We start from the raw sequence: 144,179 nt of genomic DNA, 5'->3' as shown, positions 1-144,179 counted from the left end.
TGTTTCCATTCTGGCCAAAGCTGTGGCAACTCTGTGAGTGTGCCCATATTGACAGTTCCGGCCCCTTACTCAGGGACATGCAGTTAGTGGTTGTCGGCATGCCCCTGATATGCTGTGGTCACTGCTCTCTTGACCTACACATATGGCTGAGTTGGGGATAGGTTCCAGGTGTTATCACAGGCTGCATCACATTAAATCAAAAGTAAAATATGGTGTGCCCAGTGCAGTATACAAATCAGGTCCACCTTCGCCTGCTCTCCACGGAGCCAGCAAAAGCCCAGCCTCCTCTAGCAATGGCCACAGCCCAGTACCATTTCTGGTTTGTCCACAATGAGCTTTCTTGGTGCCAACACTGATGTACATTACAGGACAGGATTTCCAAACTGTCCAGGTGTCTGACACTATGGTCCTGTAATACCTTTTGAGGTGCAACTAGACAACACACCTTCACTATCCCTGCCAATCATTGGATGTGAACATCCAACCACTTTAAATGTGTATTAATAAAATCTGTGCATGTTGGTGCACATGAACAAATCACACCTGTATAAGGTAATCAAATATTGAGCAGCTCAAAAAAATTCCTAGAAATGTGAAGTTACTGTGCTTATCTCATATGTAAAGACATGAAGAATTTACATTTGTGATAAATGCAAATATAAATGTGAAATCTGCCTCAAGATGTAAAATTACTTAATAAATGTTGTTTCATAGCAAACTGTACACAGATGAACAATTTCCTCAGAGACAGTTTGAAACAGCTTTATTTTCTGTAGATAAAAATCAAAAACATAACCAATTTTTGGTTACAGGTATTGCACATCTGGTGAAGGCAAATGTGTGAAAGAACCTGTCATGCAAAATAAAAAGTGCACGAACGCAACAACATATCAATGCATTCAGTGCTCTTGTGCCACATCAGTTGTTTATAGGTGACTGTTTTGTTTAAGATACATGGCATGGAATGCAATGTAGGGTTGAAAAGTGATATCCAGTATCTTAGAACAAAGAAATGCATATGTTTGTCTGTTAGCTGGACAGTTTGACACAGCAGTTTTATTTAGGTGATGGGTTGTTTGAACTGTGTTTGTGTCAAATACTAGTAGAATTCTGTTATGTTGCTTGTTGTTCCATTTTTTTTTTTTTTTTTTTTTTTTTTTTTTTTGGAAATGAGTTAACAGACTAAGTCTCATTGATCACAAGGTTTGATTACAACTCCCACAACACCAGAAGACATTGGTGAACCCTATGAACATGTGTCACTTTTACTTTCACAGAAAATCGATGTGGGCTAGCTGCCTTATGAGAGGAAAGTGGAGCTCATTTCCCCACAATGCTCCTCTCTCCTCCTGCAATCATAGTTCTAATCTGGTTATGCTCATGACTGACTATAGTATCTATACTCTGTACTATAACAACTGAAAAACAAAACTTGTCAACATGCTTCTTCCCCTAAATTGTGAATAGAGTTACTCTGGAATGAGATTTAACTCTGCAGTGGAGTGTGCGCTGAAATGAACTTCTTGGCAGGTTAAAACTGTGTGCCAGACTGAGACTCGAACTTGGGACCTTTGCCTTTTGCGGGCAAGTGCTCTACCAACTGAGCTACCCAAGCATGACTCACGCCCCATCTCCACAGCTTTACTACTGCCAGTACCTCATCTCCTACCTTCCAAACTTTGCAGAAGCTCTCCTGTGAGCCTTGCAGAACTAGAACTCCTGAAAGAAAGGATATTGCGGAGATATGGCTTAGCCACAGCGTGGGGGATGTTTCCAGAATGAGATTTTCACTCTGCAGGGGAGTGTGCGCTGATATGAAACTTCCTGGCAGATTAAAACTGTGTGCTGGACCGAGACTCAAACTCAGGACCTTTGCCTTTCGCGGGCAAGTGTTCTACCAACTGAGCTACCCAAGCACGACTCACGCCCTGGGTTTTACTTCTTCACTAAGTACCTTGTCGATTCTGCCTGTAGCAGGCTATGAATGTGCAAGATAGGTCAAAATCAGTATTCTGTGTATTTTTTAATTATAAAACTGGGTGAGAAATGAATAATAATGTAGAGAAACATCATAAATCATACAAGCACTCTGTTCGCTGGTGGGAAAATCAGCTGCTTCTCAACAGAATCATTTGTTTAAAGTTTAAATAGAGCCACAAGAAGAAAACAAAGAAAGACCATTTCAGAAAAAGAAAACTGTCGAAGTTTTTGCAAAAGCAAACATTCTAGTCAAGTTCATGCACTTTTTTAACAGTTAATTTCAAAGCACTAAGGCTTGTCTTCAAGCACATAGCATGTTGACCTTTTAAATTTGCACATGTAATCATTTACAAAGAAACTAAAATTTATATGTTAATTTTGCCAAAAATAAATGCTCCATTTTCAAGTTCCTGCTCATGTGTATTGTCAACTTATCCTTGTTTTCCCACTAATTATATTAGGTGGTAGTTTACTTTGAAAGCCTGTTTGTGTGGAAGCAATCATAATGGATCTGAAATAAAAAGAAAACTGACAGACATTAACAACATATTTCAGTAATGTTAAAAACATTTCCATTTTTCAAATTAATGATCTGCTTTGATCTTGAGACTGAGTCCGTGACAGTTATAGCTTCCATTTGCTTATCAAATTTTCATACTGATGAATTGGATGACATTCCGTGCACACACATTCATTTCATTACTTATTATATATTATTTATGCTAATATGTGCAACTATCATGCCCTAAAACATGGGAAGCATGATAGTTGAAATATACAGGGTTTCCATAAAGTCTATTTACAACTTCAAAATTTTATTACAATGGCAGTTGTTGAAATATTTTAATAAAATTTCTTTTATTGTTATCACTGCTTACTAAAGTTTTATATATACTAAAATTTTGTGTTGCAGATACTCAGTTGATGGAAGGACCTGAACCTCTATAAAATGGCAAGTCCTCACGAGAAGGCACAATGTGTGTTCTGGTTTATAAAATCAGATGTTCAGACTCAACAAACAGAACAAAGTATGGAAGGGATCCACCATCGTGCCCTTCAATCTGTGCATGGCACAAAAAAATTTATGGAGACAGGGAGAGTGTTTGACAAAAGGAGGAGTGGGTTACCAAGAACATCTGAGGAAAACATAGATTGTGTTTTAAACATCTTCGCTCGTTCAGAGCTTGCACTCGACATGTTGGATCGCCTTTCGGAGGATGATTCCTCAAACGAGTTTGTTTCAGTGACAAGGCAACTTTTCATGTTTCTAGGACATTAAACAGATACAATGTGAGAATCTGGGGATCTGAGCACCCCCTTGTTACTAGGGAGCTTCACTGCGATAGTCCAAAAGTGAATGTGTGGTGTGGAATCATGTGCAACTGAATAATAGGTCCATTTTTTCTTCAACGATTCAAAATTACTGCAGATGTTTACCTCAGCCTTCTGATGGAATATGTAGCACCACAATTGATTGACTTACAGCCAATTATCATTTTCAAGCAAGATGGTGCATCATCACATTGGGGACTGCATGTTCGTTGGTTCCTCAGTTAAACATTTCCAGGCAGATGGATGGAAGGGATGGGCCAATTCCTTGGCCACCGCATTCGCCAGATATCACTCCCTTGGACTTATTTTTGTGGGGGTATGTAAAAGATAGCATGTATCAAACACAGATATGGGACATTGCTGACTTGAAGCAAAGGAATTGTAATGCCATTGCCACCGTTGATGATGCTACGCTACAGCAAACATGGCAAAAAATCGAGTACCATCTAGATGTGCCTCATGCAACAGGTCTGTTAAACACTGTCAAAAAAATGTTTATAAACGCTGATTACAATAACAGAAATGTTAAAATATTTCAACAACTGCCATTATAATAAAATTTTGAAGTTGTAAAGGGACTTTATGGACACCCTGTATATATAGTTATGAAAGTAAGTTTTTTCTTGTTTCATTTTCATGATACTATGAGAAAGTGACACTGAACAGCAGTAGCAGAAAATACTAACCCAATGGAATTTTGGATGATAGGGATCAAGTTAAAAAGCCTTGAGAAAATGAACTGAACAAAATAAAGTAATATCTGGACACTTCAAAAACCTATTCGTTAAGCGGCAGCAGAACACACACATAAAAGAAAACTATAATTAGGCAAGCTGTCAGAGCCTGCAGCTCCTGCTTCAGGCAGAAGGTCTAAAGGGGAAGGAAGAGTGGTGAAGGAAAAGGACTGGAGAGGCCTAGGAAAAGGGATAGATGTTTGGAAAGTCACCCAGAACTGCAGATCAGGGGAGACTTACCGGATGGGATGAGAAGCAAAAACTGATTGTTGTGGACTGCATCGGACAAGATTTGAAAACCTCAGAGCTTAAAGGTGTAAGCCAGGGTAATATGCAAGACAGAGATTACTGTTTAAACATCATGCATGAGTTAATAAGAGACAAAAGCTAAGTGCATTGTACATAACAGAGATAGGACGGGTGCAGTGAAAGATGTAGAAAACTAAAATGGAGTGAAGAAAAGAGCAGTTACTGTGAACAAATGCTGCAGTGGAAGAAATTAACGTAAACCAAAGCCATGGGGGTGGCAAGAACTAAGGACGTGTTATAGCCCTAGTTCCCACCTGTGGAGTCCTCAGGGGGTAAGAACCCACATGCTGTATGTGGTGAAACAGGCACAGAGATCACGGCTGTCACATTGCAGAGCATGCTTTGCAACTGGATATTGCATGTTGCCAGTATACACCCTCTGCCTATGCCTATTCATCCTAATTGATAATTTGGTGGTAGTCATGTCTCTTCTCCTCAAAAACAGTCACTGCAAGTCTAACCTGCTACAAATCTGAAAAAATGTAAGAGTCTCCCAGCTCACTATTGTGGGTTCAATATGTTGGCAAGGGTTGCAGGAGGGTATATGTTGAAAAAGTGGCTGGAGTAAGACAGATGGCATGCACTTAAACTATTTACTACTCCACCAATATACAGCAGTTACAGGAGAGGACTCTCATCTGGCAGTGCAGCTTGGCGTAATCCCATGGTGTCCATGTTTCACAGGTGTCATCACACATCTGCCTTGCAACCCATAGTGAAGACACTGTACTGTGGCACACTCCACAGGTGGCAGTCTGCTCAGCAGTGCAGATAGACCAGGAACAGAGTTGGAACCTGGCAGTCCAGGTCCCTGCAGTAGCAGCTGGTGCTGATTTGCATGGCCTGTGGCTCTGTATGACGTAGAGGCACAGCACCCAATCTCAGGACCTCAGTTAACAAGGGGTGGCTGATGACAACAGATACACAAAAAATGTTGGAACAGTCTGACAGCACAGTGGTCACTAGTTATGGTCATCTGGTTATACCTCTGCATGGTGGGTCAAATGAAGCATATAAATAATACACCAGCAACTGTTTGTTTGGGTGTCAGATAGTGAAGAAATGCAGTACTGGTTGTCACAATGCTGCACTGACAGTGCATTACTAGCTCTGTGCTACATGTTGACATAAAATGTGGCCCATCTGCATGTCAGTTGTGTTGTCAGCTGTGTGCCTTGGGAACCTTAATTGGACTACTGTGTCCAAATTTCATTGGCATTGCAGTATGCAACAACAGATGTAAAGTATCTCACTAATCTAAGAAACATGCCGCATGGGGTAGCCAAGCAGTCTGAGTTGCCTTGTTGCAGTTCATGTGGCTCCCCCTGCTGGAGGTTTGAGTCCTCCCTCGGGGATGGGTGTGTGTGTTGTCCTTAACATAAGTTAGGTTAAGTTAGATTAAGTAGTGTGTAAGCCTAGGGACTGATGACCCAGCAATTTGGGTCCATAGACCTTACCACAAATTTCCAATCTAAGAAACATAAATGAATTTGTAAAATCTGTACGTAAAAGTATGTAAGATTAAGCTCAATTTTACATTATGTAACTTTTAACTGGCAAACATAAAACTGATAACTGTAATTTGATTTCTCATGCAAATCTGTAGTATACACAGTAATTGTGATATATTTTATAGGTGACTGAGACATAACTAAAATTGCTAACAATATGTATTCCAACTTGCAGTTTATTTGACATCATGAAAGACGTGATTTAAGGAAATTAGATAGATGCAGTATTTCTTGACTTTCGAAAAGAATCTGACTAGGTACGATACCAAAGTCTGTTAATAAAAATATGATTATATGGAGCATAAAAAAGTGGTGGATGGGTTGAGTATTTATTGGCAGGCAGAAAGTCTCAGGGCCTCACTTATGCCTTCATAGACTAAAATTATTCTCCCAACCTTCTACAGAAACAGATCTCTTCTGCACTGTGTCTCCAGTCACCTTCCACTTCCCACATAAACACTCTCCAGTTACAAAGGGCAACTACCCTTGTGAATCAGTACTATCCTCAACTACAGCCAATGAACCACTTTCTCTTCTAGTGTTTCTACTACTTCTTGTCATGCCATGAACTGAGGAATATCCTACCCACTATCCTTCCTACCACTCTCACAGTGGTATTCCACAATCCACCAAATCTACATAATATCCTTGTCCATCACTGCCCCACCCAGCTCCCAACCTCTTGCCTCATGGCACATATCCCTGCTATAGACCTAGATACAGGACCTGCTCCATACATCCTCACCACCGCCACATACTCTAGTCTGGTCACAAGTACCTCTCATCCCATCAAAGGCATGGCTACGTATGAAAGCAGTCATGTAGATCATATGGTGCACTTGTAGCTTCCTAAATGGGGATGACAACCAACAAGCTGTCTGTCCACACGAATGGCCACTGCAAAACTGAGGCCAAGAGACAGATGGAGTACCCTGTTGTTGAATGTGGTGACCAAAACAATGTGCTTTACTTCAATGACTGCTTCACAGCCTGTGCCACATGGATCCTTCCTACCAACACCAAATTTTCTGAACGGCAAAGGAGGGAACTCTCCTGGCAAAATTTTCCCTTGCCTCAACCTTTGCTAGTCCCTGTCCTTCACCTACCTTTCCCTTTCCCTGCAAGCTTTCTATTCCACCAATGCACCCACTAGTCTTTTCCCCCCTCTACTTCTCTCTTTTCCAATTCCCCTTCACCCCCTCCCAAAACTCCTGAGTGTACCTAGCAGCTCTACCTTGCCCCCACCAAGTCATCTGCACATCCCCTCCCCCAACCCTGATATCCCTCTCCTTCCTTGTCCCAGCCTCCTCCTTACCCCCACCATCCACAGATTGCTTCTCCCATCAGACAGAGTTGCTGCACACAGCCTGGCCTCTACAGCCACAGACATGGGTCGTGTGTGTGTGTGTGTGTGTATGAGTTGTGCTTGTGCGAATGTGTGAGTGTTTTCTACTTTGAAATAAGGCCTGTTGACCAAAAGCTTGAGTGTATAGCTGTTTTTTTTATTGTGCCTGTCTGTGACTCAGCATCTCTTCCACATGATGAGTAGATATCAATCCTTTTCACAATAAATGTGAAATTATGCACTTTAAAAAATGAAAAATACTAAGTTAATCATGGAAAGGAAAGACCTGTTGTGGCTTAATAATGAAATCCATAAAATGCCAGGGAAACAGTAATTATTGCGCACTCAGTTCAGGAATGCCAGCAGATAAAAGTCAGTTGAAATTTGTGTGTCTGTAAAAAGTGCTGTGTGTGACACATGTAACTATTTCTATAATTAACTATCCATGGCAGACTTTTCTAAGAATTCTAGAAAATTTTGGTCCAATATAAAACATGAAGCAAGTCAAAAACCTCTTTTCATTCACTCATGAGCAATCTGATGTGAAAACAGCAGACTGGAAAAGGAAAACCAAAGTCACAAATTTTCCATCAAAAAATAATAACTCACAAAAGAAGATGTTGCAGACTTACACATCATTTTCTTTGGGCCTTTGTCCCACTTCAATGTGGAGTTGGCCTTGTTACTATGGATCTGGTGATGTTAGTGTCAGAGGGTGGTTGGATGCCCTTCCTGTCATCACCCCGTACCCCTTGGGACAGAATTAGTGTACTCCTGTTCTCTGCGTCTAGTATAAACTGTGAAATAGTGCAAATGTTTTCAAATGTCTGTGAGTCATGTAACTGAGGTGGGACATGAAGACCGGCCCGGTGTCCACCTAGTGGGATGTGGAACACCATCAAAAAACCACATCCAAGCTGGCCAGCACACCGGCCCTTGTCATTAATCTGTGAGGCAGATTTGATCTGGGGCAGGCACACCTACCCAAGTCCAGGAAGCAGCACACTAGCGCTCTTGGCTAACCTGGCAAGTACACTTCTTTAATTGATTGCCACACCAATTTTCAGTCGATGGCAAAGAAGTAAGCACCCTTAGTGTTCAAAAGCGGCTGAAAAAGTTGAAAATATATAAGGCTCATTATGGAAGTCTAGTTCAGTTTATATAGAATATTCTGTGACATTGACCCTTATCTTAGCTACATTTTTGTGAATGTCTCACAGAGCATATAGTCCTTAGTGAGTGGAAAATAGTGTAGACCTCTCCTGTATGTATGAAAGACAAAAAAATAGAATAATTAAGTTATAGACCAATATCGTTAATGTTTGAATGCTGTAGGATCTACGAGTATGTTCTAAACTTTATTATAACAAGTTTTCTAAAGGGAAAAATGCTTCTGTGTATAAATCAGCAATGATTTAGAAGACAATGCTAGTGCAAAAAACAAATCACCATTTGCAATGCACATGAGATACTTTTACAGTTTTTCTAACTTGGTCTGCAAAATTAATAAATAAAAAAAAATATGGAGTTGCACAATCAGCCAGGAAGTGAGTCAGTCCAGTGAAAGTATGTTCTGATTCAACTCATGGTTTTTTTTTTTAATTCGTATGATGAGAAAAGGCTGTGAAGATCAGTACCCTATCCAAAAACATTATTATTGGCATACTCCATGAAGTGGAAGTGAAAGTGACTACAGTGTCCAAAATGGGAAAATATTCAAGGCAGGAAACCATGAGTAAGGCAGTTCTATGTCAGAAGTCCACGTTAATCAACTATTTTTCTTTGTGTAAGTGTAAGACTCTGCAGCCACTGACACTCAAAGAATTCTTCAGCGATCAACAAGTAAATTTCTCCAGTGTTTCAGCCACTTTTGTAAGTGGTCTTTCTCAGTGTTTTTCTGAGAGTCTCTTTATATTTTGTGCAGAATGCACAACAGGAGCTGGTTGAAGTCATCATTATTTTATGTAGATTAAGTTCACTATGCTGTTCATAGTAGTTCATCTGCATTCCTATTTCCTTATTCACAATTATCCACATCTGAATTACCCCTGTTTCATTTACTGTTGATTACTCTGTATTTACCTGACCAGAAATTGAGTTCTTCCAGCCATCACAGTTCATTATTTCCCATTTTATCCAACTTCAACATATCAACCCTTCATTTTAAATTCTCTAACTCCTGAATAGTCACAACTAGGAGATCAGATTAGGAAACTATTTTACCTCCTAAATATCAACAGTGTAGGAAAAGACAGATTGCTACTTACCATAAAGAAGACACATTAAGTTGCATCCAGGCCCAATTAGACACTCACATATAGCTTTCACCCATAGTCTTCATCAGTAAAAGAGACACACACATGCGCCATTCACTCACACACACAAGCAGGTACACCTCATGCACACATGACCACTAACTGCAGCATCTCGGGCTGGAATGCTGGAGTTGTCGGTTGTGTGTGCATGAAGTGTGTTTGCTCATATGTGTGGGTGAATGGTGCTTCTGTGTGTATCTTTTACTGACAAAGGCTGTATCCAAAAGCTAGATGTCAGTGTCTTTTAATTGTGCCTGTCTGCAACTTAATGTGTCTTCTTTATGTAAGTAGCAATCTGACCTTTCCTACATTGTTGATACTCTTGCTTAGACTTTCCATTGTTTGATTTTTATCTCCTAAATATTTTATCCAAGAAGATACATTCATAGTTCGACCATACAGTATAGCATCATGGTTATATTTTCCTCTGACTACTGTCATATCGCCACCTTAGTCATTCATTCAGACTGTTGCCCCTGCAACTATTTAAAAGGCAGATGACCATAGGTCAACATGGTTCCAGAAGAGTCAGCATTGGCACTGCTGACCAGAATAAATTCTTTAGAATATAGAGACTAGACAGGGACAAAATACAGGAAGTGAAAGGTTATCTATAACTGGTGTAGAAACCAAACTGTAGTCATATGAGTCAAAGGACATGAAAGGGAGGCAGTAATTGAGAATGGAGTGAAACATGGTTATAGCCAATCCCCTAGGTTATTCAAGAAAACCAAAGAGAAATTGTTAACATCAAATATAAATATAAGCGTTAGAAATTCTTCTCTGAAAGTATTTCCCTGGAATGTATGGAAGAGAAAGGAAGGCTGTAGAAGATTTTGATATATGGTGCTAGAAAAGAATATTGAAGATTAGGCAGAGCAAATAAAATTGAATCAAATTCTGTAAAAAAGTAATTTTATGCAAATTTGACTAAAAGGGTGGATCAGTTCATAGAACACACCCTGAAGCATCAATAAATTGTCAGTTTGGTAATGGAGGGAAATGTGGAAATGCAGAGATGAATAGGGTTGCACAGGATGGATTAATGTGGAAAGTTGCATCAAACCAGACTTTGGACTGCTGGCCACAATAACATATCTGGACTACATAGATTTTTCTATACAACAGCTGCACGGCATCTGTCGTGTATACGGGCATGCTTGAGTTTAGCATTTCTCACAGAAGAACAAACTGTTCCACTTTTCCTTGAAAACAATATGGTTTTCATGGGTAGGACACCATTTGTGTGCCTGAAGTCAACATCTGAGATTCATGAACTATTTAAGTTGGTCATTTAGCAAAAGTGCAGGTTTGATTATAACTTTTATAGTCTTTGGAGAGTCATATTTGTCATATAGTTGGGTAAGATTCTTAGTAGAGCCAAGAAATTTGCCCTATCTGCTGTAAAGTCAATGAAATAATGCATTTAATGTCTCTGTATATAACTAGTTTCATTTTCATTCCTTGACAAAAATAATGCCTTGTGCAAACATGACAGGTACAGGTGTTTGGGAAGTACCAATTACTGTTTGGGAAATGTGTTGCAAATGTATCTATGATACTGCAGCTATTGCCCATATGATGGGTAGGTGAAAGCTGTTGTAACACTTTATTTGAAGAAGAAAGCATACACTCAAATTGTACAACAGAATTCATATTAGTATAAATGGCAAGTATTATATGCTCATATGATAATTTGAAATTTGAAGGGGTAAGGTTGGAGAAAGCCAAACCCCCTACTTTTGAAAATTTCTAGAGGGCATGAATTAGGCATTTTACTTTAAGGAGTTTGATAGCTATGAAAATATAAAGAGGTCCAGAAAAATTTAGACACTCTTTAATAGTCAATATTAAAGTAACAATTCTTGCACATGGGGAAGGTTATTTTATGTGTTGAAAATGACCCCCATTAGCAACCAAACAACATTGATGCCACTGAACTGTTGACCAAACTATGGCTGTCAGTGTTGCCAATGTGCTAGCCACACAGGATACCTTGGTGGTTTCTTGTAGCTCATTCTGTGTAGCTTACTTTTGTTGATAAACTTCATTTTTCAAGGTCCTCCATAGGCAGAAGTCAAGAGGTGTAAGGTCTGGAGACCATGATGGGTATCCAACAGCTCCTCTTTGACCTATCCATTGACCAGGTAGACTGGATGAAAATCTACCTCAACAAAGGATAGGTCGAAGAGGGGCTGTTGGGTACCCACTTACTGCAGTCTCCAGACCTTACACCTCTTGACTTCTACATATGGGGGACATTGAAAAATGAAGTTTTTCAACAGAAGCAAGCTACACAGAATGAGCTACAAGAAACCATCAAGGCATCCTGGTAGCTAGCACACTAGTAATGCTGACAGCCATAGCTTGGTCCACAGTTCAGTGGTATCTATGTTGTTCAGTTGCTAATGGGTGTCACTTTGAACACATAAAATAACCTTATCCCATGCAAGAACTGTTACTATCTGTGAACATTGAGTGCATGTGCAGTACTAACTACTTTGCATGGCTTATCCATGTTTGCTCACTGATACAGCATCATGTTGCAGGGGATGCCGTAGAATCCAGCTCTGGAACACATTATGATCGTTTGGATATGGAGAAAAAGAAGAAAAATGAGTTGGCCTAATGCTGGTCTAAGACTGCTACCTAGAGACATTTAGTACTGCCGGCCGCGGTGGTCTAGCGGTTCTAGGCGCGCAGTCCGGAACCGCGCGACTGCTACGGTCGCAGGTTCGAATCCTGCCTCGGGCATGGATGTGTGTGATGTCCTTAGGTTAGTTAGGTTTAAGTAGTTCTAAGTTCTAGGGGACTGATGACCACAGTAGTTAAGTCCCATAGCGCTCAGAGCCATTTGAACCATTTTTTTGAACATTTAGTACTGTTAAATCAGCAAATGAGGCATGGGAGAAGCTTGAGGATGTACACTGGAACAATGCCTACTTCACACTATATCAAAGTAGGAGACCTAGTAAATATGAAGATTGAAGACAATGTGACTATGGACAACCATGCAATGAAGATACAGGCTGCTAATAGATTAGTGAAGCAAGGGGGACTTCACCTTTCATGAAAAATCAGTTGCAGGCTTCATGCTTCTCATGCTGCCTCTGGAGAAGTATAAAGGCCTCATTAAAAGTTCAGAAAGAGACAAGGAGAGATTGAGCACAGACATTATCAACAAATTAGAATTAGGAGAGGAGTGGCTGTAACCAGATTTCACATCCATAAAGAGCTAAGAATAAGCCAAAGCATAAGCAGAGCAAGGCAGAGGTCAGAAACAATACAAGTTTGTTTGGAGTCACTTCAAATTTCATAAACAAAGCCAAGAAGATGGAAAGAACACATCCCACAGGAATAGACTCAGTTCCTCCTGTGGTGAAGTAGACAACATTTCCAATAAAAACAAGCAGAAGCTGCACTGAGCAGGCAGAATACTCCCAATAGATCAGGACGTAGGGCAAGTGGGTGCAAGCTCAGCAGTGCTAAAAATTATACGAACATTGAAGATTCACCAAGTGAAGGTGCAAGGGAAAATGATGAAATAGTGGCTATGACAGTGACCAAAGGCAGAGGAGTTGCTGATGGAAAGGTGTGGGTTTTGGGTTCACGATCATCCCATCATTTGAGTAGTCACCAAGAGATGCTAAAAGACTTACAGATAGGTAACATTGGAGAAGTGAATAAGGCTGATGGAAAAGTTACTGAAGTAACTGGTATGAGAAGTTTTATCATAAAAGCAATAAAATCATGGTGGTAAGACAATCTAGTTAACAGAAGTGCTACTGGTGAAGGAATTCAAGGTGAATTTGTTGTTTGTTAAACAAATGGACAACAAAGGAATGTGCATTAGATTTTACAAAAATGGTGAGAATAGTGTGTTTGTTGGTGAGAGGGAAGTGCTGAGAGGAAGATCATAGGAGGATCATTAAGCAGTGATGTTTATTTACTGCATTGTGAATATTACAAAGTGAATAACAATAAAGTGGTGTCCCACAATGACAAAAATCATCAACAAGTGGAAAATGTAGCAAAAGCCAGATGGGAAGAAGTTTTGAGGCAACAAGAACTTGGATACAGAGAAGTTTTACCCAAAGTACGTGGAACTATCAAGTAAATAGAAAAATGTTAAGCACATGTACAAGGAAAACTGAAAAGACAGCCTTTTAAACTAAGTGATACTAAATGACAAATAATCAAAACCCTCAGCTGCTGACAGGTGTTGTTGATATACCTCAATGGGGACTGCTGAAAATGTGTGCCCCAACTGAGATTCGAACCCAGGATCTCCAACTTATATGGCAGATGCTCTATCCATCTGAGCCACTGAGAACACAGATGAATAGTGCGAATGCACAGATTTGTCCTTTGCACGTTTTCTTTGAGACCCACATTCCCAACTGTACACAATCTACTTTCATAATGTTCCTAATAGATACTTGCCCATCCACACACTACACATGGCACTCAAGGTGATGATTCCCATGAGAGTTCGTGGAGTCTGTGTACATTCACATAGATGAAGCAAAATGGCCGGTTAGCCTTTAACTATATAAGAAGATAGTAATTGTTCCTGAAAGAACAGATACCACTGATGACCGTGCAGCTTCCTCTAGAATAAATGATAGTTAATTGATGCCCAAAGCTGCTGACAGGGGTTGTTGATATACCTCAATAGGGACAGCTGAAAATGTGTGCCCCAACTGAGATTGGAACCCAGGATCTCCAGCTTAGATGGCAGATGCTCTACCCATCTGAGGACACAGATGAATACCGTGACTGCAGGGACCTCTCCCTTACACTCTTCCCGTGAGACCCACATTCCCAACTGTCCACAATCTTCATTCGTAAGGTTCCTAATAGATATTTGGCCATCCATTCATTACTCAAGCCAACTAAGGTGACTATTAATGTAAGAGTTCAGGGAACTTGTGCACATTACACAGATGAAGTTCAGTGGCCTGGTAGGCTTTAACTATATATGAAGATTGTAACTGTTCCCGAAAGAACAGATACCATTGCTGGCCGTGCAGCTTCACTAGAATAAATGATAATTATTCAAAACCCTCAGCTGCTGTCAGGTGTTGTTGACATATCTCAATGGGGACAGCTGAAAATGTGTGCCCCGCCTTGATTCGAACCCAGGATCTCCTGCTTACATGGCGTCATCACCTTAGTTGTCACGAGTAATGAGTAGATGGACAAATATCTATTAGGAACATGAAGAATGTAGCTTGTGTACAGTTGGGAATGTGGGTCTCATGGTAAGTGTGCAAGGGATATGCACCAGCAGTCGCGCTATTCAAGTTGTCCTCAGTGGCTCAGATGGATAGTGTGTCTGCCATGCAAGCAGGAGATCCCGTGTTCAAATCCCGGTCGGGGCACACATTTTCAGTTGTTCCCATTGAGGTATCTCAATAACACCTGTTGGCAGCTGAGGGTTTTGATTAATTATCATTTATTCTAGTGAAGCTCCATGGTCATCAATGGTATCTGTTGTTTCGGGAACAGTTACTATCTTCAAACAATCCATACTGCTGTCAAGTATATTCTAGAACTGGTACATAATGACACAGGCTACATTAGACAGCCCTCCTTGGTGGAGCACATCACTATACTACTTACCTGATCACTCAGGGCATTTGGCAGTGGAAATGCTTAAGCAGAAAAAGAACATGGTTAAATCTTTTATGGAGTTTTAACAAATATGCAGAGTGTGAGACAGGGAGGAAACTGCAAAGCTTCCAATTGGACATTGTGAGTGATAACTTCAACAGCAAATTTAAAGAGTTGTTCAAGGAATAGGATATACTTGTATTACATCAGAAAGACATTGTTTACTCTTCTCTATTCTCTGGAAAATCTCAGTGCCTGAATCAGACATGTATGTCTGAGGTAGTTTGCCTGACTTTTACAGGGGAGGGAGGCTGGTGGGTGGGGGGAACTCTGATGATGGCCTGCTACATGTGAAATAGATACCCAACAAGACTACTTAGTGGAAAAATCCCATACGAAGTCTGGAAGCAGAAAGAACTTATTAAAGAAGATCAGAAAATGCTCAAAGTGTTTGATTGCAGAGACTGGACAAGCACATTGATTTCTGACAAACTTGGACAATGAGCAGAAGAATGTGTTTATCTTGGAGTGGAGCCCTGGACGGAGAAAATTCTCTTTGAGAAAAGATGTCATCTTTGATGAGGGACTATTCCCAATGGAGGCTATGGTAAAAAAAACAACCGTGTCTTCAAGTGGAAGTAAACAGGAAGCAAACAACAGCTGATCAACACAGAAATGAGGTGACAACAGATGATATCAATACAGTACATCTGAGCCTCATGAATCTATCAATAGCAGGTGACAACACACCACCAAGGAGCGCTAAACCAGTAGCATATAATCCAGCCCTTTGACGAGATTGGGGCCAATCATGGGTCAAAGAAGAAGGTAGCTGTGATGCAGAAGGTGGTGTATTTACCAGCTATCAAGATAGAGAAGCATGTGAAGAGTGCGACACAGTGCTGGAAAGTAGAATTCCCAGTGCAAATAGCAAAGTGGGATTACGGTGGTCTTTGTGTCTGGTAAAACTGAAAAAATATGATTCGTGTGTGTCAAATGAATCTGTCTGAGCCAACATCAGCAGAAGAGGCTTTAGCCTCAGTTCACAGAGATCAATGGTGTACAGTCATTGAGTCTGAGGTGAGTACCCTAAAATTCTACAATATTTGGCAACTTGTCAACACATCAAAAGCTAATCATGCTGTAGGAAGCAATTGAGTATTTACAAGAAAGTGAAACAGAGAAGTCTCTTAAAGCTTAAAACAAGGTTAGTATCTATGGGTTATAGCCAGATACTTTGGTGTAGATTATTGTGAAAGCTACAGCCTGGTGATGAGATGAAGTAACTTGAGGATTCTAACAGTAATTTCAGGACTAAGGGGACGGAAAATTAAACACATTGGAGTAGAAATTGATTATCTGAAAGCCCCATAAGTGTTACCATTTTTATGGAGCAACCAAAACTGGTTAGTGTGGGAAACAAACTGTGTTTATTGAGAATGAGTTTGTATAGATTTCAGCAGGCAGCTAAGAACTGGAATGATGTTTCTGCCTCTGTGAGTATAAAGTTAGGTTTGAAACAATGGGAAAAGGATCCTGTTATATTCTTCTCTAATAATTTGATCATTCAGATTCATGTTTACAATGCTGTTGTATGAGGGATGTTCAATAATTAATGCTACATTTTCTGAAACCAAATTGGTTTTATTCAGGATTCCCAATATGCCATATTATTCTCCACTCTTTTGGCTATAAAAGAATATTTTTCAACATAATCTTTGTTCAATGCAACAACATTATACCTCCTCACTGCGAGGGCCTGAATGCTCATATGGTACCACTCTACTGGTCAACGACAGAGCCGAGATCTTGGTGCATCAATAACCTCCCCATCATCCACATACTGCTTACAATGGAGTACAGCCTTCATTTGAACAAATAGATGGGGGTTAGGGTGCTCAAGATCTAGGCAGTTGGGTGGATGAGGAAGAACAGTCCAATGAAGTTCCATTTCCTCCTCTTGGGTGTACAGAGTTGTGTGAGGCCTTGCATTGTCATGCAGTGGGGAAAGTTCATATGCGTGTTTGTGGTGACAAACACACTGAAGGAGTCACTGTTGTGTGTGGCCAGCCAGAACATGGGAGACTGGACAGGCTTGTGTGATCTTGTTGGGATAATGACAGGTCCCTTGTCCAATGACTCACTGGGCTTTTTTTCTTCACTGCCAGGTCTCCACTGACATTCAGCAAGTGCATATGAATATTTGCAATGTTCCAGTTTTCCACCAAAAGTAATTCAATGACAGCTCTCTGCTTGGAACACACCATTGTTACAGACATCATTTTGAAAACTATCTATGTAGACTACCTGTTTATCTATCTACCTATCTATCAGAGCATCATGAAACTGTAGGAGCTGAAGAGGGATTATTCCATGATGTCTTACAACAAATAATATGTTTTTTCAACCAAAATTTGCCAAGAAAGAAATCAATGCATTACTTACTGAATGCTGCTCATAACGGATAAGGAGCAAAGAATTGTAACATTCAAGAACATTTTGAATCTCAGAGTAACATTGAAGACATGGGTGAAATGTTGTTTGTTGTAGTACTTGAGGCTGAACTGACTCAAGGGCAGGGGAAATTAAACCAAAGTAACAACATTCATCAGCTGCTATGCAAGGGCATAGTTACACCATATAATGACAATTTTGGTGAAGATGAGAATGACATGCCATTTGACCAAAAATTATACCAAAAGGCAGTGGGTTGTTTGCTATGTACCTCGACATGTACTTGGCCTGATATTGCCATTACTGTGGGAAGGTTGTGCCTTTCAATGGGACAGAGTAAAAAGGGTGTTTGACTACCTGCAGAAAAATAAAGATTTGAGTTTATGTTTCACAACCAATTGTTCTCATACTAGAGCATTCAGTGATTCTGAGTGGGTAAATGGCCCAGCTGGTAGTAACTCTATAACACGGTATACAATTTCATTGACTGGAGCAACAATCAGCTGGAGGGGGAAAAGCAACCTCCACAGTAGTAGCTGAGTACATTGCCATGTTTGAGGCATATAAGGAGACAGAATGGTTTGTAGTTTTTACAAATGAGATGAAGTGTTCCAGATTTATTAGACTGCTTCTGCAGGTCAGTGCTAACAAAGCAGATACCACTGAGATTACTGAGAAAAAGGATATATCAGAAAGGACCAAACATTTCATGGTGTGCTATCATAAAGTCAGGCAGACTGTTTGGATGGTATTCTTAAGTTTAGGTATGTATTAACTGATAACAATGCAGCAGGTATTTTATGTAAAGATCACAGTGTTATTACAACTGAGAGATTCAGGGACATGTTAAGATTAAAATACTATTTTCTGTTACACTAGCCGCCAGTTATTTTTTGTCTTGTTTGTGTCCTTATGTTTAATAGTGGAATTTAGTGGTGTGAGACTAGTAAGTTATTCTCTTATGATGTCCACCAAAGGGAAGTGTTCCATTTCTGTCTAGTTAATGCTGTGACCATCATTTGAATTCAGGGCTGCTTCCAGTGCACTTGGAAACCAAAGGGTTTCTAGCTTATGTTTCTCTTTTCCATGTGTGCTCTTTGGGGCAGCTGTATAGTTCATGTCAAAACATCTCAGTGTAAAGACTATAAAGTGACAGTAGTGCCATTCTGTACAGTGTATGAGTGTATTTATCTGGAATACATTTATTAACAGTGATGATTTGTGTGTTATAATTCAATCACCTATCCTCAATCCCTTTCCTAATATGCATCACACACTTTAAAATTACAACACATCAGGATGAATCACATTTCTTTCATTCATTTATTGTATTCAATAGATCCCACCATGAGTGGAACTGTCTGGGATGGAAGCAAGTTAAGGCAGGAGGTAACAACAGAAGCAACTTTTAGAAATTCAATATGATCGCTGTGTTAATGTTAAACTATAACTTTCAAAAGCCCCTACTTTAAAAATAGTTGTAGCTCTCCTGGCTATGTTAAATAGTTGCTGTTTGTGTACTGACAGCTTAATATTTACAATACCACAATGATATTTATCAAATTATAAGTTATAAGAGGTAAGGTGGAGTAAGTGCATAGGTAAATTCATGAAGTTACACTCCAAATGAGCATAAAACCTTTGCTAATCCAGCTATATCAATTTATTTTTCTGAATTGTGGTAAGAAGACTGTCCTTTTCAAGGTACATATTAAATAGTTGGTTTTTCTAAGCATTTACATTTGATAATATAAATGTTATTTAAAAATGTCTAGTTGTGCACTTACCTCAATAATGTCGGGCAAGTGCATAACACAACTTATAAAAGTTCTCTTTTTAGATGGCAGTAATACTGGGGCAAGTGCCCAATAGTACATATTCTGACACTTATTTTCATGATTGAAGCTCCAAAGTTAATTAAAATTTTGGAGTTATCAGCCTCTGTGCCTTGATGTGTCACAACACTTGTGGACCTCAAGAAGATATGTAACATCAAAACCCAAATTATTTGTGTCCAATAATATATTTTAATGACATACCACAGAAAAGTCTTTTTTTGTCAGAATAAAGTGACAGCAACTCTCATCATCTTAAGCATTACAATGCTGAACAAACTGGCAGTAATTTTACTAAATAAATGAGAATCAAACATACTGAAACACACATTACTGCACATTATAATTAAAGAATTCAGTGTTAAAGGTCCCATCCGCACCCCCTCCTCTCCCATCTTCCTATTCTGCAGAAATGGAATAATATTAATAATATCATTCTTTTCTACTGAGCAAATGTTTTCTCTAGGAGATGTCTCAAATGTGGTTTGGCCACTGATACCTCAAGATTTTCTCCAAAACATAAAAATGGGGTCACTTGCATCAAATTCTAGCATCTCTCCCATGTAGTAACCTATTTGGGTTTTGCCATCATACTTCACTACTGCCCATTCACCAGTAGTTAACTCTTCTACAGCTTTCAATGTCAAATGATTTCCTTGTTCTACTTCTTTCTCCATAGCTTCCAGTGTTAGTTTTCTCTTCCTCCTCTTGTGATGTACTTTCCTCTGGAAGATCATTGCAGTAGTAGTCATTGGTTTCTTCTTTACAAGGTTGCCAATCACTCTACATGAGTTTCTTTTTGAATATTCCTAATGAAGGCCGTTTTTTCCCATTGTAAGCAAAACAGAAATATTATCCTATCCTGGAGAGCTTGTTGTTCTTGAGGTAGGTAATCCCCTACATCCCATGACTTCAGTTTTTGACATTTCCCTAGCAAATCCTGTCTCATCTAAATTAAAAATCATAGTTGGTGTATTTTCAAGGTCAAGACCTTTTATAGTAACTTCAAGGAGGTTGAAATAGGGACAGATGACAAATGGATCCACACAATTTTTTTTTCTACACGTTCCAGTTTTGGTGTTTTTCAGTAGACTAGTTCAGTGTCTGCTGCTTTGCTCATGAAGACTAAATGGTCCACACAATTTGTTTTGTTTTCCCTTAATTGAATTTTTATGTTAGTCATAAATTGCAATGCCTTCTAAGCTTTTCAGGCTGATAAGATCATAGAAGCATGGTCTTTTCGAAATGTACTTCTAACCAGAATGTGTTTCTGGTAGCCTTTTGTATTCTTGTAATAATATTTTCATAGAAACCTTCTTCTCCTACCACATACATATTTATATCCAAGCCAAAAGTGAAATATCAGTGTTCACAGATTAATCTTGAAAATTTTTTTAATGTGACAAAATATTTTCTTAAATATTTTCATCCCCTATTTCGCTCCCTTATGGAACTGAATTTCCACAAATACTGAAACGTGTGATTTTTTGTTTTGTTTTTAATTTCTAACTGAGACATAAAATACCTCTGTTCTTAGATGTAGCTTTAAAAATTTTTTAGTAGCTCTTGAATAATAAGTTATATTCAAAAGAATTCCACACACAATTTTACCCCTTAGTGGCTGAATTTCCAAACATGCTGAAACATGCATTTTTTTTATCTCTGACTGATAAATCAAATACCAATTTTTGTATTTCTAGCTTCAAAGCTACCCTAATAGTGACATAAAGAAGTCTTTCATCCCATATTTCACTCCCTTAGTGCTGAAATTTCAAACAATTCCTTCTCAAATGATGCCTACAGTTTAAGATCCACACCTCTCTAAATTTCAGGTCTCTGTCTTTAGTGGTTTGGACTGGGCAATGATGACTCAATGAATCAGTCTGGCCCTATTAAACTCCCTTAGGGATTAAATTTGTAAAAACCTTGAGAAATATATTTTCTCATTTATGACCAAGAAGTCAAGTACCAGTTTTAGAGATTTAGCTTCAAAATTAGTTTCACAATGAAATATTTGTGTAAAACATTTCACCCCCTGTTTCACCTCCTTAGGGGTTGAATTTCCAAAAACAGTGAAATTAATATTTTTTTATTTGTAACAGGAAGCCAAATACAAATGTTCACAGATTTAGCCTAAAAATGGCTGCATAATGAAATACTTCCATAAAAAATTTCATACCCTATTTCACCCACCCCTCACCCCCCCCTCAGCCCCCCCCCCCCCTTCGCCCCCCCCCCCCACCCAGCTTGTGAATTGATCTCGGAAATGGTACTTTTTTATTTCTAATTAGTTTCAAAATTGTCATACTAGTGACATTTTCAAAAAATCCTTTCTTTCTCTATTTCATTGCATTGGAGGGGGGGGGGGGGGAGCGATTTTGAAAAATCCCTTCTTAAATGATGCCTAATTTGTAAGATCAATGCCCTCTCAAAATTTCAAGTTTCCATCCTCAGGCGTTTGGGCTGGGTGAAGATGGGTCACTTAGTCAGGGTACTACATTTTATAAATATAGAAAAATTATTGCACTTCATGAATGTATAGTGCTAGTCATAGTTTGGTGTTTCAGTTGTGAGTGGCATTTTCATTTTATTACTCTTAACAAACTTTCCTACCAATAACAAAAGCTCCTGTCTTGACAGTCCAAAACTGTACTTCGCCATTTCAGTTTCTTCTGCTGCCATGCTCTTTCCAACATCATGTGAAAACATGGTTAAGCAATGCTGAGAAGATGATCTTGCACCTCTTCTGCCTTTGACATGATCTTTTAATGTAGAAAGGATACATTGTACATGTCTTACAAGTGTGATATGTAATTTTTCAGCCAGATTGCACCTGTCCCACAGGATCTTTCAAATCTCCTGCATATACTGCTTTCCTCTCTCTGTTTTCCTAACATAGTCACCCTTTTTACCATCGACCAGTCCTAACAGAGTATCTTCAGTGAAAAATGTTGACAGTTATTAAAAGGACAGTATTCATTTACCTGAGAATTCTATTCATTAGCTAATTCTTCATTTCCATGTTCAACATTTTGGCCTTGCTGTGCACTTTTCCCATGAAAAATCATTAATGGGACATGAGCATAGCACTGTGCACTTTCCACACAAATTCAAGTGCACTTATCCCACTATTGAATTTTGAGGGGGATACGATTAAAATGGTTTCTTCAAACCAGCTACTAAATTCTACATCTACATCCATACTCCGCAAGCCGCCTGATGGTGTGTGGCGGAGGGTACCCTGAGTACCTCTATCGGTTCTCCCTTCTATTCCAGTCTCGTATTGTTCATGGAAAGAAGGATTGTCTGTATGCTTCTGTGTGGGCTCTAATCTCTCTGATTTTATCCTCATGGTCTCTTCGTGAGATATACGTAGGAGGGAGCAATATACTGCTAGACTCTTCAGTGAAGGTATGTTCTCGAAACTTTAACAAAAGCCTGTACCGAACTACTGAGCGTCTCTCCTGCAGAGTCTTCCACTGGAGTTTATCTATCATCTCCAATAGGACTTTTGAAGTCAGAACATGCTAGGAAAGCAATTTTGTAAATGTTTCTCTAACTATTGTTTCTCCTCTAGCTGTTAGCTCTTCACTTGTGTTAACAAGATCACATTTACTGAACAAAACATGGGAAAAAATTTAGAAAAGAAAAGCAAATACTATGTGAAATGATACTGTGAACCAGCAAGATGTATACAACAAATACCATGAGAGGCTGCCACCACACAGGCCCAATCACTCACCTCATATCCCTTAACTGTGTGCAGCAGTTTCCAAATAGTGACCCCAAACACGGACTTCTTTCTGCTTCCATATGTCCTACTCAGACACATTGAGTATGTTCACCAATAGTGTGGAGCCAATAGGCAACACTGTCAACCATGGACTACTTACTACTTTCCTTCCACCTTGTACTGGGGATCATGGGATTTTTCCACTGGTAGGCTCAAAACATGAAGTGCCTCAAACACCCACACAGCTTTGTGCCAGGAATTAGACAGATAACTTCAGTGGCTGCAGTTAGCTCATTACAGCAATCTGGAGACTACCTACCAATGTAGCAGTGGCTATTCACCAGAAACAGAGCATCTGTAAACATTACTATCAGAGAGACAAAATGCTATAGACTTCCAAGAGTCGGTAAAGTTAGATATCATTGCATTAGGTTTAGGACATCAAGCATCACACATCAAACTGAATCAAAGTTAAGAACCAGTTTATAAGATACTGTTAATAAATGGTATATGGTGTTTCTTATTATGTTGCCACTATGTGGCTATAGCACACCCTGTCATGGCAAGTATTTACTTAGTAATCAAAGTGCACAATGAACACCATTAAGGACGTGTACCAGGGAAAAATTTTTCTACTACTGTAGATATTTGGGATGCATTACGAGTGGCATTCAGTTACTACATGCACGACAAATTTGGCAATGAGGCAAAGCTTCAATAAGTGATAATTTTTACCAATGGTTTGGTGAAGTGGAAGTATTTTAAAAATTGTTCAGTTTTCCACCAATGGCTAACATCTGTGATGTGTAAAACTGGAAAATGTTGACAAGTCAGTGCAAACCCACAGAATTCTTGTTAACATTGGGTGACAAATCACACAAAGATAATACTAGCAAAAAAATTTAACATTACTAAGCGGGACAGTTATATTTTTATTAACCTCTGAGAGCATGATAAATTTAATTGATTTCTGTGGCAGTACTGAGTGGCTCAATTCTGTTTGTTCCATTCTAGGAATGCTGATCCATTTCCTTTCCAGGAAGATTCTTGTGAATTTTGTAAAGTGTTCTGGCATATTTTTCAGACCAGCAAATCAGTGTCCCTCTCATATTCTGACATTAAAGAAAGGCTTGCAAATTATTTTGACTCAAGTTTATTTTGTTGCTGCCAGAGTTAAATGTATTCAGTGTTTCAAGAAGTCAAGAAGTCCACTCAAAAGAGTGGATTATTCAGTTATAGAGCCTGACTCAGAAAAGTAAATGTTGCTGTCAAAATGATGAATGTAGGAAGTATTATGCAGACTCATTTATTTGTGGCATGCTTATTATTCACTTGACAGTAAATTAAAGAAGGGTCTTTATAAGATTGTTTGCCATTGATATGGGCATACCATCAAACACATATATCTATGGAAGCAATACAGTGTGATGATACTGACATATTCACTACACTTAAACAGCCAATACAGCCAAGCAAACAGCAAGACCTAACCCAGAAACCAGAGCGCATACACACTTCTCAACTGAAACAATCAGAAAACAAGTTTAGAAATTTTAAATTAAAATCTTGTTCATGTGCTGTAAATCTCAAAAGAGATGCTTGTTTCTATCACAATGCATGTTGCAATTACTGCCAAAAGACCCGACATAGGGCTGAAGTGTGCAAAACAAAGCACAACTGACATAAACAAGAGATACTCAAGCATACAGCAATGGTATATAGTGAGAATTCAAGTATTGTTCATAATGAACATGTGCCAATTAAAAAAAAAATTTCATGGACATAATGTCATGTGAATGCCATCTTTACTGGTAGTACCAAGTTATTAACTGTAACTCTCTGAACTAACAAAGTGCCAATCAGTTCTCAAATTAACACTGGTTAGTCAATTTCAAACACTAACTGCAGGTGTACTGAAAGTTAGGAGTGCCAAAGTTATACTTGCAAATTTCTGCTCATTTACAGCAACCAGGAGATTCCAGTGCAAAAACAATTTTCTACAGATGTGGTAACCTATAAGCAAATCTATGAAAAAGACAACTTTCATAGTTGCAAATTCAAATAAAGCAACAACTTTTCTAGGACTGGATCTCTTTGGTGCTGTGGGCTTCATCATTCATGAGGGAGCAAATCAAATTAAACCGACATTCCGAATGAAAAGTTAAATCAGCTGTTGCAAAAAATATGACAATTTTTTTTTTAAAGCAAGAAGCAATATCAAAGGTTACAAGGTACACATTATGCTGAAACTGGATGTGGTGCCAAAATTTTTCAAAGTATGCAACATTCTGTGTGTGTTAAAAAAAAAAAAGCAGAAACTCAACCTGTTTTGAATAGTATGAGGTTGCCAAAGCCATAATCAGCTACCAATGGGGAATCCTCATTAGTCCAAAAGCCAAAAAGGCTAACTTTGCATCTGCAGAGATGTCAAAGTGATGGTTAATTCTCAATCTATTGCAGATTCCTAACCTACTCCCAAGCCAGAAGAATTGATGTCAAAACTAGCTGGTGGTGTTTACTTTGTGAGGTTCGATCTTAAGGAAGCATATTTGCACATTCCTTTGGATAAATATGCACAGAGATTTATGGTAATAATTACTCCTTTTTGTCTCTAGCATTCCAAAAGATTGCCCTTTGGAGTAGCCACCACCCTAAGTTTTTTCTAGACATATTTGATTTGAGAAGCTGTGAATGCTATGAACTACATTGATGACATCATTATCTCAGGCACAATTACAGTGGAACTCTTACAGAATTTGGAATATATTTTCAAAATTCTACAAACAGAAAATCTGAAATGCAATGAAGGTATGTGCATCTTCTTTCAGCATAAAGTGCAATATTTAAGATACATATTATCTAAACATAGCAACAAGCCGATTCCACAACGCATTGTTGCCGTTGGAAACCTTCCACCACCCAGGGATGTCAAGCAATTACGTTTTGCACTTGCACAAATGAGTTATTATTAGAAGCTCCTACTTCATGCAGTTTCCATCATTGAACAACTGCACAAGTTAGTATGCAGAGGTAACATATGGAACGAACCAGTGAATGCAAATATGCATTTAACAATTTAAAACAATGTTTGCTTGATGTCAAATGCCTTATGACATATGATCCAAGCATTGCTGCAGATGCTTCAGATTATGGCACAGGTGCCATTCTGTCACATCATCATCATAGTTTTGAATGAACAATTGTGTTTGCTTTAGAGACTCTAACAGTGGCACTAAGAAATTACCATCAGATTGAGAAGGAGGCTCTTGCAACTAATTTGCAATTAAGAAATTTCATGATTGCATTTGTGGATGTAAATTTACCCTCCTCACATATCACAAAGCTTTAGAGACTGTATTTGGACCAAACAATACTGTTCCTACATGGATAGCTCAATGTTTGCAACACTTGGCACTACTTCTGTCAAATTACAACTATGAAATTATATTCAAGTTCACAGCACAACATACAAACATAGATTTGGTCTCACATTTGTCAATAGGGAGAGAGAGAAATGTCTGACTTATCACCAGATGTTTGTTTTGCAATAGATACCAGCAGTGAAGACACCATGGAAAATTTCCCAGCAAACTCAAGTTTAATTGCCAGATATGTATCTAAAGATCCAGTTTCATCAAAAATTAAGCAATATATTAAAATGGAATGGTCTAACACTAAGAAGCTACTTAATCCACTATAGATTCAATGTTACTGTATGTGAGCCATGCATTTACAGTACACAAAGATATAAACCTGGTGCATTCACAATCAGGTGGGACACAAGTGGTTGTTCCTGTGGTGCTTAAATTGGAGATACTACATGTGTTACATCAGTGCCATTGGAGGGTAGTTAATACCAAATACTTTGCCAGGGAGCATTTCTATTGAGAGCATATTGACAAAGACACTCAAATGAGATTGACTAAATGCCAAAAACATCAGTCAGTTCTGCCTCAACAAAATATTCCATGGCCACAGACAGCAGAAACCTGGTCACTATTGATTTTGCAGAACCATTGGTCAGAAGCTACTGCCTCATCCTCATTTTTTCGTTCGCCAAAGTTCCATTTGTGATCCAGATGTCGTTGATACTGTTAACAAGGACTATTCAGGATTTGCAAAATGTCTTCTCTATTGAAAGATAGACAAAATCTATTGCCACTAACAACAGGTCACAATTTTCTTCTTGGAAATTTAAACTGGTTTGTGAAATCAATGGTGTTTCACACTTCAGGACTGCACTGTTCCATCCTAAGACCAGAGGATCTGTTGAAAGATTCCCACAAACTACTAAATTGCATATGATGAAGTTGGTTTAACAGTACCATAAAGAAAATGCATTATTGATCTTCCTATCTCAGTACATGGCACTACACACACTGCACAACTTCAAGTGGGGAACCGCTGTGGCAGCTCAGCAATGTTATGTTTTGGATTAAATGTTCACAAGGATGTACAACATATTGTAAAAATCAAGTAAAACCACATAAAACAAACACACACACAAACACACACACACACACACACACACACACACACACACACACACACACACACACACATGCATGCGCGCTTGTCATTTGGCTCCAGTGTCTGTACAGTTGCACTTTGTAAGCATACAACCATAAGTTCTTGTGGAGGACCTTATGCACAGTTGAATGTGGTAGCTGCAACTATCTGGCAGCAGTGCGGATGGATTTCATAAGTGAACGAGTGAAGACATCTAAAATGGGACTGATGTTTTCCTCAGATGTTCTTGGTCACCTGCTCCTCCCTTTCCCCAACACCGTTCCTGTCTCCATAAATTTTTTGTGCCACACATGGACTAAAGGACGTGATGGTGGATCTCTTCTGTACTTCATTCTGAAGTTTCATTGAGTCTGGATATCAGATTTTGTCTCAGCAAACCAGGACACACATTGTGTATTCTCTTGCGGAGTTGCCATTTTGTAGACGTTCAGTTCCTTCCATCAACTGAGTATCTGAAACACAAAATTTTAGTGTATATAAAAACTTTAGTAAACAGTGATTACAATAATACAAATTTTTTAAAAATATTTCAACAACTGCCATTGTAATAAAATTTTGAAGTTGTAAAGGGACTTTATGGGCACCCTATATTTATGTTTTGCATTTCTGCTTTGTAGATAGTGCTCAAAATACAGAAATCATGCTTGTCTTTCCATCTCACTACTGTAACTTTACTGCTCTGGAACACAACAGTAGCTCCCTTCAATTTCTTACTGCAAAAGTTTGGTGGCACATCTTTTCTAGAAGACCGCACAGTGATTTATACGTCAGTTTTCTTAGTAATAAAGAGCGATGCGGTAGTTGCAGAGAAGTGTACAAGTTACCAACTATAAGGCATTAGCCTTTCTTGAGAAGGGGTTGCATTTGGGTCAATACTATTTGAGATGACTGGGGCAGACCTCTCTGTTCACCTTTAAATGTTGTGCCCTTACCTGTATATATGATTGCAGACCACACATAGCCATACTCAGACTCACACAACATGCATGTCTTTATTCCAAATCTTGCTCTCTTTAGTAGTACATACTGAACCCAACCTAATCTCCCTTTATACGATGGTTGGAACTTTAATAGTGGCAACTATTTATTTACAGCTCATACAAAATAGATACATGTTTTGAAGTTTTACTGATCTTCACAGTAGTCACCAGCATTACGTATAACCTGTTGCCAGTGATGTGGAAGTTGTAGGATACTCTTTGCAGTGCCAGTAGTGTTGACAGTTCGAGCAGCGCAGTCTATTGCCAGCCCGAATTTGTAGCAGTTCTGAAGTGATTGCCGCGAAGTGTTTCCTTCCATTTAGAAATCGAGTTGAACTCAGGAGGGCTTAAGTCAGGGGAGCTCAGTAGGTGGTTTAGCACTTAGTAGCCCCATCAGTCAACCAAATCAGTAACAGCTTGCACTGTACGTGCTTGAGCATTGTCCTGCTAAATGATGATCAGGTCCTGCAGAAAGTGTCATCACTTCTGTCTCTAAGCTGGTTGTTTGTGTTCCAAAAATGAACAGCATAGAGACAAAAGATGACACTTTCTGAAGGATTCTAGTGTAGAATTACCACATAAATTTAGTTGTGGAGAAGGTAGACACTAGGATGGATTTCTCGGGGGAGACGGCGTACAAACAATCTTGAGACAAAGTCATGAATGTTGTGTGTGTTAGTTGACAACCATTCTTAAACTGAGTTAATCGAACAGACAGATAAAACTGAAAGAAGAAAAGGATTAGTCACAGACTTTTTAGACAGCACGAAAGTGTTACTGAAATTCTAAACAAACCCTGGTTCAAAACAGATGTGTGGCATTACAGAAGACCTTTTTTTTTTGAAAATTCAAAGAATTTATGACCTACCAAGTAAAGAAACACATCACTTCCATCTACATACAGTAAAGCCAGGAAATGTCAGACTTACGGTACTGATGATTAATCTTTCTGTAAAAAGAATAAGAGGAGTGGAAACGATTTTCATACAATATGTGCTCTCTCCCAGGACATGCTGTTGCATACAGAGTACAAATCAGACGGAAATCTGCAAATGCACAGATAAACTAATTTTCTGTGAACACTTCCATGTCTCCTAATGTAATACTACTAAGGACAAGTGCATAAACCCAATAGCATATTACCTCCATCTATCAGTGAGCTAATGAAAGCAAGTTTCCACCATGATTCCCCAGTATGATTCTCACTAGGTCCACACATACAATCAGAGAATGATGCTGAATGATGTACATCTCCTGGATCTCAGCCAAGTTTTGTTAGATGCAGGTCTGTAAGTGCTGCAAGTCCACAATGTGTTTGAAAACAAATCCAAAAGAATTCAGTTGAGGGCTATAGAGCTAATTATTTCAGACAAATTCATAAATATGTAACAACTTTGATAGATCTACCTTCTGTGATAATCTTCGCAGTGATATGCCTGCCCTCTGTTCTGACTGATAATCCACTATCCTTCAGAATACCACATGGATGACTGATGATAAAGTTGCTGTCAATAGTATAGCAATCATTGAGACACATCATAAACATATCATTTTCGGAAGGTGTCTTTCCACAACGATTAAAAATTGCAAAAGTAAAACCATTGTATAAAAAGGGCAATATACATGAAGTGGGAAACTATAGACCAATAGCTTTATTATCGGTATTTTCAAAAGTAATAGAGACAGTCATGAAAAACAGAATTACAAATTACCTCGAGAAATTGAATCTATTGTCTGTAAACCAACATGGCTTTCGCAGAGGAATGAGTACAGAGTCAGCCATCACCCAATTCATTGAAAATATTGTAACGGGGGTAGATAAGAACAACAGTACAATAGGAATAAATTTGGACCTCTCAAAGGCATTCGATACTGTCCAACATCATATCCTGCTAGACAAATTAGAATATGTCGGTATACGAGGAGTAGCTAAAAAGTGGTTTCAGTCATATCTCCATAATAGGAAACAGGTAGTAGAAATTGCAACAGCAAACAGCAAAAACCAAAGTATTGTTTACAGATCGGATATTCAGACTGTGCCAATAGGGCTACCACAGGGGAGTGTTCTAGGACCTCTCCTATTTCTTCTTTACATGTATGATATCAAGATTTCAGTAAATGGTACTCATATAACCCTGTTTGCGGATGATACAAACATTGTAGTAACAGACATAAACCGGGTATTGCCAACATCTGCAACCAGAGTTATAGAATATTTGCAAAATTGGTTTGAAGTGAACAAATTAACCATAAATATCTCTAACACTAATTATATCCATTACAGGAAAGCAAAGTCACACTCTGATCTAGATCTTAGAATACAAAATAAGGAAATTGTGAGAGTTGCTACCACAAAATTCTTAGGTGTACATATAGATGAAAATTTAGACTGGAAATCCCATATCCTGTATCTCTCGCATAAGTTAAGCTCTGCTTGCTTTGCTTTACGCGTTATTAGCTTTGTATGTAGTAGGGAATGTAGCAGAGCTGTTTACTTTGCTTATATACATTCTGCTATTACCTATGGCCTCATCTTCTGGGGTCATAGTAAGAAAAATCTCAAAACCATCTTCACTCTACAAAAACGAGCTGTTAGAATAATTACCAACAGTTCAAGGCTAACTCCTTCAAAGCAATTATTTAAACAGCTGAATATACTACCCCTACCATGCCTCTATAAACAGAAAAGCGTAATTAATGTAAAACGAAATATTAACAATTTCCAATCCAATTCGGATCTACATACTTACAACACAAGAAAGTGCAATGACATTCATATAAAAAGAGTTAACAAGGCTTTGGGGCAGAAACAAACAAACATACAAGGAAGCAGATTGTATAACAAACTACCGGTAAAGATAAAAGAATTAAAAAAATTGTCTTCATTTAAAGAAGCAGTATTCATATTTTTAATGACCAACTGCTATTATAGTGTAAAAGAATACCTGGAATAGCTTCATACTAAACAATTATAGTGATGTACTCTGTGCCAATAGTAATTTTTATCTGACTGTTGCTATGATCTAAATAAATAATATGTACAAAAGTGCTAGAATTGTATGTGTTATATCTAAATGTCAACTGTGTATTCCATGTAAAAAGTCTTTCTCATACATCAATGTAAATAATCAAAGTTGTACATGCTATTTCAATGTGGTCTGATGTTATGTAGTCCACTATGCACATCTGTATTTTGTATAGTATTGTTCACCCTATATGTGTGTATATATATACTATGTATTTTTTGACGAAATCCATGCAATGTAAATTGTCTCTGGATGAATAAACTACTACTACTACTACTACTACTACTACTAGTTCTGCATACAATACTGACTTGAGGATGTTAGCATCTTGTCATATGTGCTATGTTCTTCTTTCCACTGCTTGTGGTACCGGTACATACTCCTTGGTCCTATTCTTGACTAACTTAGTCACTGATGAGGTTTTAACTCATAGTCTTTAACTGTTAATGCACAAATGAGTGTGAGAGACTGGAGTCACAGTTAACACTGTATACTTACTAACCAACAAATATGGTCTAAAATGACAAAAAAGGAAAGAAAAGAAACAGACAACATGAAGGAACTCTCCATATGGGCAGAAACTGATAGATGTAATACATATGTACAGACAAACAAATGATTTCAGTATCAGAAAAATTGGATATTTTATTCAAGAGAAAGAGCTTCATACCTCTGTCCCTTATGCAAGCAGTTATTTGACTTGGTATTAACTGACAGAGTGATGTATGCTCTCTGGAGGGATATCATGCCAAATTCTGTCCAATTTGAGTGTTGGAGTACTAGAGATGGTTGGAGGGCCCTGCCCATAATGCTCCAAATGTTCTCAATTGGGGAGAGACCTGGTAACCTTGCTGGGCAAGGTAAGGTCTGGCAAGCATGAAGACAAGCAGTAGAAACTCTCACCATATGCAGGTTGGCATTATCTTGCTGAAATGTAAACCCAGGATGGTTTGCCATTTAGGGCAACAAAACTGGGCATAGAATGAAGTCGGCATACCATTATGCTGTAAGAGCACCACAAGTGACAACCAAAGGGGTTCTGCTGTGAAAATAAACAGTACCTCAGACCATCACTCATGGTTGATGAGCTGTATGGCAGATGACAGTTTAGTATCTCTCCACTGTCTGGGGTATCTCCAGAAACTTCTTCAGCCTGGAATCTCATTGACTGGAGGAGAACTGTCATCAGTGATGAATCATGCTTCAAACGAAGCCCAAGTGGCCAGAGAAGTGATGCTTTTTTAGTGACCCTGATTCACTGCAATTGCATTTTATTATTGGATTCATTAGCACTGTAATAACTGAAGTGGTGTAGACATGACTTCAAATTCATTTTTAATTTTATTGACAGGTCCCATAAAAAAATGTTAATCTTGACATAATGGATGCCATACTGCACTCAGATTATACCCAACAACTTCGCACAAAGAGTAACTTGTGTAGTCATTGCCATATCACACTTTGTAATATGGGTAAAGTTCAAGAACTGATCAGTAACTATGATTAAAGAATGTGCCAGTTATGCTAAAAGTAAGTATGTTGTTTTCACAGTGGGATCAATAACGCTGGTGCATTTTTTTAAAAAATTGGTTGGCATCTTTCAGTTATTGTTAACTACAAATGTGATTGTGATGGATCTACTTATGGGATTTGATCCAACCAACTGGTCTTGCATGAATAGTGAAATTCAACAAATAAACCAAAAGTTAAAAAACCTCCATTCAAAGTTTCAAAACATAAGACTTTATAATGTCAACAGTTATGAAACAGTTATTGTCACAATGCATGAATGACATCTGAATCAATGTGGTAGAAGAGGCTCAAATCAGATATAAACAGTGCTGTTGATGAAATAATGTGTGAAAGCAGCTGTAAAAACAAACAAATCATAACCCAAAATGTTCAGGGAAGTTAGTGAAAGGGCCTGATTCCAACTGGATTTGGCCCAACATTAATAAGCCTTAAAAAGTAATTAATACACAAATTGAAGTTCCTTTACCTTGTAATTAAATTAGTTTTAAAGGTATTTTAGTTGACAATGTAAGCAGTAATAATTTTGTTATGTACTTGAACATGGGAGGCTTGTCTGAAAGAATGATAAGCAAACTTTATGACATGCAAATTCTTTCAGAATGTGTGAAACTGTCAGTAAAGGTAACATGTCTGAATGAACACTGGCATGAAACTGAAAATATCACTCTCCTCAGTAAAATTACAAATTACTAATGAGCTACCACCTTTTTGCAGAGCTAGTAGGTACCGAGGCTCTTGCATGCTTGTTCATTCCTCAGTAGGCTCTGAAATCAAACAGAATTTTAGCAATGTAGATGAAAATCTAATGTTTATATGTAGTTGTATAAAACTTAAAAAGAACAACATGTTAATCATCCCTGGGTACCATATAGCTCTGCATTCTTAGATAAATTATAAACATTGTTACATACACTAAAAACTGAGAAACAGCATAAGAAACTAGTTACATGTGCTGACTTCAACACAGATGTTAGAAATGATTTCAAATCTGCTCCACATTTAAAGAAATTTGTAGTTACAAATGGGCTAAATCTAAATTTTGACCAATGTGTGAGATTTACAGCAACTGCTTCAACATATCTTGGTAATATTATAAGAAGTTACAGCTTAAAAGAAAAATTTATTTTATATTACAGAGTATCAGACTATGCAGCACTATTTATAACACTACCAAAATTAAATTCAGCATGCACAACAAAAACATAAATTTCAGTCAAGGAAATTTTGAAATATTTCTTTAAAAAATCTAAGCCTCATTGTGCGGTCAATCAGAAAACACACTTTAACAAATAACAACTGCAATAACTTTTAAACCAAAATCAAAAGTATATTCAATGATTGCCTCCATTTTGTAACAGTATCAATGGAGCCTCATAAAAGTAGGTCTTGACCAACAAAACAAATTAGAGCATCTAGAATTCAGAAGAGGAAACTGCATATGGAGGCAAAAGCTAATTGACACCCTAAATTTGTGAAATACGCACACAAGAAAACATTTGGCAAAATAATTGAACAGTCAAGACATATTGCAAACAATAGATTCATTTCAAATGTTAAAAAAAAGTCAAAATCTGTTTAGTCTGTTATAAGAAGTGAAATTGGCAGTAAAATGGAGAGAAAATGCCCATCAAAACTAATGATAAATGTCAAATGGTAGATATGTCAGAGATCCCAGTGCCATACATCAATTCTTCAATGACTTCTTCATAAATTGTAATAAAATCAGTGACTGGCCACCACTAAGTGCAAATCCTACAATGACAGAGCAAAATCGTTCAGGTTTCAAGTTTTCCCATGTTTTAAGCTCTTATGTTATGAAACCCCCCCCCATGAACCATGGACCTTGCCGCTGGTGGGGAGGCATGCGTGCCTCAGTGATACTAATAGCCGTACCGTAGGTGCAACCACAAAGGAGAGGTATCTGTTGAGAGTCCAGGAAAACATGTGGTTCCTGAAGAGGGGCAGCAACCTTTTCAGTAGTTGCAGAAGCAACAATCTGGATGATTGACTGATCTGGCCTTGTAACACTAACCAAAACGGCCTTGCTGTGCTGGTACTGCGAATGGATGAAAGCAATGGGAAACTACAGCTGTAATTTTTCCTGAGGGCATGCAGCTTTACTGTATGGTTAAATGATGATGGCGTCCTCTTGAGTAAAATATTCTGGAGATAAAATAGTCCCCCCATTCGGATCTCCAGGCAGGAACTACTCAGGAGGACGTTGTTATCAGGAGAAAGAAAACTGGTGTTCTACAGAACAGAGCGTGGAATGTCAGATCCCTTAATCGGGCAGGTAGGTTAGAAAATTTAATAAAGGAAATAGATAGGTTAAAGTTAGATGTGGTGGGAATCAGTGAAGTTCAGTGGCAGGAGGAACAAGACTTCTGGTCAGGTGAAAACAGGGCTATAAATACAAAATCAAGTAGGGGTAATGCAGGAGTAGGTTTAATAATGAATAGGAATGAAGGTAGGCTGCTACAAACAGCATAGTGAATGTATTATTGTGGCTGAGATAGATATGAAGCCCACACCTACCACAGTAGTACAAGTTTATATGCCAACTAGGTCTACATCTACATCTACATGATTATTCTGCAATTCACATTTAAGTGCTTGGCAGAGGGTTCATCGAACCACAATCATACCATCTCTCTACCATTCCACTCCCAAACAGCGCACGGGAAAAACGAACACCTAAACCTTTCTGTTCGAGCTCTGATTTCTCTTATTTTATTTTGATGATCTTCCTAACTATGTAGGTTGGGCTCAACAAAATATTTTCGCATTCGGAAGAGAAAGTTGGTGACTGAAATTTCGTAAATAGATCTCGCAGCGACAAAAAACGTCTTTGCTTTAATGACTTCCATCCCAACTCGCGTATCGTATCTGCCACACTCTCTCCCCTATCACGTGATAATACAAAACGAGCTGCCCTTGTTTGCACCCTTTCGATGTCCTCTGTCAATCCCACCTGGTAAGGATCCCACATCACGCAGCAATATTCTAACAGACGATGAACGAGTGTAGTGTAAGCTGTATCTTTAGTGGACTTGTTGTATCTTCTAAGTGTCCTGCCAATGAAATGCAACCTTTGGCTCGCCTTCCCCACAATATTATTTATGTGGTCTTTCCAACAGAAGTTGTTCGTAATTTTAGCACCCAGGTACTTAGTTGAATTGACAGCCATGAGAATTGTACTATTTATCGAGTAATCGAATTCCAACAGATTTCTTTTGGAACTCATGTGGATCACCTCACACTTTTCGTTATTTAGCGTCAACTGCCACCTGCCACACCATACAGCAATCTTTTCTAAATCGCTTTGCAACTGATACTGGTCTTTGGATGACCTTACTAGACGGTAAATTACAGCATCATCTGCGAACAACCTAACAGAACTGCTCAGATTGTCACCCAGGTCATTTACATAGATCAGGAACAGCAGAGGTCCCAGGACGCTTCCCTGGGGAACACCTGATATCACTTCAGTTTTACTCGATGATTTGCCATCTATTACTATGAACTGCGACTTTCCTGACAGGAAATCATGAATCCAGTCGCACAACTGAGATGATACCCCATAGGCCCACAGCTTGATTAGAAGTCGCTTGTAAGGAACAGTGTCAAAAGCTTTCTGGAAATCTAGAAATATGGAATCAACTTGAGATCCCCTGTCGATAGCAGCCATTACTTTGTGCGAATAAAGAGCTAGCTGCATTGCACAAGAACAATGTTTTCTGAAACCATGCTGATTTTGTATCAATAGATCATTCCCTTCGAGGTGATTCATAATGTTTGAATACAGTATACACTTCAAAACCCTACTGCAAACCGACGTCAATGATATAGGTCTGTAGTTAGATGAATTACTCCTACTACCCTTCTTAAACACTGGTGCGACCTGCACAATTTTCCAATCTGTAGGTACAGATCTATCGGTGAGTGAGCGGTTGTATATGATTGGTAAGTAGGGAGCTATTGTATCAGCGTAATCTGAAAGGAACCTAATCGGACCTGTTTTGTGTACCATGGGGGATCAGTTCCATCTCTTACCAATTTATGAGGTATGAATCCCTCAATTGCTGTTGCTACTATATCTTTGAATTTGAGCCACATCTCATCTACTTTCCCGAGGCCTTCTAACCTAAAAAACCGCCCAGTCCAGGGCCACACAGCCTCCGCTACCCGTGTAGCCACCAGCTAAGTGTAGTGAACTCCTGACCTATTCAGTGGAACCTGAAACCCCACCACCCTATGGCGCAAGTCAAGGAATATGCAGCCAACACGGTCGCAAAACCGTCTGAGCCTCTGATTCAGACCCTCCACCCGGCTCTGCACCAAAGGTCCACAGTCAGTTCTGTCAACGATGCTGCAGATGGTGAGCTCTGCCTTCATCTGGTAAGCAAGACCTGCAGCCTTCACCAAATCAGATAGCCGCTGGAATCTGCAGATGTCAAGGAGATTGATGAACTGTATGATGAGATAAAAGAAATTATTCAGATAGTGAAGGGAGACGAAAATTTAATAGTCATGGGTGATTGGAATTCAATAGTAGGAAAAGGGAGAGAAGGAAATGTAGTAGGTGAATATGGATTGGGGGGAAGAAATGAAAGAGGAAGCCGCCTGGTAGAATTTGGAACAGAGCATAACTTAATCATAGCTAACACTTGGTTCAACAATGAGAAAAGAAGGTTGTATACATGGAAGAAGCCTGGAGACACTGGAAGGTGTCAGATAGATTATATAATGGTAAGACAGAGATTTAGGAACCAGGTTTTAAATTGTAAGACATTTCCAGGGGCAGATGTGGACTCTGACCACAATCTATTGGCTATGAACTGTAGATTAAAACTGAAGAAACTGCAAAAACATGGGAATTTGAGGAGATGGGACATGTATAAACTGAAAGAACCAGAGGTTGTAGAGAGCTTCAGGGAGAGCGTTGGGGAATGATTGACAAGAATGGGGTAAAGAAATACAGTAGAAGAAGAATGGATAGCTTTGAGAGACGAAATAGTGAAGGTAGCAGGTAAAAAGACGAGGGCTAGTAGAAATCCTTGGGTAACAGAAGAGATATTGAATTTAATTGATAAAAGGAGAAAATATAAAAATGCAGTAAATGAAGCAGGCAAAAAGGAATGCGAACATCTCAAAAATGAGATCGACAGGAAGTGCAAAATGGCTAAGCAGGGATGGCTAGAGAACAAATGTAAGGATGTAGAGGCACATATCACTAGGGGTAAGATAGATACCACCTACAGGAAAATTAAAGAGACCTTTGGAGAAAAGAGAACTACTTGCATGAATATCAAGAGCTCTGATGGAAACCCAGTTCTAAGCAAAGAAGGGAAAGCAGAAAGGTGGAAGGAGTATACAGAGGGTCTATACAAGGGCAATGTTCTTGAGGACAATATTATAGAAATGGAAGAGAGTGTAGATGAAGATGGAATAGGAGATATGATACTGCGTGAAGAGTTTGACAGAGCGCCGAAAGACCTGAGTCGAAACAAGGCCCTGGGAGTAGAACACATTCCTTTAGAACTACTGACAGCCTTGGGAGAACCAGGCCTAACAAAACTCTACTATCTAGTGAGCAAGATGTGCGAGACAGGCGAAATACCCTCAGACTTCAAGAAGAATATAATAATTCCAATCCCAAAGAAAGAAGGTGTTGACAGATGTGAAAACTACTGAACTATCAGTTTAATAAGCCACTGCTGCAAAATACTAACACGAATTCTTTACAGACAAATGGAAAAACTGGCAGAAGCCGACCTTGGCGATGATCAGTTTGGATTCCACAGAAATGTTGGAACATGTGAGGCAATACTGACCCTACGACTTATCTTAAAAAATAGATTAAGGAAAGGCAAACCTACGTTTCTAGGATTTGCAGACTTAGAGAAAGCTTTCGACAATGTTGACTGGAATACTCTCTTTCAAATTCTGAAAGTGGCAGGGATAAAATACAGGGAGCGAAAGGCTATTTACAATTTGTACAGAAACCAGATGGCAGTTATATGAGTCGAGGGGCATTAAAGGGAAGCAGTGGTTGGGAAGGGTGTGAGACAGGGTTGTAGCCTCTCCCCAATGTTATTCAATCTGTATATTCAGGAAGCAGTAAAGGAAACAAAAGAAAAATTCGGAGTAGGAATTAAGATCCATGGAGAAGAAATAAAAACTTTGAGGTTCGCCGATGACATTATAATTCTGTCAGAGACAGCAAAGGACTTGGAAGAGTAGCTGAACAGAATAAACAGGATCTTGAAAGGAGTATATAATATGAACATCAACAAAAGCAAAACGAGACTGATGGAATGTAGTTGAATTAGGAATTAGATTAGGAAATGAGGGCTTAAAGTAGTAAATGAGGTTTGCTGTTTGGGGAGCAAATTAACTGATGATGGGCAAGGTAGAGAGGATACAAAACATAGGTTGGAACTGGCAAGGAAAGCGTTTCTGAAAAAGAGAAATTTGTTAACATCGAGTATAGATTTAAGTGTCAGGAAGTCGTTTCTGAAAGTATTTGTATGGAGTGTAGCCATGTATGGAAGTGAAACGTGTATGATAAATAGTTTAGAGAAGAAGAGAATATAAGCTTTCGAGATGTGGTGCTACAGAAGAATGCTGAAGATTAGATGGGTAGATCACATAACTAATGAGGAGGTACTGAATAGAGTTGGAGAGAAGAAAAATTTGTGGCACAACTTGACTAGAAGAAGGAATCGGTTGGTAGGGCATATTCTGAGGCATCAAGGCATCACCAATTTAGTATTGGAGGGCAGCGTGGAGGGTAAAAATCATGGAGGGAGACCAAGACATGAATACACCAAGCAGATTCAGAAGGGTGTAGGTTGCAGTAGGTACTGGGAGATGAAGAAGCTTACACAGGAGGTGTATCAAACCAGAGGTGCATCAAACCAGTCTCTGGACTGAAGACCACAACAACTACAACATGTTATGAAAATCTTACTGTCCCTAAAGAATTTAAATTCAGTGAGTCAGGATGGTGTTCCCACTAGAATAATAAAAATAATAGTCTGTCATAGTATTGCATGTCCTCTCCATCATATTCAACCAGTCTTCATAAAGGATATTAACCACATCAATTAAAATATGGTGAATTTCAGCCCATTCATAAAAAAGACACACAAGATGAAATGGAAAACTATCAGCCTATCTCATTGTTATAATTTTCTAAAAAAATATTAAAGAACTGCAAGTTAGCAGATATCTCAATAACATAATGTGTATATTAGGCAACTTTTGTGAATTTACCAAAACTTTTGATGCCATAACATAGGTGCTTCCCCCAAAACTAACAAGTTATGATTTTCAAGAAAAATTAGTTAGTTGGATGTCATTATATTTGGAAAACAGAAAACAAAGAGTAATTGTTTATAACAGTGATAAGAAATTCCCCTCTGTGATTGGAAACACACATAGCTGGGCATTCCACAAGGTTCAATTTTAGGGTCACTACTTTTTTGTATTACATCAATGACATGTCATGTCAAGTTCAATCAGATGCCAGCCTCTATGCAGATGATTCAACAGCAATGGTCTGCTACGAAACTGATGAAGACTTAATCCACCATATTGAGCAGACACTTTAGGAAGCAGAAGCATGGGTCAATAATAATAATTGGAAATTAAACTTTGCAAAAACAGAACTCATTCATTTCACCACAAAACAGTCAGCATAATGTAAAATCAAAATAAGCTATATGGACAAGAAATTGGACACTGCAAACTGTTTAAAATTCCTTGGTGTATTACTAAAAGTAACTCCTAAATAGAGAAAAAGTATTCTTGAATGATACCATGTAAAATAGTAGACCCATTGGTCTAAAGAATTAACATTATATTTATTATAAACATATTTTTTTTTCTTATATGATAACCATGTGAAATGTACCTGCCTAAAGAAGTAGCAATATATACGTATTATAATCTTATGTAAAGTTTATTGGTATGTATGTAGTGTTGGAACTGATACGTCCCATACATTACAGTGTATGGTTGTATAAGGCATGTTATGTGATAATAAAAATTGGATTTTGTTTGACAACAATTATATTTATTGAATGCTCTTATTGACACAATTAGTACAATCAGATAGTTATATTTTATAACTGGTTTTTCACTTTGTGTAACAGTACAAATTGAAACAAATCTTTTTCTTAGTTTCATTCTGTTTGTGTAAAGTTTTCACATGGAATAATATAAATGTTGACCTTTAAATAATGATTTTACGTAATACTTTAACTATATCTTTATTACTTCACTGATTTTATTGGTAATATTTTCTCAGTGTCCATATGTGTTGTGGATTGTGCTATATACAGGTCTTTTGACATCAACATCCAATCCCAGAAATGCTGACCAATGATAATACTATAGTCAAATTGGCATAAGAAAAACTCTTGACAATTGCAATGGGCTTGGCACAGCATCTTTGCATTTCTACCTCATCTGACAAGGAAACACAATTTCGTAAATGTGTCTATGGCAATGTCGCACTGTTTTCACAGCTATATAATTGAGTATTGTTGTTGACTACTAACTGTCAGGGATCTTTATGTGTCATCTTACTATGTAATGTTCTATGGAAAGTAAATCTGCAACAAAAGAAATATTGTAATGTTAACTCTAATCACGTATACATAACCTGTGAACTTACTCATCCCACATAGTTTCAATAAACGAATCATTCAAATGATTTACAGAACATGTAATTAACTGAATTAGAGACTGAAGTTACATTTGCAAGACTCAAAATGAATATAAAATTCACAATCAAGAGAAAATCTGAATAGAAAAAGCAGCAGTTATCAAAATATGTAACTATATGATCAAATATGTTGTTAGTCCTGGTGTAGGTCATTTCAATATTTGGTTTCCCAGTATCCAACATTATAAGTAATTGGACAGTCATGTGTGTAGGTTAGAAACAAAAGTGGGCCTAGTACCAATCCTTGTGGCACTCCACCTATCTGAGATGAGTTTCATGTTGAGACAGAATCTGTTAATGAGGCCCTCTTCATTCTGTTATGAAGGTAAGAAAAAGAGAGTGTAATCTCCCCTCTCCTTCCTTCTTCCACCTATTGTCTGCATTAAACAGTGTACAGTCAATGTAACTAATAAGCCAAGTCTTTTATGAAGATTTGAGAGGAGCAAAGATAACAATAAATTTTCATGTTTGATTAGCTTGTCACGTTGAGATGACTGCAGTTATTTTTTTCTAGGTGTCTGATTCGCGAAGCTGAAAATCTCACATCAGATCCTCACAGTTGGTTTGAACTAAATAAATTTGAAGATTGTTGTTGCAGCATTTTTTTACATAAATATATTTATTTCACACTTTAGTATATCATAAAGTATTATGATTTTTCTCATAAACATAGCCAGAATCACACTGTTTGCACAAAAATACAAAAATATGTCCAATCACATCAGAAGCAAGCTTATGACTCCCACACTCAGCGAAAATAGCAATATTCCAAAGGGTTTACAATTTTTCTTAACAAATGAATTTCTATTAGTTTCTGTTACATTATTAATATCAATTATTATTTCATAAATGAATCCAGAAATAAACACAGTAAACAGTACAGAATTGAGTAATTAATAACAGAAATTTTAAATGTGACAATAATTCGTAATTTCAAATGTTTCTACAAAAATAATTTTAACTGTACATTCAGTACTGGTGCTTAACAATTATAGCATTGAAACCAAAATATTTTGTAAAGTAATTCCTTTTCATAAATTTTAGCTTGTAATATAACATACTGTGTGCAAAATTATATGAAAGTTTCCTGGAGAGCAACTGGGATAATGTTGACCTGTCGAAAATTCAAAAAATAATACTGGTATTGACAACTACTGGCAAGGAACAGTAATGCTAGAGGAGAATGTCCCATTGCAAGGGATACCACTGATGCCACTGCACTTTAGTTTGCTAACTAGAATTTTGTGACACAATCACAGAATATATGAACAAGGTAAGACTTCTTGTTTAGCTCTGCTAATAATTCGTTTGTAAGCTCTAATGTTGCTTTCTCTGTGGAAAATACTTCCCAAAAGAAAACCTGAGTGGAACTTAACAAGTTCTGCTCAGTTAAATGTATCAGTATCCCACAATAGGTCACTTTTTTTGTTAAAATTATGAAGAGAAATACAAAGTGTATTGTTATGTCTTTGGATTGGTTGCTTGATTTGAGGGAAGGAAGCAAACAATGAGGTCACTGGTCCCACTGGATTATGGAAAGATGGGGAAGGAAGTCAGTTGAGGCCTATCAAAGGAACAATCCTGGCATTTGCTTGAAGCAGTTTAAGGAAATCACAGAAAACATAAAGCAGGATGGCCAGATGCAGGTTTGAACTGTCATACTCCCAAATTTGAGTTCAGTGTGCTAACCACTGCACCATCTCGCTTGGTATATTTTTGTAATGTGACTTTTCATATCTTGGTTATACTTGTGCAATGAAATCTATGGACTGGTAAACTGAAAGTGTTTTGGTACTATGTTTTGAGTGTAGCTCTGAGGAAACAAGTTTTGTAAATCCCTTGTAGTATGTTTGAAATAAGCAGTTTTGACAAGTCATAAGCACAGGCCACACATTAATGGCTGATAGGTATTTATCTTTGCTTGTACCAAGTTAGGTGGAACAGTGGTTAGCACAATGGATTCACGTTTGCGAGGGTGTTGATTCAAATCTGCATCCCCTCACCCTGATCTAGGTTTTCCATGGTTTTCTAAATTGCTCCAGATAAACGCCAGGATTGTTCCTTTGAAAAGGGTGTGGCAGTTTGCATTCCCCATCCTTTTGTAATCTTAGCTTGTGTTCCATCTCTAATGATCTTGCTGTTAACAGAATGTTAAACTCTAACTTCCTTCCATCCTTCATTTTTGCTTGTGAATAAATTTTTGCAAAATACCATAAATTTTCTGTTCAATGAAAATAGCAGCCAGCATTGGTAACTAAAAAATACAAGTGGGTAAATTGGAGCCATCTGAGGACTGAGCTAATTGGAAATGGTGTATGTTGATGCTGTTGCAAGCCTATGCTCTTGAAGAGCTAATTAATGGTACATATAATTGTCCTGCATTAGTGTAAGGTGCGACCACAGGAAAAATAGAAGCACATCAGCAGTGATTGAAAGGTGGAGTGAAAGCTGCAGGTTTATTAGCAAGTGCACTAGGAAACCCCATTGCTGAGCTCATGTTGACATGCATCCATGCATATGAAATTTGAGTTAAATTACATGTACAATTTGAATGTAGCAATATACAGCAACTGAAAATGTTGGTTGAAATATTTTTTGTGCTAATTGGAATGACAAAGAGGACATTATCACACATATGGCAAAGTTGCAGAAGATTTGAATAGTGAATTGTAAAGCACAAGAAAAATTTTCTGGCTGTGAAGATTTTAAAATGTCAAATTTTATCCATGTTAGGTGAAGAATATGATAGTTTTGTGACTCATTATTCTGTCTGAAAATTGAATTGTAAACTTAATGCTTGAAATTGATGTGTGCTCAAAATACAGGGTGTTTGAAAAATAACTCCTTAGTTTTAGGTATAATTTAATAGGGAAACTAATGAAAAATTACATCCATGAGTACACATCATGAAAGACAATTCCTTCAAGTTTTCTTTAATGTTAGTACACTTCAATGTGGGATCCATTTGTTGCCCTGCACACATCGAGACGATATTCCATTTCTCACCACCTATTCATCAACATTTCAGGTGTAACGTCCCAACTGCCACAATGATGCTTTTCTGTAAATGATTGATGTCTCCAATCTTTTCATTGTAGACAAAAAATTTTATGTGGCCCCAAAAGAGAAAGTCCAGTGGGGTTAAGTCTCAGCTTTTTGGTGGCCAAGGTATTGGACCAGCCCTGCCTATCTATCTTCGTGGAAAGCAAGTGTCAAGAGCCACATGCACATGGTTACTGTAATGAGGTGGGGCACCATCTTATTGGAAAGACACTAGCCCCTTTTACACCCCAAAATGATATCTATTTGGAGAAAGACATATTCTGTCAACATGTCATGATAAATGTCCCTGTTTATTGTTCTTTCTACAACAATGAAAGGACCAATCACACGATCTTCCATCAAACGGCACCAGACATTAACTTTGGGTGAGTCAAGTTGATGCTGAATAACTTCAGGTGGATAATCTGCCCCCCAAATTCTGCAGTTATGACAATTAACCATTCCACTGACATGAAATGTAGCCTCATCAGAAAAGAGAACATCCTCATAAATTCTGTGTAGAAAGTCAACAGCAAACTCATACCTTTCAATTTTATCAGTAGGCTTTATTTCATGTCACAGTTGCAATTTGTAGGCTTGCAGCTTAAATCTTTTACACACAACATCATACACAGTACCTTTAGGCACTCCTAATTGTAGACTATGTCTGGCCAATGACTTCTTCAGGCTCTGAACACATGAAACACGGATCTGTTCAACAACATACTCAGAAGTACTTGGTCTACCTGGTGATTTTGCTTTTGAAACACTACTAGTTTCCTCAAAAGACTTCAGCCAATGATGGATAGTTTTGCTGTTTGATGTCTAAAATTACATTGCACTGTTGTAACTGACTCAGTTTTCACAAGCCAAATAATACACTGCGCTTTCTGTTGCAGAGTTGCTCTGCACTGCACTGCATGCATGCCTGGACTGAACTGAGGGAAAAGAGGAAAATCCGTCTCAAGGTCAAGCAGACCTGGCAACTGCAGGGGAACCAAACTTGGAGAGTTGATGCATCAAACATCACAAACTAGAAAGGTGTATCTCACTTTGTACAGATTCTAGGACAAATTAAAACTAGAGTTATTTTTCAGACACACAGGACAATTGAATCAGCTGTGTTTGTTACATGCAGTGATCCTCAGAACAAAATGCAGTGCAATAGTAATCATGATAATGAAAAACCAAAACAGAATCTTGAACATGCAAAACAAAAATCTCCTTGTCATAAATGTTGGGAGATAAGCCATTGGACAACAGAGTGTCTGATGAAAAAGGTGGATAATAGCATTTTTGTCAAACATTCTAAAAAGAAAGTTGAGCTTCTGTCACCTGTTTTCAGTGACTCAGTCAATAACTGAGTTGAAGTCAACAGCTGTTACCATGACAATAGTGCCACAGATCACATCACTGTGAGTAAACAATATTTTTCATCATACACAGCATTTGCTTTTTCTGAAAAGAATTCATCTGGGAAATGAAATGTAAGTATGTTGGCACATGGACAGGGCATTGCGAAAATTCGAACACAGTTGAATTATGGCAAAAAAAATCCTGACATTCTTTATGTTCTTGAAGCAAGTGCTCACTTGTTTTCCATAAAACAGCTGTTTAAAAAGTTTTTTGCACAAGACTTAATAACAACAGTGTAAAAACTGAAGACAAAGTGACTGGGGAAATGATGATGGGTCATGTCAGTCGGAAATGATGATGGGTCATGTCAGTAATGGTTTCTATGTTCTTGACACATGCATGGTTAAACTAACACAACCAGTTCCTGTGAATTTTGTGATATTGTCAGATACTGTGCAAGTTTATCATGAGAGAATCAATCATTAATACAAAGAAAATGTGAAAAGCATCTTGAATCAGATGAACATCAACATGGATGGGTGCAAAGAAGCATTCTGCGATGGGAAAATTGCACTGATTGCCATTCAGGAACTGAAAGGATTGGCCAATCATTACTGGTGAACAAATCAATGTTAATATAAATGTGTCAATGCCTATACAGTCTCTAAGAAAAGCTCATTACTATACACCCTGGAACAGTTTCTGGATGAAGTTATGATAAACTGTCATGTTTTCAAAAAGTTCAGGTGTGGTGGAAGAAAAGAATTTTATAGCAACAAAGTGTTGGAATTCCTGGCAAACAGAAGCACAGAACATTAAATTACTTCACTCTATGCAAAATGGTGTTGTGATAGAGAAAACTATACTATTGTGGATTGTGTGCACTGTGTGTCGAACCCCAGTAAATTTCCAAATGAACTGTGGGCAGAATCATGCAATAGTGTTACATACCTTTTTAATCACAGAGGAAAGTCCTCAATTGAAAACAAACTTGCTTGCAAACTGCAGTATGGATGACCAGAAGTAGCCTGAGAATCCTTGGAACAGAATGTTATGTGTTTGTGAGTAAGAATTTTTGTTCGAAGTTTCACAATGAGGCTGGACATATACATTTATTGGGTATGTGAATGACAGAGACAGATTTTGGATCTGCATTGCATTTCAGAGGAAAGGTATAATAAGTCAAAGTGTAAAAATCAATGGTGAAGGTATATGCAATCTGCACATCAGTGTCACTGAATCTGAAGTTGTCCATGATGAATCTGTTTGACAGAGTCAACTCAATCAGACTTTCAAAGAGAAAAAAGGAAACAGGAAATGTCAGACATAACAAGAGGACAGAATGTTTAAGTGAAGAGGAAGAACGTAGGATATAATTCCAGGTTCCAGAGGAAGTCAAGTATTGAAGAGCAGATATGAACAGAAGAAATCAAAATATGTGACCAGTGGAAATTGTGTGTACATCACTGCAATTCCTTTCGTTTAGTCCTACATCTGCATAGATACATTGCAAGGCACCATATGGTGCTAGGTGGAGGGTACCCTGTACCACTACTTGTCATTTCCTTTCCTGTTCTACTTGCAAATAGCATGAAGGAAAAACAACTGCCCGTATGCCTCCAAATGAGCCCTAATATCTCGTATCTTATCTTCATGGTCCTTATGCACAATGTAGTTTGGTAGCAGTATAATCATTTGGCAGTCAACTTCAAATGCCATTTCTCTAAATTTTCTCAATAGTGCTTCTCGAAAACAGCACCCTCTTGCCTCAAGGGATTCCCATTTGAGTTACTGAAGCATCTCCATAAAACTCACGTGTTGTTCAAACCCACCAGTAACAAATCTAGCAGCCTGTCTCTGAGCTGCTTCAATGTCTTCCTTCAATCCAAACTGGTAATTATCCCAACACTCAAGCAGTACTCAAAAATAGGTCACATCAGTGTCCTAGATGCATCCTCCTTTAGGGTTGAACTACTCTTTCCTAAAACAGTAGTTGTATATATGTCACAATATATGTTGATGATGATTTGGTTGTGGGCAACAACAGCACAGACGTTGAAGAGGTAAGAAAATTTTGAAGTTGATGTTTGAAACAACTAGAGGGCCTCTCAACATTTTTCTGGGTATGAAGATACAGCAAAATGAAGGTGTATCAACAGCAATGAATCAGGAGAACTATACAAAGGAAATTCTGAAACATTTGGAATGGGTGAGGCTCACGGAATTTCTACTCCAATTGGGCATGAAGAATGTAATGTCACAGAGAAGATCACAACCAGTGTAACTCATCATGAGGTGCTGTGTTGCCTGTCGTATCTGACTACAGTTTCACATCCAGACATTGTTGTGCAGTTTACAATGGAGTAGACCCATGGAAGATCCTTCAGTCCAAGACTAGAATCCAGAGAAACAAAGGTTCAGACACTTGAAGAATACAATGAATTATGGAATTATCTACAACAACAAAGGAGGTTTAGAGGTCTACAGTATGCTGGACTAGTACACAAGATGTTCAGTGACAAGTGTCATTGCAACTCTCAGTCATGGGTCTATATCACAAACCAATCCACCACAGAAAGCAGTGGAAGCATGCACTGTAGAAGCAGAAACAATATCAGAAAATAAGAGAGTAAAGAATTTGGTCTTTCTGAAAATGATGTTGTATGAACTGATTTCAACTGCCAAGCAAGTGGAACTTCCTACACTCTATGCTGACAATGCAACACTGTGAAGTTGTCTAAAAATCGAACATATGGTTGAAATTCAAAGCACATAGAAACCTGTCACTTCTGCATCAGAGAAAGATTATTGAATGGGGACCTAGGATTAGAGCACATTGATGGGACTAACTAGTTAGCTGATCTCCTAACCAAGCCACTGGAAAGGACTCAACCTGAAAAAGTGCATGAAAGAATTGATGGGCAGTAGATTAAATCTATGTGAAATACTGTTCTGCAAAAACTTCTGTATTTTACTTTGGAGGAAGTATTAACATTGAAAAGAACAATATGAAGTGTATTGTCATATCTGTCATTTCTTTATTATGTCAGTGAGAACCTGTGGACTGGTAAAAGTGAAAGTATTTTAGAATTATGTTATTGTGAGTGTGTCACTGGGAATCCAAGCTTCCTATATGTTTTGTAGTCAGTTTGAAATAAATGATATTCTCAAACACTTTTTTAGAGTGGAAGGAGTTATATAGGTAGCTATAGGCAATGACAATTTGATTGTCAGAATTTTATCAGTAAACAGGGGAAGTACTCGTAATAAAGTTCTTGAAGTTACTGCCCCCCCCCCCCCCCCCCCCCCCCAAGGAAAGTTCACATGTTCAGATTATTCTTTGGACTGAGAGCTGGCTGAAATCCAAAGTGGAAAGCTGTGAGATATTTAGCAAGCCAAGGAGCATATACCGGAAAGACAGGTTAGAGGCCACAGGAGGGGGAGTGTTCATTGCAGTTGACCAAAAATATTGTCTCTATTGAGGTTTGAGGTTACCTTTGAGTGTGACAGTGAAGTCATCTGGTCATGTATAACAGGTGTACATGAAACCAAGTTAATTGTTGGATGTTTTCACCAGCCACCCGATTCTGCTGTGACAGTTCTAGAGTCATTCAGATAAAGTCTATGGGCAATAGTGCATAAACACCCAGATCATGGAATACTGGTTGGAGGTGACTTTAATCCATCATAAAGTCACAGATGTGTATGGAGTAATTGCAGGAGGAACAAATAGACAATCATGTGAAACACTTTTGAACATGCTTTCTGAAAATTGTCTTGAGCAGGTGGCTTGGCAGCCCACATGTAATGGAAATATCTTAGACCTTGCAACTAGAAATAGGCCAGACCTTATCGACAATGTCAGTATAGAAACAGGGATTAGTGATCATGACGCCATTATAGATGACAAGAACATACGTTGAGTTCCGTTAAGGATGATCTTGGACTGCGTGAGGCGGGTGTATATCGTGTCCCTTGTAGCTGCGGCATGGCATATATTGGTCAAACTATCAGGACCGTGGAGGACAGATGTACTGAGCATAAACGGCACACACGATTACAGCAGCCAAATAGATCTGCTCTTGCCGAACATTGCTTGGATACTGTCACTCCATGTTATATAATAACACCGAGATATTGACATGCACGTCCAGCTATTGGGACAGTGTGATTCGGGAGGCAGTTGAGATTAAATTAGTGAGCAACCTTGTTAACAGGGATGGAGGTTTCTGTTTAAACTCTGTTTGGAATCCGGCTCTCTCCCTTGTCAAGAAACAGAGGGACAGACTCAATGCTACCTCACCTGCGAATTCATAGTCTCACTATCGATAGCTCTGACTTTGGCCATCTTTGGTGGCACTAGTGTTCAGTGTGTGTGTGTTATCTTTCCTGCTTGGGTCCGAGAACCGAGGTATTAAATTTGCATGTACGTCGCCTGTCCGTTGCAGTTTGCCTTGAAAATGGCGGGGTGTTCTCCCGCCGAAATATCGGCGCTCGCTGAAAGTGTTACCTGGCTGAATTCCCGGAAGTTATTTGAAAGTTGTATACGCCAGGAGAAACTCAGGTCTCACACTTTTTATGTGTATTAAATTAGTCTCATTCGATGGATCCCATGGAGACTGACCTCTCAGACGTGGAAATAAGTGAAAGATGTACATTTAATTTAAGTGTAATACAGTGAAATGACATTGCACTACTGTGTTACAGTGCTAATTATGATTATAAATTGACTTAAATCATTAAGTTTAAGAATTTCTGTGAAGATACAATAAAAAAAGGGATAGAAGCAGTTGTCCAACAGAAAATTCTTTAGTTGAGTCTAACTCTGCTACATTATCTACATGACATTTGGGATGCTCTGGCAGGTTGTTGAATACATATATACCCATGTATCTGACTCCTTTCTATACCAAAGATAACCTCTTTAAGTCTTTCTACTGGTTGTTTTTGGCTCTAGCATTAAATTCACACAATTTTTTGTGAAAAGAGAAATACTACGAATGACAAAGGACATTAATGTATATATCTACTGTAAAGTAGTTCCAACATACCCAGTTGTATGATGAGGTATTTGCAGGATGTTCTAGAATTAATACCAGATATAATTCTTATAACACTGTTCTGTATTCAGATAATACTACCCTGTAACTCAAACTCCTAGAAAACTATTCTGTTCTCATTAGTGAAAGGAAATAACAGAATAAGCTAGTTTCTTCATTTCCTTACTCACCTGTAGCAGGAATCACTTGTATTGCAAACTTAGCTGTGTCAAAGCACTTAATTCTAGGCTGTGGATTTTTTAATTGAGGTTACGATCTATCTGCAGTCCCAAAAACCTAATGTCGTGTGCTTCTTGTATTTCATTGTTTGAAAAACTTATTTTAAAAACTTGTGGAGGTCTCTGAGAAATGCTGAACTGTATGTGCTGAGTTTTGTCGAATTCAGTGATATCCCATTTGCCTAGAACCATGTGTTAATGTTTTCAAATATTTCATTACCTGCCTTTTCAGTAACAGGGCTGGTACTATTTGTTTATTCCTGTACTTATATCATCTGCAAAAAGTACAAAATTTGCATCTGCAGAAATGGCAAATGGAAGAACATTCGTGATCAGAAACAAAAGAGAACACTAAATTGAGCATTTTGGTACACTGTATCAAATTCTGAGTGCCTATTGTTACCTCATTGACACGGGGCTGATAAACATTCCTTTCTGTACTCAAATAGGATAAATACCATGAACCCTCAATGCCCACTATTCTGTCACATTTTAATTTTTGCATTAGGATATCAGCAGTAAACTCCCACCACTGATTTTTCCAAATACCTATATTTACAGTGCTGCTGGTGCTCAACACAGCTATTAGCAACAGTCTATATAGACTAGCCCACATAACTTTTGCCATACTCACACGGAATATTATAAATTTCTGGTACTTTTATGTCAAATTTCTTTAACACATCACAAAATTTCTTTCAGGTGGCTAGAAGACTGGTCTGATTTCTTGCATGTCTTGGACTCTTCCTATGTTGTTGGTTGTATACCTAATGTCACAGACAGAATATCCATTCCTTCTGAACATGTCGTCATATGCTTAATCTCTGAGCAAGGTAATTCTTGTCTGAAATTATAATGTCTCTATGTAAAAAGATGTTTGGCATAGCTCTCTTCTGAGCTGGATGGTGAAAGGAATGTCCATTGAAAAACAGGTCTGTATGCATCAGTTTTCTGTACTCAGAGTGGCTGAGTCATCCATCTGATTTCTGTTCGACCAACACATCTAGGGCAGATAACTCCCCATCATTTTCCACCTCCTTTGTAAACCTTATGTCAGGTTATATACCATATTTCATGGACTATAAGATGCATCTTACTTTTTAAGAATTAAAAAAAAATATATTTTTACCATTATTATTAGATTGCAAAGCCAGAAAAAAATAAAAAAAACATTTAGTTTGTAAAATGGAACTGACCTTTAAAATCCCTGAAAATCATCACCTGAACTTTGTTCTTCTTCTTTTTCCTTTTGTCAACCTCATTGTCCTCTTCATATGTAAGATGGACTTCATTGAATATGCCATACTTCTTGAAAGATATAATAATAATGTCTTCTCTCACTCTAGACCATGACTGTTTTATCCACTGACACACTCGTTTGACTGTTGGTCATTTTAAAGCTCCCTTTAGCATTAATTCAGGTTGGGTTTCATCCATCATCCATTTGTTCCATTCCTCTCTCATATACATTGTAGATTGTTTATTTATCTGCTAATCTGTAAGTTCATACCAGCAGCATCCATCCAGTCCTTGTCAAGTATGTGAACAACAACACCTGGTAGTATTTCAGAAGGTTTTTGCATTGTTTTGTGCTTGAAAATGATCATTGGATCAAGTTGAGTACCATCAGCACAACATGAAAGGACAACAGTACAGTGCATTTTTTCATGTCCACTCGTTTTATAGTTACAGTTTTAACACTTTTCATGGCCATTTTTCTCTGCACATCACACGTCAAAGGACTTTCATCAATATTCACCATTTGACTTAGTTTCATACTGGTTTTCTTTCAATGTTAAATAATAAAGTGATGGAAAGATAATATTTTCTCTTTCATACTCATGTGGCATTATCTGAGATATTTTAGTTTTGGTTCACATTGGTGCACTGCTGCTGCTGGTTGAACCCAATGTTGCCAGATTGAGATAGGCTTCCTGTGGCACCAAACATATGGCCATTTTTAAGACTGGTGGGAATTTTAAATCAAACACTGGACATCTTTATATTAATTTTGAGTATAAGACACACCCAAATTTTGGAGTCATTTTTTCAAAGAAAAAAGTGTGTCTCATAGTCCTTAAAATATGGTACCATTCAAATGGTCAAAAACTGCTGCAGTGCCTCACTGACATAAGGCCGCATTAAAAATGTATCTTCACCATAGTTAAAGTAGGGGATGTATGGAGATGTTCAGTGTTAATTTTACAGAATCCTCCATGAACAAATTAGTTATGGCTGGTGGCATTGGCAGACCCACACATGTTCCTGCAGACATTTCATAATAATTTTCACCGTACAAAACAATTTTGAAATTTCAGGGGAGAAATGAGTGGCCAACCATTTTTATGTCTTCCACTGGTATGGTATCTTCATAAATAGGGAGGACAGAATGAGGTTGGCCATGGCTTTACTTGGGACTATCTTCATCTAGTTTATGATATTAACTAACATTTGTAAGTCCATCATATGATGTCTACAGTGACCAACTGTGGGTGACAATAATTTAATTAAGTATATTGCCTGCCTGTATGTAGGAGAGGTGATAGCACTAACAGTTGGTCTCAGTTGTATGCCATCTCTGTGTATTTTGGGCAGGCCATACAACATGGGTGGCCTACGTGCTAGTAGAATGAAAATCCGATGACTTAGCCATTCTGTGAACAGAAAGACAATACTTACAGACCTGTATGTCATCAGGTATAGCTTTGATTATCCATCTCATAAGAGAGCTATGCTGAATACATTAGCACACAGAGCTAGGATTATTTTGGAGAAGGTCCATCGGCTCCAAGATTAACCATTTGGCAATGTTGTTCAAAAGGAATGGACATTCTGTCTGTGATATTAGGTCAACACTGTCTAAGAAAGCAAGACACAGCACCATTCAAAACAAGCTAGGAGGAGCAACAAATAGTGTGGCTTCCATTCTGCTGTGCAACTACCGGTAAGACAGGTAGAGTCCTAAACAGAAAAAGAATCATACCAGTCATCCAACCACCCAGGAAAATTGAAGAAATGTTGCAGCAATTAAAGATAATCTTGGTCTGAGAGTGCTGGGATTTATAATGTTACTTACAAGTACAAAAGTTATGTTGCCCAGTCTGTATGGACTGCTGCTGTTTCTGTGCCAAACATAAGCATCACATAATATACAGGTTTTTGGAAAAATTAGTGGTGGCCGACCACAGCCTGTTAAATCAACATAAGACTTTGTTTGAAAATTGAGAGAACTTGCTCATGCAAGGCTCTGGGGTTCTGGCGTTACCAGTGCAGTTCAAGTTAGACTCTGTGAAAACAACTTTAGTAGAGATATGAGCTATGCAATCAGCAATGCATGGAAGCATGCACTTAACAAAGAAAGGTTACAGAGAAAGATATCTCACAGTTTTATACCTGATGTGAGGGATGACACTGCAAGGAATTCTGGATAGAGAGCGCAAACAAAATCTATGGATGTAGAGGGTGTTACCACAGTATGTGCCATTCCCATGTTGCCATCATGATGTAATCCAGCCAATGACAAGCTAAGTTCTGGATATAAAAGTGTGAGCTTCTCCAGTTTCATGAGAGTGAGGCTTAGCTGATGATGATGATAATGGATGCAATCATTAAAAGCTTGAGATTTTATCCAAATTTGACATTGCAATCAAATCTAGAACTGTTTATACACTGATGCTTAATGTCATGCTTCTCTTCATTATTGACATTGTAAAGATGACAAATTAAATATCTGATATCTTCTGACTTTCTACTGGAAATGGATTTAAAAAAAAAGAAAATATGAAAAATTAATGGAAAATGAAATTCCATTTCTTTTTGGTATCAAATTTTATATGAAAATAATTGACTTATAAGCAGTTTAATTTTTCTTTAAGTTTCATGCTGAAACAGGCCTCTACCAATGAGGATTTCAAATCAGGTACTCATCATGAATTGATGGTTTTTCAATTTTTTCTTACTTTATTTTTTAAGAAATAAGGAGGACAGATACACAGTTATTGTGTCTGAAGCAACAAATATTTGTTCATTAGTCCTTTAGTGTTAGAAAGCAACTATTTCAAGCTAATATGAGAAAGGAGTGCAATAATTTCAAATTTTCAAGAAGCAGTACTGTTTATTACTGAAACTATTACAGAAACTCCATAGTATTTTTTTTTATAACAATTTAGTCTGGTGCTAGGATATTCAATGTCAGTTTCCAGTGTTTTTCTTTAAGCAATCAAAGGCGACTATGGTCAACAGATCGCATATGGGGCAGATGGATACAGTGCCCTGTAGCACATTATTGACATTACAATGTTATATAGTTAAGAATGGCAGTAAAAGCAGTTTGAGATAGCCTCTATATATTGAGCTTCATGAAACAATAAGTAAATATTACATATTATGACACCTAAAAGAAATATATTTTTTATAGAAACTTAATAATAATAATAATAATAATATTTAATTGTCCATAATAACTTTACAGGCTTGGACAGTATCAGTTTTTCTATGTTTACAAAGATATCGTGCCATACACATAATGAATATATATGACAAGCTGCATATTATATACTATTACATAAATATTTACCACAAGTAAAAGCTCCTGAGTTCTAGCCTATTTGCCAGTAAGTTTCATACTAGTGCACACTCCAAAGGCTACTAGTTCAGGTCTTTGTCCAGCATACAGCTTTAATCTGTCAGGATGTTTCACATCAGCACACACTCCAATGCAGAGTGAATGTTTCATTCTAGAATTGTTGATAATGGAGTCTGAAATCTTTAGGTGAGTATACACATTTTTCAATTAAGATATGTTTCTATTTTCCTCTAAAGAGATTTCTACGGAGCTTCTATATATTATCAGTCAACCTATTTCAGAAGTGTCCTCCAGCTTCTAGTGGACTATGATTTATAGCTTACTTATTAGTCAGTACCCAAAGATAACTGTGAATATGTTTTATGGGAGCAACAGTAGTGGAATAGAATATGAGGGGCATTTGAAAAGTCCGTGCATAGTCCAAGAGATAGCAGCACTGGCACGTATTGAGGTCATGTTTAGTTAGTAGCATCTTTGGAAAGAAGGCGCACCAAGTTTCAGCCATACTGGTCTATTTCTTTGTGTTTGGCATTGGTGTGAATCAAGGAAGTCGAGTGATTGTTAAAAAATGGACGAAAAAGAATTTCGTGTGGTGATTAAACATTACTTTATGAAAGGCAAGGCGCTTCAAGAGACTAAAGAGAAGCTTGGTAAACATTACGGTGACTCTGCACCTTTGATTCGAACAGTTTATAAGTGGTTTCAAAATTTTTGGAGTGGCCATATGGACACAAGTGATGCTGAACGTTCTGGACGTCCTATGGAGGTTACGACTCCAGAAATCATTGATAAAATCCATGATATGGTGATGAATCACAGAAGAGTTAAGGTGTGTGAGATTGCTAGTGCTGTTGGCATCTTGAACAAATGAGTACATAATATTTTGCATGAACATTTGTACATGAGAAAGTTATCCACAAGATGGTTTCCATGATTGCTCATGCTTGACCAAAAATGGAATCATGTGAAATGTTGTAAGGATGGTTTTGCAGCTGTTCAGAAAGAATCCACAGGACTTTAAACATTGTTTCGTCACTGTGGACGAGACATGGATACATTACTATACTTCTGAGACCAAACAAAAATCTAAACAATGTGTTACCAAGGGAGAATCGGCATCAAAGAAAGCGAAGACCATTCCTTTGGCCAGAAAGATTATGGCAACGGTCTTTTGGGATTCACAAGGGATAATCCTCATCGATTGTCTGGAAAAGGGTAAAACTATTACAGGTGAATATTATTCACCGTTATTGGACCATCTGAAAACCAAGCTATAAGAAAAACGCCAGCAATTGGACTGCAAAAAAGTCCTTTTCCATCACAACAATGCACCAGCACACACCTCAGCAGTTGTGGTCACAAAATTAATGGAAGCAGGATTCCAACTCGTTTCACATCCCCCCTATTCTCCAGAGTTGGCTCCCTCAGACTACTATTTGTTCCCCAATTTGAAGAAATGGCTGGTGGGACAAGGATTATATTCAAATGAGGAGCTGATTGCAGCAACTAATAGCTATTTTACAGACTTGGACAATTCCTATTATTTGGAAGAAATCAACAAATTAGAACAGCATTGTATGACGTGTATAAGTCTAAAAGGAGACTATGTCAAAAAATAAAAAAAGTTTACCCCAAACATGTAAGTAGTTTTTATTTTGCATGGACTTTTCAAACACCCCTTGTACAATGTGCTATTTCTATTTCTCTCTAACGAGGTCATTCATTTGATGGAGGCTCCATCCCTTAAGAACATTGGCATGAGTAAGTCTGAAATATGTCTCCTCACACACAAACCAAAATATGCTGAGAAGGCAGTTCTCTCCATCACTTTTTCATGCAGGTGAGTATGATGCTGCAAATGGAAAGGAATGTAGAAACTTTAGCGTCCTTTCTGGCTCAATAGAAGATCTGCATTTCATTAACTTCTTTATTCCTTTTTTTTTATTTCTAATAAATTGTAATGAACTATAACAAAGACACAATAAGAATTTATGATGAAACAAAGACACAATAAGAATTTATGGTGAAGTTGGAAGGTAGGAGATCAGGTACTGGCAGAAGTAAAGCTGAGAGGACAGGTCATGAGTCATGATTGAGTATCTCTGTTTGTAGAGCATTTACCCGTGAAAGGCAAAGGCTTTCTTTGAGCGCACAGCAATATAGAATTTTCTACATATTAGATGTCCTCTACAGCCCATAATGGTGGAGCTAATGTTTGGTGTGTTAAACAACTTTGTGCATTTGAAATGTCTTGTCCCAGATTAATTTGGTAAGGAATTACTTCATTTCTTCGTGCCTTTTGAAAGTCTGCAGTGTTAATACGCATAATTAACCTTAATATTGAGAGAACACAGACATTAAGAGATTTTGTTATGTCGCTGTCTATTAACAATCTACCCTATCATAGCCATTTCAGCAATGGATATTACTGAATGGAATGATAAATTTCATAGCTATTTTACATTTTCAAGGGACTGGCTACTCCCTATATGCTATTTTTAATATAATAATGTAGACATTCATAAATGTCTCAGGACAACGACCAGTAGGCCAACTCTGGCATACTAGAGTGCCCTGTTTATGCAACAATTTTTGAGGCATTAGTAATCCTTACATAACTTGAAGTGTCAGTTCTATAGTTGGGAAACTGTGCCTAAAAACTTCATCATAACGACTACCACCCTAGATCAGGTTGGCTGTTTGATAGTGCTATTATTTTCATGCTGCTGATGTTGACACTTGCTTGCAGTGGTTAATAGGAAAAACAATTCATTCCATTAGGTTTAATCCTTCTATTAGATTATATGTTTCATAGATCTATAGCTCATAGATCCATAGTACATCCTTGAGGATGTAGAACTTGACATTGAAACTGAATATGTAATACATAATACAAAAAAAGATATGCTAATGTTCCTTCCACAATCCCAAGTGGAATGTGCAAGAATTCAAAAAGAATTAATCATACTTTCATTTAAGAGTTCACTACCTATTAGTCTCAAAACATGTAAGAACACTGTACAAAGAGGTGCATTTGATAATCCTTAGGCTATTATAGTCATGCATCATCAAAGAAAAAATCATTTAACAACAATGCTTTACATTGAGTGGTCAGCATTCTGACTATGGGAACAATAGGTTTGCTTACAATCCAGTAACACATAACCGCTGTTATAGGTATAATTGTCACATACTGCAAAAATAAGGTAAAACAGGTGACAGAAGTAATTATATGACTCCTGTTGACTGTTATCTGTCCAACCAGCAGTCAGCACTCCCACTGTAGTAGCTATTGTTAGTTCATACACTCCTGGAAATGGAAAAAAGAACACATTGACACCGGTGTGTCAGACCCACCATACTTGCTTCGGACACTGCGAGAGGGCTGTACAAGCAATGATCACACGCACGGCACAGCGGACACACCAGGAACCGCGGTGTTGGCCGTCGAATGGCGCTAGCTGCGCAGCATTTGTGCACCGCCGCCGTCAGTGTCAGCCAGTTTGCTGTGGCATACTGAGCTCCATCGCAGTCTTTAACACTGGTAGCATGCCGCGACAGCGTGGACGTGAACCGTATGTGCAGTTGATGGACTTCGAGCAAGGGCGTATAGTGGGCATGCGGGAGGCCGGGTGGACGTACCGCCGAATTGCACAACACGTGGGGCGTGAGGTCTCCACAGTACATCGATGTTGTCGCCAGTGGTCGGCGGAAGGTGCACGTGCCCGTCGACCTGGGACCGGACCGCAGGGACGCACGGATGCACGCCAAGACCGTAGGATCCTACGCAGTGCCGTAGGGGACCGCACCGCCACTTCCCAGCAAATTAGGGACACTGTTGCTCCTGGGGTATCGGCGAGGACCATTCGCAACCATCTCCATGAAGCTGGGCTACGGTCCCGCACACTGTTAGGCCGTCTTCCGCTCACGCCCCAACATCGTGCAGCCCGCCTCCAGTGGTGTCGCGACAGGCGTGAATGGAGGGACGAATGGAGATGTGTCGTCTTCAGCGATGAGAGTTGCTTCTGCCTTGGTGCCAATGATGGTCGTATGCGTGTTTGGCGCCGTGCAGGTGAGCGCCACAGTCAGGACTGCATACGACCGAGGCACACAGGGCCAACACCCGGCATCATGGTGTGGGGAGCGATCTCCTACACTGGCCGTACACCACTGGTGATCGTCGAGGGGACACTGAATAGTGCACGGTACATCCAAACCGTCATCGAACCCATCGTTCTACCATTCCTAGACCGGCAAGGGAACTTGCTGTTCCAACAGGACAATGCACGTCCGCATGTATCCCGTGCCACCCAACGTGCTCTAGAAGGTGTAAGTCAACTACCCTGGCCAGCAAGATCTCCGGATCTGTCCCCCATTGAGGATGTTTGGGACTGGATGAAGCGTCGTCTCACGCGGTCTACACGTCCAGCACGAACGCTGGTCCAACTGAGGCGCCAGGTGGAAATGGCATGGCAAGCCGTTCCACAGGACTACATCCAGCATCTCTACGATCGTCTCCATGGGAGAATAGCAGCCTGCATTGCTGCAAAAGGTGGATATGCACTGTACTAGTGCCGACATTGTGCATGCTCTGTTGCCTGTGTCTATGTGCCTGTGGTTCTGTCAGTGTGATCATGTGATGTATCTGACCCCAGGAATGTGTCAATAAAGTTTCTCCTTCCTGGGACAATGAATTCACGGTGTTCTTATTTCAATTTCCAGGAGTGTATTTCTATTTGTATGCTCGACTTGAATGCACCATTATTTATGAATGAGTGACACAGTGAAACATTGTTGTATTTCCGAATAAACAATGCACCTCGGAAAGCAAATTAGATGGGAGGCCACGTCAAGCGGTGTGTTAAGCTGAAACGTAGCACATTGTTATGCCGTATTGTTTGAAATGATAATCAAATCAATACCTTAAGCTGTCAACAGGAGCTGATACACATCAATGGGGACAGTTAAAAATGTGTGCCCCGACCGGGACATGCACCCGGGATCTCCAGCTTACATGGCAGATGCTCTATACATCTGAACCACCGATGGACAGGGCGTCTGTGATGTAGGCAGGAGATTCCAGGTTCGACTCCTGGTCAGGGCACACATTTTCAACTGTCCCCATTGATGTATCTCAATGCCTGTCAACAGCATAAGGTATTGGGCTTCAACACTGTTCAGCTCATATTGTTTTCACCAAGTTTTTCTCCATATTTTTAAAAATATTAGAAAGTAACATCCCTCTGAAAAAATGTACAGTGAATATTAGTAGTAAGTACAAGAAAAGGAAAATGAAGAATTGTATACTCCACAGTTAGGGCAACTGATAAATACTGTTATGCTGTATTCTAGTCTGTACTAAACCAGTAAATCAGAACTGTATAAAGAACTGTATGCTAAAGCTAAATACAAGTATAGGAAGGCAATAAATGAAGCAAAGAAACTGCATAACATAGTAAACAATGAAAAATCTAACAAGAAATGCAAAAAGGCCTGGAGTGTAATAAATTCCATTGCTCACACTAAACACAAAGAGGAAATCGCCATTACCCCAGAAGAATTAAATAAATATTGCATTCAGCCCATTGAAGAAATTAGTAGCTCAATAAACAAACACCCTGAAAATGCACTTAGTATTATGGACAGCTGATTTGAAAAGCTTTCCCCAAGCACCTTTACTTTCACAGAAGTGAGCCCAAATAATATCCTAAAAATAGTGAAAAATTTCAAACCTTTAGTTAGTGTTGATTACTATGATATGTCATGTAATTTGTTGAAAGATGTTATTGATTGTGTGATTTATCCCTTAACTTTTTGTATTAACAAATGCCTAGTTGAGAGTAAGTCCCCCGACATACTTAAAATTTCTAGAGTTGTGCCCATATATAAAAAAGAGGAAAAGATCTGTCCCGCTAGTTACAGACCTATATCCATAACCCAAGTTTTTTCAAAAATTTTAGAAACAATTATGTATGAGCAAGTTAGTGTCTACTTGGGTAAACTAAATATAATCAGTGATAAACAATTTGGATTTAGGAAAGGTAAATCCACAACGGATGCAATGGACTCGCTAGATGTGTTCAAGGCTAGGGACTATGCCCAGGCTACATTTTGTGACCTGAGCAGAGCCTTTGACTGTGTAGAGCATGACACTGTGCTGAATAAGCTAGTTTACTATGGTTTTGATGACTACTGTATAAATATGTTCTGGTCTTTTCTAGAGAACTGTCAACAACTTGTGTGCATTGGTAGGGAGAAATCAAATTTTGTTAATGTTAGGTACGGAGTGCCCCAAGGGTCGGTGCTTGGACCTTTACTGTTTATACTAATGATTAATGACCTACCCTCCTTCATAAATTCTCACACAATATTGTATGCTGATGACACAACTTTTATACATAAAAAACCTGATCTAGGTACACTGAAAACACTGACCGAAAATACCCTTGCTCAGTCCTCATTACGGTTCCAAGCTAATGGCTTCATACTAAATGAAAACAAAACCCAGACACTTTACTTTAGCCTCAAAGGGATTCCTAACTACCAAGAACTAGAAACTGTCAAATTTTTAGGTGTTACTATTGACAATAAATTGACATGGAAACTACACATTAAAAATACATTGGCTAGGCTTTCAAGAGTTATTTATCTAATTAGAAATTTAAAAAGACATGTTCCCAGTGACTACGTGAGATCAGCATATTTTGCCTTCTTCCGAAGCATCATCTCCTATGGAATCTTACTGTGGGGTAGTAGCTGTCGTGTAAATGACATTTTACAGAAGAAAGTAATAAAAATAATAATGGATTATGATAAAACAGAACATTGTGAACCTATGTTTATTAAATTGCATTGTCTTACAGTAGTAAACTTATTCATCTACAATGTTTTATTGTACGTTAGAAACAATGTCTCTAATTTTGTGTTGAGAAGTGATATTCATAGTCATAATAACTAGAAACAGAACATCTGTAGACATGCCGTATCACAGATTATCAAAATCGCAGAACTCCTACCGAGTTCTTGGACTAAGGATGTTTATAGACTAAGTGCTGACTGTAAATATTTTTAAAGCTAAATTATACAAGCTACTAGTGAACAATCTGGTTTACACCATTGATGAATTTTTTGAAGATGAAAATACTGTATTCTAATGTGTACCTATTTTATGTTAACCAATTTACATCAGTATAGTAGTTTATGTAAAAATATATGCTCTTGATTTTGTCTATTGCTGTAATCAGCCGAATGAGAATAAAATTTTATTATTGTTATTGATTTAATTATCATTTCAATCTAGAGAACTGCATGGTCACTGATCACATCTGTTCTTTCGGATGCACTATCCTCTGTACCCTCGGTGGCTCAGATGGATAGAGCGTCTGTGATGTAAGCAGGAGATTCCGGGTTCGAGTACCGGTCGGGGCACGCATTTTCAACTGCCCCGTTGATGTATGTCAACGCCTGTAGACAGCTTAAGGTATTGATTTAATTATCATTTCAGAGCTGCATGGACACCGATTATATCCGTTCTTTCGGACATGTCCGAAAGAACAGATACCATCTCCATATGTATTGTTTGAAGTGATTTAATTTTCTCAGTTCTGTGTCACTCGAAGTTATCACCCGTTGGTTGTATCTTGGACTTAGAGTCTTGCTTGTGAATCTTGATCTTATTAAATAATAATTGTTTCCAAGTGGTTTGTTTTGTACACATTTTGAACTGACAGATTTAATGGGTGACTGGAGGTCGTTGAGTGTTACAACGGAAAGGCGCGATGTAAAGCGTGTAACGTGATTGTTACTCGAAAGACGTGGTTTTCGAGTTAAACACGTTAAAAATGTTAAGCCTCTGCAAAGTGACAGAACTGTTGTTGATTGTTTTTCGCAAATGTGTAATGAAAGCAAACATGCGGAGAACGTGACGACACCTGAAATAAGGTTAGTAATTTTTTTCGCGGAGCATAATGTTGCATTTTCAACAATGTTTTAGAGTCAGGGAAAATACTTTTTAACACAGGAACTAGGGTCATGTGTTAACAAATGTTTTCCCTGACTCTAGAATTACGTACTTCAGAGATTGTACAAAGTGAACCAATATAGTGAAAAACCTTATTTCAAAGGTGGGAACTGATAAAACCGTTCAGTCACTAAAGGATATTAAATTTTCTGTTCTGGTTGACGAGAGTACAGACATATCAGATAGCTAACATACGTGCATTTTAGTGAAATATAAGCCGCCAATTGACGGACGAGTAAAAACACAACTGGAATTGGTCCCTTTGGATGCCAAAGACTGCTCGGCAGAAAATCTGTTCATAGGTCTGGAGAATATGTTGAAGCAGAAGGATATTCTAGTTACAAATGTAATTGGCATTACGTAATGGTGGAAAACTGTAATCCTATCAAAACAAGATTTAAAAATTTTGTACCAAATCTGATTGTTCTCAACTGTATATGGCTATTGCCATTCATCTGCTTTAGTTGCAAGTAAGGCATGTGATAAACTTTCTAGATCCTGTGAAGAGTTAATAAGGTCCGTGGCAAGGCACATATCTAGCACTGTAAAGCACTGCGCTGTTTTACAAGAATTTTTTGGAATAGAACGTAAAAAGGTGTTAAATTATCGGGTACAAGATGGCCTATTTTACATGAATGTGTTGTTCGTCTGATGGAACGTTGGGATGCATTTTTGCACTACTTCCATTTAAAACTGTTGAAGATAAATTAGGCCTAAAGTCTGCATAAATGACTTCTCGAATTAGGAAATTTGTATGCTAAAGCTTACATGTTGATTCTAAAGTATGTTTTAACGCCCTTTTCCAATCGAGAAATCTATAATTCCTAAGCTTTCAGAAGAATCTTTGCGTCTGTTTCAAAACATTGCTCAAAACTTTCTACACCCTCGTGTCCTCAGTGAAATGCACGAGATTAATACACTTCAACCAAGTCGTTATCTCCCATTAGAATCAGTATCTTGGGCCCGATTGTGAACAGTTATTACAAACTCTCTCTAGAGAACGTGAAAACGAAATTCATCAACTAAGACTTAAATGCCTTGATTTCTATATCGCCACAACCGAGGAAATGAAGAAACGTCTACCAACACAGGATGAATTTTTTTGGAAGCTTAAAATTAATAGAGCCAAGTATTACATTAACAGCTGATGGAAAGTCCCAAATAAAGGATGTACCGCGCATTGCATCGAAGTTTGGAGGATATGATATAAATACCTCAGCAGTTGAATGGAGAACTCTTCCACTTGAATCTACTAAAAGGAGAAATAACCACTTCAATAACGTAAGTCCCGACTTGACATTATATTATGTGGTATTGCAAGGGCGCAAGTAAACATTGTATCTGTGCATCCTAAATTCTACTACTAGCTTATTGTTCTGCATGTGGAATCGTAGTCCATTATTTCTACAGTAATACCTATGTCTCTCATTATTCCTGTTGTTATACCACTGTCTTTCTCTGTCTCTCTCTCACTCTTTTCTTCTTTTTCTTCTCTCTTTGCTAGGCATCACACGTTTTTCTTTCCCGTGGGACACTTTATATAGATAAGGGACATTCTGGGTACCTGGTTGGGCTTCTCAGCTTCAGAGGATGATATCACTGCTTTAAGAAAACGTCCCTCGTTTGCATATGTAGAATTTGTCGCTTACCACCGCTATCAGCGATGACAACTCGCAAAAAATGGAGTAAAAATTCGCTAAGTAATTAACTACGGTGATGTATAATGCTCGCATTGGATGCAACATTCACACCAGAGCTCTCAGAACACTACTGAACTTTCATTGGCTGTTGGAGAATGCGTGACGTAGGTGCGCAGAACAAGCCAAATCACGCCCGCCTTCGTTCGTGCCTACAATTATAAATGAATCTTCACTTGATATTAGGCTAGGAAGTACAGCTTTCAAAGACTTGAAGTTTAATCCAAAATTTCTTTCTGGGCATAGAAAATATGAACTACTGGTATAAAAAGTGTTGGTTTCGCATTCGGTGCAACTCGTAGGAGACGAATTAAAAGATGGCATAATTTTCTCTGTTTCGAAATATGTTTCTGGGGTATCTGGGGTGAAGTTCCCCACTGCAGAGTGTTAACGAAGTACAAGCATAGGTAATAGGTTACCAGATATGTGACTTGCTCGAAGACTTCTTCGGTAATACACCCAGTATGTTGTCCTCAACAGCCACTGTTTATCAATAAGAAAGGTATCGTCAGGAATGCCACAGGGAAGTGTGATAAGACTGCTATTATTTTCTATATGCATAAATGATCTGTCGGGCAGGGTGGGCAGCAGCTGTGGCTGTGTGCTGATGATGCTTTGGTATACGGGAAGGTGTCGTCGTCCAGTGATTCTAGGAAGATACAAGATAGCTTAGATGAAATTTCTAGTTGGGGTGATGAGTGGCAGCTAGCTCTAAATGTAGAAAAATGTAAGTTAATGCAGATTAGTAGGAAATCGCATCCGTGGTGTTCGAATACAGCATTAGTAATGCATTACTTCCACAGTCACGTCGATTATATCTTGGCGTAATGCTGCAATCTCTACAACGAGTTCTCGTGTTCTAGTAAGTATACTCACGAACTCAAGAAATGTTTGACTTTGTTGGATAAGAATATTCAAAATTTTACAGAGTATTCCTGTTCGTTGGTTGATCCAATGTGGCCAATGCTAGACCGTGTCTAAGATGCTGGAAAGCTATTCGAGAGTATTTTCTTTCTAAAGGAGAAGAAGAGGCCAACCCATTAAGATGAGGTTCTGTGAAAGGCGTTATGAAGAAAATGAATGGCCATATCCCTTTTTTATGTACAGTTCATGCGTAACTATATTTTTTCACAGCCGGCCGCGGTGGCCGTGCGGTTCTAAGCGCCCCAGTTCGGAACCGCGCTGCTGCTACGGTCGCAGGTTCGAATCCTGCCTCGGGCATGGATGTGTGTGATGTCCTCAGATTAGTTAGGTTTAAGTAGTTCTAAGTCTAGGGGACTAATGACCTGCTCAGAGCCATATTTTTTCACATCAACAGTTTTACTACCTGAAAACAAGAAAACCCAACCTATAGGTCTTAATAACATTTTAGAAGTCTTGAAGTAAAAATGTGAATCTAGATTAAATTTTTTGTTTTAATGTGAATTACAATTTGAATAGATTGAACAAATCATACCAGGACAGCTTTAAGAAAGATGCTGCTAACGTTTATCACAGAAGTGTAAACTATCTAAATAAGTGTTTCGCCCTTTAAGTAAATTGCTGCTTGAGCATGAAATATGAAATGACCTTTGACAGCCATATAAATATTTTAAGCAATCATAGAATGGCATTGAGACTTTTAAAATTTCAGATTTACCAACAGGCAACAAATGTGTTCATTTCTTTAGTAAAACTACAGCCCCAAACTTGTTAAAAGATAGTAAAATTTGGACGGTATTTGCTTCGTGATACATTACCCGTGTTAAAATGGATCCTTTACCAATTGCGGAAAAGGTCGATATCGTGTTGATATACGGCTATTGTGATCAAAATGCCCAACGGGCGTGTGCTATGTATGCTGCTCGGTATCCAGGACGAGATCATCCAAGTGTCCGGACCGTTCGCCGGATAGTTACGTTATTTAAGGAAACAGGAGGTGTTCAGCCACACGTTTAACGTCAACCACGACCTGCAACAAATGATGATGCCCAAGTAGGTGTTATGGGAGGAAGGATAATGGGTTCCCATTTTATCGATGGCAATCTAAATGGTGCAGTGTATGCTGATTTCCTACGTAATGTTCTACCGATGTTACTACAAGATGTTTCACCCCATGACAGAATGGCGATGTACTTCCAACATTATGGATGTCCAGCACATAGTTCGCGTGCGGTTGAAGCGGTACTGAGTAGCATATTTCATGATAGTTGGATTGGTCGTCGAAGCACCATACCATGGCCCGCACGTTCACCGAATCTGACGTCCCCGGATTTCATTCTGTGGGGAAAGTTGAAGGATATTTGGTATCGTGATCCACCGACAACGCCTGACAACATGCGTCAGAGCATTTTCAATGCATGTGCGAACATTACGAAAGGCCAACTACTCGCTGTTGAGAGGAATGTCGTTACACGTATTGCCAAATGCAACGAGGTTGACGGACATCATTTTGAGCATTTATTGCATTAATGTGGTATTTACAGGTAATCACTCTGTAACAGGATGCGTTCTCAAAAATGATAAGTTCACAAAGGTACATGTATCATATTGGAACAACCGAAATACAATGTTCAAACGTACCTACGTTCTGTATTTTAGTTTAAAAAACCTACCTGTTACCAACTGTGCGTCTAAAATTGTGAGCCATATGTTTGTGACTATTACAGCGCCATCTATCACAAAGCGAAAAAAGTGGTCCAACTAAAACATTCATATTTCTTTACGTACTACTCGAATATGTAGTAAAAAATAGGGGTTCCTATTTTAAAAAAATGCAGTTGATAACCGTTTGACCTATGGCAGCGCCATCTAGCGGGCAACCATAGCGCCATCTGACTTCCCCCTTCAAGCTAGACAAGTTTCGTTCTTTGTAGTTTTTTTCGTTTGACGCTTATTTCGTGAGATATTTGGCCCGGTCACGATCAATAGACCACCCTGTATACGAAGGTGGTTTGAAAAGTTCTCGGAACTGAATAGAAAAAAAAGAACTTACATCACTGAAACTTTTTTTTTTTTCAATGTCGTCTCCTTGTAGATTAATGCACTTGGTCCAGCGATGTTCCAGTGCCTTGATCCCATCTCAGAAATGAGTTTCCTCCAGGACTGGAAAATAGTTGTCAATTCCAGTTGTCAATTCTTCGTTTGAACTGAGTCCACCAAGAAAAATTTTCAATTTTTGGGAAGAGATTGAACTCTGACGGAGCCATATCAGGTGAGTAAGGCGGGTGTGGCAACAATTCATACCTTAGTTCGTGTAATTTTGCCATGACGACGGCACACGTGTGCGACCGCGCCTTGTCTTGATGGAATATGACTTTCTTCCTTGCTAAACCGGGCCTTTTTTCGCGTATCTTTTGCTGAAATTTGTCCAGGAGGTTAGCATAGCATTCTCCAATAATTGCTTGCCCATTGGGGAGATAATCTACAAAGAGAATTCCCTTCGCATCCCAGAAAACTGATGCCATGACCTCGCCCGCTGAAGGAATTGTCTTTGTATTCTTTGGTGGTGGAGAACCAGCGCGTTACCACTGCTTTGACTGTTGTTTTGTCTCTCAGGTATGGTAGTGCACCCAAGTTTCATCTGTGGTCACAAATCGGCGCAAAAAATCTTGTTCGTTTCTCCTAAAACGGGCCAAACGTTGTTCCGATATGTCCATTCTCATACGTTTCTGATCCAGCGTCAAGAGTCACGGCACCCATCTTGCAGATAATTATTTCATTTCTAATTCTTCGGTTAAAGTATGATATACCCTTTCAAATGACATCTGGCAAACGTGAGCAATTTCACGCACTTTCAATCGTCGATCCTCGATGACCATTTTTGTACTTTTGCAATGATTTCTGGAGTAGTGACACATCTTGGGCGACCACTGCTTGGATCATCATCTAAGCTCTCCCGACCAAATTTGAATTCATTTGTCCAGTTGGCAACAGTTGAATATGAAGGATCATAGTCCCCCAGTGTTTTCTGGAAATCGGCATTAATGTCCTTTCCTTTCATACCTTTCTTTACGAAGTACTTAATCACTGCCGGCCGGTGTGGCCGTGCGGTTCTAGGCGCTTCAGTCTGGAACCGCGTGACCGCTACGGTCGCAGGTTCGAATCCTGCCTCGGGCATGGATGTGTGTGATGTTCTTAGGTTAGTTAGGTTTAAGTAGTTCTAAGTTCTAGGGGACTGATGACCACAGATGTTAAGTCCCATAGTGCTCAGAGCCATTTGAACCATTTTTGAACTTAATCACTGCTCGAATCTCGATTTTTTCCATCTTCGCAAATCATGACGTGGAAACAACATCAGAACCACGTCACTGCCACAGCTCTCCTCCAAGAGCACTGACGTGGCACGTGTTTACAGACGGCAGTCCAATGAATATCACATGAACAACTCGTAGCGCTAGCGCTGACCTCTCGTGGTGATTACGAGAACTTTTCAAACCACCCTCGTACAATATTACGGAGCCTGTATTGTTAAGAAGAACGACGCAGTGTCCTGTATGTATGCATGTCCGAAGGAATCGTTCTTAACAACATAGGCACTGCAATATCGTTTCGGAGAACTTGTAGACTGAAGAGCTAAAGAAGCTTCAGATGAAGTCTGTGGAAAGTGAACTTCTTGATAAAATAAACTATGGTATGAGCTGCTCTATCAGTGTTCTACATGAGAAGAGAATTATGAAGGCCGCTAAATCAGTCAACAAGTACATCTACAAATTCCAGCCACAGCCTCATTTCTCTTGAGCAATGCATGAGATAAACAACTTCGGTTCTGAAAAAAGTACTGTTTTAAAATGCAGCCCGGCGGAATGACGTCTTTCCTTAAATTCATCGAGGCTGTGATGCCAACTCAGAAGAAAGCGGTCTTCTCAGTTGGTCGGTTATTTAATTTTAAATTGGTCATTTAATATTAAACAACATTCTGGCTGCTTGGCTGGTTCGGTCCTGTAACATAGGTCAGCATGGCGTTCCTGTGTTGGAATTTCGAACGGTTAAAAGCATGAGGAAAGACATTATGTTTCCTAAAGACACGCATCCCTACTATATGGTTCAAATGGCTCTGAGCACTATGGGACTCAACTGCTGTGGTCATTAGTCCCCTAGAACTTAGAACTACTTAAACCTAAATAACCTAAGGACATCACACACATCCATGCCCGAGGCAGGATTCGAACCTGCGACTGTAGCAGTCGCACGGTTCCAGACTGCGCGCCTAGAACCGCGAGACCACCGCGGCCGGCCCCTACTATATGACTTAATAGTTTAAGCAGTAGTAGTTTTATTCATCCGTAGATCACTTTTACAATTTTATTTATCCGTAGATCACTTTTGCAAGGGTATTGTACATGTCTTCGTATTAGACCCTAAGTCTATTGCTGCCAACGAGGCAGTGCGTGGAGCGTGAGCGATCTATGATCGTGGGACATGTGATCAGCATGTCGCCAATTCCTCCAGCTATTATTGTCAGTGGACAAATCCTGATGATACCATTGGTTCTTTATACAAGCAGGTCCTCATTTGGCCTCACGAAGCCGAGTGGACCCCGTTCCACACCCACCTATCTCAAAAAACTCTGAGGCGCATTGACAATCGAACCCGAGATCTTCCGTACCAAAGGTAGCGACGCTAACCATTCGGTTACGGAGACAGTCGGCTTGACAATTAAAGAACAACAGAAATAATGTAATTCATGTACACAAGCATTTACGTACTTACAGCCGCATGGTCTGAGGCGTCTTGTCCCGGTCCACGCGGCGCCGCCTGTCGGAGGTTCGAGCCCTCCCTTGGGCATGGGTGTGTGTGTTGTCCTTACCGTAAGTTAGTTTAAGTTATATTAAGTAGTCCGTAAGTTTAGGGACCGATGACCTAAACAGTTTGGTCCCACAAGTCCTTAACACAAATTAAAAATTTACATACTTACAGGTCTAGTTTTAGAAATATGATGATGGTTTCCCCTTAGGATCCTTCGACACAAACTACTCAGGAGGATATTATCATTAGGAAAAACATCTGACGTTCTACAGGTCGAAGCATGGAACGTGAAATCAATTAATTGGGCAAAATGGGAAATGGATGGTTCGACGTTGGATGCAATGGAAATTACTGACAGGCAGTGGCAGAAATAATAGGTTAGAAAATTTTTTTCAAGACTAAATCAATTAGGGATAAACAAGGGTATATGTGATAATGAATAACAAATTGGGATACGGGCTAGCTGTTATGAACAGCACAGCGAAAGCATCATCGTTTCAGACTGATTATGTAATAGTAATAAAGAGATTTGAGAACCGTATCGTAAACTGCTAATTGTTTCCATGAACAGATGCGGAGTCTAACCGTAATTTATTGGTTGCATACTACAGATTTAAACTAAACAAATTTCAGAAAGGTAAGAAATTAAGCAGCTGAGACCTGGCTAATTAAAAAAAAAAAACAGAGGTTATTGAGCTATTAGACAACAGTTGACTGAAACAGGGATAAGGAACAAAACAGAAAGCGAATAGGTAGCCTTGAGAGATGACGTAATAAAGGCAGCAGTGGATCATATATGCAAAGAAGATAAGGCCAAATAAATATCCTTAGATAACGTATGAGGTATTGAGCCTAACTGACGGAAGGAGAAAGTAGTACGTATAATACAGCCAATGAAGCAGACAAAAGGGATTGCAAACGTCCATAAAGAGAGACTGATAGTAGGTGCAAAGTGACAAAGTAGGCATGGATCGACGAGGAATGCAAGGTTGTAGAAGAGTACGTCACCAGAGAAAAGATAGATGCCCTGTATAGGAACATTACAGAGACTTTTGAAGAAAAATAAGCAGTTGTATGAATATCAAGACCTCAGGTGGCAAGCCAGTGCTAAGCAAACAAGGGAAAGCTTCAAGGTTGAAGGAATATATTGGTGGTCAGTATAAGGGAAACAAACGTATGTCTTGGTTGCATAACACTGACATGAATTATTTTCAAAAGAGTTGAAAAATTGGTAGAAGCCAACTTTGGGGAGCATCAGTTTGGGTTCTGTAGAAATGGCCGTAACAACCCTACTGCGTATCTTAAAAGATGGACTGAGGAAAGACAAACCGATATTTGTAATATTTGTAGATCAGTTATGAGAGCCGAAAGATATACGCTGAAGAGCCAAAGAAACTGGTACACCTGCCCTAATATCGTGTAATGTCCTGTGAGCACGCAAAAGTGCTTCAGTACGACGTTACATGGACCTGACTGATGTCTGAAGTAGTGCTGGAGGGAACCGACTCATGTCTGGGGTGTTTGGTGGCAGCAGAAGTATTTAAACTCAGCCACTCTGTAGCAAGTCTGGACGTGTGAGGTGTCGCATTGGCCTGCTGGAATTGCCCAAGTCCGTCAGAATGCACAATGGACATGAATGGTTGTAGGTGATCAGACAGCATGCTTACGTACGTGTTACCTGTGAGAGTCGTATCTACACATATTAGAGGCCCCGTAGGACTCCAATTGCACACGTCCCACACCACTACAGAGCCTCCACCAGCTTGAACAGTCCCCTGCTGACATTCTGGGTCCATGGATTCAGGAGGCTGTCTCCATACCCGTCCATCCGCTCGATACAAATAGAAGCGAGACTCTACCGACCAGGCAACATGTTTCCAGTCATCAACAGTTCAATATTTGTGCTGAAGGACCCATGCAAGGCGTAAAGCTTTATGTCGTGCAGTCATCAAGGGCATATGAGTGGGCCTTCGGCTCCGATAGTCCATATCGATGATGTTTCGTTGAGTGGTTCGCACGCTGACACTTGTTGATGGCCCAGCATTGAAATCTGCAGCAATTTGCGTTGCACTTGTGTCACGTTGAACGATTCTCTTCAGTCGTCGTTGGTCCCGTTCTTGCAGAATCTTTTTCCGGCCGCAGCGATGTCAGAGATTTGGTGTTTTTATCGAATTTCTGATATTCACGATACACTTGATGTTTTACCGGATTCCTGATGTTCACAGTACACTGGTGAAATGATCGTACGGGAAAGTCCCCACTTCACCGCTACAGGAGAGCTGCTATGTCCCATGGCTCGTGCGCCAACTATAACATAACGCTGAAACTCACTTAAATCTTGATAACCTGTCACTGTAGCAGCAGTAGCCGACCTAACAACAGCGTTAGACACTTGTCTTATATAGACGTTGCCGACCGCAGCGTCGTATTATGCCTGTTTAAATATCTCTGTATTTGAATGCGCAGTTTCTTTAGAGCTTCAGTGTAAATGGAAGCGGTAGTTTAGAAGAGAGAGAGCGGGTTGCAGTCTAAATAAGGAGAAATTTAGAAAGGGAATTAAAGTTCAGGAAGACGTAATAAGAAACGTTTACCACATACACATGATTCTTAAACCAGTCGTTAAGCGATGGTTAAACTACGCTCTGTGCAAAACTCTACAGGTGGCTTCCGGTTTCATTCCTTTCAGCTACTCCATGTTCTCCCACTATTTTTCTTTCTCTTCCTTTTCCTACTGTCGAATTCCAGGGCACCGTCGCAATTGAATTTTCGTCTTTCTTAACTCTCTGAATAATTTCTTTCCTCGCTTCACACAGTCTTTCAATCTCTTCATCATTTACTGCGCTGTTAGTCTTATAAAGTTGAAATAGTGTGATTAGTTATGGATTTGTATTTACTGTAATGCGTTGACTATGCGGCTCATTTTAGCTGACCTGTAGTGCTGTTTTCTTATTCAATATTAGATCCACTCCTGCATTACCCATATTGGACTCAGTATTAACAATCCTTTATTCCCTTGAGAAGAATACGTTATCTTCCTTCTACTTCACTTTACAAATTCACACGATTTCTTACTTTAACCTATACATCCTCTTTCTAATTCTCTAGCTACCTATCCGATTAAGGGATATAACATTCTACGCTCTGTCCCGTAGAATGACAGTTAGGTTCTCCTGACAACGCCCCCCCCCCCCTCCCACACACACACACACCCACACCCGCCAGTGAAGTCCACGCTTAGCGCTTAGAGATACGAATGGGGGACTCTTCTACTTCCGAAATAGTTCACTGGAAAGAAATCCATCATTTGGTCACACAGTAAAGTTGCAAGCTCTCAGGAAACATAACAGCCATGGCAAGGTCATGTCGGCCATATGACATGCCCCATCACTCGACCATTCAACTCGATGTTCCTGTAATACTGCAAACTCTACTACCCCTTCGTCTGTTCTCTCCGCAGATAGCGCTCCGATGTGGTTGCTCTTACATTACCGCAAACTATATACTAGACGCACCCAAGCCAGACCGCCTCGGCTAGGTCCATGGTACCATGGTTCGTGGCCAAATTAAATATTTACCAAACGTATACCTATTTTTTCAGAGGATTTCAATCATTTTGCACCAATTTACATTGTAGAACGTCCTTTCTAGCTCAATAAATCCTACAGAAGTGTCATAATCATCAAGTGTGATGTCTAAACTACCTTCCTGGTGGTTTTATTTTTACTAAAGCCGTACTGACTGTCATCTAATAGGTTTTTAATATTTCTCCCGTGCTTCTGTATAGTATGCTGCTTAACAAAGAAAGCGAAGCATGCAGAAGTCATGGTAGGATGTCATTATTTGATTAGGTTTTTGGTGGTTCATTTTGCACAATACTACAATATTTTAACTTTATTTATGGGCTTCGTACTGTTTTCACAATGCTTATGTAGGTTAATGAACTTTAGCTTACACCGTGACAGAGAGTGGAAAATTACACTTTCGGCTTTTGAATGTTTACTGTTAATTTTGGTAACTTCATGTGCAGCACAATGAAATTTGCTCGCACATGTTTCTGTAATCGATGCTATGCTCGCACTACATACACTATTTGTTATTTAACTATCTTTCCCTTGAAACTGCAATTTATGTCACATCACAATTTGTGCATGTATATTACTTAGTAGGCCTAAACATTTATTTGATTTAAAACATAATCCTCTGATTTTGTCAACATTATTAATCCCACTCGATTTATCCAGTTATTTTTCTTATTTGTGTATTATTCGCTACATTGCCCGCTTTCTTTAAAGGGTTGTAATGTTCTGTAATGTATGGACTTTAGAGCGCTGGTACATGACCGCACCTTATGATAACATAAAGAGTCAAGCCAATAAATTAGGTCGTGTATTGCCCACACCGGAAGTTACTTAGAAATGAAATCAAAAGACACTCAAGTAACAGACGCTCAAGTAACAGAAACTCAAGCAACAGGCACTCAGGCAACAGGCACTCAAGCAACAGAAATTCAAACAACAGAAACTCAAGCGACAGAAACTCAAGCAACAGAAACTTAAGCAATGGGAACCCAAGCAACAGAAACTCAAGCAATGGGAACTCAAGCAACAGGAACTCAATCAACAGGGACTCAATCAACAGAAACTCGAGCAATGCGAACTCATGCAAAAGACAATCAAGCAACAGAAACTCAGGCAATGTTAACTCAAGCAATGTTAACTCAAGGAATGGGAAATCGAGCAACAGAAACTCAAGCAACAGAAGCTCAAGTAACGGGAATTCAAGCAATGGGAACTCAATCAACAGGGACTCAAGCAACAGAAACTCGAGCAATGGGAACTCAAGCAACAGGAACTCAAGGAGCAGAAGCTCAAGTAACGGGAATTCAAGCAATGGGAACTCAATCAACAGGGACTCAAGCAACAGAAACTCGAGCAATGGGAACTCAAGCAACAGGAACTCAAGCAGCAGAAGCTCAAGTAACGGGAATTCAAGCAATGGGAACTCAATCAACAGGGACCCAAGCAACAGAAATTCGAGCAATGGGAACTCAAGCAACAGGAACTCAAGCAGCAGAAGCTCAAGTAACGGGAATTCAAGCATTGGGAACTCAATCAACAGGGACTCAAGCAACAGAAACTCGAGCAATGGGAACTCAAGCAACAGGAACTCAAGCAGCAGAAGCTCAAGTAACGGGAATTCAAGCAATGGGAACTCAATCAACAGGGACTCAAGCAACAGAAACTCGAGCAATGGGAACTCAAGCAACAGAAACTCAAGCAGCAGAAGCTCAAGTAACGGGAATTCAAGCAATGGGAACTCAATCAACAGGGACTCAAGCAACAAAAACTCGAGCAATGGGAACTCAAGCAACAGAAACTCAAGCAACAGAAGCTCAAGTAACGGGAATTCAAGCAATGGGAACTCAATCAACAGGGACTCAAGCAACAGAAACTCGATCAATGGGAACTCAAGCAACAGACACTCAAGCAACAGAAATTCAGGCAATGTTAAATCAAGCAATGTTAACTCAAGCAATGGGAACTCGAGCAACAGAAACTCAAGCAACAGAAGCTCAAGTAACGGGAATTCAAGCAATGGGAACTCAATCAACAGGGACTCAAGCAACAGAAACTCGAGCAATGGAAACTCAAGCAACAGACACTCAAGCAACAGAAACTCAGGCAATGTTAACTCAAGCAATGTTATCTCAAGCAATGGGAACTCGAGCAACAGAAACTCAAGCAACAGAGGTTCAAGTAACGGGAATTCAAGCAATGGGAACTCAATCAACAGGGAATCATGCAACAGAAACTCGAGCAATGGGAACTCAAGCAACAGAAACACAAGCAGCAGAAGCTCAAGTAATGGGAATTCAAGCAATGGGAACTCAATCAACAGGGACTCAAGCAACAGAAACTCAGGCAATGGGAACTCAAGCAACAGAAACTCAAGCAGCAGAAGCTCAAGTAACGGGAATTCAAGCAATGGGAACTCAATCAACAGGGACTCAAGCAACAGAAACTCGAGCAATGGGAACTCAAGCAACAGGCACTCAAGAAACAGAAACTCAGGCAATGTTAACTCAAGCAATGTTAACTCAAGCAATGGGAACTCGAGCAACAGAAACTCAAGCAACAGAAGCTCAAGTAACGGGAATTCAAGCAATGTGAACTCAATCAACAGGGACTCAAGCAATAGAAACTCGAGCAATGGGAACTCAAGCAACAGGAACTCAAGCAGCAGAAGCTCAAGTAACGGGAATTCAAGCATTGGGAACTCAATCAACAGGGACTCAAGCAACAGAAACTCGAGCAATGGGAACTCAAGCAACAGGAACTCAAGCAGCAGAAGCTCAAGTAACGGGAATTCAAGCAATGGGAACTCAATCAACAGGGACTCAAGCAACAGAAACTCGAGCAATGGGAACTCAAGCAACAGAAACTCAAGCAGCAGAAGCTCAAGTAACGGGAATTCAAGCAATGGGAACTCAATCACCAGGGACTCAAGCAACAAAAACTCGAGCAATGGGAACTCAAGCAACAGAAACTCAAGCAACAGAAGCTCAAGTAACGGGAATTCAAGCAATGGGAACTCAATCAACAGGGACTCAAGCAACAGAAACTCGATCAATGGGAACTCAAGCAACAGACACTCAAGCAACAGAAACTCAGGCAATGTTAAATCAAGCAATGTTAACTCAAGCAATGGGAACTCGAGCAACAGAAACTCAAGCAACAGAAGCTCAAGTAACGGGAATTCAAGCAATGGGAACTCAATCAACAGGGACTCAAGCAACAGAAACTCGAGCAATGGGAACTCAAGCAACAGACACTCAAGCAACAGAAACTCAGGCAATGTTAACTCAAGCAATGTTATCTCAAGCAATGGGAACTCGAGCAACAGAAACTCAAGCAACAGAGGTTCAAGTAACGGGAATTCAAGCAATGGGAACTCAATCAACAGGGACTCAAGCAACAGAAACTTGAGCAATGGGAACTCAAGCAACAGAAACTCAAGCAGCAGAAGCTCAAGTAACGGGAATTCAAGCAATGGGAACTCAATCAACAGGTACTCAAGCAACAGAAACTCAGGCAATGGGAACTCAAGCAACAGAAACTCAAGCAGCAGAAGCTCAAGTAACGGGAATTCAAGCAATGGGAACTCAATCAACAGGGACTCAAGCAACAGAAACTCGAGCAATGGGAACTCAAGCAACAGGCACTCAAGCAACAGAAACTCAGGCAATGTTAACTCAAGCAATGTTAACTCAAGCAATGGGAACTCGAGCAACAGAAACTCAAGCAACAGAAGCTCAAGTAACGGGAATTCAAGCAATGTGAACTCAATCAACAGGGACTCAAGCAACAGAAACTCGAGCAATGGGAACTCAAGCAACAGGAACTCAAGCAGCAGAAGCTCAAGTAACGGGAATTCAAGCAATGGGAACTCAATCAACAGGGACTCAAGCAACACAAACTCGAGCAATGGGAACTCAAGCAACAGACACTCAAGCAACAGAAATTCAGGCAATGTTAACTCAAGCGATGTTAACTCAAGCAATGGGAACTCGAGCAACAGAAACTCAAGCAACAGAGGCTCAAGTAATGGGAATTCAAGCAATGGGAACTCAATCAACAGGGACTCAAGCAACAGAAACTCGAGCAATGGGAACTCAAGCAACAGGAACTCAAGCAGCAGAAGCTCAAGTAACGGGGATTCAAGCAATGGGAACTCAATCAACAGGGACTCAAGCAACAGAAACTCGAGCAATGGGAACTCAAGCAACAGACACTCAAGCAACAGTAACTCGGGCAATGTTAACTCAAGCAATGTTAACTCAAGCAATGGGAACTCGAGCAACAGAAACTCAAGCAACAGAAGCTCAAGTAACGGGAATTCAAGCAATGGGAACTCAATCAACAGGGACTCAAGCAACAGAAACTCGAGCAATGGGAACTCAAGCAACAGGAACTCAAGCAGCAGAAGCTCAAGTAACGGGAATTCAAGCAATGGGAACTCAATCAACAGGGACTCAAGCAACAGAAACTCGAGCAATGGGAACTCAAGCAACAGACACTCAAGCAACAGAAACTCGAGCAATGTTAACTCAAGCAATGTTAGGTCAAGCAATGGGGACTCGAGCAACAGAAACTCAAGCAACAGAAGCCCAAGTAACGGGAATTCAAGCAATGGGAACTCAATCAATAGGGACTCAAGCAACAGAAACTCGAGCAATGGGAACTCAAGCAAGAGAAACTCAAGCAGCAGAAGCTCAAGTAACGGGAATTCAAGCAATGGGAACTCAATCAACAGGGACTCAAGCAACAGAAACTCGGTCAATGGGAACTCAAGCAACAGACACTCAAGCAACAGAAACTCAGGCATTGTTAACTCAAGCAATGTTAACTCAAGCAATGGGAACTCGAGCAACAGAAACTCATGCAACAGAAGCTCAAGTAATGGGAATTCAAGCAATGGGAACTCAATCAATAGGGACTCAAGCAACAGAAACTCGAGCAATGGGAACTCAAGCAACAGGAACTCAAGCAGCAGAAGCTCAAGTAACGGGAATTCAAGCAATGGGAACTCAATCAACAGGGACTCAAGCAACAGAAACTCGAGCAATGGGAACTCAAGCAACAGGAACTCAAGCAGCAGAAGCTCAAGTAACGGGAATTCAAGCAATGGGAACTCAATCAACAGGGACTCGAGCAACAGAAACTCGAGCAGCTGAAGCTCAAGTAACGGGAATTCAAGCAATGGGAACTCAATCAACAGGGACTCAAGCAACAGAAACTCGAGCAATGGGAACTCAAGCAACAGACACTCAAGCAAAAGAAACTCAGGCAATGTTAAATCAAACAATGTTGACTCAAGCAATGGGAACTCGAGCAACAGAAACTCAAGCAACAGAAGCTCAAGTAACGGGAATTCTAGCAATGGGAACTCAATCAACAGGGACTCAAGCAACAGAAACTCGAGCAATGGGAACTCAAGCAACAGACACTCGAGCAACAGAAACTCAGGCAATGTTAACTCAAGCAATGTTATCTCAAGCAATGGGAACTCGAGCAACAGAAACTCAAGCAACAGAGGTTCAAGTAACGGGAATTCAAGCAATGGGAACTCAATCAACAGGGACTCAAGCAACAGAAACTCGACCAATGGGAACTCAAGCAACAGAAACTCAAGCAGCAGAAGCTCAAGTAACGGGAATTCAAGCAATGGGAACTTAATCAACAGGGACTCAAGCAACAAAAACTCGAGCAATGGGAACTCAAGCAACAGAAACTCAAGCAACAGAAGCTCAAGTAACGGGAATTCAAGCAATGGGAACTCAATCAACAGGGACTCAAGCAACAGAAACTCGATCAATGGGAACTCAAGCAACAGACACTAAAGCCACAGAAACTCAGGCAATGTTAAATCAAGCAATGTTAACTCAAGCAATGGGAACTCGAGCAACAGAAACTCAAGCAACAGAAGCTCAAGTAACGGGAATTCAAGCAATGGGAACTCAATCAACAGGGACTCAAGCAACAGAAACTCGAGCAATGGGGACTCAAGCAACAGACACTCAAGCAACAGAAACTCAGGCAATGTTAACTCAAGCAATGTTATCTCAAGCAATGGGAACTCGAGCAACAGAAACTCAAGCAACAGAGGTTCAAGTAACGGGAATTCAAGCAATGGGAACTCAATCAACAGGGACTCAAGCAACAGAAACTCGAGCAATGGGAACTCAAGCAACAGAAACTCAAGCAGCAGAAGCTCAAGTAACGGGAATTCAAGCAATGGGAACTCAATCAACAGGGACTCAACCAACAGAAACTCAGGCAATGGGAACTCACGCAACAGAGACTCAAGCAGCAGAAGCTCAAGTAACGGGAATTCAAGCAATGGGAACTCAATCGACAGGGACTCAAGCAACAGAAACTCGAGCAATGGGAACTCAAGCAACAGGCACTCAAGCAACAGAAACTCAGGCAATGTTAACTCAAGCAATGTTAACTCAAGCAATGGGACCTGGAGCAACAGAAACTTAAGCAACAGAAGCTCAAGAAACGGGAATTCAAGCAATGTGAACTCAATCAACAGGGACTCAAGCAACAGAAACTCGAGCAATGGGAACTCAAGCAACAGGAACTCAAGCAGCAGAAGCTCAAGTAACGGGAATTCAAGCATTGGGAACTCAATCAACAGGGACTCAAGCAACAGAAACTCGAGCAATGGGAACTCAAGCAACAGGAACTCAAGCAGCAGAAGCTCAAGTAACGGGAATTCAAGCAATGGGAACTCAATCAACAGGGACTCAAGCAACAGAAACTGGAGCAATGGGAACTCAAGCAACAGAAACTCAAGCAGCAGAAGCTCAAGTAACGGGAATTCAAGCAATGGGAACTCAATCACCAGGGACTCAAGCAACAAAAACTCGAGCAATGGGAACTCAAACAACAGAAACTCAAGCAACAGAAGCTCAAGTAACGGGAATTCAAGCAATGGGAACTCAATCAACAGGGACTCAAGCAACAGAAACTCGATCAATGGGAACTCAAGCAACAGAGACTCAAGCAACAGAAACTCAGGCAATGTTAAATCAAGCAATGTTAACTCAAGCAATGGGAACTCGAGCAACAGAAACTCATGCAACAGAAGCTCAAGTAACGGGAATTCAAGCAATGGGAACTCAATCAACAGGAACTCAAGCAACAGAAACTCGAGCAATGGGAACTCAAGCAACAGACACTCAAGCAACAGAAACTCAGGCAATGTTAACTCAAGCAATGTTATCTCAAGCAATGGGAACTCGAGCCACAGAAACTCAAGCAACAGAGGTTCAAGTAACGGGAATTCAAGCAATGGGAACTCAATCAACAGGGACTCAAGCAACAGAAACTCGAGCAATGGGAACTCAAGCAACAGAAACTCAAGCAGCAGAAGCTCAAGTAACGGGAATTCAAGCAATGGGAACTCAATCAACAGGTACTCAAGCAACAGAAACTCAGGCAATGGGAACTCAAGCAACAGAAACTCAAGCAGTAGAAGCTCAAGTAACGGGAATTCAAGCAATGGGAACTCAATCAACAAGGACTCAAGCAACAGAAACTCGAGCAATGGGAACTCAAGCAACAGGCACTCAAGCAACAGAAACTCAGGCAATGTTAACTCAAGCAATGTTAACTCAAGCAATGGGAACTCGAGCAACAGAAACTCAAGCAACAGAAGCTCAAGTAACGGGAATTCAAGCAATGTGAACTCAATCAACAGGGACTCAAGCAACAGAAACTCGAGCAATGGGAACTCAAGCAACAGGAACTCAAGCAGCAGAAGCTCAAGTAACGGGAATTCAAGCAATGGCAACTCAATCAACAGGGACTCAAGCAACACAAACTCGAGCAATGGGAAATCAAGCAACAGACACTCAAGCAACAGAAACTCAGGCAATGTTAACTCAAGCAATGTTAACTCAAGCAATGGGAACTCGAGCAACAGAAACTCAAGCAACAGAGGCTCAAGTAATGGGAATTCAAGCAATGGGAACTCAATCAACAGGGACTCAAGCCACAGAAACTCGAGCAATGGAAACTCAAGCAACAGGATCTCAAGCAGCAGAAGCTCAAGTAACGGGAATTCAAGCAATGGGAACTCAATCAACAGGGACTCAAGCAACAGAAACTCGAGCAATGGGAACTCAAGCAACAGAAGCTCAAGCAGCAAAAGCTCAAGTAACGGGAATTCAAGCAATGGGAACTCAATCAACAGGGACTCAAGCAACAGAAACTCGAGCAATGGGAACTCAAGCAACAGACACTCAAGCAACAGAAACTCAGGCAATGTTAACTCAAGCAATGTTATCTCAAGCAATGGGAACTCGAGCAACAGAAACTCAAGCAACAGAGGTTCAAGTAACGGGAATTCAAGCAATGGGAACTCAATCAACAGGGACTCAAGCAACAGAAACTCGAGCAATGGGAACTCAAGCAACAGAAACTCAAGCAGCAGAAGCTCAAGTAACAGGAATTCAAGCAATGGGAACTTAACCAACAGGGACTCAAGCAACAAAAACTCGAGCAATGGGAACTCAAGCAACAGAAACTCAAGCAACAGAAGCTTAAGTAACGGGAATTCAAGCAATGGGAACTCAATCAACAGGGTCTCAAGCAACAGAAACTCGATCTATGGGAACTCAAGCAACAGACACTAAAGCCACAGAAACTCAGGCAATGTTAAATCAAGCAATGTTAACTCAAGCAATGGGAACTCGAGCAACAGAAACTCAAGCAACAGAAGCTCAAGTAACGGGAATTCAAGCAATGGGAACTCAAACAACAGGGACTCAAGCAACAGAAACTCGAGCAATGGGAACTCAAGCAACAGACACTCAAGCAACAGAAACTCAGGCAATGTTAACTCAAGCAATGTTATCTCAAGCAATGGGAACTCGAGCAACAGAAACTCAAGCAACAGAGGTTCAAGTAACGGGAATTCAAGCAATGGGAACTCAATCAACAGGGACTCAAGCAACAGAAACTCGAGCAATGGGAACTCAAGCAACAGAAACTCAAGCAGCAGAAGCTCAAGTAACGTGAATTCAAGCAATGGGAACTCAATCAACAGGGACTCAAGCAACAGAACTCAGGCAATGGGAACTCAAGCAACAGAAACTCAAGCAGCAGAAGCTCAAGTAACGGGAATTCAAGCAATGGGAACTCAATCAACAGGGACTCAAGCAACAGAAACTCGAGCAATGGGAACTCAAGCAACAGGCACTCAAGCAACAGAAACTCAAGCAATGTTAACTCAAGCAATGTTAACTCAAGCAATGGGAACTCGAGAAACAGAAACTCAAGCAACAGAAGCTCAAGTAACGGGAATTCAAGCAATGTGAACTCAATCAACAGGGACTCAAGCAACAGAAACTCGAGCAATGGGAACTCAAGCAACAGGAACTCAAGCAGCAGAAGCTCAAGTAACGGGAATTCAAGCAATGGGAACTCAATCAATAGGGACTCAAGCAACAGAAACTCGAGCAATGGGAACTCAAGCAACAGACACTCAAGCAACAGAAACTCAGGCAATGTTAACTCAAGCAATGTTAACTAAAGCAATGGGAACTCGAGCAACAGAAACTCAAGCAACAGAGGCTCAAGTAACGGGAATTCAAGCAATGGGAACTCAATCAACAGGGACTCAAGCAACAGAAACTCGAGCAATGGGAACTCAAGCAACAGGAACTCAAGCAGCAGAAGCTCAAGTAACGGGAATTCAAGCAATGGGAACTCAATCAACAGGGACCCAAGCAACAGAAACTCGAGCAATGGGAACTCAAGCAACAGGAACTCAAGCAGCAGAAGCTCAAGTAACGGGAATTCAAGCATTGGGAACTCAATCAACAGGGACTCAAGCAACAGAAACTCGAGCAATGGGAACTCAAGCAACAGGAACTCAAGCAGCAGAAGCACAAGTAACGGGAATTCAAGCAATGGGAACTCAATCAACAGGGACTCAAGCAACAGAAACTCGAGCAATGGGAACTCAAGCAACAGAAACTCAAGCAGCAGAAGCTCAAGTAACGGGAATTCAAGCAATGGGAACTCAATCAACAGGGACTCAAGCAACAAAAACTCGAGCAATGGGAACTCAAGCAACAGAAACTCAAGCAACAGAAGCTCAAGTAACGGGAATTCAAGCAATGGAAACTCAATCAACAGGGACTCAAGCAACAGAAACTCGATCAATGGGAACTCAAGCAACAGACACTCAAGTAACAGAAACTCAGGCAATGTTAAATCGAGCAATGTTAACTCAAGCATTGGGAACTCGAGCAACAGAAACTCAAGCAACAGAGGTTCAAGTAACAGGAGTTCAAGCAATGGAAACTCAATCAACAGGGACTCAAGCAACAGAAACTCGAGCAACGGGAACTCAAGCAACAGACACTCAAACAACAGAAACTCAGGCAATGTTATCTTAAGCAATGTTAACTAAAGCAATGGGAACTCGAGCAACAGAAACTCAAGCAACAGAAGCTCAAGTAATGGGAATTCAAGCAATGGGAACTCAATCAACAGGGACTCAAGCAACAGAAACTCGAGCAATGGAAACTCAAGCAACAGGATCTCAAGCAGCAGAAGCTCAAGTAACGGAAATTCAAGCAATGGGAACTCAATCAACAGGGACTCAAGCAACAGAAACTCGAGCAATGGGAACTCAAGCAACAGAAGCTCAAGCAGCAAAAGCTCAAGTAACGGGAATCCAAGCAATGGGAACTCATTCAACAAGTACTCAAGCAACAGAAACTCGAGCAATGGGAACCCAAGCAACAGACACTCAAGCAACAGAAACTCAGGCAATGTTAACTCAAGCAATGATAACTCAAGCAATGGGAACTCGAGCAACAAAAACTCAAGCAACAGAAGCTCAAGTAACGGGAATTCAAGCAATGGGAACTCAATCAACAGGGACTCAAGCTACAGAAACTCGAGCAATGGGAACTCAAGCAACCGGAACTCAAGCAGCAGAAGCTCAAGTAACGGGAATTCAAGAAATGGGAACTCAATCAACAGGGACTCAAGCAACAGAAACTCGAGCAATGGGAACTCAAGCAACAGAAACTCAAGCAGCAGAAGCTCAAGTAACGGGAATTCAAGCAATGGGAACTCAATCAACAGGGACTCAAGCAACAGAAACTCGAGCAATGGGAACTCAAGCAACAGACACTCAAGCAACAGAAACTCAGGCAATGTTAAATCAAGCAATGTTAACTGAAGCAATGGGAACTCAAGCAACAGAAACTCAAGCAACAGAAGCTCAAGTAACGGGAATTCAAGCAATGGGAACTCAATCAACAGGGACTCAAGCAACAGAAACTCGAGTAATGGGAACTCAAGCAACAGGAACTCAAGCAGCAGAAGCTCAAGTAACGGGAATTCAAGCAATGGAAACTCAATCAACAGGGACTCAAGCAACAGAAACTCGAGCAATGGGAACTCAAGCAACAGGAACTCGAGCAGCAGAAGCTCTAGTAACGGGAATTCAAGCAACGGGAACTCAATCAACAGGGACTCAAGCAACAGAAACTCGAGCAATGGGAACTCAAGCAACAGAAACTCAAGCAGCAGAAACTCAAGTAACGGGAATTCAAGCAATGGGAACTTAATCAACAGGGACTCAAGCAACAGAAACTCGAGTATTGGGAACTCAAGCAACAGACACTCAAACAACAGAAACTCAGGCAATGTTAACTTAAGTAATGTTAACTAAAGCAATGGGAACTCGAGCAACAGAAACTCAAGCAACAGAAGCTCAAGTAATGGGAATTCAAGCAATGGGAACTCAATCAACAGGGACTCAAGCAACAGAAACTCAAGAAATGGAAACTCAAGCAACAGGATCTCAAGCAGCAGAAGCTCAAGTAACGGAAATTCAAGCAATGGGAACTCAATCAACAGGGACTCAAGCAACAGAAACTCGAGCAATGGGAACTCAAGCAACAGAAGCTCAAGCAGCAAAAGCTAAAGTAACGGGAATCCAAGCAATGGGAACTCAATCAACAGGTACTCAAGCAACAGAAACTCGAGCAATGGGAACCCAAGCAACAGACACTCAAGCAACAGAAACTCAGGCAATGTTAACTCAAGCAATGATAACTCAGGCAATGGGAACTCGAGCAACAGAAACTCAAGCAACAGAAGCTCAAGTAACCGGAATTCAAGCAATGGGAACGCAATCAACAGGGACTCAAGCAACAGAAACTCGAGCAATGGGAACTCAAGCAACAGGAACTCAAGCAGCAGAAGCTCAAGTAACGGGAATTCAAGAAATGGGAACTCAATCAACAGGGACTCAAGCAACGGAAACTCGAGCAATGGGAACGCAAGCAACAGAAACTCAAGCAGCAGAAGCTCAAGTAACGGGAATTCAAGCAATGGGAACTCAATCAACAGGGACACAAGCAACAGAAACTCGAGCAATGGGAACTCAAGCAACAGACACTCAAGCAACAGAAACTCAGGCAATGTTAAATCAAGCAATGTTAACTTAAGCAATGGGAACTCGAGCAACAGAAACCCAAGCAACAGAAGCTCAAGTAACGGGAATCAAGCAATGGGAACTCAATCAACAGGGACTCAAGCAACAGAAACTCGAGCAATGGGAACTCAAGCAACAGACACTCAAGCAACAGAACTCAGGCAATGTTATTTCAAGCAATGTTATCTCAAGCAATGGGAACTCGAGCAACAGAAACTCAAGCAACAGAGGTTCAAGTAACGGGAATTCAAGCAATGGGAACTTAATCAACAGGGACTCAAGCAACAGAAACTCAGGCAATGTTAACTCAAGCAATGATAACTCAAGCAATGGGAACTCGAGCAACAGAAACTCAAGCAACAGAAGCTCAAGTAACGGGAATTCCAGCAATGGGAACTCAATCAACAGGGACTCAAGCAACAGAAACTCGAGCAATGGGAACTCAAGCAACAGGAACTCAAGCAGCAGAAGCTCAAGTAACGGGAATTCTTGAAATGGGAACTCAATCAACAGGGACTCAAGCAACAGAAACTCGAGCAATGGGAACTCAAGCAACAGAAACTCAAGCAGCAGAAGCTCAAGTAACGGGAATTCAAGCAATGGGAACTCAATCAACAGGGACTCAAGCAACACAAACTCGAGCAATGGGAACTCAAGCAACAGACACTCAAACAACAGAAACTCAGGCAATGTTAACTTAAGCAATGTTAACTAAAGCAATGGGAACTCGAGCAACAGAAACTCAAGCAACAGAAGCTCAAGTAATGGGAATTCAAGCAATGGGAACTCAATCAACAGGGACTCAAGCAACAGAAACTCGAGCAATGGAAACTCAAGCAACAGGATCTCAAGCAGCAGAAGCTCAAGTAACGGAAATTCAAGCAATGGGAAATCAATCAACAGGGACTCAAGCAACAGAAACTCGAGCAATGGGAACTCAAGCAACAGAAGCTCAAGCAGCAAAAGCTCAAGTAACGGGAATCCAAGCAATGGGAACTCATTCAACAGGTACTCAAGCAACAGAAACTCGAGCAATGGGAACCCAAGCAACAGACACTCAAGCAACAGAAACTCAGGCAACGTTAACTCAAGCAATGATAACTCAAGCAATGGGAACTCGAGCAACAGAAACTCAAGCAACAGAAGCTCAAGTAACGGGAATTCAAGCAATGGGAACTCAATCAACAGGGACTCAAGCAACAGAAACTCGAGCAATGGGAACTCAAGCAACAGGAACTCAAGCAGCAGAAGCTCAAGTAACGGGAATTCAAGAAATGGGAACTCAATCACCAGGGACTCAAGCAACAGAAACTCGAGCAATGGGAACTCAAGCAACAGAAACTCAAGCAGCAGAAGCTCAAGTAACGGGAATTCAAGCAATGGGAACTCAATCAACAGGGACTCAAGCAACAGAAACTCGAGCAATGGGAACTCAAGCAACAGACACTCAAGCAACAGAAACTCAGGCAATGTTAAATCAAGCAATGTTAACTCAAGCAATGGGAACTCAAGCAACAGAAACTCAAGCAACAGAAGCTCAAGTAACGGGAATTCAAGCAATGGGAACTCAATCAACAGGGACTCAAGCAACAGAAACTCGAGCAATGGGAACTCAAGCAACAGGAACTCGAGCAGCAGAAGCTCAAGTAACGGGAATTCAAGCAACGGGAACTCAATCAACAGGGACTCAAGCAACAGAAACTCGAGCAATGGGAACTCAAGCAACAGAAACTCAAGCAGCAGAAGCTCAAGTAACGGGAATTCAAGCAATGGGAACTTAATCAACAGGGACTCAAGCAACAGAAACTCGAGCAATGGGAACTCAAGCAACAGACACTCAAACAACACAAACTCAGGCAATGTTAACTTAAGCAATGTTAACTAAAGCAATGGGAACTCGAGCAACAGAAACTCAAGCAACAGAAGCTCAAGTAATGGGAATTCAAGCAATGGGAACTCAATCAACAGGGACTCAAGCAACAGAAACTCGAGCAATGGAAACACAAGCAACAGGATCTCAAGCAGCAGAAGCTCAAGTAACGGAAATTCAAGCAATGGGAACTCAATCACCAGGGACTAAAGCAACATAAACTCGAGCAATGGGAACTCAAGCAACAGAAGCTCAAGCAGCAAAAGCTCAAGTAAAGGGAATCCAAGCAATGGGAGCCAATCAACAGGTATTCAAGCAACAGAAACTCGAGCAATGGGAACCCAAGCAACAGACACTCAAGCAACAGAAACTCAGGCAATGTTAACTCAAGCAATGATAACTCAGGCAATGGGAACTCGAGCAACAGAAACTCAAGCAACAGAAGCTCGAGTAACGGGAAATCAAGCAATGGGAACTCTATCAACAGGGACTCAAGCAACAGAAACTCGAGCAATGGGAACTCAAGCAACAGGAACTCAAGCAGCAGAAGCTTAAGTAACGGGAATTCAAGAAATGGGAACTCAATCAACAGGGACTCAAGCAACAGAAACTCGAGCAATGGGAACTCAAGCAACAGAAACTCAAGCAGCAGAAGCTCAAGTAATGGGAATTCAGGCAATGGGAACTCAATCAACAGGGACACAAGCAACAGAAACTCGAGCAATGGGAACTCAAGCAACAGACACTCAAGCAACAGAAACTCAGGCAATGTTAAATCAAGCAATGTTAACTCAAGCAATGGAACTCGAGCAACAGAAACCCAAGCAACAGAAGCTCAAGTAACGGGAATTCAAGCAATGGGAACTCAATCAACAGGGACTCAAGCAACAGAAACTCGAGCAATGGGAACTCAAGCAACAGACACTCAAGCAACAGAAACTCAGGCAATGTTATTTCAAGCAATGTTATCTCAAGCAATGGGAACTCGAGCAACAGAAACTCAAGCAACAGAGGTTCAAGTAACGGGAATTCAAGCAATGGGAACTCAATCAACAGGGACTCAAGCAACAGAAACTCGAGCAATGGGAACTCAAGCAACAGAAACTCAAGCAGCAGAAGCTCAAGTAACGGGAATTCAAGCAATGGGAACTCAATCAACAGGGACTCAAGCAACAGAAACTCAGGCAATGGGAACTCAAGCAACAGAAACTCAAGCAGCAGAAGCTCAAGTAACGGGAATTCAAGCAATGGGAACTCAATCAACAGGGACTCAAGCAACAGAAACTCGAGCAATGGGAACTCAAGCAACAGGCACTCAAGCAACAGAAACTCAGGCAATGTTAACTCAAGCAATGTTAACTCAAGCAATGGGAACTCGTGCAACAGAAACTCAAGCAACAGAAGCTCAAGTAATGGGAATTCAAGCATTGTGAACTCAATCAACAGGGACTCAAGCAACAGAAACTCGAGCAATGGGAACTCAAGTAAATGGAACTCAAGCAGCAGAAGCTCAAGTAACGGGAATTCAAGCAATGGGAACTCAATCAACAGGGACTCAAGCAACAAAAAATCGAGCAATGGGAACTCAAGCAACAGACACTCAAGCAACAGAAACTCAGGCAATGTTAACTCAAGCAATGTTAACTCAATCAATGGGAACTCGAGCAACAGAAACTCAAGCAACAGAAGCTCAATTATTGAGAATTCAAGCAATGGGAACTCAATCATCAGGGACTCAAGCAACAGAAACTCGAGCAATGGAATCTCAAGCAACAGGAACTCAAGCAGCAGAAGCTCAAGTAACGGGAATTCAAGCAATGGGAACTCAATCAACAGGGACTCAAGCAACAGAAACTCGAGCAATGGAATCTCAAGCAACAGGAACTCAAGCAGCAGAAGCTCAAGTAACGGGAATTCAAGCAATGGGAACTCAATCAACAGGGACTCAAGCAACAGAAACTCGAGCAATGGGAACTCAAGCAACAGAAACTCAAGCAGCAGAAGCTCAAGTAACGGGAATTCAAGCTATGGGAACTCAATCAACAGGGACTCAAGCAACAGAAACTCGAGCAATGGGAACTCAAGCAACAGGAAGTAAAGCAGCAGGAGCTCAAGTAACGGGAATTCAAGCAATGGGAACTCAATCAACAGGGTCCGAAGCAACAGAAACTCGAGCAATGGGAACTCAAGCAACAGACACTCAAGCAACAGAAACTCAGGCAATGTTAACTCAAGCAATGTTAACTCAAGCAATGGGAACTCGAGCAACCGAAACTCAAGCAACAGAAGCTCAGGTAACGGGAATTCAAGCACTGGGAACTGAATGAACAGGGACTCAAGCAACAGAAACTCGAGCAATGGGAACTCAAGCAACACGAACTCGAGCAGCAGAAGTTCAAGTAACGGGAATTCAAGCAATGGGAACTCAATCAACAGGGACTCAAGCAACAGAAACTCGAGCAATGGGAACTCAAGCAACAGAAACTCAAGCAGCAGAAGCGCAAGTAACGGGAATTCAAGCAATGGGAACTCAAGCAACAGGGACTCAAGCAACAGATACTCGAGCAATGGGAATATAAGCAACAGGCACTCAAGCAGCAGAAGCTCAAGTAACGGGAATTCAAGCAATGGGAACTCAATCAACAGGGACTCAAGCAACAGAAAATCGAGCAATGGGAACTCAAGCAACAGACACTCAAGCAACAGAAAGTCAGGCAATGTAAACTCAAGCAATGTTAACTCAAGCAATGGGAACTCGAGCAACAGAAACTCTAGCAACAGAAGCTCAAGTAACGGGAATTCAAGCAATGGGAACTCAATCAACAGGGACTCAAACAACAGAAACTCGAGCAATGGGAACTTTAGCAACAGGAACTCAAGCAGCAGAAGCTCAAGTAACGGGAATTCATGCAATGGGAACTCAATCAACAGGGACTCAAGCAACAGAAACTCGAGCAATGGGAACTCAAGCAACAGGAACTCAAGCAGCAGAAGCTCAAGTATCGGGAATTCAAGCAATCTGAACTTAATCAACAGGGACTCAAGCAACAGGAACTCGAGCAATGGGAACTCAAGCAACAGGAACTCAAGCAGCAGAACCTCAAGTAACAGGAATTCAAGCAATGGGAACTCAATCAACAGGGACTCAAGCAACAGAAACTCGAGCAATGGGAACTCAAGCAGCAGGAACTCAAGCAGCAGAAGCTCAAGTAACGATAATTCAAGCAATGGGAACTCAATCAACAGGGACTCAAGCAACAGAAACTCGAGCAATGGGAACTCAAGCAACAGGAACTCAAGCAGCAGAAGCTCAAGTAACGGGAATTCAAGCAATGGGAACTCAATCAACAGGGACTCAAGCAACAGAAACTAAGGCAATGTTAACTGAAGCAATGTTAACTCAAGCAATGGGAACTCGAGCAACAGAAACTCAAGCAACAGAAGCTCAAGTAACGGGAATTCAAGCAATTGGAACTCAATCAACAGGGACTCAAGTAATAGAAACTCGAGCAATGGGAACTCAAGCAACAGGAACTCAAGCAGCAGAAGCTCAAGTAACGGGAATTAAAGCAATGGGAACTCAATCAACCGGGACTCAAGCAACAGAAACTCGAGCAATGGGAACTCAAGCAACAGGAACTCAAACAGCAGAAGCTCAAGTAACGGGAATTCAAGCAATGGGAACTCAATCAACAGGGACTCAAGCAACAGAAACTCGAGCAATGGGAACTCAAGCAACAGAAGCTCAAGCAGCAAAAGCTCAAGTAACGGGAATCCAGGCAATGGGAACTCATTCAACAGGTACTCAAGCAACAGAAACTCGAGCAATGGGAACCCAAGCAACAGACACTCAAGCAACAGAAACTCAGGCAATGTTAACTCAAGCAATGATAACTCAAGCAATGGGAACTCGAGCAACAGAAACTCAAGCAACAGAAGCTCAAGTAACGGGAATTCTTGAAATGGGAACTCAATCAAAAGGGACTCAAGCAACAGAAACTCGAGCAATGGGAACTCAAGCAACAGACACTCAAGCAACAGAAACTCAGGCAATGTTAAATCAAGCAATGTTAACTCAAGCAATGGGAACTCAAGCAACAGAAACTCAAGCAACAGAAGCTCAAGTAACGGGAATTCAAGCAATGGGAACTCAATCAACAGGGACTCAAGCAACAGAAACTCGAGCAATGGGAACTCAAGCAACAGGAACTCAAGCAGCAGAAGCTCAAGTAACGGGTATTCAAGCAATGGGAACTCAATCAACAGGGACTCAAGCAACAGAAACTCGAGCAATGGGAACTCAAGCAACAGGAACTCGAGCAGCAGAAGCTCAAGTAACGGGAATTCATGCAACGGGAACTCAATCAACAGGGACTCAAGCAACAGAAACTCGAGCAATGGGAACTCAAGCAACAGAAACTCAAGCAGCAGAAGCTCAAGTAACGGGAATTCAAGCAATGGGAACTTAATCAACAGGGACTCAAGCAACAGAAACTCGAGCAATGGGAACTCAAGCAACAGACACTCAAACAACAGAAACTCAGGCAATGTTAACTTAAGCAATGTTAACTAAAGCAATGGGAACTCGAGCAACAGAAACTCAAGCAACAGAAGCACAAGTAATGGGAATTCAAGCAATGGGAACTCAATCAACAGGGACTCAAGCAACAGAAACTCGAGCAATGGAAACTCAAGCAACAGGATCTCAAGCAGCAGAAGCTCAAGTAACGGAAATTCAAGCAATGGGAACTCAATCAACAGGGACTCAAGCAACAGAAACTCGACCAATGGGAACTCAAGCAACAGAAGCTAAAGCAGCAAAAGCTCAAGTAACGGGAATCCAAGCAATGGGAACTCAATCAACAGGTACTCAAGCAACAGAACCTCGAGCAATGGGAACCCAAGCAACAGACACTCAAGCAACAGAAACTCAGGCAATGTTAACTCAAGCAATGATAACTCAGGCAATGGGAACTCGAGCAACAGAAACTCAAGCAACAGAAGCTCAAGTAACGGGAATTCAAGCAATGGGAACTCAATCAACAGGGACTCAAGCAACAGAAACTCGAGCAATGGGAACTCAAGCAACGGGAACTCAAGCAGCAGAAGCTCAAGTAACGGGAATTCAAGAAATGGGAACTCAATCAACAGGGACTCAAGCAACAGAAACTCGAGCAATGGGAACTCAAGCAACAGAAACTCAAGCAGCAGAAGCTCAAGTAACGGGAATTCAAGCAATGGGAACTCAATCAACAGGGACACAAGCAACAGAAACTCGAGCAATGGGAACTCAAGCAACAGACACTCAAGCAACAGAAACTCAGGCAATGTTAAATCAAGCAATGTTAACTCAAGCAATGGGAACTCAAGCAACAGAAACCCAAGCAACAGAAGCTCAAGTAACGGGAATTCAAGCAATGGGAACTCAATCAACAGGGACTCAAGCAACAGAAACTCGAGCAATGGGAACTCAAGCAACAGACACTCAAGCAACAGAAACTCAGGCAATGTTATTTCAAGCAATGTTATCTCAAGCAATGGGAACTCGAGCAACAGAAACTCAAGCAACAGAGGTTCAAGTAACGGGAATTCAAGCAATGGGAACTCAATCAACAGGGACTCAAGCAACAGAAACTCGAGCAATGGGAACTCAAGCAACAGAAACTCAAGCAGCAGAAGCTCAAGTAACGGGAATTCAAGCAATGGGAGCTCAATCAACAGGGACTCAAGCAACAGAAACTCAGGCAATGGGAACTCAAGCAACAGAAACTCAAGCAGCAGAAGCTCAAGTAACGGGAATTCAAGCAATGGGAACTCAATCAACAGGGACTCAAGCAACAGAAACTCGAGCAATGGGAACTCAAGCAACAGGCACTCAAGCAACAGAAACTCAGGCAATGTTAACTCAAGCAATGTTAACTCAAGCAATGGGAACTCGAGCAACAGAAACTCAAGCAACAGAAGCTCAAGTAACGGGAATTCAAGCATTGTGAACTCAATCAACAGGGACTCAAGCAACAGAAACTCGAGCAATGGGAACTCAAGTAAATGGAACTCAAGCAGCAGAAGCTCAAGTAACGGGAGTTCAAGCAATGGGAACTCAATCAACAGGGACTCAAGCAACAAAAAATCGAGCAATGGGAACTCAAGCAACAGACACTCAAGCAACAGAAACTCACGCAATGTTAACTCAAGCAATGTTAACTCAATCAATGGGAACTCGAGCAACAGAAACTCAAGCAACAGAGGCTCAAGTAAAGGGAATTCAAGCAATGGGAACTCAATCAACAGGGACTCAAGCAATAGAAACTCGAGCAATGGGAACTCAAGCAACAGGAACTCAAGCAGCAGAAGCTCAAGTAACGGGAATTCAAGCAATGGGAACTCAATCAACAGGGACTCAAGCAACAGAAACTCGAGCAATGGGAACTCAAGCAACATACACTCAAGCAACAGAAACTCGGGCAAAGTTAACTCAAGCAATGTTAACTCAAGCAATGGGAACTCGAGCAACAGAAACTCAAGCAACAGAAGCTCAAGTAATGGGAATTCAAGCAATGGGAACTCAATCAACAGGGACTCAAGCAACAGAAACTCGAGCAATGGGAACTCAAGCAACAGGAACTCAAGCAGCAGAAGCTCAAGTAACGGGAATTCAAGCAATGGGAACTCAATCAATAGGGACTCAAGCAACAGAAACTCGAGCAATGGGAACTCAAGCAACAGAAACTCAAGCAGCAGAAGCTCAAGTAACGGGAATTCAAGCAATGGGAACTCAATTAACAGGGACTCAAGCAACAGAAACTCGGTCAATGGGAACTCAAGCAACAGACACTCAAGCAACAGAAACTCAGGCATTGTTAACTCAAGCAATGTTAACTCAAGCAATGGGAACTTTGAGCAACAGAAACTCAATCAACAGAAGCTCAAGTAACGGGAATTCAAGCAATGGGAACTCAATCAATAGGGACTCAAGCAACAGAAACTCGAGCAATGGAAACTCAAGCAACAGGATCTCAAGCAGCAGAAGCTCAAGTAACGGAAATTCAAGCAATGGGAACCCAATCAACAGGGACTCAAGCAACAGAAACTCGAGCAATGGGAACTCAAGCAACAGAAGCTCAAGCAGCAAAAGCTCAAGTAACGGGAATCCAAGCAATGGGAACTCAATCAACAGGTACTCAAGCAATAGAAACTCGAGCAATGGGAACTTAAGCAACAGACACTCAAGCAACAGAAACTCAGTCAATGTTAACTCAAGAAATGATAACTCAAGCAATGGGAACTCGAGCAACAGAAACTCAAGCAACAGAAGCTCAAGTAACGGGAATTCAAGCAATGGGAACTCAATCAACAGGGACTCAAGCAACAGAAACTCGAGCAATGGGAACTCAAGCAACAGGAACTCAAGCAGCAGAAGCTCAAGTAACGGGAATTCAAGCAATGGGAACTCAATCAACAGGGACTCAAGCAACAGAAACTCGAGCAATGGGAACTCAAGCAACAGAAACTCAAGCAGCAGAAGCTCAAGTAACGGGAATTCAAGCTATGGGAACTCAATCAACAGGGACTCAAGCAACAGAAACTCGAGCAATGGGAACTCAAGCAACAGGAACTCAAGCAGCAGAAGCTCAAGTAACGGGAATTCTTGAAATGGGAACTCAATCAACAGGGACTCAAGCAACAGAAACTCGAGCAATGGGAACTCAAGCAACAGAAACTCAAGCAGCAGAAGCTCAAGTAACGGGAATTCAAGCAATGGGAACTCAATCAACAGGGACTCAAGCAACACAAACTCGAGCAATGGGAACTCAAGCAACAGACACTCAAACAACAGAAACTCAGGCAATGTTAACTTAAGCAATGTTAACTAAAGCAATGGGAACTCGAGCAACAGAAACTCAAGCAACAGAAGCTCAAGTAATGGGAATTCAAGCAATGGGAACTCAATCAACAGGGACTCAAGCAACAGAAACTCGAGCAATGGAAACTCAAGCAACAGGATCTCAAGCAGCAGAAGCTCAAGTAACGGAAATTCAAGCAATGGGAACTCAATCAACAGGGACTCAAGCAACAGAAACTCGAGCAATGGGAACTCAAGCAACAGAAGCTCAAGCAGCAAAAGCTCAAGTAACGGGAATCCAAGCAATGGGAACTCATTCAACAGGTACTCAAGCAACAGAAACTCGAGCAATGGGAACCCAAGCAACAGACACTCAAGCAACAGAAACTCAGGCAAGGTTAACTCAAGCAATGATAACTCAAGCAATGGGAACTCGAGCAACAGAAACTCAAGCAACAGAAGCTCAAGTAACGGGAATTCAAGCAATGGGAACTCAATCAACAGGGACTCAAGCAACAGAAACTCGAGCAATGGGAACTCAAGCACCAGGAACTCAAGCAGCAGAAGCTCAAGTAACGGGAATTCAAGAAATGGGAACTCAATCAACAGGGACTCAAGCAACAGAAACTCGAGCAATGGGAACTCAAGCAACAGAAACTCAAGCAGCAAAAGCTCAAGTAACGGGAATTCAAGCAATGGGAACTTAATCAACAGGGACTCAAGCAACAGAAACTCGAGCAATGGGAACTCAAGCAACAGACACTCAAGCAACAGAAACTCAGGCAATGTTAAATCAAGCAATGTTAACTCAAGCAATGGGAACTCAAGCAACAGAAACTCAAGCAACAGAAGCTCAAGTAACGGGAATTCAAGCAATGGGAACTCAATCAACAGGGACTCAAGCAACAGAAACTCGAGCAATAGGAACTCAAGCAACAGGAACTCAAGCAGCAGAAGCTCAAGTAACGGGAATTCAAGCAATGGGAACTCAATCAACAGGGACTCAAGCAACAGAAACTCGAGCAATGGGAACTCAAGCAACAGGAACTCGAGCAGCAGAAGCTCAATTAACGGGAATTCAAGCAACGGGAACTCAATCAACAGGGACTCAAGCAACAGAAACTCGAGCAATGGGAACTCAAGCAACAGAAACTCAAGCAGCAGAAGCTCAAGTAACGGGAATTCAAGCAATGGGAACTTAATCAACAGGGACTCAAGGAACAGAAACTCGAGCAATGGGAACTCAAGCAACAGACACTCAAACAACAGAAACTCAGGCAATGTTAACTTAAGCAATGTTAACTAAAGCAATGGGAACTCGAGCAACAGAAACTCAAGCAACAGAAGCTCAAGTAATGGGAATTCAAGCAATGGGAACTCAATCAACAGGGACTTAAGCAACAGAAACTCGAGCAATGGGAACTCAAGCAACAGGAACTCAAGCAGCAGAAGCTCAAGTAACGGGAATTCAAGAAATGGGAACTCAATCAACAGGGACTCAAGCAACAGAAACTCGAGCAATGGGAACTCAAGCAACAGAAACTCAAGCAGCAGAAGCTCAAGTAACGGGAATTCAAGCAATGGGAACTCAATCAACAGGGACACAAGCAACAGAAACTCGAGCAATGGGAACTCAAGCAACAGACACTCAAGCAACAGAAACTCAGGCAATGTTAAATCAGGCAATGTTAACTCAAGCAATGGGAACTCGAGCAACAGAAACCCAAGCAACAGAAGCTCAAGTAACGGGAATTCAAGCAGTGGGAACTCAATCATCAGGGACTCAAGCAACAGAAACTCGAGCAATGGGAACTCAAGCAACAGACACTCAAGCAACAGAAACTCAGGCAATGTTATTTCAAGCAATGTTATCTCAAGCAATGGGAACTCGAGCAACAGAAACTCAAGCAACAGAGGTTCAAGTAACGGGAATTCAAGCAATGGGAACTCAATCAACAGGGACTCAAACAACAGAAACTCGAGCAATGGGAACTCAAGCAACAGAAACTCAAGCAGCAGAAGCTCAAGTAACGGGAATTCAAGCAATGGGAACTCAATCAACAGGGACTCAAGCAACAGTAACTCAGGCAATGGGAACTTAAGCAACAGAAACTCAAGCAGCAGAAGCTCAAGTAACAGGAATTCAAGCAATGGGAACTCAATCAACAGGAACTCAAGCAACAGAAACTCGAGCAATGGGAACTCAAGCAACAGGCACTCAAGCAACAGAAACTCAGGCAATGTTAACTCAAGCAATGTTAACTCAAGCAATGGGAACTCGAGCAACAGAAACTCAAGCAACAGAAGCTCAAGTAACGGGAATTCAAGCATTGTGAACTCAATCAACAGGGACTCAAGCAACAGAAACTCGAGCAATGGGAACTCAAGTAAATGGAACTCAAGCAGCAGAAGCTCAAGTAACGGGAATTCAAGCAATGGGAACTCAATCAACAGGGACTCAAGCAACAAAAAATCGAGCAATGGGAACTTAAGCAACAGACACTCAAGCAACAGAAACTCAGGCAATGTTAACTCAAGCAATGTTAACTCAATCAATGGGAACTCGAGCAACAGAAACTCAAGCAACAGAGGCACAAGTAACGGGAATTCAAGCAATGGGAACTCAATCAACAGGGACTCAAGCAATAGAAACTCGAGCAATGGGAACTCAAGCAACAGGAACTCAAGCAGCAGAAGCTCAAGTAACGGGAATTCAAGCAATGGGAACTCAATCAACAGGGACTCAAGCAACAGAAACTCGAGCAATGGGAACTCAAGCAACAGACACTCAAGCAACAGAAACTCGGGCAATGTTAACTCAAGCAATGTTAACTCAAGCAATGGGAACTCGAGCAACAGAAACTCAAGCAACAGAAGCTCAAGTAATGGGAATTCAAGCAATGGGAACTCAATCAACAGGGACTCAAGCAACAGAAACTCGAGCAATGGGAACTCAAGCAACAGGAACTCAAGCAACAGAAGCTCAAGTAACGGGAATTCAAGCAATGGGAACTCAATCAATAGGGACCCAAGCAACAGAAACTCGAGCAATGGAAACTCAAGCAACAGGATCTCAAGCAGCAGAAGCTCAAGTAACGGAAATTCAAGCAATGGGAACTCAATCAACAGGGACTCAAGCAACAGAAACTCGAGCAATGGGAACTCAAGCAACTGAAGCTCAAGCAGCAAAAGCTCAAGTAACGGGAATCCAAGCAATGGGAACTCAATCAACAGGTACTCAAGCAATAGAAACTCGAGCAATGGGAACTTAAGCAACGGACACTCAAGCAACAGAAACTCAGGCAATGTTAACTCAAGCAATGATAACTCAAGCAATGGGAACTCGAGCAACAGAAACTCAAGCAACAGAAGCTCAAGTAACGGGAATTCAAGCAATGGGAACTCAATCAACAGGGACTCAAGCAACAGAAACTCGAGCAATGGGAACTCAAGCAACAGGAACTCAAGCAGCAGAAGCTCAAGTAACGGGAATTCAAGCAATGGGAACTCAATCAACAGGGACTCAAGCAACAGAAACTCGAGCAATGGGAACTCAAGCAACAGAAACTCAAGCAGCAGAAGCTCAAGTAACGGGAATTCAAGCTATGGGAACTCAATCAACAGGGACTCAAGCAACAGAAACTCGAGCAATGGGAACTCAAGCAACAGGAAGTCAAGCAGCAGAAGCTCAAGTAACGGGAATTCAAGCAATGGGAACTCAATCAACAGGGTCTCAAGCAACAGAAACTCGAGCAATGGGAACTCAAGCAACAGACACTCAAGTAACAGAAACTCAGGCAATGTTAACTCAAGCAATGTTAACTCAAGCAATGGGAACTCGAGCAACCGAAACTCAAGCAACAGAAGCTCAGGTAACAGGAATTCAAGCACTGGGAACTGAATCAACAGGGACTCAAGCAACAGATACTCGAGCAATGGGAACTCAAGCAACACCAACTCGAGCAGCAGAAGTTCAAGTAACGGGAATTCAAGCAATGGGAACTCAATCAACAGGGACTCAAGCAACAGAAACTCGAGCAATGGGAACTCAAGCAACAGAAACTCAAGCAGCAGAAGCGCAAGTAACGGGAATTCAAGCAATGGGAACTCAATCAACAGGGACTAAAGCAACAGATACTCGAGCAATGGGAGCTTAAGCAACAGGCACTCAAGCAGCAGAAGCTCAAGTAACGGGAATTCAAGCAATGGGAACTCAATCAACAGGGACTCAAGCAACAGAAAATCGAGCAATGGGAACTCAAGCAACAGACACTCAAGCAACAGAAAGTCAGGCAATGTAAACTCAAGCAATGTTAACTCAAGCAATGGGAACTCGAGCAACAGAAACTCAAGCAACAGAAGCTCAAGTAACGGGAATTCAAGCAATGGGAACTCAATCAACAGGGACTCAAGCAACAGAAACTCGAGCAATGGGAAAGCAAGCAACAGGAACTCGAGCAGCAGAAGCTCAAGTAACGGGAATTCAGGCAATGGGAACTCAATCAACAGGGACTCAAGCAACAGAAACTCGAGCAATGGGAACTCAAGCTACAGGAACTCAAGCAGCAGAAGCACAAGTAACGGGAATTCAAGCAATGGGAACTCAATCAACAGGGACTCAAGCAACAGAAACTCGAGCAATGGGAACTCAAGCAACAGAAACTCAAGCAGCAGAAGCTCAAGTAACGGGAATTCAAGCAATGGGAACTCAATCAACAGGGACTCAAACAACAGAAACTCGAGCAATGGGAACTTAAGCAACAGGAACTCAAGCAGCAGAAGCTCAAGTAACGGGAATTCATGCAATGGGAACTCAATCAACAGGGACTCAAGCAAAAGAAACTCGAGCAATGGAAACTCAAGCAACAGGAACTCAAGCAGCAGAAGCTCAAGTAACGATAATTCAAGCAATGGGAACTCAATCAACAGGGACTCAAGCAACAGAAACTCGAGCAATGGGAACTCAAGCAACAGGAACTCAAGCAGCAGAAGCTCAAGTAACGGGAATTCAAGCAATGGGAACTCAATCAACAGGGACTCAAGCAACAGCAACTAAGGCAATGTTAACTGAAGCAATGTTAACTCAAGCAATGGGAACTCGAGCAACAGAAACTCAAGCAACAGAAGCTCAAGTAACGGGAATTCAAGCAATTGGAACTCAATCAACAGGGACTCAAGTAACAGAAACTCGAGCAATGGGAACTCAAGCAACAGGAACTCAAGCAGCAGAAGCTCAAGTAACGGGAATTAAAGCAATGGGAACTCAATCAACCGGGACTCAAGCAACAGAAACTCGAGCAATGGAAACTCAAGCAACAGGAACTCAAATAGCAGAAGCTCAAGTAACGGGAATTCAAGCAATGGGAACTCAATCAACAGGGACTCAAGCAACAGAAACTCGAGCAATGGGAACTCAAGCAACAGAAACTCAAGCAGCAGAAGCTCAAGTAATGGGAATTCAAGCAATGGGAACTCAATCAACAGGGACTCAAGCAACAGAAACTCGAGCAATGGGAACTCAAGCAACAGACACTCAAGCAACAGAAACTCAGGCAATGTTAACTCAAGCAATGTTGACCCAAGCAATGGGAACTCGAGCAACAGAAACTCAAGCAACAGAAGCTCAATTAATGGGAATTCAAGCAATGGGAACTCAATCAACAGGGACTCAAGCAACAGAAACTCGAGCAATGGGAACTCGAGCAACAGAAACTCAAGCAACAGAGGCTCAAGTAACGGGAATTCAAGCAATGGGAACTCAATCAACAGGGACTCAAGCAACAGAAACTCGAGCAATGGGAATTCATGCAACAGGAACTCAAGCAGCAGAAGCTTAAGTAACGGGAATTCAAGTAATGGGAACTCAATCAACAGGGACTCAAGCAACACATACTCGAGCAATGGGAACTCAAGCAACAGACACTCAAGCAACAGAAACTCAGGCAATGTTAACTCAAGCAATGTTAACTCAAGCAATGGGAACTCGAGCAACAGAAACTCAAGTAACAGAAGCTCAAGTAATGGGAATTCAAGCAATATGAACTCATTCAACAGGGACTCAAGCAACTGAAACTCGAGCAATGGGAACTCAAGCAACAGGAACTCAAGCAGCAGAAGCTCAAATAACGGGAATTCAAGCAATGGGAACTCAATCAACAGGGACTCAAGCAACAGAAACTCGAGCAATGGGAACTCAAGCAACAGAAACTCAAGCAGCAGAAGCTCAAGTAACGGGAATTCAAGCAATGGGAACTCAATCAACAGGGACTCAAGCAACAGAAACTCGGTCAATGGGAACTCAAGCAACAGGAACTCAAGCAGCAGAAGCTCAAGTAACGGGAATTCAAGCAATGGGAACTCAATCAACAGGGACTCAAGCAACAGAAACTCGAGCAATGGGAACCCAAGCAACAGGAACTCAAGCAGCAGAAGCTCAAGTAACGGGAATTCAAGCAATGGGAACACAATCAACAGGGACTCAAGCAACAGAAACTCGAGCAATGGGAACTCAAGCAACAGACACTCAAGCAACAGAAACTCAGGCAATGTTAACTCAAGCAATGTTAACTCAAGCAATGGGAACTCGAGCAACAGAAACTCAAGCAACAGAAGCTCAATTATTGAGAATTCAAGCAATGGGAACTCAATCAACAGGGACTCAAGCAGCAGGAACTCGAGCAATGGGAACTCAAGCAACAGGAACTCAAGCAGCAGAAGCTTAAGTAACGGGAATTCAAGCAATGGGAACTCAATCAACAGGGACTGAAGCAAAATAAAATCGAGCAATGGGAACTCAAGCAACAGAAACTCAAGCAGCAGAAGCTCAAGTAACGGGAATTAAAGCAATGGGAACTCAATCAACAGGGACTCGAGCAACAGAAACTCGAGCAATGGGAACTCAAGCAACAGACACTCAAGCAACAGAAACTCAGGCAATGTTAACTCAAGCAATGTTAACTCAAGCAATGGGAACTCGAGCAACAGAAACTCAAGCAACAGAAGCTCAGGTAACGGGAATTCAAGCAATGGGAACTGAATCTACAGGGACTCAAGCAACAGAAACTCGAGCAATGGGAACTCAAGCAACCTGAACTCAAGCAGCAGAAGCTCAAGTAACGTTAATTCAGGCAATGGGAACTCAATCAACAGGGATTCAAGCAACAGAAACTCGAGCAATGGGAACTCAAGCAACAAAAACTCAAGCAGCAGAAGCTTAAGTAACGGGAATTCAAGCAATGGGAACTCAATCAACAGGGACTCAAGCAACAGGAACTCGGGCAATGGGAACTCAAGCAACAGGAACTCAAGCAGCAGAAGCTCAAGTAACGGGAATTTAAGCAATGGGAACTCAATCAACAGGGACTCAAGCAACAGGAACTCGGGCAATGGGAACTCAAGCAACAGGAACTCAAGCAGCAGAACCTCAGGTAACGGGAATTCAAGCAATGGGAACTCAATCAACAGGGACTCAAGCAACAGAAACTCGAGCAATGGGAACTCAAGCAACAGGAACTCAAGCAGCAGAAGCTCAAGTAACGATATTTCAAGCAATGGGAACTCAATCAATGGGGACTCAAGCAACAGAAACTCGAGCAATGGCAACTCAAGCAACTGGAACTCAAGCAGCAGAAGCTCAAGTAACGGGAATTCAAGCAATGGGAACTCAATCAACAGGGACTCAAGCAACAGAAACTCAAGCAATGATAACTCAAGCAATGTTAACTCAAGCAATGGGAACTCGAGCAACAGAAACTCAAGCAACAGAAGCTCAAGTAACGGGAATTCAAGCAATTGGAACTCAATCAACAGGGACTCAAGCAACAGAAACTCGAGCAATGGGAACTCAAGCAACAGGAACTCAAGCAGCAGAAGCTCAAGTAACGGGAATTCAAGCAATGGGAATTCAATCAACAGGGACTCAAGCAACAGAAACTCGAGCAATGGGAACTCAAGCTACAGGAACTCAAGCAGCAGAAGCTCAAGCAACGGGAATTCAAGCAATGGGAACTCAATCAACAGGGACTCAAGCAACAGAAACTCGAGCAATGGGAACTCAAGCAACACGAACTCAAGCAGCAGAAGCTCAAGTAATGGGAATTCAAGCAATGGGAACTCAATCAACAGGGACTCAAGCAACAGAAACTCGAGCAATGGGAACTCAAGCAACAGGAACTCAAGCAGCAGAAGCTCAAGTAACGAGAATTCAAGCAATGGGAACTCAATCAACAGGGACTCAAGCAACAGAAACTCGAGCAATGGGAACGCAAGCAACAGGAACTCAAGCAGCAGAAGCTAAAGTAACGGGAATTCAAGCAATGGGAACTCAATCAACAGAAACTCAAGCAACAGAAACTCGAGCAATGGGAACTCAAGCAACAGGAAGTCAAGCAGCAGAAGCTCAAGTAACGGGAATTCAAGCAATGGGAACTCAATCAACAGGGTCTCAAGCAACAGAAACTCGAGCAATGGGAACTCAAGCAACAGACACTCAAGCAACAGAAACTCAGGCAATGTTAACTCAAGCAATGTTAACTCAAGCAATGGGAACTCGAGCAACCGAAACTCAAGCAACAGAAGCTCAGGTAACGGGAATTCAAGCAATGGGAACTGAATCAACAGGGACTCAAGCAACAGAAACTCGAGCAATGGGAACTCAAGCAACACGAACTCGAGCAGCAGAAGTTCAAGTAACGGGAATTCAAGCAATGGGAACTCAATCAACAGGGACTCAAGCAACAGAAACTCGAGCAATGGGAACTCAAGCAACAGAAACTCAAGCAGCAGAAGCGCAAGTAACGGGAATTTAAGCAATGGGAACTCAATCAACAGGGACTCAAGCAACAGATACTCGAGCAATGGGAACTTAAGCAACAGGCACTCAAGCAGCAGAAGCTCAGGTAACGGGAATTCAAGCAATGGGAACTCAATCAACAGGGACTCAAGCAACAGAAAATCGAGCAATGGGAACTCAAGCAACAGACACTCAAGCAACAGAAAGTCAGGCAATGTTAACTCAAGCAATGTTAACTCAAGCAATGGGAACTCGAGCAACAGAAAGTCAAGCAACAGAAGCTCAAGTAACGGGAATTCAAGCAATGGGAACTCAATCAACAGGGACTCAAGCAACAGAAACTCGAGCAATGGGAAAGCAAGCAACAGGAACTCCAGCAGCAGAAGCTCAAGTAACGGGAATTCAAGCAATCGGAACTCAATCAACAGGGACTCAAGCAACAGAAACTCGAGCAATGGGAACTCAAGCAACAGGAACTCGAGCAGCAGAAGCTCAAGTAACGGGAATTCAGGCAATGGGAACTCAATCAACAGGGACTCAAGCAACAGAAACTCGAGCAATGGGAACTCAAGCTACAGGAACTCAAGCAGCAGAAGCACAAGTAACGGGAATTCAAGCAATGGGAACTCAATCAACAGGGACTCAAGCAACAGAAACTCGAGCAATGGGAACTCAAGCAACAGAAACTCTAGCAGCAGAAGCTCAAGTAACGGGAATTCAAGCAATGGGAACTCAATCAACAGGGACTCAAACAACAGAAACTCGAGCAATGGGAACTTAAGCAACAGGAACTCAAGCAGCAGAAGCTCAAGTAACGGGAATTCATGCAATGGGAACTCAATCAACAGGGACTCAAGCAACAGAAACTCGAGCAATGGGAACTCAAGCAACAAGAACTCAAGCAGCAGAACCTCAAGTATCGGGTATTCAAGCAATCTGAACTTAATCAACAGGGACTCAAGCAACAGGAACTCGAGCAATGGGAACCCAAGCAACAGGAACTCAAGCAGCAGAACCTCAAGTAACAGGAATTCAAGCAATGGGAACTCAATCAACAGGTACTCAAGCAACAGAAACTCGAGCAATGGGAACTCAAGCAACAGGAACTCAAGCAGCAGAAGCTCAAGTAACGATAATTCAAGCAATGGGAACTCAATCAACAGGGACTCAAGCAACAGAAACTCGAGCAATGGGAACTCAAGCAACAGGAACTCAAGCAGCAGAAGCTCAAGTAACGGGAATTCAAGCAATGGGAACTCAATCAACAGGGACTCAAGCAACAGAAACTAAGGCAATGTTAACTGAAGCAATGTTAACTCAAGCAATGGGAACTCGAGCAACAGAAACTCAAGCAACAGAAGCTCAAGTAACGGGAATTCAAGCAATTGGAACTCAATCAACAGGGACTCAAGTAACAGAAACTCGAGCAATGGGAACTCAAGCAACAGGAACTCAAGCAGCAGAAGCTCAAGTAACGGGAATTAAAGCAATGGGAACTCAATCAACAGGGACTCAAGCAACAGAAACTCGAGCAATGGGAACTCAAGCAACAGGAACTCAAACAGCAGAAGCACAAGTAACGGGAATTCAAGCAATGGGAACTCAATCAACAGGGACTCAAGCAACAGAAACTCGAGCAATGGGAACTCAAGCAACAGAAACTCAAGCAGCACAAGCTCAAGTAATGGGAATTCAAGCAATGGGAACTCAATCAACAGGGACTCAAGCAACAGAAACTCGAGCAATGGGAACTCAAGCAACAGACACTCAAGCAACAGAAACTCAGGCAATGTTAACTCAAGCAATGTTAACCCAAGCAATGGGAACTCGAGCAACTAAAACTCAAGCAACAGAAGCTCAATTAATGGGAATTCAAGCAATGGGAACTCAATCAACAGGGACTCAAGCAACAGAAATTCGAGCAATGGGAACTCGAGCAACAGAAACTCAAGCAACAGAGGCTCAAGTAACGGGAATTCAAGCAATGGGAACTTAATCAACAGGGACTCAAGCAACAGAAACTCGAGCAATGGGAATTCAAGCAACAGGAACTCAAGCAGCAGAAGCTTAAGTAACGGGAATTCAAGCAATGGGAACTCAATCAACAAGGACTCAAGCAACACATACTCGAGCAATGGGAACTCAAGCAACAGACACTCAAGCAACAGAAACTCAGGCAATGTTAACTCAAGCAATGTTAACTCAAGCAATGGGAACTCGAGCAACAGAAACTCAAGTAACAGAAGCTCAAGTAACGGGAATTCAAGCAATATGAACTCATTCAACAGGGACTCAAGCAACTGAAACTCGAGCAATGGGAACTCGAGCAACAGGAACTCAAGCAGCAGAAGCTCAAATAACGGGAATTCAAGCAATTGGAACTCAATCAACAGGGACTCAAGCAACAGAAACTCGAGCAATGGGAACTCAAGCAACAGAAACTCAAGCAGCAGAAGCTCAAGTAACGGGAATTCAAGCAATGGGAACTCAATCAACAGGGACTCAAGCAACAGAAACTCGGTCAATGGGAACTCAAGCAACAGGAACTCAAGCAGTTAAAGCTCAAGTAACGGGAATTCAAGCAATGGGAACTCAATCAACAGGGACTCAAGCAACAGAAACTCGAGCAATGGGAACTCAAGCAACAGGAACTCAAGCAGCAGAAGCTCAAGTAACGGGAATTCAAGCAATGGGAACTCAATCAACAGGGACTCAAGCAACAGAAACTCGAGCAATGGGAACTCAAGCAACAGACACTCAAGCAACAGAAACTCAGGCAATGTTAACTCAAGCAATGTTAACTCAAGCAATGGGAACTCGAGCAACAGAAACTCAAGCAACAGAAGCTCAATTATTGAGAATTCAAGCAATGGGAACTCAATCAACAGGGACTCAAGCAACAGGAACTCGAGCAATGGGAACTCAAGCAACAGGAACTCAAGCAGCAGAAGCTCAAGTAACGGGAATTCAAGCAATAAGACTCAATCAACAGGGACTGAAGCAAAATAAAATCGAGCAATGGGAACTCGAGCAACAGAAACCCAAGCAGCAGAAGCTCAAGTAACGGGAATTCAAGCAATGGGAACTCAATCAACAGGGACTCAAGCAGCAGAAACTCGAGCAATGGGAACTCAAGCAACAGACACTCAAGCAACAGAAACTCAGGCAATGTTAACTCAAGCAATGTTAACTCAAGCAATGGGAACTCGAGCAACAGAAACTCAAGCAACAGAAGCTCAGGTAACGGGAATTCAAGCAATGGGAACTGAATCAACAGGGACTCAAGCAACAGAAACTCGAGCAATGGGAACTCAAGCAACCTGAACTCAAGCAGCAGAAGCTCAAGTAACGGGAATTCAAGCAATGGGAACTCAATCAACAGGGATTCAAGCAACAGAAACTCGAGCAATGGGAACTCAAGCAACAGAAACTCAAGCAGCAGAAGCTCAAGTAACGGGAATTCAAGCAATGGGAACTCAATCAACAGGGACTCAAACAACAGAAACTCGAGCAATGGGAACTCAGGCAACAGGAACTCAAGCAGCAGAAGCTCAAGTAACGGGAATTCATGCAATGGGAACTCAATCAACAGGGACTCAAGCAACAGAAACTCGAGCAATGGGAACTCAAGCAACAGGAACTCAAGCAGCAGAAGCTCAAGTAACGGGAATTTAAGCAATGGGAACTCAATCAACAGGGACTCAAGCAACAGGAACTCGAGCAATGGGAACTCAAGCAACAGGAACTCAAGCAGCAGAACCTCAGGTAACGGGAATTCAAGCAATGGGAACTCAATCAACAGGGACTCAAGCAACAGAAACTCGAGCAATGGGAATTCAAGCAACAGGAACTTAAGCAGCAGAAGCTCAAGTAACGATATTTCAAGCAATGGGAACTCAATCAACGGGGACTCAAGCAACATGAACTCGAGCAATGGCAACTCAAGCAACAGGAACTCAAGCAGCAGAAGCTCAAGTAACGAGAATTCAAGCAATGGGAACTCAATCAACAGGGACTCAAGCAACAGAAACTCAAGCAATGTTAACTCAAGCAATGTTAACTCAAGCAATGGGAACTCGAGCAACAGAAACTCAAGCAACAGAAGCTTAAGTAACGAGAATTCAAGCAATTGGAACTCAATCAACAGGGACTCAAGCAACAGAAACTCGAGCAATGGGAACTCAAGCAACAGGAACTCAAGCAGCAGAAGCTCAAGTAACGGGAATTCAAGCAATGGGAACTCAATCAACAGGGACTCAAGCAACAGAAACTCGAGCAATGGGAACTCAAGCTACAGGAACTCAAGCAGCAGAAACTCAAGTAACGGGAATTCAAGCAGTGGGAACTCAATCAACAGGGACTCAAGCAGCAGAAACTCGAGCAATGGGAACTCAAGCAACAGGAACTCAAGCAGCAGAAGCTCAAGTAACGAGAATTCAAGCAATGGGAACTCAATCAACAGGGACTCAAGCAACAGAAACTCGAGCAATGGGAACGCAAGCAACAGGAACTCAAGCAGCAGAAGCTCAAGTAACGGGAATCCAAGCAATGGGAACTCAATCAACAGAAACTCAAGCAACAGAAACTCGAGCAATGGGAACTCATGCAACAGACACTCAAGCAACAGAAACTCAGGCAATGTTAACTCAAGCAATGTTAACTCAAGCAATGGGAACTCGAGCAACAGAAACTCAAGCAACAGAAGCTCAATTAATGGGAATTCAAGCAATGGGAACTCAATCAACAGGGACTCAAGCAACAGAAACTCGAGCAATGGGAACTCAAGCAACAGGAACTCAAGCAGCAGCAGCTCAAGTAACGGGAATTCAAGCAATGGGAACTCAATCAACAGGGACTCAAGCAACAGAAACTCGAGCAATGGGAACTCAAGCAACAGAAACTCATGCAGCAGAAGCTCAAGTAACAGGAATTCAAGCAATGGGAACCCAATCAACAGGGACTCAAGCAACAGAAACTCGAGCAATTTGAACTCAAGCAACAACACTCAAGCAACAGAAACCCAGGCAATGTTAACTCAAGCAATGTTTACTCAAGCAATGGGAACTCGAGCAACAGAATCTCAAGCAACAGAAGCTCAAGTAACGGGAATTCAAGCATTGGGAACTCAATCAACAGGGACTCAAGCAACAGAAACTCGAGCAATGGGAATTCAAGCAACAGGAACTCAAGCAGCAGAAGCTTCAGTAACGGGAATTCAAGCAATGGGAACTCAATCAACAGGGACTCAAGCAACAGATACTCGAGCAATGGGAACTCAAGCAACAGACACTCAAGCAACAGAAACTCAGGCAATGTTAACTCAAGCAATGTTAACTCAAGCAATGGGAACTCAAACAACAGGAACTCATGCAGCAGAAGCTCAAGTAACGGGAATTCAAGCAATGGGAACTCAATCAACAGGGACTCAAGAAACAGAAACTCGAGCAATGGGAACTCAAGCGACAGGAACTCAAGCAGCAGAAGCCCAAGTAACGGGAATTCAAGCAATGGGAATTCAATCAACAGGGACTCAAGCAACAGAAACTCGAGCAATGGGAACTCAAGCAACAGGAACTCAAGCAGCAGAAGCTCAAGTAACGGGAATTCAAGCAATGGGAACTCAATCAACTGGGACTCAAGCAACAGAAACTCGAGCAATGGGAACTCAAGCAACAGGAACTCAAGCAGCAGAAGCTCAAGTAACGGGAATTCAAGCAATGGGAACTCAATCAACAGGGACTCAAGCAACAGAAACTCGAGCAATGGGAACTCAAGCAAAAGACACTCAAGCAACAGAAACTCAGGCAATGTTAACTCAAGCAATGTTAACTCAAGCAATGGGAACTCGAGCAACAGAAACTCAAGCAACAGAAGCGCAATTATTGGGAATTCAAGCAATCGGAACTCAATCAACAACGACTCAAGCAACAGAAACTCGAGCACTGGGAACTCAAGCAAAAGGAACTCAAGCAGCAGAAGCTCAAGTAACGGGAATTCAAGCAATGGGAACTCAATCAACAGGGACTCAAGCAAAAGAAACTCGAGCAATATGAACTCAAGCAACAGAAACTCAAGCAGCAGAAGCTCAAGTAACGGGTATTCAAGCAATGGGAACTCAATCAACCGGGACTCAAGCAACAGAAACTCGAGCAATGGGAACTCAAGCAACAGACACTCAAGCAACAGAAACTCAGGCAATGTTAACTCAAGCAATGTTAACTCAAGCAATGGGAAGTCGTGCAACAGAAACTCAAGCAACAGTAGCTCAAGTAACGGGAATTCAAGCAATGGGAACTCTATCAACCGGGACTCAAGCAACAGAAACTCGAGCAATGGGAACTCAAGCAACAGGAACTCAAGCAGCAGAAGCTTAAGTAACGGGAATTCAAGCTTTGGGAACTCAATCAACAGTGACTCAAGCAACAGAAACTCGAGCAATGGGAACTCAAGCAACAGAAACTCAAGCAGCAGAAGCTCAAGTACCGGGAATTCAAGCAATGGGAACTCAATCAACAGGGACTCAAGCAACAGAAACTCGAGCAATGGGAACTCAAGCAACAGACACTCAAGCAACAGAAACTCAGGTAATGTTCACTCAAGCAATGTTAACTCAAGCAATGGGAATTCGAGCAACAGAAACTCAAGCAACAGAAGCTCAAGTAACGGGAATTCAAGCAATGGGAACTCAATCAACAGGGACTCAAGCAACAGAAACTCGAGCAATGGGAACTCAAGCAACAGGAACTTAAGCAGCAGAAGCTCAAGTAACGGGAATTCAAGCAATGGGAACACAGTCAACAGGGACTCAAGCAACAGAAACTCGAGCAATGGGAACTTAAGCAACAGAAACTCAAGCAGCAGAAGCTCAAGTAACGGGAATTCAAGCAATGGGAACTCAATCAACAGGGACTCAAGCAACAGAAACTCGAGCAATGGGAACTCAAGCAACAGGAACTCAAGCAGCAGAAGCTCAAGTAACGGGAATTCAAGCAATGGGTACTCAATCAACAGGGACTCAAGCAACAGAAACTCGAGCAATGGGAACTCAAGCAACAGGAACTCAAGCAGCACAAGTTCAAGTAACAGGAATTCAAGCAATGGGAACTCAATCAACAGGGACTCAAGCAACAGAAACTCGAGCAATGGGAACTCAAGCAACAGGAACTCAAGCAGCAGAAGCTCAAGTAACGGGAATTCAAGCAATGGGAACTCAATCAACAGGGACTCAAGCAACAGAAACTCGAGCAATGGGAACTCAAGCAACAGGAACTCAAGCAGCAGAAGCTCAAGTAACGGGAATTCAAGCAATGGGAACACAATCAACAGGGACTCAAGCAACAGAAACTCGAGCAATGGGAACTCAAGCAACAGGAACTCAAGCAGCAGAAACTCAAGTAACGGGAATTCAAGCAGTGGGAACTCAATCAACAGGGACTCAAGCAGCAGAAACTCGAGCAATGGGAACTCAAGCAACAGGAACTCAAGCAGCAGAAGCTCAAGTAACGAGAATTCAAGCAATGGGAACTCAATCAACAGGGACTCAAGCAACAGAAACTCGAGCAATGGGAACGCAAGCAACAGGAACTCAAGCAGCAGAAGCTCAAGTAACGGGAATCCAAGCAATGGGAACTCAATCAACAGAAACTCAAGCAACAGAAACTCGAGCAATGGGAACTCATGCAACAGACACTCAAGCAACAGAAACTCAGGCAATGTTAACTCAAGCAATGTTAACTCAAGCAATGGGAACTCGAGCAACAGAAACTCAAGCAACAGAAGCTCAATTAATGGGAATTCAAGCAATGGGAACTCAATCAACAGGGACTCAAGCAACAGAAACTCGAGCAATGGGAACTCAAGCAACAGGAACTCAAGCAGCAGCAGCTCAAGTAACGGGAATTCAAGCAATGGGAACTCAATCAACAGGGACTCAAGCAACAGAAACTCGAGCAATGGGAACTCAAGCAACAGAAACTCATGCAGCAGAAGCTCAAGTAACAGGAATTCAAGCAATGGGAACCCAATCAACAGGGACTCAAGCAACAGAAACTCGAGCAATTTGAACTCAAGCAACAACACTCAAGCAACAGAAACCCAGGCAATGTTAACTCAAGCAATGTTAACTCAAGCAATGGGAACTCGAGCAACAGAATCTCAAGCAACAGAAGCTCAAGTAACGGGAATTCAAGCATTGGGAACTCAATCAACAGGGACTCAAGCAACAGAAACTCGAGCAATGGGAATTCAAGCAACAGGAACTCAAGCAGCAGAAGCTTCAGTAACGGGAATTCAAGCAATGGGAACTCAATCAACAGGGACTCAAGCAACAGATACTCGAGCAATGGGAACTCAAGCAACAGACACTCAAGCAACAGAAACTCAGGCAATGTTAACTCAAGCAATGTTAACTCAAGCAATGGGAACTCAAACAACAGGAACTCAAGCAGCAGAAGCTCAAGTAACGGGAATTCAAGCAATGGGAACTCAATCAACAGGGACTCAAGAAACAGAAACTCGAGCAATGGGAACTCAAGCGACAGGAACTCAAGCAGCAGAAGCCCAAGTAACGGGAATTCAAGCAATGGGAATTCAATCAACAGGGACTCAAGCAACAGAAACTCGAGCAATGGGAACTCAAGCAACAGGAACTCAAGCAGCAGAAGCTCAAGTAACGGGAATTCAAGCAATGGGAACTCAATCAACTGGGACTCAAGCAACAGAAACTCGAGCAATGGGAACTCAAGCAACAGGAACTCAAGCAGCAGAAGCTCAAGTAACGGGAATTCAAGCAATGGGAACTCAATCAACAGGGACTCAAGCAACAGAAACTCGAGCAATGGGAACTCAAGCAAAAGACACTCAAACAACAGAAACTCAGGCAATGTTAACTCAAGCAATGTTAACTCAAGCAATGGGAACTCGAGCAACAGAAACTCAAGCAACAGAAGCGCAATTATTGGGAATTCAAGCAATCGGAACTCAATCAACAACGACTCAAGCAACAGAAACTCGAGCACTGGGAACTCAAGCAAAAGGAACTCAAGCAGCAGAAGCTCAAGTAACGGGAATTCAAGCAATGGGAACTCAATCAACAGGGACTCAAGCAAAAGAAACTCGAGCAATATGAACTCAAGCAACAGAAACTCAAGCAGCAGAAGCTCAAGTAACGGGTATTCAAGCAATGGGAACTCAATCAACCGGGACTCAAGCAACAGAAACTCGAGCAATGGGAACTCAAGCAACAGACACTCAAGCAACAGAAACTCAGGCAATGTTAACTCAAGCAATGTTAACTCAAGCAATGGGAAGTCGTGCAACAGAAACTCAAGCAACAGTAGCTCAAGTAACGGGAATTCAAGCAATGGGAACTCTATCAACAGGGACTCAAGCAACAGAAACTCGAGCAATGGGAACTCAAGCAACAGGAACTCAAGCAGCAGAAGCTTAAGTAACGGGAATTCAAGCTTTGGGAACTCAATCAACAGTGACTCAAGCAACAGAAACTCGAGCAATGGGAACTCAAGCAACAGAAACTCAAGCAGCAGAAGCTCAAGTACCGGGAATTCAAGCAATGGGAACTCAATCAACAGGGACTCAAGCAACAGAAACTCGAGCAATGGGAACTCAAGCAACAGACACTCAAGCAACAGAAACTCAGGTAATGTTCACTCAAGCAATGTTAACTCAAGCAATGGGAATTCGAGCAACAGAAACTCAAGCAACAGAAGCTCAAGTAACGGGAATTCAAGCAATGGGAACTCAATCAACAGGGACTCAAGCAACAGAAACTCGAGCAATGGGAACTCAAGCAACAGGAACTTAAGCAGCAGAAGCTCAAGTAACGGGAATTCAAGCAATGGGAACACAGTCAACAGGGACTCAAGCAACAGAAACTCGAGCAATGGGAACTTAAGCAACAGAAACTCAAGCAGCAGAAGCTCAAGTAACGGGAATTCAAGCAATGGGAACTCAATCAACAGGGACTCAAGCAACAGAAACTCGAGCAATGGGAACTCAAGCAACAGGAACTCAAGCAGCAGAAGCTCAAGTAACGGGAATTCAAGCAATGGGTACTCAATCAACAGGGACTCAAGCAACAGAAACTCGAGCAATGGGAACTCAAGCAACAGGAACTCAAGCAGCACAAGTTCAAGTAACAGGAATTCAAGCAATGGGAACTCAATCAACAGGGACTCAAGCAACAGAAACTCGAGCAATGGGAACTCAAGCAACAGGAACTCAAGCAGCAGAAGCTCAAGTAACGGGAATTCAAGCAATGGGAACTCAATCAACAGGGACTCAAGCAACAGAAACTCGAGCAATGGGAACTCAAGCAACAGGAACTCAAGCAGCAGAAGCTCAAGTAACGGGAATTCAAGCAATGGGAACACAATCAACAGGGACTCAAGCAACAGAAACTCGAGCACTGGGAACTCAAGCAAAAGGAACTCAAGCAGCAGAAGCTCAAGTAACGGGAATTCAAGCAATGGGAACTCAATCAACAGGGACTCAAGCAAAGAAACTCGAGCAATATGAACTCAAGCATCAGAAACTCAAGCAGCAGAAGCTCAAGTAACGGGTATTCAAGCAGTGGGAACTCAATCAACCGGGACTCAAGCAACAGAAACTCGAGCAATGGGAACTCAAGCAACAGACACTCAAGCAACAGAAACTCAGGCAATGTTAACTCAAGCAATGTTAACTCAAGCAATGGGAAGTCGTGCAACAGAAACTCAAGCAACAGTAGCTCAAGTAACGGGAATTCAAGCAATGGGAACTCTATCAACAGGGACTCAAGCAACAGAAACTCGAGCAATGGGAACTCAAGCAACAGGAACTCAAGCAGCAGAAGCTTAAGTAACGGGTATTCAAGCTTTGGGAACTCAATCAACAGTGACTCAAGCAACAGAAACTCGAGCAATGGGAACTCAAGCAACAGAAACTCAAGCAGCAGAAGCTCAAGTACCGGGAATTCAATAATTGGGAACTCAATCAACAGGGACTCAAGCAACAGAAACTCGAGCAATGGGAACTCAAGCAACAGACACTCAAGCAACAGAAACTCAGGCAATGTTCACTCAAGCAATGTTAACTCAAGCAATGGGAACTCGAGCAACAGAAACTCAAGCAACAGAAGCTCAAGTAACAGGAATTCAAGCAATGGGAACTCAATCAACAGGGACTCAAGCAACAGAAACTCGAGCAATGGGAACTCAAGCAACAGGAACCTAAGCAGCAGAAGCTCAAGTAACGGGAATTCAAGCAATGGGAACTCAGTCAACAGGGACTCAAGCAACAGAAACTCGAGCAATGGGAACTTAAGCAACAGAAACTCAAGCAGCAGAAGCTCAAGTAACGGGGATTCAAGCAATGGGAACTCAATCAACAGGGACTCAAGCAACAGAAACTCGAGCAATGGGAAGTCAAGCAACAGGAACTCAAGCAGCAGAAGCTCAAGTAACGGGAATTCAAGCAATGGGAACTCAATCAACAGGGACTCAAGCAACAGAAACTCGAGCAATGGGAACTCAAGCAACAGGAACTCAAGCAGCACAAGTTCAAGTAACAGGAATTCAAGCAATGGGAACTCAATCAACAGGGACTCAAGCAACAGAAACTCGAGCAATGGGAACTCAAGCAACAGGAACTCAAGCAGCAGAAGCTCAAGTAACGGGAATTCAAGCAATGGGAACTCAATCAACAGGGACTCAAGCAACAGAAACTCGAGCAATGGGAACTCAAGCAACAGGAACTCAAGCAGCAGAAGCTCAAGTAACGGGAATTCAAGCAATGGGAACACAATCAACAGGGACTCAATCAACAGAAACTCGAGCAATGGGAACTCAAGCAACAGACACACAAGCAACAGAAACTCAAGCAATGTTAACTCAAGCAATGTTAACTCAAGCAATGGGAACTCGAGCAACAGGAACTCAAGCAACAGAAGCTCAAGTAACGGAAATTCAAGCAATGGGAACTCAATCAAAAGGGACTCAAGCAACAGAAACTCGAGCAATGGGAACTCAAGCAACAGGAACACAAACAGCAGAAGCTCAAGTAACGGGAATTCAAGCAATAGGAACTCAATCAACAGGGACTCAAGCAACAGAAACTCGAGCAATGGGAACTCAAGCAACAGGAACTCAAGCAGCAGAAGCTCAAGTAATGGGAATTCAACCAATGGGAACTCAATCAACAGGGACTCAAGCAACGGAAACTCGAACAATGGGAACTCAAGCAACAGACACCAGAGCAACAGAAACCCAGACAATGTTAACTCAAGCAATGTTAACTCAAGCAATGGGAACTCGAGCAACTGAAACTCAAGCAACAGAAGCTCAAGTAATGGGAATTCAAGCAATGGGAACTCAATCAACAGGGACTCAAGCAACAGAAACTCGAGCAATGGGAACTCAAGCAACAGACACTCATGCAACAGAAACTCATGCAATGTTAACTCAAGCAATGTTAACTCAAGCAATGGGAACTTGAGCAACAGAAACTCAAGTAACAGAAGCTCAAGTAACGGGAATTCAAGCAATGGGAACTCAATCAACAGGGACTCAAGTAACAGAAACTCGAGCAATGGGAATTCAAGCAACAGGAACTCAAGCATCAGAAACTCAAGTAACGGAAATTCAAGCAATGGGAACTCAATCAACAGGGACTCAAGCAACAGAAAAAAGAGCAATGGGAACTCAAGCAACAGGAACTCAAGCAGCAGAAGCTCAAGTAACGGGAATTCAAGCAATGGGAACTCAATCAACAGGGACTCAAGCAACAGAAACTCGAGCAATGGGAACTCAAGCAACAGACACTCAAGCAACAGAAACTCAGTCAATGTTAACTCAAGCAATGTTAACTCAAGCAATGGGAACTCGAGCAACAGAATTTAAAGCAACAGAAACTCAAGTAACGGGAATTCAAGCAATGGGAACTCAATCAACAGGGACTCAAGCAACAGAAAACTCGAGCAATGGGAACTCAAGCAACAGGAACTCAAGCAGCAGAAGCTCAAGTAACGGGAATTCAAGCAATGGGAACTCAATCAACAGGGACTCAAGCAACAGAAACTCGAGCAATGGGAACTCAAGCAACAGGAAATCAAGCAGCAGAAGCTCAAGTAACGGGAATTCAAGCAATGGGAACTCAATCAACAGGGACTCAAGCAACAGAAACTCGAGCAATGGGAACTCAAGCAACAGGAACTCAAGCAGCAGAAGCTCACGTAATGGGAATTCAACCAATGGGAACTCAATCAACAGGGACTCAAGCAACAGAAACTCGAGCAATGGGAACTCAAGCAACAGACACTCAAGCAACAGAAACTCAGGCAATTTTAACTCAAGAAATGTTAACTCAAGCAATGGGAACTCGAGCAACAGAAACTCAAGCAACAGAAGCTCAAGTAACGGGAATTCAAGCAATGGGAACTCATTCAACCGGGACTCAAGCAACAGAACCTCGAGCAATGGGAACTCAAGCAACAGGAACTCAAGCAGCAGAAGCTCAAGTAACGGGAATTCAAGCAATGGGAACTTAATCAACAGGGACTCAAACAACAGAAACTCGAGCAATGGGAACTCAAGCAACAGGAACTCAAGCAGCAGAAGCTCAAGTAACGGGAATTCAAGCAATGGGAACTCAATCAACAGGGACTCAAGCAACAGAAACTCGAGCAATGGGAACTCAAGCAACAGGAACTCAAGCAGCAGAAGCTCAAGTAATGGGAATTCAAGCAATGGGAACTCAATCAACAGGGACTCAAGCAACAGAAACTCGGGCAATGGGAACTCAAGCAACAGGAACTCAAGCAGCAGAAGCTCAAGTAACGGGAATTCAAGCAATGGGAACTCAATCAACAGGGACTCAGGCAACAGAAACTCGAGCAATGGGAACTCAAGCAACAGACACTCAAGCAACAGAAACTCAGGCAATGTTAACTCAAGCAATGGGAACTCGAGCAACAGAAACTCAAGCAACAGAAGCTCAAGTAACGAGAATTCAAGCAATGGGAACTCAATCAACAGGGACTCAAGCAGCAGAAGCTCAAGTAACGGGAATTCAAGCAATGGGAACTCAATCAACAGGGACTTAAGAAACAGAAACTCGAGCAATGGGAACTCAAGCAACAGACACTCAAGCAACAGAAACTCATGCAATGTTAACTCAAGCAATGTTAACTCAAGCAATGGTAACCCGAGCAACAGAAACACACGCAGCAGAAGCTCAAGTAACGGGAATTCAAGCAATGGGAACTCAATCAACAGGGACTCCAGCAGCAGAAGCTCAAGTAACGGGAATTCAAGCAATGGGAACTCAATCAACAGGGACTCAAGAAACAGAAACTCGAGCAATGGGAACTTAAGCAACAGACACTAAATTAACAGAAACTCAGGCAATGTTAACTCAAGCAATGTTAACTCAAGCAATGGGAACTCAAGCAACAGAAACTCAAGCAACAGAAGCTCAAGTAACGGGAATTCAAGCAATGGGAACTCAAGCACAGGAACTCAAGCAGCAGAAGCTCAAGTAACGGGAATTCAAGCAATGGGAACTCTATCATCAGAGACTCAAGCAACAGAAACTCGAGCAATGGGAACTCAAGCAACAGTCACTCAAGCAACAGAAACTCAGGCAATGTTAACTCAAGCAATGTTAACTCAAGCAATGGGAACTCGAGCAACAGAAACTCAAGCAACAGAAGCCCAAGTAACGGGAAATCAAGCAATGGGAACTTAATCCACAGGGACTCAAGCAACAGAAACTCGAGCAATGGGAACTCAAGCAACTGAAACTCATGCAACAGAAACTCATGCAATGTTAACTCAAGCAGTGTTAACTCAAGCAATGGGAACTTGAGTAACAGAAACTCAAGTAACAGAAGCTCAAGTAACGGGAATTCAAGCAATGGGAACTCAATCAACAGGGACTCAAGTAACAGAAACTCGAGCAATGGGAATTCAAGCAACAGGAACTCAAGCATCAGAAACTCAAGTAACGGAAATTCAAGCAATGGGAACTCAATCAACAGGGACTCAAGCAACAGAAACTCGAGCAATGGGAACTCAAGCAACAGGAACTCAAGCAGCAGAAGCTCAAGTAACGGGAATTCAAGCAATGGGAACTCAATCAACAGGGACTCAAGCAACAGAAACTCGAGCAATGGGAACTCAAGCAACAGACACTCAAGCAACAGAAACTCAGTCAATGTTAACTCAAGCAATGTTAACTCAAGCAATGGGAACTCGAGCAACAGAATTTCAAGCAACAGAAACTCAAGTAACGGGAATTCAAGCAATGGGAACTCAATCAACAGGGACTCAAGCAACAGAAAACTCGAGCAATGGGAACTCAAGCAACAGGAACTCAAGCAGCAGAAGCTCAAGTAACGGGAATTCAAGCAGTGGGAACTCAATCAACAGGGACTCAAGCAACAGAAACTCGAGCAATGGGAACTCAAGCAACAGGAAATCAAGCAGCAGAAGCTCAAGTAACGGGAATTCAAGCAATGGGAACTCAATCAACAGGGACTCAAGCAACAGAAACTCGAGCAATGGGAACTCAAGCAACAGGAACTCAAGCAGCAGAAGCTCACGTAATGGGAGTTCAACCAATGGGACCTCAATTAACAGGGACTCAAGCAACAGAAACTCGAGCAATGGGAACTCAAGCAACAGACACTCAAGCAACAGAAACTCAGGCAATTTTAACTCAAGCAATGTTAACTCAAGCAATGGGAACTCGAGCAACAGAAACTCAAGCAACAGAAGCTCAAGTAACGGGAATTCAAGCAATGGGAACTCATTCAACCGGGACTCAAGCAACATAACCTCGAGCAATGGGAACTCAAGCAACAGGAACTCAAGCAGCAGAAGCTCAAGTAACGGGAATTCAAGCAATGGGAACTCAATCAACTGGGTCTCAAGCAACAGAAACTCGAGCAATGGGAACTTAAGCAACAGGAACTCAAGCAGCAGAAGCTCAAGTAACGGAAATTCAAGCAATGGAAACTCAATCAACAGGGACTCAAGCAACAGAAACTCGAGCAATGGGAACTCAAGCAACAGAAACTCTAGCAGCGGAAACTCAGGCAATGTTAACTCAAGCAATGGGAACTCGAGCAACAGATATTCAAGCAACAGAAACTCAAGTAACGGGAATTCAAGCAATGGGAACTTAAATAACAGGGACTCAAACAACAGAAACTCGAGCAATGGGAACTCAAGCAACAGGAACTCAAGCAGCAGAAGCTCAAGTAACGGGAATTCAAGCAATGGGAACTCAATCAACAGGGACTCAAGCAACAGAAACTCGAGCAATGGGAACTCAAGCAACAGAAACTCTAGCAGCAGAAACTCAGGCAATGTTAACTCAAGCAATGGGAACTCGAGCAACAGAAATTCAAGCAACAGAAGCTCAAGTAACGGGAATTCAAGCAATGGGAACTTAATCAACAGGGACTCAAACAACAGAAACTCGAGCAATGGGAACTCAAGCAACAGGAACTCAAGCAGCAGAAGCTCAAGTAACGGGAATTCAAGCAATGGGAACTCAATCAACAGGGACTCAAGCAACAGAAACTCGAGCAATGGGAACTCAAGCAACAGGAACTCAAGCAGGAGAAGCTCAAGTAATGGGAATTCAAGCAATGGGAACTCAATCAACAGGGACTCAAGCAACAGAAACTCGGGCAATGGGAACTCAAGCAACAGGAACTCAAGCAGCAGAAGCTCAAGTAACGGGAATTCAAGCAATGGGAACTCAATCAACAGGGACTCAGGCAACAGAAACTCGAGCAATGGGAACTCAAGCAACAGACACTCAAGCAACAGAAACTCAGGCAATGTTAACTCAAGCAATGGGAACTCGAGCAACAGAAACTCAAGCAACAGAAGCTCAAGTAACGAGAATTCAAGCAATGGGAACTCAATCAACAGGGACTCAAGCAGCAGAAGCTCAAGTAACGGGAATTCAAGCAATGGGAACTCAATCAACAGGGACTTAAGAAACAGAAACTCGAGCAATGGGAACTCAAGCAACAGACACTCAAGCAACAGAAACTCATGCAATGTTAACTCAAGCAATGTTAACTCAAGCAATGGTAACCCGAGCAACAGAAACACACGCAGCAGAAGCTCAAGTAACGGGAATTCAAGCAATGGGAACTCAATCAACAGGGACTCCAGCAGCAGAAGCTCAAGTAACGGGAATTCAAGCAATGGGAACTCAATCAACAGGGACTCAAGAAACAGAAACTCGAGCAATGGGAACTCAAGCAACAGACACTAAATTAACAGAAACTCAGGCAATGTTAACTCAAGCAATGTTAACTCAAGCAATGGGAACTCAAGCAACAGAAACTCAAGCAACAGAAGCTCAAGTAACGGGAATTCAAGCAATGGGAACTCAAGCACAATAACTCAAGCAGCAGAAGCTCAAGTAATGGGAATTCAAGCAATGGGAACTCAATCAACAGAGACTCAAGCAACAGAAACTCGAGCAATGGGAACTCAAGCAACAGTCACTCAAGCAACAGAAACTCAGGCAATGTTAACTCAAGCAATGTTAACTCAAGCAATGGGAACTCGAGCAACAGAAACTCAAGCAACAGAAGCCCAAGTAACGGGAAATCAAGCAATGGGAACTTAATCAACAGGGACTCAAGCAACAGAAACTCGAGCAATGGGAACTCAAGCAACAGGAACTCAAGCAGCAGAAGCTCAAGTAACGGGAATTCAAGCAATGGGAACTCAATCAACAGGGTCTCAAGCAACAGAAACTCGAGCAATGGGAACTCAAGCAACAGGAACTCAAGCAGCAGAAGCCCAAGTAACGGGAATTCAAGCAATGGGAACTCAATCAACAGGGACTCAAGCAACAGAAACTCGAGCAATGGGAACTCGAGCAACAGGAACTCAAGCAGCAGAAGCTCAAGTAACGGGAATTCAAGCAATGGGAACTCAATCAACAGGGACTCAGGCAACAAAATCTCGAGCAATGGGAACTCAAGCAACAGACACACAAGCAACAGAAACTCAGGCAATGTTAACTCAAGCAATGTTAACTCAAGCAATGGGAACTCGAGCAACAGAAACTCAAGCAACAGAAGCGCAAGTAACGGGAATTCAAGCAATGGGAACTCAATCAACAGGGTATCATCAAAAGAAACTCGATCAATGGAAACTCAAGCAACAGACACTCAAGCAACAGAAACTAAGGCAATGTTAACTCAAGCAATTTTAACTCAAGCAATGGGAACTCAATCAACAGAAACTCAAGCAACAGAAGCTCAAGTAATGGGAATTCAAGCAATGGGAACTCAAGCAACAGGGACTCAAGCAACAGAAACTCGAGCAATGGGAACTCAAGCAACAGGAACTCAAGCAGCAGAAGCTCAAGTAACGGGAATTCAAGCAATGGGAACTCAATCAACAGGGACTCAAGCAACAGAAACTTGAGCAATGGGAACTTAAGCAACAGGAACTCAAACTGCAGAAGCTTAAGTAACGGGAATTCAAACAATGGGAACTCAAGCAACAGGGACTCAAGCAACAGAAACTCGAGCAATGGGAACTCAAGCAACAGGAACTCAAGCAGCAGAAGCCCAAGTAACGGGAATTAAAGCAATGGGAACTCAATCAACAGGGACTCAAGCAACAGAAACTCGAGCAATGGGAACTCAAGCAACAGGAACTCAAGCAGCAGTAGCTCAAGTAACGGGAATTCGAGCAATGCGAACTCAATCAACAGGGACTCAAGCAACAGAAACTCGAGCAATGGGAACTCAAGCAACAGACACTCAAGCAACAGAAACTCAGGCAATGTTAACTCAAGCAATGTTAACTCAAGCAATGGGAATTGAGCAACAGATACTCAGGCAACAGAAGCTCAAGTAACGGGAATTCAAGCAATGGGAACTCAATCAACAGGGACTCAAGCAACAGAAACTCGAGCAATGGGAACTCAATCAACAGGAACTCAAGCAGCAGAAGCTCAAGTAACGGGAATTCAAGCAATGGGAACTAAATCAACAAGTACTCAAGCAACAGAAACTCGAGCAGTGGGAACTCAAGCAACAGGAACTCAAGCAGCAGAAGCTCAAGTAACGGGAATTCAAGCAATGGGAACTCAATCAACAGGGACTCAAGCAACAGAAACTCGAGCAATGGGAACTTAAGCAACAGACACTCAAGCAACAGAAACTCAGGCAATGTTAACCCAAGCAATGTTAACTCAAGCAATGGGAACTCGAGCAACAGAAACTCAAACAACAGAAGCTCAAGTAACGGGGAATTCAAGCAATGGGAACTCAATCAACATTGACTCAAGCAACAGAAAGTCGAGCAATGGGAACTCAAGCAACAGACACTCAAGCAACAGAAACTAAGGCAATGTTAACTCAAGCAATGTTAACTCAAGCAATGGGAACTCGAGCAACAGAAACTCAAGCAACAGAAGCTCAGGTAACGGGAATTCAAGCAATGGGAACTCAATCAACAGGGACTCAAGCAACAGAAACTCGAGCAATGGGAACTCAAGCAACAGGAACTCAAGCAGCAGAAGCTCAAGTAATGGGAATTCAAGCAATGGGAACTCAATCAACAGGGACTCAAGCAACAGAAACTCGGGCAATGGGAACTCAAGCAACAGGAACTCAAGCAGCAGAAGCTCAAGTAACGGGAATTCAAGCAATGGGAACTCAATCAACAGGGACTCAGGCAACAGAAACTCGAGCAATGGGAACTCAAGCAACAGACACTCAAGCAACAGAAACTCAGGCAATGTTAACTCAAGCAATGGGAACTCGAGCAACAGAAACTCAAGCAACAGAAGCTCAAGTAACGAGAATTCAAGCAATGGGAACTCAATCAACAGGGACTCAAGCAGCAGAAGCTCAAGTAACGGGAATTCAAGCAATGGGAACTCAATCAACAGGGACTTAAGAAACAGAAACTCGAGCAATGGGAACTCAAGCAACAGACACTCAAGCAACAGAAACTCATGCAATGTTAACTCAAGCAATGTTAACTCAAGCAATGGTAACCCGAGCAACAGAAACACACGCAGCAGAAGCTCAAGTAACGGGAATTCAAGCAATGGGAACTCAATCAACAGGGACTCCAGCAGCAGAAGCTCAAGTAACGGGAATTCAAGCAATGGGAACTCAATCAACAGGGACTCAAGAAACAGAAACTCGAGCAATGGGAACTCAAGCAACAGAAACTCTAGCAGCAGAAACTCAGGCAATGTTAACTCAAGCAATGGGAACTCGAGCAACAGAAATTCAAGCAACAGAAGCTCAAGTAACGGGAATTCAAGCAATGGGAACTTAATCAACAGGGACTCAAACAACAGAAACTCGAGCAATGGGAACTCAAGCAACAGGAACTCAAGCAGCAGAAGCTCAAGTAACGGGAATTCAAGCAATGGGAACTCAATCAACAGGGACTCAAGCAACAGAAACTCGAGCAATGGGAACTCAAGCAACAGGAACTCAAGCAGCAGAAGCTCAAGTAATGGGAATTCAAGCAATGGCAACTCAATCAACAGGGACTCAAGCAACAGAAACTCGGGCAATGGGAACTCAAGCAACAGGAACTCAAGCAGCAGAAGCTCAAGTAACGGGAATTCAAGCAATGGGAACTCAATCAACAGGGACTCAGGCAACAGAAACTCGAGCAATGGGAACTCAAGCAACAGACACTCAAGCAACAGAAACTCAGGCAATGTTAACTCAAGCAATGGGAACTCGAGCAACAGAAACTCAAGCAACAGAAGCTCAAGTAACGAGAATTCAAGCAATGGGAACTCAATCAACAGGGACTCAAGCAGCAGAAGCTCAAGTAACGGGAATTCAAGCAATGGGAACTCAATCAACAGGGACTTAAGAAACAGAAACTCGAGCAATGGGAACTCAAGCAACAGACACTCAAGCAACAGAAACTCATGCAATGTTAACTCAAGCAATGTTAACTCAAGCAATGGTAACCCGAGCAACAGAAACACACGCAGCAGAAGCTCAAGTAACGGGAATTCAAGCAATGGGAACTCAATCAACAGGGACTCCAGCAGCAGAATCTCAAGTAACGGGAATTCAAGCAATGGGAACTCAATCAACAGGGACTCAAGAAACAGAAACTCGAGCAATGGGAACTCAAGCAACAGACACTAAATTAACAGAAACTCAGGCAATGTTAACTCAAGCAATGTTAACTCAAGCAATGGGAACTCAAGCAACAGAAACTCAAGCAACAGAAGCTCAAGTAACGGGAATTCAAGCAATGGGAACTCAAGCACAATATCTCAAGCAGCAGAAGCTCAAGTAACGGGAATTCAAGCAATGGGAACTCAATCAACAGAGACTCAAGCAACAGAAACTCGAGCAATGGGAACTCAAGCAACAGTCACTCAAGCAACAGAAACTCAGGCAATGTTAACTCAAGCAATGTTAACTCAAGCAATGGGAACTCGAGCAACAGAAACTCAAGCAACAGAAGCCCAAGTAACGGGAAATCAAGCAATGGGAACTTAATCAACAGGGACTCAAGCAACAGAAACTCGAGCAATGGGAACTCAAGCAACAGGAACTCAAGCAGCAGAAGCTCAAGTAACGGGAATTCAAGCAATGGGAACTCAATCAACAGGGTCTCAAGCAACAGAAACTCGAGCAATGGGAACTCAAGCAAAAGGAACTCAAGCAGCAGAAGCCCAAGTAACGGGAATTCAAGCAATGGGAACTCAATCAACAGGGACTCAAGCAACAGAAACTCGAGCAATGGGAACTCAAGCAACAGGAACTCAAGCAGCAGAAGCTCAAGTAACGGGAATTCAAGCAATGGGAACTCAATCAACAGGGACTCAGGCAACAAAATCTCGAGCAATGGGAACTCAAGCAACAGACACACAAGCAACAGAAACTCAGGCAATGTTAACTCAAGCAATGTTAACTCAAGCAATGGGAACTCGAGCAACAGAAACTCAAGCAACAGAAGCGCAAGTAACGGGAATTCAAGCAATGGGAACTCAATCAACAGGGTATCATGCAAAAGAAACTCGATCAATGGAAACTCAAGGAACAGAGACTCAAGCAACAGAAACTAAGGCAATGTTAACTCAAGCAATTTTAACTCAAGCAATGGGAACTCAATCAACAGAAACTCAAGCAACAGAAGCTCAAGTAATGGGAATTCAAGCAATGGGAACTCAAGCAACAGGGACTCAAGCAACAGAAACTCGAGCAATGGGAACTCAAGCAACAGGAACTCAAGCAGCAGAAGCTCAAGTAACGGGAATTCAAGCAATGGGAACTCAATCAACAGGGACTCAAGCAACAGAAACTTGAGCAATGGGAACTTAAGCAACAGGAACTCAAACAGCAGAAGCTTAAGTAACGGGAATTCAAACAATGGGAACTCAAGCAACAGGGACTCAAGCAACAGAAACTCGAGCAATGGGAACTCAAGCAACAGGAACTCAAGCAGCAGAAGCCCAAGTAACGGGAATTAAAGCAATGGGAACTCAATCAACAGGGACTCAAGCAACAGAAACTCGAGCAATGGGAACTCAAGCAACAGGAACTCAAGCAGCAGTAGCTCAAGTAACGGGAATTCGAGCAATGGGAACTCAATCAACAGGGACTCAAGCAACAGAAACTCGAGCAATGGGAACTCAAGCAACAGACACTCAAGCAACAGAAACTCAGGCAATGTTAACTCAAGCAATGTTAACTCAAGCAATGGGAATTGAGCAACAGATACTCAGGCAACAGAAGCTCAAGTAACGGGAATTCAAGCAATGGGAACTCAATCAACAGGGACTCAAGCAACAGAAACTCGAGCAATGGGAACTCAATCAACAGGAACTCAAGCAGCATAAGCTCAAGTAACGGGAATTCAAGCAATGAGAACTAAATCAACAAGTACTCAAGCAACAGAAACTCGAGCAGTGGGAACTCAAGCAACAGGAACTCAAGGAGCAGAAGCTCAAGTAACGGGAATTCAAGCAATGGGAACTCAATCAACAGGGACTCAAGCAACAGAAACTCGAGCAATGGGAACTTAAGCAACAGACACTCAAGCAACAGAAACTCAGGCAATGTTAACCCAAGCAATGTTAACTCAAGCAATGGGAACTCGAGCAACAGAAACTCAAACAACAGAAGCTCAAGTAACGGGAATTCAAGCAATGGGAACTCAATCAACATTGACTCAAGCAACAGAAAGTCGAGCAATGGGAACTCAAGCAACAGACACTCAAGCAACAGAAACTAAGGCAATGTTAACTCAAGCAATGTTAACTCAAGCAATGGGAACTCCAGCAACAGAAACTCAAGCAACAGAAGCTCAGGTAACGGGAATTCAAGCAATGGGAACTCAATCAACAGGGACTCAAGCAACAGAAACTCGAGCAATGGGAACTCAAGCAACAGGAACTCAAGCAGCAGAAGCTCAAGTAACGGAAATTCAAGCAATGGGAACTCAAACAACAGGGACTCAAGCAACAGAAACTCGAGCAATGGGAACTCAAGCAACAGGAACTCAAGCAGCAGAAGCTCAAGTAACGGGAATTCAAGCAATGGGAACTCAATCAACAGGGACTCAAGCAACAGAAACTCGAACAATGGGAACTTAAGCAACAGACACTCAAGCAACAGAAACTCAAGCAAAGTTAACTCAAGCAATGTTAACTCAAGCAATGGGAACTCGAGCAATAGGAACTCAAGCAACAGAAGCTCAAGTAACGGAAATTCAAGCAATGGGAACTCAATCAACAGGGACTCAAGCAACAGAAACTCGAGCAATGGGAACTCAAGCAGCAGATGCTCAAGTAACGGGAATTCAAGCAATGGGAACTCAATCAACAGGGACTCAAGCAACAGAAACTCGAGCAATGGGAACTCAAGCAACAGACACTCAAGCAACAGAAACTCAGGCAATGTTAGCACAAGCAATGTTAACTCAAGCAATGGGAACTCGAGCAACAGAAACTCAAGCAACAGAAGCTCAAGTAACGGGAATTCAAGCAATGGGAACTCAATCAACAGGGACTTAAGCAACAGAAACTCGAGCAATGGGAACTCAAGCAACAGACACTAAAGCAACAGAAACTAATTCAATGTTAACTCGAGCAATGTTAACTCAAGCAATGGGAACTCGAGCAACAGAAACTCAAGCAACAGAAGCTCAAGTATCGGGAATTCAAACAATGGGAACTCAATCAACAGGGACTCAAGCAACAGAAACTCGAGCAATGGGAACTCAAGCAACAGGAACTCAAGCAGCAGAAGCTCAAGTAACTGGAATTCAAGCAATGGGAACTCAATCAACAGGGACTCAAGCAACAGAAAGTCGAGCAATGGGAACTCGAGCAACAGGAACTCAAGCAGCAGAAGCTCAAGTAACGGGAATTCAAGCAATGGGAACTCAATCAACAGGGACTCAAGCAACAGAAACTCGAGCAATGGGAACTCAAGCAACAGGGACTCAAGCAGCAGAAGCTCAAGTAACGGGAATTCAAGCAATGGGAACTCAATCAACAGGGACTCAAGCAACAGAAACTCGAGCAATGAGAACTCAAGCAACAGACACTCGAGCAACAGAAACCCAGGCAATGTTAACTCAAGCAATGTTAACTCAAGCAATGGGAACTCGAGCAACAGAAACTCAAGCAACAGAAGCTCAAGTAACGGGAATTCAAGCAATGGGAACTCAATCAACAGGGACTCAAGTAACAGAAACTCGAGCAATGGGAACTCAAGCAACAGACACTCATGCAACAGAAACTCAGGCAATGTTAACTCAAGCAATGTTAACTCACGCAATGGGAACTCGAGCAACAGAAACTCAAGCAACAGAAGCTTAAGTAACGGGAATTCAAGCAATGGGAACTTAGTCAACAGGGACTCAAGTAACAGAAACTCGAGCAATGGGAACTAATGCAACAGGAACTCAAGCAGCAGAAGCTCAAGTAACGGGAATTCAAGCAATGGGAACTCAATCAACAGGGACTCAAGCAACAGAAATTCGAGCAATGAGAACTCAAGCAACAGGAACTCGAGCAGCAGAAGCTCAAGTAACGGGAATTCAAGCAATGGGAACTCAATCAACAGGGACTCAAGCAACAGAAATTCTTGCAATGGGAACTCAAGCAACAGGAACTCAAGCAGCAGAAGCTCAAGTAACGGGAATTCAAGCAATGGGAACTCAATCAACAGGGACTCAAGCAACAGAAACTCGAGCATTGGGAACTCAAGCAACAGACACTCAAGCAACAGAAACTAAATCAATGTTAACTCAAGCAATGTTAACTCAAGCAATGGGAACTCGAGCAACAGAAACTCAAGCAACAGAAACTCAAGTAACGGGAATTCAAGCAATGGGAACTCAATCAACAGGGACTCAAGCAACAGAAACTCGAGCAATGTGAACTCAAGCAACAGGAACTCATGCAGCAGAAGCTCAAGTAACGGGAATTCAAGCAATGGGAACTCAATCAACAGGGACTCAAGCAACAGAAACTCGAGCAATTTGAACTCAAGCAACAGGAACTCAAGCAGCAGAAGCTCAAGTAACGGGAAATCAAGCAATGGGAACTCAATCAACAGGGACTCAAGCAACAGAAACTCGAGCAATGGGAACTCAAGCAACAGACACTCAAGCAACAGAAACTCAGGAATCTTAACTCAAGCAATGTTAACTCAAGCAATGGGAACTCAAGCAACAGAAACTCAAGCAACAGAAGCTCAAGTAATGGGAATTCAAGCAATGGGAACTCAATCAACAGGGACTCAAGCAACAGAAACTCGAGCAATGGGAACTCAAGCAACAGGAACTTAAGCAGCAGAAGCTCAAGTAACGGGAATTCAAGCAATGGGAACTCAATCAACAGGGACTCAAGCAACAGAAACTCGAGCAATGGGAACTCAAGCAACAGGAACTCAAGCAGCAGAAGCTCAAGTAACGGGAATTCAAGCAATGGGAACTCAATCAACAGGGACTCAAGCAACAGAAACTCGAGCAATGGGAACTCAAGCAACACGAACTCAAGCAGCAGAAGCTCAAGTAACGGGAATTCAAGCAATGGGAACTCAATCAACAGGGACTCAAGCAACAGAAACACGAGCAATGGTAACTCAAGCAACAGACACTCAAGCAACAGAAACTCAGGCAATGTTAACTCATGCAATGGGAACTCGAGCAACAGAAACTCAAGCAACAGAAGCTGAAGTAACGGGAATTCAAGCAATGGGAACTCAGTCAACAGGGACTCAAGCAGCAGAAGCTCAAGTAACGGAAATTCAAGCAATGGGAACTCAATCAACAGGGACTCAAGCAACAGAAACTCGAGCAATTGGAACTCAAGCAACAGACACTCAAGCAACAGAAACTCAGGCAATGTTAACTCAAGCAATGTTAACTCAAGCAATGGGAACCCGAGCAACAGAAACTCAAGCAGCAGAAGCTCAAGTAACGGGAATTCAAGCAATGGGAACTCAATCAATAGGGACTCCAGCAGCAGAAGCTCAAGTAACGGGAATTCAAGCAATGGGACTCAATCAACAGGGACTCAAGCATTATAAACTCGAGCAATGGGAACTCAAACAACAGACACTCAAGCAACAGAAACTCAGGGAATGTTAACTCAAGCAATGTTAACTCAAGCAATGGGAACTCAAGCAACAGAAACTCAAGCAACAGAAGCTCAAGTAACGGGAATTCAAGCAATGGGAACTCAAGCACAGGAACTCAAGCAGCAGAAGCTCAAGTAACGGGAATTCAAGCTTTGGGAACTCAATCAACAGTGACTCAAGCAACAGAAACTCGAGCAATGGGAACTCAAGCAACATGAACTCAAGCAGCAGAAGCTCAAGTAATGGAAATTCAAGCAATGGGAATTCAATCAACAGGGACTTAAGCAACAGAAACTCGAGCAATGGGTACTCAAGCAACAGGAACTCAAGCAGCAGAAGCTCAAGTAACGGGAATTCAAGCAATGGGAACTCAATCAACAGGGACTCAAGCAACAGAAACTGGAGCAATGGGAACTCAAGCAACAGGAACTCAAGCAGCAGAAGCTCAAGTAATGGGAATTCAAGCAATGGGAGCTCAATCAACAGGGACTCAAACAACAGAAACTCGAGCAATGGGAACTCAAGCAACAGGAACTCAAGCAGCAGAAGCTCAAGTAACGGGAATTCATGCAATGGGAACTCAATCAACAGGGACTCAAGCAACAGAAACTCGAGCAATGGGAATTCAAGCAACAGACACTCAAGCAACAGAAACTCAGGCAATGTTAACTCAAGCAATGTTAACTCAAGCAATGGGAACTCGAGCAACAGAAACTCAAGCAACAGAAGCTCAATTAACGGGAATTCAAGCAATGGGAACTCAATCAACAGGGACTCAAGCAACACAAACTCGAGCAATGGGAACTCGAGCAACAGGAACTCAAGCAGCAGAAGCTCAAGTAACGGGAATTCAAGCAATGGGAACTCAATCAACAGGTACTCAAGCAACAGAAACTCGAGCAATGGGAACTCAGGCAACAGGAACTCAAGCAGCAGAAGCTCAAGTAACGGGAATTCAAGCAATGGGAACTCAATCAACAGGGACTCAGGCAACAGAAACTCGAGCAATGGGAACTCAAGCAACAGGAACTCAAGCAGCAGAAACTCAAGTAACGGGAATTCAAGCAATGAGAACTTAATCAACAGGGACTCAAGCAACAGAAACTCGAGCAATGGGAACTCAAGCTACAGGAACTCAAGCAGCAGAAGCTCAAGTAACGGGAATTCAAGCAATGGGAACTCAATCAACAGGGACTCAAGCAACAGAAACTCGAGCAATGGGAACTCAAGCAGCAGGGACTCAAGCAGCAGAAGCTCAAGTAACGGGAATTCAAGCAATGGGAACTCAATCAACAGGGTCTCAAGCAACAGAAACTCGAGCAATGGGAACTCAAGCAACAGACACTCAAGCAACAGAAACTCAGGCAATGTTAACTCAAGCAATGTTAACTCAAGCAATGGGAACTCGAGCAACAGAAACTCAAGCAACAGAAGCTCAAGTAACGGGAATTCAAGCAATGGGAACTCAATCAACAGGGACTCAAGCAACAGAAACTCGAGCAATGGGAACTCAAGCAACAGGAACTCAAGCAGCAGAAGCTCAAGTAACGGGAATTCAAGCAATGGGAACTCAATCAACAGGGACTCAAGCGACAGAAACTCGAGCAATGGGAACTTAAGCAACAGGAACTTAAGCAGCAGAAGCTCAAGTAACGGGAATTCAAGCAGTGGGAGTTCAATCATCAGGGACTCAAGCAACAGAAACTCGAGCAATGCGAACTTAAGCAACAGACACTCAAGCAACAGAAACTCAGGCAATGTTAACTCAAGCAATGTTAACTCAAGCAATGGGAACTCTAGCAACAGAAACTCAAGCAACAGAAGCTCAAGAAACGGGAATTCAAGCAATGGGAACTCAAGCACAGGAACTCAAGCAGCAGAAGCTCAAGTAACGGGAATTCAAGCTTTGGGAACTCAATCAACAGTGACTCAAGCAACAGAAACTCGAGCAATGGGAACTCAAGCAACATGAACTCAAGCAGCAGAAGCTCAAGTAATGGAAATTCAAGCAATGGGAATTCAATCAACAGGGACTTAAGCAACAGAAACTCGAGCAATGGGAACTCAAGCAACAGGAACTCAAGCAGCAGAAGCTCAAGTAACGGGAATTCAAGCAATGGGAACTCAATCAACAGGGACTCAAGCAACAGAAACTCGAGCAATGGGAACTCAAGCAACAGGAACTCAAGCAGCAGAAGCTCAAGTAATGGGAATTCAAGCAATGGGAGCTCAATCAACAGGGACTCAAGCAACAGAAACTCGAGCAATGGGAACTCAAGCAACAGGAGCTCAAGCAGCTGAAGCTCAAGTAACGGGAATTCATGCAATGGGAACTCAATCAACAGGGACTCAAGCAACAGAAACTCGAGCAATGGGAACTCAAGCAACAGACACTCAAGCAACAGAAACTCAGGCAATGTTAACTCAAGCAATGTTAACTCAAGCAATGGGAACTCGAGCAACAGAAACTCAAGCAACAGAAGCTCAATTAACGGGAATTCAAGCAATGGGAACTCAATCAACAGGGACTCAAGCAACAGAAACTCGAGCAATGGGAACTCAAGCTACAGGAACTCAAGCAGCAGAAGCTCAAGTAACGGGAATTCAAGCAATGGGAACTCAATCAACAGGTACTCAAGCAACAGAAACTCGAGCAATGGGAACTCAGGCAACAGGAACTCAAGCAGCAGAAGCTCAAGTAACGGGAATTCAAGCAATGGGAACTCAATCAACAGGGACTCAAGCAACAGAAACTCGAGCAATGGGAACTCAAGCAACAGGAACTCAAGCAGCAGAAACTCAAGTAACGGGAATTCAAGCAATGGGAACTTAATCAACAGGGACTCAAGCAACAGAAACTCGAGCAATGGGAACTCAAGCTACAGGAACTCAAGCAGCAGAAGCTCAAGTAACGGGAATTCAAGCAATGGGAACTCAATCAACAGGGACTCAAGCAACAGAAACTCGAGCAATGGGAACTCAAGCAGCAGGGACTCAAGCAGCAGAAGCTCAAGTAACGGGAATTCAAGCAATGGGAACTCAATCAACAGGGTCTCAAGCAACAGAAACTCGAGCAATGGGAACTCAAGCAACAGACACTCAAGCAACAGAAACTCAGGCAATGTTAACTCAAGCAATGTTAACTCAAGCAATGGGAACTCGAGCAACAGAAACTCAAGCAACAGAAGCTCAAGTAACGGGAATTCAAGCAATGGGAACTCAATCAACAGGGACTCAAGCAACAGAAACTCGAGCAATGGGAACTCAAGCAACAGGAACTCAAGCAGCAGAAGCTCAAGTAACGGGAATTCAAGCAATGGGAACTCAATCAACAGGGACTCAAGCGACAGAAACTCGAGCAATGGGAACTTAAGCAACAGGAACTCAAGCAGCAGAAGCTCAAGTAACGGGAATTCAAGCAGTGGGAACTCAATCATCAGGGACTCAAGCAACAGAAACTCGAGCAATGGGAACTTAAGCAACAGACACTCAAGCAACAGAAACTCAGGCAATGTTAACTCAAGCAATGTTAACTCATGCAATGGGAACTCGAGCAACAGAAACTCAAGCAACAGAAACTCAGGCAATGTTAACTCAAGCAATGTTAACTCAAGCAATGGGAACTCGAGCAACAGAAACTCAAGCAACAGAAGCTCAAGTAACGGGAATTCAAGCAATGGGAACTCAATCAACAGGGACTCAAGCAACAGAAACTCGAGCAATGGGAACTCAAGCAACCGGAACTCAAACAGCAGAAGCTCAAGTAACGGGAATTCAAGCAATGGGAACTCAATCAATACGTACTCAAGCAACAGAAACTCGAGCAATGGGAACTCAAGCAACAGGAACTCAAGCAGCAGAAGCTCAAGTAACGGGAATTCAAGCAATGGGAACTCAATCAACAGATACTCAAGCAACAGAAACTCGAGCAATGGGAACTCAAGCAACAGGAACTCAAGCAGGAGAAGCTCAAGTAACGGGAATTCAAGCAATGGGAACTCAATCAACAGGGACTCAAGCAACAGAAACTCGAGCAATGGGAACTCAAGCAACAGGAACTCAAGCAGCAGAAGCTCAAGTAACGGGAATTCAAGCAATGGGAACTCAATCAACAGGGACTCAAGCAACAGAAACTCGAGCAATGGGAACTCAAGCAACAGGAACTCAAGCAGCAGAAGCTCAAGTAACGGGAATTCAAGCAATGGGAACTCAATCAACAGGGACTCAAGCAACAGAAACTCGAGCAATGGGAACTCAAGCAACAGGAACTCAAGCAGCAGAAGCTCAAGTAACGGGAATTCAAGCAGTGGGAACTCAATCAACAGGGACTCAAGCAACAGAAACTCGAGCAATGGGAACTCAAGCAACAGACACTCAAGCAACAGAAACTCAGGCAATGTTAACTCAAGCAATGTTAACTCAAGCAATGGGAACTCGAGCAACAGAAACTCAAGCAACAGAAACTCATACAACAGAAACTCAGCCAACAGAAACTTAAGAAAGCTAAAGTGAAATGGTTGCACATAAAATGTAAAGAAATAGAAAAAACAAGTAGTAGTTGGAAGGACATCTGCAGTATAAAGAATAGTTAAAATAAATTCCGGAAAATTTAAAGGAAAGACCGTCAACATTAAGAGAGTGAAAGGGTGTCCTCAGTCAAAAGCATAGGAGGTGGACAATAGGAAGAAAGAGTACATATCAGCCTCTACGAAGATGAGAAATCGTCAGCGAACGTGATGTAAGATACAATGTCTGTCAACTGCAAACACATAGTGGATATCATATTAGAACTACAACTTGATGGAGATGCCCAGAATTGTGGGGTATTCGGAGTTGACGGTAGCTCAGTGTTGGACAGAATTAGAACTGAGGGCAGGCAGACTCGTCGTCACGGCTCCGGTCGACCACCAAATCTGACCACCGCGGTCGGCCCAAGGGAGGATCGCCGTGTTTTACACCAAGCGCATATTATCCGCTTCACATCTGCAACTGCCACCCGAGAAAGGGAAATGGGCTGCCTATAACATTTTGCATCATCTTGTTCCATTAGTCGGAGACTAGCAGCAGGAAATTAATGCCCCAAGCGTAGGCTGCCGTTAACACCGCAACAGAAACGTCTGCGTTTGCAGTGGTACCCCTACCGAGAAGCACCGACTGCTTATTAATGGTGTCGCATTGTATTCAGTTACGAATCGCGGTTCTGCATTGCCTCTCATGACCATCGACAGCGTTTGTGGAGGCGACCTGACGAGAGGTTCTAGCCTTCCAAGGTTCTAGAGAAGCACAACGCCCTTACTGCTAGCGTCATTGTGTGGGTAGTGTAACGTCCCTGTGGATACGTTTGACAACTAAATATTAAATATACAAACTATATGCATTATTGTTAAATTGTTATTGTTAAAAGTGAAATATTACTCTGACACTAGAAACAGCGATGGAATCTGTAATTATATACATTTAGCAAATATTTACTTTGTGATTGCTAAAGCCTATGACGAGGATGTGTACAGAAGAAACTAATAAGCAAGCGCTGTATGTATATACAATCATTTCATAAGACTATCGCTGGGGGTTCTGTTCGATTTGCTCTCTCTTGCTATTGTCTTGTCGATTTTTTCACTTTCTACTGAGCTAATTTACTCGATGCGAGTAATAGCGAGCTGCTGTTGTCAGACCTGTTATTTTGTTAAATTTGATTTATTCTTAAATAGAGAGCTAGCAGTAAATGTGGTTACATGTTTTCATTTGTCACATTCTTGAGTTCTCAGCATTTTTAGCGAACGCTGCTACGGGAACGAACGGAACTTCGCTGGCGTCCTTCTTGTCCGCCATTACCTGGAAATTTTTATTTTCAGTGATTATTTATGAAATAGCGCAACCTAATACGTGCAGACAATTATTTAATTCTGTTCTTGCAAGAGTAAAAGTGAAAGATATAGAATTTTAACAACATTACTGATTTATGGGGGATATTTTGCAGCATTGAAACCTTGCATTTGTGGTGTCTAATGAATACTTCATCCGCAAGTAGGTACAAACGCTTAACGTTGCAAGATTGTTTTTCTTGCGAAGATTTAACAAATCATTTTCACTTGTACCGGAATACTTTTAAAGACATAAGGTCCAATTACTTTCAGTATATAAAGTACTGAGTACGAAAGTGGATAGATATTGTTTCTGTGGCCTATGTGTAATACAAAACTGTACTGACAAGAACCCACACAATTACTTTCGCGTTTATAGACGAAGTATGAAACCTCGTTTTTAAAGAGTGCATAGCCTTTTGCCGGCCGTTGGTGGCCGAGCGGTTCTAGGCGCTTCAGTCTGGAACCTCGCGACCGCTACGGTCGCAGGTTCGAATCCTGCCTCGGGCATGGATGTGTGTGATGTCCTTAGGTTAGCTAGGTTTAAGTAGTTCTAAGTTTTAGGGGACTGATGACCTAAGAAGTTAAGTCCCATAGTACTCAGCGGTTCTGGCGCTACAGTCTGGAACCGCGCGACCGCTACGGTCGCAGGTTCGAATCCTGCCTCGGGCATCGATGTGTGTGATGTCCTTAGGTTAGTTAGGTTTAAGTAGTTCTAAGTTCTCGGGGACTTATGACCTCAGCAGTTGAGTCCCATAGTGCTCAGAGCCATTTGAGCCCATAGTGCTCAGAGCCATTTGAAACATTTTTTTGCATAGCCTTTAAACATTTATAGCGGCACAACTTGCAAAAACGTTTTGTGTCCATAACAATAATAAGTTCTCCTTCCTAAAACACTAACATCGAAATAGCATTATTTTCCAAGATACTACAAAAGTACAGCCTATAAAATTAGAGGCTCGAGCAATAATACTTTATTTCTTATAATCATTTATTAGGTGTCATAGAAAATACTCGTCTAATTGGTGTACAACCAATTATTTCAGTGCATTAACTGTATGTGTTTGCATTTGTTGCATGTTACACGTGGGAGAGAGATCGCCCCTGACACGCGGAAGAAGTTAGCCGGAAGTTTATGACTGCATATCTCAAACAGAAAGTTCTAGGTAAATGTGAGGTCGGTAGTGTATAATTTCTCACTGTCGACTAATAACTAACTGTGGATGCACAGCAGAACTACGGTAAGGGTAGTGACATATTTCAGTCAATAGCACTGAATCATTTACATGTGTGTTTTTTGTGACACTTTTTGTGTAAGGTTTTATTGTATTTTAGATTTGTGTATGTATTACGAAGACTTGATGTGACTCGTGTGACTTACATGGTTAGATTGAGAAAACAAGTAGAATAGCAAGCTAGCCAAGGCTTATATGATATTGAAACTGTACCACCAACAGAGCACCAGTCTGAAAGTTTGGTAGAATTTACGGATGCCGGTAATCGGCCAGAATCCGAAATGATAAGTGAAACAGGTGCACCGTCTTTTGGTAGTAGCAATATGACAGAAATCACTAGTGATACTACATCTACAAAGCGAAGTGATCATAGGGAGACTGATAGATTACCGAATGTGGCTATTGGTTCATCCATAGCTGATCTTTTCGCTGAGCTCTTGCGTAAATTACAAGAGAGGGGCCAATAACGCGAATTGTTACAAGCCAAAAGAGACAAAGAACGTGATCGTTTATTGTACGAACTCGAAAATAAAACCCTAGAGAAAATTAAAGGAATTAGAGAAGCATACAAAGATTTGCCAGAACTTGTGCAAAGTTTGTCTGCACAAGTAACTGCACTATGAACTGAACAGTTAAAGGTAAAGGATAATGTAGCAGAAATCACCGAAAGGTATGGTGATTTAACTATTGAAGCTAATGAAAGTGTAGAACGTAAATATGAGGAAGAAATTAAGAAACGTGATGATAGCTTTAAGCAGAGGTTGCAGGCTAAAGATAACGAAATAATTAATCACGTTGAAACCTAACTAAAAAATGCGATCCAACGCACAACGCGTGAGAACGTAGATGGTTATCTAAGTTCTGCAACACCTTTGTCAGGTGACGCAGTGTTGAGAAACAAAATTAACGCAACAGTTTGGCAGCGGCATGCTCCAGAGTGTGTAGACACAGAAATTGTGCCATGAATGATAATAGTCAGAGTGCGAACGTTCGTTCGGCACGCACTGATAGATACGGCAATGCACTTTCCCGAGCGAACTGACACAACAAAACATGTGCAACTATCCATGCGAAAAGATGCAGCAGAAAACTTGGAACTTTCCTTGTGGGCAGATGCAACAAAACACCTGTCATTCGCACAGTTATAGTCACCGCCCGATGCAACACACTTCGGTTGTGGGAGCTTTGCCTCCAAAGTCAGAATCAGAAGTGGAAGAAAGCCTAATAAAATGGGACTCAATTTCAACCACTTACGGATGACCAAAAATCTGTACTTTCTGTAGTTTTTGTACGTAATTTTAAAAAAATACTGCCCAAAACATGAAGTGAGAGGCAACGAGTACATTTCATTCGGTCTCACATTCAGGGAGAACCCGCATTGTGGGCAACACAAATTTCTGAAACCTGCAAAACGCGAGGAATGCCTGAAAAGGCATTCTAGGCCAAATTTAGGTCAAACGGGATTCAGGAGCGTTTATGCTAACAGGTACGTTCGCAAGATCTTTATAATCCGAGACAAGGGACTCTCAGACAATACTTTGAACGATATATTAATAACACTCGCTATTGGGACGTGGAGCTTCACCAAGTCTAGAAACAAATACTACAGTTGCACCAGTAAATGGTAGACCTTACCAATGACTTTTCTTATCGTCATCTTCTATTTTATCCCAGCCTGATGAAATAGTTTATGATCCGGTTCATAACACGCGTTTGCTGGTTGGAACGGGCACAGCTCCTACACCAACGTCGCCCACGAATAATTTTCACCATCCACGTGCAACTCCGGGATAACTGCCTGCCATGCATTGCTGTCCTTAAAACATAACGGTTTTCAATTTCGCTACTATCAAGTCAAGCCAGTATCTGTGGTCAGGACTTACAAGGGAACCTCTCCATCGCATCCCCCCGTCAGATGTAGTTGTAAGTTGGCACAGTGGATAGGCCTTGAAAAACTGAACACAGATCAATTGAGAAAACAGGAAGAAGTTGTGTGGAACTATGAAAAAAATAAGCAAAATATACAAACTGAGTAGTCCATTCCAAGAAAAGCAATATCAAAGAAAATCTGAACTCAGGTGCGCCGTGGTCCCGTGGTTAGCGCGACCAGCTGCGAAGCGAGAGGTCCTTGGTTCAAGTCTTCCTTCGAGAGTAAAACTTTATTTTTTATTTTCAGACAATTATCAGAGTTCAGGCACTCACACATAATCAATTTCGCTCTCCAAAACTCCAGGACATGTTCAGATTTGCTTGGACATATGCAGGATTTGACGGTCTACACACAGAAAAATTTGAAAACGTTAAAAACATATGTTTTGACAGAGCACAGTGAAAAGTGCGCGACTGTGAAACTGTTGGATTCATTTGTTGCAGTTTATGTGACAAACTCTTATGTTTTCATCACTTTTTTGGGAGTAATTCTCAGATCCACAAGAAAACCTAAATCGGGCAATGTAGAAGAATCTTTTTACCCATTCGCCAAGTGTACAAGTTAGGTGGGTCGACAACATATTCCTGTCATGTGACGCACATGCCCTCACTAGTGTCGTATAGAATATATCAGATGTGTTTTCCTGTGGAGGAATCGGTTGACCTATGACCTTGCGATCAAATGTTTTCGGTTCCCATTGGAGAGGCACGTCCTTTCGCCTACTAATCGCACGCTTTTGCGGTGCGGTCGCAAAACACAGACACTAAACTTATTACAGTGAACAGAGACGTCAATGAACGAATGGACAGATCATAACTTTGCGAATATAAAGAAAAACTTTTCACTTGAAGGGAGACTTGAACCAAGGACCTCTCGCTCCGCAGCTGCTCGCGGTAACCACGGGACCACGGCGCTCCTTAGCGCAGAATTTCCTTGATGTTGCTTATGTTGGTATGGACTACTCTGTTTGTATATTTTGCTTATTTTTTTCATAGTTCCATACAACGTCTTCTGTTTTCTCGATTGATCTGTGTTCAGTTTTTAAAGGCCTATCCACTGTGCCGACTTATAACTAAATCTGAGGGGGGTGCGATGGGGAGGTTCCCTTGTTAGCATTCCTGTGTTCAAAGATTTGGCAATTGGAAAAGAAATAAGGAAACATGTATGCATCAGGTAACATGCAGAACTGTAAACTATGTACGACATGTTCTATATACGAAGAATAAGTCCTTCAGACAAGACAAAGAAACGAAGAAATATAAAGTTATAACAGTGTGTCATCTAACAAGGACTTCCATCATAAAGCGTGTTAGAGAAACTGTGACAACAGGTATTTGGTGTTGGACGTTACGATGTCAACGCAGTCTGTCGTTCGTAAAACTAGACTGTGAAGTGATATATGCGTGTTCGTAAGACTATAATATATTAACAGTTTGTGACGACCGCAGAAATGTAGCGAATGTGTAGAACTGCAGATATTTCTTCGCAGACAACAATATGCATGTTCGTTAACGACTGGTGATACTCTCTTAACAGTGTACAAACGCAATGCTAAGGCTGGCAGGATGCGTAGTACCAGCGAGCAGGCGACAGCAGCGACAGTTACCGATTACGTGAAAGATGCGTTTACGGAAGGATGTATACCAACGTAGCGCAATCCGCAGTGGCTAACATTCATGCGAAATTCTTTCTGTTTGTAACGCCAATGAACAGAAGCTTCAGAACTGGTCTTGATGGAACAATAACGTCAACTAATTACCAGGCTTTCTCTCCGTAGCGTGTAACATCAAAAGCACACAATGTCTAATCCCATGTCGATGGTTTTCATGAACTTGCATGGTGGATATGTGCGGCCATGGCAGTTTCAGCCCATTGTACGACATCACAACACGTCGGCGGCAGCAACTGAGCAGTCGTCTGACAGGGTACCGGGTTCGATCTACAGTTCCTGCCCGGCGTTCCATCAACCACACTCCGAGACCAACACGGCGTATGGTCCAGACTACAGCCACGGCATTGCTAGCGGCAGCCGTCGAAGATCATAATCAAGACCACTGGGGATTTTGCATTGAATAATGCTGTCAAATATTAAATTGAAAGAAGGTTGTAAACATTTCGTCCAAATCAGAAACATTTAACTGCGTACGAAAAGCACTTGCGAAAATTCATACTTTTTTGACATAGTATGTGAAATGTAAATGATTTTCGTATTTACTGATTAAATGATTTGAAGGATATTTAGTATGAAGGAGATGGTCGGTTCATGCCTGGTTTTTTCTGAGCCGTTTTTCCCAGAGCGCCGCTCCCGAA

The 144,179-nt window shown here is 41.4% G+C and overlaps 14 protein-coding genes across 14 annotated transcripts; all 14 read left to right on the top strand.

Moving 5' to 3' along the window:
• The first annotated feature begins 76,231 nt into the window (after positions 1-76,231).
• On the top strand, positions 76,232-77,842 carry LOC124545737 (mucin-22-like). The gene has a single exon (XM_047124679.1). The coding sequence runs from the start codon at positions 76,232-76,234 to the stop codon at positions 77,840-77,842; it is 1,611 nt and encodes a 536-aa protein (XP_046980635.1).
• Positions 77,843-79,051: 1,209 nt separating this feature from the next.
• LOC124545736 (mucin-22-like) lies at positions 79,052-80,908 on the top strand. The gene has a single exon (XM_047124678.1). It carries the CDS (start codon positions 79,052-79,054, stop codon positions 80,906-80,908), a length of 1,857 nt encoding a protein of 618 aa, XP_046980634.1.
• An 888-nt stretch (positions 80,909-81,796) lies between these two features.
• On the top strand, positions 81,797-82,927 carry LOC124545735 (mucin-22-like). The gene has a single exon (XM_047124677.1). It carries the CDS (start codon positions 81,797-81,799, stop codon positions 82,925-82,927), a length of 1,131 nt encoding a protein of 376 aa, XP_046980633.1.
• Positions 82,928-84,600: 1,673 nt separating this feature from the next.
• LOC124545734 (mucin-22-like) lies at positions 84,601-85,647 on the top strand. The gene has a single exon (XM_047124675.1). It carries the CDS (start codon positions 84,601-84,603, stop codon positions 85,645-85,647), a length of 1,047 nt encoding a protein of 348 aa, XP_046980631.1.
• Positions 85,648-85,665: 18 nt separating this feature from the next.
• LOC124545733 (mucin-22-like) lies at positions 85,666-86,917 on the top strand. The gene is made up of 2 exons (XM_047124674.1): positions 85,666-86,802; positions 86,840-86,917. Exons 1-2 carry the CDS (start codon positions 85,666-85,668, stop codon positions 86,915-86,917), a joined length of 1,215 nt encoding a protein of 404 aa, XP_046980630.1.
• Positions 86,918-88,423: 1,506 nt separating this feature from the next.
• Positions 88,424-89,485, top strand: LOC124545732 (mucin-22-like). The gene has a single exon (XM_047124673.1). The coding sequence runs from the start codon at positions 88,424-88,426 to the stop codon at positions 89,483-89,485; it is 1,062 nt and encodes a 353-aa protein (XP_046980629.1).
• A 707-nt stretch (positions 89,486-90,192) lies between these two features.
• On the top strand, positions 90,193-103,458 carry LOC124545730 (mucin-19-like). Its single transcript, XM_047124672.1, has 24 exons — positions 90,193-90,413; positions 90,451-90,587; positions 90,631-90,951; positions 91,021-91,868; positions 92,011-92,074; positions 92,611-94,013; positions 94,051-94,123; positions 94,231-95,445; positions 95,581-96,714; positions 96,797-97,419; positions 97,532-97,599; positions 97,742-97,989; positions 98,132-98,589; positions 98,627-98,699; positions 98,912-99,504; positions 99,587-99,654; positions 99,767-99,939; positions 100,052-100,651; positions 100,751-101,495; positions 101,642-102,414; positions 102,452-102,654; positions 102,797-102,864; positions 102,902-103,149; positions 103,292-103,458. Exons 1-24 carry the CDS (start codon positions 90,193-90,195, stop codon positions 103,456-103,458), a joined length of 10,524 nt encoding a protein of 3,507 aa, XP_046980628.1.
• A 1,344-nt stretch (positions 103,459-104,802) lies between these two features.
• On the top strand, positions 104,803-106,224 carry LOC124545729 (mucin-22-like). Its single transcript, XM_047124671.1, has one exon. The coding sequence runs from the start codon at positions 104,803-104,805 to the stop codon at positions 106,222-106,224; it is 1,422 nt and encodes a 473-aa protein (XP_046980627.1).
• Positions 106,225-111,265: 5,041 nt separating this feature from the next.
• Positions 111,266-112,261, top strand: LOC124545728 (mucin-22-like). Its single transcript, XM_047124670.1, has one exon. It carries the CDS (start codon positions 111,266-111,268, stop codon positions 112,259-112,261), a length of 996 nt encoding a protein of 331 aa, XP_046980626.1.
• Positions 112,258-118,528, top strand: LOC124545727 (mucin-22-like). The gene is made up of 7 exons (XM_047124669.1): positions 112,258-112,792; positions 113,115-114,202; positions 114,307-115,266; positions 115,709-115,866; positions 115,979-116,046; positions 116,189-116,780; positions 117,208-118,528. The coding sequence occupies exons 1-7, from the start codon at positions 112,258-112,260 to the stop codon at positions 118,526-118,528; spliced, it is 4,722 nt and encodes a 1,573-aa protein (XP_046980625.1).
• A 220-nt stretch (positions 118,529-118,748) lies between these two features.
• LOC124545725 (ankyrin repeat domain-containing protein 24-like) lies at positions 118,749-119,751 on the top strand. Its single transcript, XM_047124667.1, has 2 exons — positions 118,749-119,120; positions 119,158-119,751. Exons 1-2 carry the CDS (start codon positions 118,749-118,751, stop codon positions 119,749-119,751), a joined length of 966 nt encoding a protein of 321 aa, XP_046980623.1.
• A 7,366-nt stretch (positions 119,752-127,117) lies between these two features.
• Positions 127,118-129,481, top strand: LOC124545724 (mucin-22-like). Its single transcript, XM_047124666.1, has 5 exons — positions 127,118-127,533; positions 127,571-127,713; positions 127,751-128,493; positions 129,025-129,092; positions 129,235-129,481. The coding sequence occupies exons 1-5, from the start codon at positions 127,118-127,120 to the stop codon at positions 129,479-129,481; spliced, it is 1,617 nt and encodes a 538-aa protein (XP_046980622.1).
• A 5,415-nt stretch (positions 129,482-134,896) lies between these two features.
• LOC124545723 (mucin-22-like) lies at positions 134,897-135,673 on the top strand. The gene has a single exon (XM_047124665.1). The coding sequence runs from the start codon at positions 134,897-134,899 to the stop codon at positions 135,671-135,673; it is 777 nt and encodes a 258-aa protein (XP_046980621.1).
• Positions 135,674-136,366: 693 nt separating this feature from the next.
• LOC124545722 (galactose-specific cell agglutination protein gsf2-like) lies at positions 136,367-137,338 on the top strand. The gene has a single exon (XM_047124663.1). The coding sequence runs from the start codon at positions 136,367-136,369 to the stop codon at positions 137,336-137,338; it is 972 nt and encodes a 323-aa protein (XP_046980619.1).
• Positions 137,339-144,179: the final 6,841 nt, after the last annotated feature.

This window comes from Schistocerca americana, chromosome 8 (genome assembly GCF_021461395.2).
Source record: "Schistocerca americana isolate TAMUIC-IGC-003095 chromosome 8, iqSchAmer2.1, whole genome shotgun sequence".
NCBI classification, from domain to species: Eukaryota; Metazoa; Arthropoda; class Insecta; order Orthoptera; family Acrididae; genus Schistocerca; species Schistocerca americana.
This window is presented reverse-complemented; position numbering and strand designations above follow the sequence as displayed.

Excerpts from the sequence above, each read along its gene's own strand:
- LOC124545737 (XM_047124679.1), top strand. The coding sequence starts at position 76,232 with ATGGGAACCCAAGCAACAGAAACTCAAGCAATGGGAACTCAAGCAACA.
- LOC124545736 (XM_047124678.1), top strand. The coding sequence starts at position 79,052 with ATGGGAACTCAAGCAACAGGAACTCAAGCAGCAGAAGCTCAAGTAACG.
- LOC124545735 (XM_047124677.1), top strand. The coding sequence starts at position 81,797 with ATGGGAACTCAAGCAACAGGAACTCAAGCAGCAGAAGCTCAAGTAACG.
- LOC124545734 (XM_047124675.1), top strand. The coding sequence starts at position 84,601 with ATGGGAACTCAAGCAACAGGAACTCAAGCAGCAGAAGCTCAAGTAACG.
- LOC124545733 (XM_047124674.1), top strand. The coding sequence starts at position 85,666 with ATGGGAACTCGAGCAACAGAAACTCAAGCAACAGAAGCTCAAGTAATG. Across the intron at positions 86,803-86,839 it reads CTCAAGCAGCAGAAACTCAA|GGACTCAAGCAACAGAAACT; the intron begins GTAACGGGAATT and ends CTTAATCAACAG.
- LOC124545732 (XM_047124673.1), top strand. The coding sequence starts at position 88,424 with ATGGGAACTCGAGCAACAGAAACTCAAGCAACAGAAGCTCAAGTAATG.
- LOC124545730 (XM_047124672.1), top strand. The coding sequence starts at position 90,193 with ATGGGAACTCAAGCAACAGAAACTCAAGCAGCAGAAGCTCAAGTAATG. Across the intron at positions 90,588-90,630 it reads CAGAAACTCAAGCAACAGAG|GGACTCAAGCAACAGAAACT; the intron begins GTTCAAGTAACG and ends CTCAATCAACAG. Across the intron at positions 92,075-92,610 it reads GAAACTCAAGCAGCAGAAGC|GGACTCAAGCAACAGGAACT; the intron begins GCAAGTAACGGG and ends CTTAATCAACAG.
- LOC124545729 (XM_047124671.1), top strand. The coding sequence starts at position 104,803 with ATGGGAACTCAAGCAACAGGAACTCAAGCAGCAGAACCTCAGGTAACG.
- LOC124545728 (XM_047124670.1), top strand. The coding sequence starts at position 111,266 with ATGGGAACTCGAGCAACAGAATCTCAAGCAACAGAAGCTCAAGTAACG.
- LOC124545727 (XM_047124669.1), top strand. The coding sequence starts at position 112,258 with ATGAACTCAAGCAACAGAAACTCAAGCAGCAGAAGCTCAAGTAACGGG. Across the intron at positions 115,267-115,708 it reads CTCAAGCAGCAGAAGCTCAA|AAACTCGAGCAATGGGAACT; the intron begins GTAACGGGAATT and ends CTCAAGCAACAG. Across the intron at positions 115,867-115,978 it reads CTCAAGCAACAGAAACTCAG|GGACTCAAGCAACAGAAACT; the intron begins GTAATGTTCACT and ends CTCAATCAACAG.
- LOC124545725 (XM_047124667.1), top strand. The coding sequence starts at position 118,749 with ATGGGAACTCAATCAACAGGGACTCAAGTAACAGAAACTCGAGCAATG. Across the intron at positions 119,121-119,157 it reads TTAAAGCAACAGAAACTCAA|GGACTCAAGCAACAGAAAAC; the intron begins GTAACGGGAATT and ends CTCAATCAACAG.
- LOC124545724 (XM_047124666.1), top strand. The coding sequence starts at position 127,118 with ATGGGAACTCAAGCAACAGACACTCAAGCAACAGAAACTCATGCAATG. Across the intron at positions 127,534-127,570 it reads CTCAAGCAGCAGAAGCTCAA|AGACTCAAGCAACAGAAACT; the intron begins GTAACGGGAATT and ends CTCAATCAACAG. Across the intron at positions 128,494-129,024 it reads CTCAAGCAGCAGAAGCTCAA|GGACTCAAGCAACAGAAACT; the intron begins GTAACGGGAATT and ends CTCAATCAACAG.
- LOC124545723 (XM_047124665.1), top strand. The coding sequence starts at position 134,897 with ATGGGAACTCAAGCAACAGGAACTCAAGCAGCAGAAGCTCAAGTAACG.
- LOC124545722 (XM_047124663.1), top strand. The coding sequence starts at position 136,367 with ATGTTAACTCATGCAATGGGAACTCGAGCAACAGAAACTCAAGCAACA.